Source organism: Podarcis tiliguerta (genome assembly GCF_965153285.1).
Source record: "Podarcis tiliguerta genome assembly, chromosome: 1".
Taxonomy (NCBI): Eukaryota; Metazoa; Chordata; class Lepidosauria; order Squamata; family Lacertidae; genus Podarcis; species Podarcis tiliguerta.
The window spans coordinates 30,561,543-30,663,457 of record NC_139534.1 but is presented as its reverse complement, the minus strand read 5'-3'; the positions used below and the strand labels follow the sequence as shown (position 1 = coordinate 30,663,457).

General features: G+C 42.4%; 3 protein-coding genes and 1 long non-coding RNA gene across 14 annotated transcripts in view; 2 read left to right on the top strand and 2 right to left on the bottom strand.

Moving 5' to 3' along the window:
* Positions 1-1,380, top strand: part of SLC4A10 (solute carrier family 4 member 10) — a 156,377-nt gene extending 154,997 nt beyond the window's left edge. For all 8 annotated transcript variants that reach the window (XM_083406510.1, XM_083406506.1, XM_083406509.1 and 5 more), the window contains one exon: positions 93-1,380. The gene's annotated coding sequence lies outside the window, so the exon portion shown is untranslated. The remainder of the gene's footprint in view (positions 1-92) is intronic.
* Positions 1,381-4,712: 3,332 nt separating this feature from the next.
* DPP4 (dipeptidyl peptidase 4) lies at positions 4,713-56,854 on the bottom strand. Of its 2 annotated transcripts, none has more exons than XR_014504149.1 (27): positions 56,620-56,753; positions 55,478-55,565; positions 47,266-47,355; positions 46,671-46,762; positions 46,479-46,553; positions 43,615-43,667; positions 43,362-43,434; positions 42,167-42,287; positions 40,240-40,400; positions 39,185-39,288; positions 38,329-38,458; positions 38,126-38,170; positions 34,051-34,161; positions 33,895-33,962; positions 31,962-32,015; positions 29,710-29,828; positions 27,945-27,992; positions 26,168-26,266; positions 22,768-22,843; positions 19,379-19,573; positions 18,895-18,949; positions 18,137-18,236; positions 14,847-14,911; positions 8,352-8,424; positions 8,042-8,115; positions 6,253-6,623; positions 4,713-5,992 (listed from the first exon to the last, which is right to left on the bottom strand). XR_014504149.1 is itself a non-coding variant. In XM_083408447.1 (27 exons), exons 1-26 carry the CDS (start codon positions 56,623-56,625, stop codon positions 6,525-6,527), a joined length of 2,274 nt encoding a protein of 757 aa, XP_083264573.1. In that variant the 5' UTR covers positions 56,626-56,854; the 3' UTR covers positions 4,713-5,099; positions 6,486-6,524. The 2 variants fall into 2 exon arrangements, 1 of the variants encoding a protein (XP_083264573.1); XM_083408447.1 differs by having other exon boundaries at positions 4,713-5,099; positions 6,486-6,623; positions 56,620-56,854.
* Positions 56,855-56,964: 110 nt separating this feature from the next.
* Positions 56,965-65,442, top strand: LOC310664935. The gene is made up of 2 exons (XR_014505118.1): positions 56,965-57,071; positions 64,878-65,442. It is a non-coding gene; the product is annotated as an uncharacterized lncRNA (long non-coding RNA).
* Positions 65,443-72,750: 7,308 nt separating this feature from the next.
* Positions 72,751-91,126, bottom strand: GCG (glucagon). Of its 3 annotated transcripts, XM_083414164.1 has the most exons (7): positions 91,019-91,126; positions 86,351-86,451; positions 85,805-85,966; positions 82,718-82,768; positions 78,331-78,468; positions 75,007-75,150; positions 72,751-72,926 (listed from the first exon to the last, which is right to left on the bottom strand). In XM_083414164.1, exons 2-7 carry the CDS (start codon positions 86,440-86,442, stop codon positions 72,923-72,925), a joined length of 591 nt encoding a protein of 196 aa, XP_083270290.1. In that variant the 5' UTR covers positions 86,443-86,451; positions 91,019-91,126; the 3' UTR covers positions 72,751-72,922. The 3 variants fall into 3 exon arrangements, with proteins under 3 accessions (XP_083270290.1, XP_083270291.1, XP_083270292.1); XM_083414165.1 differs by lacking the exon at positions 78,331-78,468; XM_083414166.1 differs by lacking the exon at positions 85,805-85,966.
* Between the last annotated feature and the right edge of the window lie 10,789 nt (positions 91,127-101,915).

Sequence of the window (101,915 nt, the reverse complement as noted above, 5' to 3'; positions counted from 1 at the left end):
AAGCAAAAAGCAAATTGTGATGAGTGGCACTGTGCAACAGCAAAACTTTTCCTCTTTTTTTCTCCTTCCCACCCCACCCCCCTCCAACCTAGCACTGAAAGCCGAAAAGAGAAGAAAGCTGACTCAGGGAAAGGTGTGGACCGCGAGACTTGTCTATGACTTGCTCTTCAGTTTATTTTTATAAACAGATGTGAGGAGTGCCACAATCATAAACCTGTACGCGATTTGATCCTTTCGTTGTACAACCTGTCTTTCATCCCAAAGTAGCACTGGTAATGTAAGTAGTGCAATACGTGCTTTGGTTCGCTGTCTGCTTTTCGCCCGGGCCCTGATCTGCGCAGAAATTAACTCTAGCCAGTGAGAGAATCCTGTACCCCCTCCATGCTTGTATGTGTGGGGATCCAGCTATTCAACCTATGTCATCCATTCAAGAAGTGAACAGTGTCTCCTTTCAAACTTTTCTCTCTCTCTCTCTCTCTCTCTCTCTGTTCAGTAGCCTTGGACTGCATTTTCCTTCTTTGCCCGTGCAACATATTTTCATAGCTTCTCCATCTCAGCAGACAAACAAACTTGAAAACAGCTTCCCCCCCCCCCAGCCCCGTCCTGTTCTTTTTATAGCTTAGCTTTCAGCCAGCTATTTGAGGAGATCCAAGATAACAAAAGAAATGTTAGCTTTGAGAGTTATTTTTAAATGAGAAATGGCTCAACCCTGCAAACTCTTTAACCAGAAGAATGAAGTCCCGCTCCCAATCCGTTAAAAGTCATGGCTTGTATGTATGTGCGCGTGGGTGTATGTGTGTGGGTGTGTATGCGTGTGTGACTTTCAGGATCGGACCCTATATTTGTGCAATTTTCCTTGATTTAATACTGGATATTTAATATTTAAATTTATATGTAAAGATAAAGTAATATAATATATAAAGTTATATAGGATATCGTTAACATGCTCTCATCTTGTTGGGGGGGGGGGGACGGGGAATATGCCACATCCATCGATGTGCAATATCCATACAGTATTTGTTGTGAATGCAAGCTGTTATTACAATATCTTATACTGTACTGTACTAAATGTTGCAGTGGTTAGTCCAACAGCTGCATTGTGGTGGTAAATAATCCACATTGTTTTTTTTCTAGCTTACTGTATTATAATTATTTACAGAGATGGGCAGTAAGATTTCCACTCCCTCATCAAGGATGGTCTTTGGGCCATTGCTTGACACTCTGAATACTTGCCCTTCAATTCCTATGTGATGTTAGGCACTTGTCTAATCATAGGCAGGTATTGAGTTTATCCAGAGATAAATCCTACCTATATTTTTGCTAGGGGGTTCTTTTCATTCTGTCATCAAATGCATGCTAGTATTATTATTATTATTATTTTTAATTTTAAAAATTGCTTTTTTCTCTCCAGTAAATTCTAGACAAAAGTCTAGGCAAAGTTAAGCACTTATAAGTCATATTGATTTCAGGGGAAGAGCCAGGAGTCTGTTTAACTCTTCCGTTCATATCAACCGGACTGTAATGTGCTCCAAACTTGGCTGAATTGTCTGCCGCTGTCAGTTAACTTTGATATCATGATCCCGTTGAAGTTCTGACCCTAATTTTCAGAGGGCAAGTTTATTGGCATAAAGCCCGTTTTGCCAAAAGAAAAAAGGAACTTGGCCTTTGTTAGTTGTTTAGCTAAATTTCTAAACAAGAGGCATGCATTTCCATGTTTGGAATGAAGACTTTTTTAAATAAAAAAATAGACTGTGTAGATTTTATTATGGTCCTAAAATTTGTATTATTAGCCAAATAGCAAGATCAAACCCTGGGCAGGATCCATCTCCTCTCCCCCATGCAGCTTCATATGCTGAGAAAGAATACCAGTAGGACTCAGTGGAGCCTACCCTTGGCCAGTTTTAGCTATTGACACAGAGAGCCAGGGGGCAGCAAGGCACCCACCCCTTGCCTTCAATGGAGTCGTCAATCACACTTCCCCTCTGTAGATCTGGCTTGCCGCCATGACCGTGTGCACAGGTACTCCTGCTGGAGTAGAATGTGGACAGATGAGAGCAGACTGTCTGCATCTTTATAAAACTAGGTAATTGGCCATCCCACTGTGCTTCCCTGGGAGAGAAGGGAAGAAGTGGACTGCAGGCAAGGGTGGGAGAAGGTGGAATAAAAGCGGGACAGTATTATAGATATTTTTTGATGTGTCTTTAGTTTTTAACAGCGTATGGTTTTTGTTGGAGGGGTGCTGATTGGTTTATAAATCAGATCTTATAAATGCACCAGTGCTTTTGAATACCAGGAACAAATTCCTTTGGGCTTTCCGTGTCGAGGGAATTGCTGCAGATCTCAGAAAGGCTGCTTTTTGTACCTTCAAAGTTGCCTAACCTAATCCTTAGCTGAGTTCTGCAGTCAAGTGCATGGCTTGTAGCAGCAGAACTATAGAGGGAATTCTGTGCAAGATTAGTGGGGAGTGAAAATCGGCCCCCAGCTTGTACTGCACTCAAAGCTCTTGCACACGCGAAACCAGGCTCTTCGACGAAGTGTATGGGCAGCTCACATGTGCCAGAGCTCAATCACCTGTGTGCAGAAGACTGTGTGTCTTTCTCTCATCTGGTTGGTGAATTTCATGGCCATGTGTGCACAAGTAGGCAACAAATTCCCAGAGCCGAATAGGACATGGTTCCGTTTTATGAAGGCAACTTGGAAATGGCTTTAACCCTAACTTGTTGCTTACCTGGTGGTGTTAGACTTAAACTCCCATCAGCCCCAGGCAGTGTAGCCATATGGTCTGGAATGGTGGGACTTGCAGCCCACCATCTGAAGGGTTCCCATTTCTCCACATCTGATCCAAGCAAGTTCGCCTACGGGATGCTTCAGCCCATGCTAGCTGCCGCTGGTTCATCAGATGATAAAAACTGGTCCCCTGGATGGCACCTGTAGGGAGTCCTGAAGAAAATAATGCTGGTCCTTCTAATGGAGTTTTTTCTCCTAGTCGTCTCTGCGAGGTAGAACAGATAGCATAATTCCTGCTGTAAATGCAGAGCTAAAGGTTAGGGGGACATTGACAACTGCCATCCATGTGGAGATAGCAGACAGGATTTGCATGGAACATCGGCCCCGGGGGCTTAACGCGGCACAAACAATAGCAGTGTTGCATCTGGAAAGAGGCCTATAATTTGTCAGTGCAAGCAAGCATCTGCGCAGGCAGCAAACCACAGCACCAGTGGAAACTGAAGAGGGTCATCTTTGGCAGGGCAGGGCCTGAGAAATGCTCCACACGCATCTGCACAAGCTGTCATTGTTCAATGACTGCAGAGTGTGAATCTGGGCTTTCCATCTCCATATGCCTTCTACTTCAAACAGTAACATTACGCCAGCTGCTCTTGTGCCAAAATTAGGCTAAATCAGATGGACATAACAGAAAGCATTGCTTCTAATGCTATTTTTGGACCGCAGCTTGTTCTCTTATCAGATTCTGCTTAGCATAATCCAATTTCATATGATGCAAATTGTGCTACTTCCCCCCCACACCTCCCCCAAACAAAAGTTTGGTTTAATACAATTGTATGTGTAAATTTAGAGAAGCTACATTAAGAATAAAGTGTTTTGTTACTGTAGTTGTAGCAATCCAGTTGTGGTGAGGTGAGTCTATCATAGCAAGGCAACACAATTTGTTCCTGGAAAGAGACTGCTGGTGTTTTTAATAAGTTGCTGATCAAAGGAAAATCAGAAATTTCATCTGAATAGTTTCCTTGATACTAATAAATCAGCGTATTTAATGGCATTCTTCATTTTTCGTTCAGCATTTTTGAGGTTGTTTTTTTTTTAATTATTATTTACATATTCTGTTTTTGTGTGAATTTTGCTATTCCATTCTGAAATCACACAAAGAAGTAATAATAAAATGCAAATGGTAGTGTTCTATTTACTTTTAATTTCATATTTCCTGGTCACAACTGCTGAATTTCTTGGATGTAATTTATTACAAAAGTTTAAGTAAAGTGTATATGTGAATAGAATTACTTGTTTTTCACATCTTAAGAGCTGTTACATGGAAATAAAATATTTATCCTAACTATTCTCCATGCTTATATTTATGATGCTTGCTGTTTTTTACCTACTGTGCAGGCGCAGAGTACAGTTACCCTGATCTAGTGAAAGCAAGCCTTGAAGGGGAAAAGGCATGGGTCTGTCCTATGTTCACCACAGTTCTTTAAAATCCAGGCATCCAAATGCAAGTTTATTCTGGGAATATAGCTAGCATAGAAAATACCATATGCTACTGATCTTCCCCCACCCTTGCCTTAATATAGACTGACAGAAAGAAAAGATAGATGTTAAATTCATCAATGTTGGCTTTATTTAATGTTATATTATAAGGATGCATTGTCTTCTGTGCTGTGACTCCCCAGAGCTTTGGTTTTTCTTCTCAGTGCCAGGGTCCCCTCACCTCCCATTCTTGCCTGTTTTGAATTCACAGCTAATGTCACTAACAGCTACACGTAGCAAGTGGAGCTGGAGCTAACATAATGAACTTGTGATACACTTTGCTAAAGTAACAAATAGGAACTGTCACAATTATAGAGTGTTCTTAATATTTTACTGTGTTAGCAATCTCGCAATTAGTGGAAAAGTTAACAAATAAGTGATGGCTAACTAATAAGTGATGATAATCTGATGGCTAACTTCCAATAAAACACACAAGAAATAGTCCCATGTATCACAAATATGACTTTATTACATGTAAGACCTGCACACTCATGGAATTGTGTCGACAATTTACCTTGCATATAAAATGGGAAAAAACCATGGCACATTGGCTAATAGTGGTATGAAGTTTCACAAAACCCAAGCCCTGGTGTTATCAAGAAGATTGCTACCCAGAATACTGCTCTTGGTAAAATCACTTGCATAGTCGTGTTTTCAAAATCTAAGGCACATATAGGTATGATCACATTTTTGTTGCAATGAGTTGGTCCTTTGGAAAAATGATGCTGATGGTACCTAAAACAATTGGATGGGAGCTCTACTTTATAAATAAGCACTTGTTCCTGATTCTCAAAAGTGTTCTGCCACCGCCAACTTGTGGAATCTGGCTTCATTCACTAGAAAAGAGGTGTAAGGAACAGATGAACCGCTCCTGGGTCTGAACGCAGGAGGGGCGGCCTGAGCAGCTGGCAACAATTCCATTTTTAGAGGGTTGTTACCAAATGATGGCAGTTTATAAATTTATATACTACTTAGTATGGCAAGATGTCTAAGAGGTGGTTTTTTTTAATTAAAAAAAAAGTTCTGGAAGAAGCACCATGTGGTGGTGCTGATTCTAGAATTTGCTTTAGAGCTATTCTAGATTATTTGTTTTCCTTAAAAGTTCTGAGTTTCCATCAAATAGTTCAGCTTTGAAATTACTGATTCCAGTCTTGACATTAGTGAAACACACAGACAGACACCCTGTTGTATCTACTTGTGGGTATATGACTTCTGAACTACTTCCTTGGCTTTTAAAGACGTTAACAGAAACTTGGGGGGGGGGAGTACTGGGGAAACTGAGCAGTTAAAGGATTTTCAAAACCCCTTTCCCAGCATCTATTATCAACTTTAAAAAAGCCAGAGAGATCCTGAAAACAGATCCGCATTTTATCTGCTTTCTGCCCTTCCTGACAGTTGGCTGCAAATCAACGGAATGTTTACACAAAGGTTTGCACCTCAGGTTCAGACAAGTATTCTCACTTTCAGTGTCCTCCGTATAAAACCTAAATCTGCTGGAATGATCATTTAATGCTAAAGTTACTGTGTATGACAATCAAGCAGAAATTCAAGTATTGCCCCCCCCTTCTCCTAGTGCAATGAAATAATGTGTAAATCCAATTTAATCTGATTCAAAAGAGCAACAGTCACTTAAAAAGAAACAATGAGACTACAGCACTTCCAACAGTTCTGGCACACATGCCTTGTGCCCTGAGCTTTGCACAAGGGAAACTCTTGCTCCCCTCACTGACTACCGTATTTTTTGCTCTATAAGACTCACTTTTTCCCTCCTGAAAAGTAAGGGGAAATGTGTGTGTGCCCTATGGAGCGAATGCAGGCTGCGCAGCTATCCCAGAAGCCAGAACAGCAAGAGGGATTACTGCTTTCACTGCGCAGCAATCCCTCTTGCTGTTCTGGCTTCTGAGATTCAGAATATTTTTTTTCTTGTTTTCCTCCTCCAAAAACTAGGTGCGTCTTGTGGTCTGGTGCGTCTTATAGAGCGAAAAATACGGTAATTAAGACACAGAGGAGGGAGTGGGGGGAGGTCAGGTCAGCTCTTGCTTGTGTGACAAGAGAGCTGCAGATCTTTGGTTCATATTCAATGGACTGTGGTAAAAAGGAATTGCAAAAATGATTATCGCATTCAAGTATCCATAGAAATCAAATTTTACTGTCTTAAGTTCAATGGAAGACAAAGAGGAAAGTGCTCGTTTCCCACCTACCCCAGAAATAACTTCACAAACCGGTTATCAGCGTGAGCAAAGCAAAGTGGCTTCCCCGTCTTATGACAGCGCAAAACACTGCTTGATGAAGTGGGTCATATGGGTGTAAATATGGTTATGGGCCAATCCTCCAATGCCATGATCTTTATCTGTATACCACTGGAGAGAGAAAGATATGGTATGAAACACAATTTATGCAATGCTGCAATAGGTTTCTGTTGATGCTGCTGCTCTTACTTCTATTCCCAAACCCCCCCTCTCCGAGCCTTATGATCAGAGCAGAAAATACATTTCACAATACGGCATAAAATAGGCTACCAGTTTCAGATGGATAAACAGAGATGATGCTTATGTTGGTTCTGAAACCAAATGGCAAAATTCCTTTCAAGGTTACAGTGAAATTACTTGAAATGTTAAAGTTGGTCAAATGCCCTGTGTGCTTAAATCCAGTCTGACTTAACAAAATTGTGCCCATTATTAAGGATGTGGGTCACCTTGCCGCTGGCTTCCATAGGATGTGGTTTACATTGTTTTCTTGCAGTTCTGTCTTCCCAGTTGGTTTTAACATGACTATTCTAGCATAATGTTTTGAAGAAAAGTTAGTTTAATTGGTTATGAGTGAATGGATATGCCAGTTCTCACTCTCAGGAGGCTGGAAGACTGAAAATAAAGTAGCAGGTTCCCTCCTCAAAGAAAGAAAGAGGAAGGAAGGAAGGAAGGAAGGAAGGAAGGAAGGAAGGAAGGGGACAAAAGTCCCCATATGTCAAATTGGGTTTTCTTCCTGGTAACTGGAAATAGTAACTGCTGGCTAGGAACACTCAGTAATGGAGGAGGGGAATTCAAAAGAAAATTTCCCCTTTTAAAAACAAAAAGCTTGCCTCCTCGTTTTGTGAGAACAATGCTCAGGGGAGGCCTATTAATGAGACAAAGCAAAGCCATTTGCTTCAGACAGCAGATCCGCTGCCTCCCCACCTTCACTGCTGCCAGGGCCCACCTTGCCACTGCGTCCTCACCACTGCATTCTGGCAGCAGCATAGGCAGAGCTGCAGGTGAGGCTACAGTTACAGAGGCGGGGCCCGCAGCAGCATGGGTACAACAGTGGGGGCAGGAGGCCTGGATCTGTGTGGGGGCAGGGCTGGCATTGGAGCATTTTGCCTACAGTGGCAAAATATCTCAGGTGAGCCCTAATAATGCTACATCATTCTAGGAAATTCCATTGTGGGGAAGAATATGGGTGCCCCCATGTATTCCACTTTAGTTCAGGGTGAGTAGTTCAAAACACGCTTTGTAAACACAAGTTGGCTGCCCCATACAGTGGTACCTCGAGTTACAAACACTTCCGGTTACAGACTCTGCTAACCCGGAAGTAGTACCTCGGGTTAAGAACTTTACCCCAGGATGAGAACAGAAATTGCACAGCGGCGGCAGCGGGAGGCCCCATTAGCTAAAGTGGTACCTCAGGTTAAGAACGGTTTCAGGTTAGGAACGGCCCTCTGGAACAAATTAAGTTCATAACCAGAGGTACCACTGTAGTTCAGAATGCAAACAGTATGCCTAGCAAGCATCTTAGCACGTACCATTGCTTGGAAATCCACCTGTGCGTCAACCAGCGCTTTTGAAATCTGGGCTGATTGTTGAAAGTGAACATTATCTGGGAAAGACAGAGAAAATACCACGCATAAATTCAAAATATCATCTGCTAAGCCATAGAGCAGGGAACCCAATGACCAGAGCTGGACCACAGCTCTCCAGCCCAGCTAATAAACATGCACAAGCAGAACTGTCCTTAAGGTTGCATTATTATGCTGCCCCATTGTGCTTCTGATTTGTCAGGAGCAGAACTACAAATGTATGGTATATAAGGATATTGAATTAAGAGGAGCTCACCATCTGCTGTTCCATGGATCAGGAGGTACTCAACTTTTCGGAACTCTTCAGCTCTTGCCATAACTGTGGAATTCTAAAACAAACAACCAGAAGTTTCAGTTGTAGTCTGCTTTTGAGTGGTTCCAAGGGCAAGATGGCACCCTCTCATTCCATGGATAGAATCCAACAGGACCAGTAGCAGAGTCTTAACAATGGTACTGAGACAGTATCTTCCACAGGATCTCCACCTGGGGACAGCAGGCTAGCTTACAGTTCCTAGGGGGAAAACAGGGGGCTGCTGCCCGGCCCTCTACATCTGCCACCTGAGGCAGCTGCCTCACTTTGCCTAACGGTAGGGTGGCCCTGATGCAGAACTGCATACAGTGGTACCTCCGCTTACGTATTCCTCTGGTTACGTAAACTTTGGGATACGTAAGCGGCAAACCCGGAAGTATATTTGCACATACGCAGAAGCACTCTACCGCCACGCGTGTGTGCGCAGAAGTGGTCTCTCCAGCTGCAAAAACCTTGGGATCCGGCCGGACCTCCAGAACAGAACCTGTCCACGACTAGAGATACCACTGTGTAAGAAATGGTACATGGCATGAGAAACAAAAATCAGATATCACATCCTCCAGCAGATTCTCTCCACACCTGCTGTTAGCATTAAAATGGGCTCCCAAGTGCCTGAATTCACTTGTCACAGCCTATTCTAGGATCTACTGTTGGGCTGGAAATCATACACCTGAATCTTCAGTGATCCACCTGCTGAGCTTGATGGCACCAATCCCCTTGTCAAAGGGGAAAGAGCAAATATGGAATCTATCCCCAAAGCTAAAAGCCAGTGATGTCAAAGCAGGGTATGCTGACCATCTCTTCAGTGTGGCGTGTGCCCTCTTTCCAGAAATGGGAAATGCAGGCTGCAGCCAGAGATACATAAGCACATCATTCATTCTCTCATGTTGCACTGAGCATCTCTGCAAAAAAAAATTGGTATTACGCAGGTGTTTTTGCACTGCCTTCCCATATGGTTCCCTGATGGTGCCTCATGTGGACTTAGTGAAGCTGTGCTTTGGATGGGAAATGATGCAGTAATCTAGAGCATCTAAGCCAAAATAACAATAATAAAATAATAAAAACACATGCAAACAACTATTCAGTCTCTGACCTCGTTTTTTCTCACTTCTTGGCAGTCAGCAAACTCTTGTATAGATAGCTCCCAAAAATCAAGTAACACAAAAATTCAGTCACCATTCCCAGGTGTTAGTCATTAAGCAGAACCTGAGGAGTTTAACACAGTGTTTGTTCATGGAATAAACTACACCATAGTTACAAGAAGGGAACTGAGCTCCATGCTCCCAACCAAGAGTTACAAGGGATACAAGTGAAATAGAATCTTTTGTAGGGGAAAATCTTGTTGCATGGTTATATAGTTTGCATGAACCCAAGTGCAGACATTCTCTGCTGCCCTTTGCTACACTTTAGTTGTAAGGCCACTGCAAGGGGAACTGGCGTTGTGAAAAGATCACACAGCAGTCAACATTTTATCAGCACTCAACAAACAAGTTAACATTTGGCTGGAATCTGAAGGTCTCTCTCCCTTCGGCATATTTCTTGGATAATAGAACAAATGTCATATCAGTACAAGATGGCATATTTACAAAATTGTACCCTGTTTTGCATAACCTAATGATGCAGCAGTTCTTGAGGACTGAACATTTCAAATCTGCTAGCAGAAGATTGCCAAATCTATGACTGCTTCAAATACTTGCCAACGGCATTTCAAATTCAGAGAGAGCTGCAAAACAACCTCTTTCACAAGTTTAACAGTCCCCCCTGGTGCACGCTCTCCTGGTAGCCTATGACATCACCATCTCCTCCCCTCCCCAAATCATCAGCTTTGTCTCCCCCTCCCCTCCAGCTCTTAACATGTCAGTCCAGCTTCCTTCAGGCATTCTCTTGTTTCTGGGGTGGTGCACACAGTTTTTACTGTTTTTGGTGTCCTTCCTTGCTTTTTCTACACAACATCGCAACTGACCTTTCTCATCACCTTCCTCTCCTTTACAAAGCTGTTGAATGTGGACAAGGCTGCAATTTAGGATTAACCTTCTTAGGCACATGCAAGCCTCTGGATACATACAAAATATCAGGCCTTATTACTGCTGGTGTTTCAGTACAAGTGTGGTTTTTTTGTGCGTTAAGGAGGGTAAGCATCCTGTTAAGATTAACAGCAAGCCTGCTCTTCTCCTAGGGCTGGTTCACACATGTTTTGTCATCTGATAACTGCCATATCAAGCTATGACTTGCACATGCAAAAAGGCCATCTCAGATAATCACACCACAGACAGAATTGTCACAACACCCTACATCTTCTCAAAACAAGAATGGCTTCCAATGGAAGTTCACACACTCAGTGGCCAGGCATCAAGTGCATGTTAATCAAGTGATGTACATGCATGTGTGAACCAGGTCCCAGATCAGCCTTCTAGGCTATATTCTACCTCCACATCTCAATAACAGTTGCTGGCTAGACAGCTCCCATCAGCTGCAGCCAACCTGACCACTGGACAGGGATGATGGTAGTTGTAGTAGTTTCAACAAATCTGGAGGACAGCAGGTTAGGGAAGATTGCCTGAAGATGCCCTCGCGTATTCATCTAAGCAGAGAACCCATTTAGCAGCAACACAGAGGTGGTTTACTGCTGGTTGCTGAGAGGGAAAGTGACACCTTCACAGAAACGAATTCTGCCTCTGTATGTATTAGATTACAAGAACCACACCATTATAACACTGTCTATAATAGACAACTTAAAACTGTACTCGTTTAGTTCAGCCCAATGTGTATTTACTCTCAAAACTGGCTTAATGGGGGGAACCCCAGGTGAGGGCACATACCGTCAAAACTGACTAGGCTTCTTCTGGCACTGATACTGCCTCGCCAGCACCAGCTTCAAGTTACTACTTGTTTGCTTTAGTTTGATAACTGAAGAGAAGGTTGGTATATGGCCAAGGCTGGGGCTAGGAGTAGCAGTGGGAAGAATAAAAGACAATCTTATCACTTGGATCCATTTTCTTTTCTGAATTCAAGAATGACTGTATACAAAACTGAAATTTGGCATGCCTTGGTTTTTGTTCTTTTGTTCTTCTTCTGAACACTTATACAGGCCTTAAATTTCATGCTGTGGCTTGATTTTAAAATGTATACATGAAAATAAATGTGACTAGACTAGGCGCCCCCAACCTGTGACCCTCCAGATGTTTTGGCCTACAACTCCCATGTTCCCTAGCTAACAGGACCAGTGGTCAGGGATGATGGGAATTGTAGTCCAAAACATCTGGAGGGCTGAAGGTTGGGGGTGCCTGAACTAGACTGTCACCCTACAGCACACTTCCTCAGTTAATTTAGGTTCCAAGAGAACTGGTATTGCTGTTGTCACAGGCTTTAATTTTTTATTTATTTTTAAAAAGGTCAAACTTTTGCCTTGCTGGTGTTCCTTGCACTGGCATCCAGTCCCATTCCCTGGCAGTTTACAACTGGGGATTAAGAGCCCTGACTCTTTAGTCCAGCTATGCAAGGACCAGATCCTATTTCCACTCCCAGTACCTTGCCATTGCTGAACTTCTACTTGCCCCACACCACACCCTCCTTCACTGAATCCTAGCGATCTTGTGGAAAGCCAAGAGCAAATGAGATGGCCAGGTAAAATAACCCCAGGTGCCTCTTTTTTGTCTCTCTAGTACAGTGGTGCCTCGCAAGACGAAAAGAATCTGTTCCGCGAGTCTCTTCGTCTAGCGGTTTTTTCGTCTTGCAAAGCAACCCTATTAGCGGATTAGCGCTATTAGCGGTTTAGCGGCTATTAGCGGCTATTAAAGGGGTTAGCGGATTAGCTGCTAAAAGGCTATTAGCAGCTTAGTGCCTTAGAAAAAGGGGGTGGGGAGTGGAAAAAAATTGCAAGAATCGCAAGACATTTTCGTCTTGCGAAGCAAGCCCATAGAGAAATTCATCCTGCGAAGTGCATTGAAAAACGGAAAACCCTTTCGTCTAGCGGGTTTTCCGTCTTGCGAGGCATTCGTCTTGCGGGGCACCACTGTATGGTTAGCCGCAGCAACTAAAGTGTAACTGTGCTACATTTAAGCCATCTGACTGGACTCTTCCTTGAAGGAACTGCCACCTAAAAAAACATGTTTGAGAGATTCACCCATCCCTAGTCAATCTTGTTTACTCTTCACTTCTCATTTTTCTTTTCTTAAATTTGATGCTCTGCATTGGTCTGCCATATATACAGAGGGAGAGAGTGAGTCCTCGTGAAAAGTTATCAGTATTTTTGTGTACTCCTCATACACACATTTTGCCCAATGCACACATTATTTCCCCAAAGCAGTTTCCCCTTAATATAATGTATTTTTGTTTGCCTTTTTCACAAATAAATGCATTTTCATGCACCGTTTACCCTAGTATATGCATTTTGGAACTCATTGCTTCCCTGGAGAACCACATTGCAAAATTTAAGGAAGGGCAAATTTCAAAAGGTGGCTATATTTTGGGTTGCTTGTTGTTTGAACTGAATCAAATTTACCCCCATGTTTAATTCTTGAATAGAGGAGGGATATAGTCCTAAACATGGTGACCTGCTTAATTGGAGAGGGAGGCGGAAACATGGTTATCGTAGAACAAAGATATTGGGGGTCATGGAGAAGAAGAGAGAAATCCACCCTAGTTAACTTCTTATGCCAAGAAGAGTCCTTCCCCCTCCCACTTGACTCTTGTAACATGAGTTGAACAAAGTGCAGTGAAACAGTCAAATCAGTATATGTACCCCTCCCTCCTCCTAGTTTGCAGCCTCTCCAATTTAATCCTCTGAGTAACACATTGGAAACCTTTAGCTCTTTGGTACTGGCAGTTTCAACGTGGACACTGCCAGCAATAGATGCCGCGCCAAGAAAACTCGACTCCTGGCAGAAAAGGATTATACAGTCCTCTGGTGCCATCTGTGCCGTGAAGTTGCAGAGTGACATTGTGCACCCAGAGCACTAACATTTCAATCTGTAGCAAGTTAAGAGACTTTTCATTTGCAAAATTGCCGTGCGGATCTGCTACCCCTCAGGCTGCCTGAACAGAACCCCAAGATGTTCAGCAAACAGGAAGTCAAAACAGAAAAGTAATAAGAACTGGGGTTGGGAGCAGGGAGGACGGTGGTGATACGTCAAAACTATTTGGATGAGGAAGTTTACACAGAGTCCATAAATCACGGAGATAGCTGACAGAAGGGAAGGCAGCAAAAAGGTCCAAAACTCATTTTACTGTATCAAGGATTCCCCACCATTTTTGTTATTTTATCTCCTAAAAAGGACAAAAGGGGGGGGGGAGGCCCCTATGACTATCAGACTTGAGATCTCAAGTACATACTTTTAGGTGGATATATCCAGATTTGTGCACAATTTGTTCTGGCTTGTAGTTTGTGCAGTATGCACCTAATACTATTTAATCTCCTGGTATTTATTAATTTGCACCCAGATGAGATTAGAGTTTGCAGGATTATTTCATTATCTTAACCTCTCTGTTAACACAGACACGGTGTGGGGGTGTGAGAAAAACTTGCCCCAAGCCACCGAGCAATTTGTTCTACTTCATGATTTTTAGTACTATAATGAGTCCTTTAATAAAAACAGATACCAGTTTTACCATGACAGATACCAGATTTACACAGTCGTTTGGGTGAATGTTTAGCAGCACCTTCTATCCCTGTGCTCTGCCCTACATCTCTCACTTTCAATCTTTGGTGAGAACTAAACTGGGTAAAAGCCTCAGCACCTAGGGCTTGCCGATCGAAAGGTCGGCGGTTCGAATCCCCGCTGTGGGGTGCGCTCCCGTTGCTCGGTCCCAGCGCCTGCCAACCTAGCAGTTCGAAAGCACCTCCGGGTGCAAGTAGATAAATGGGACCGCTTACTGGTGGGAAGGTAAACGGCGTTTCCGTGTGCTGCGCTGGCTCGCCAGATGCGGCTTTGTCACGCTGGCCACGTGACCCGGAAGTGTCTCCGGACAGCGCTGGCCCCCGGCCTTATAAGTGAGATGGGTGCACAACCCTAGAGTCTGTCAAGACTGGCCCGTACGGGCAGGGGTACCTTTACCTTTTTTAAACTCTACATGCCAGTGTTGGTCTGCTTCACACATAACACTAAGCCATGGTTAAACTAACCTCAAGTTTTTTCCACAGACAAAACAAACAACGGATTGTCTCTTCAGTGGAAGTGGAGGTACAAATGGGAATACAAAGAGGGTTGCAGAATAGGAGGGATGGATTCAGAATTGGGGGGGGGGGAGAGAGAGATCCAGGCAGTTAACATGACGGTGCTCTATGTGCAAGGTTATGGTGTGAAGATTAAAACAGGGCTGAAAGAGGGACTGCAGAATAGGAGAGAGAAATGGCTTCAGAAATGGGGATGGGAAGGTGAAAAGGGAGCTTAGTAGCTGCATGAGGTGGGAAGGACTAGGGTTTACCAGGGGTTACATGCTTACCTCATAGTAAGGCAGGTTATCACTTTCTTCAGGAAGGCCCATGTAGCGTTCAGTATATATAGAATCTGGGGTGGGGGGGTAGAGGAGACAATGCAAAGAAATATTGTAAAATGATATTATTTTAAGAGGGCAGTTTGGCATACAACATGCAAGTCAAGGAGGAAAAGAAGAAACAGACAAGATAAATCAAAGAAGAAAATGGAAACAAGTTGAGTGAGTAACCCCTGATCAGGAAATCAGATGTCAGTAGATACCAATTTCCAATCAGCAAGATTACCAGATGTTACAGATAAAGCATCCCCCCCCCCCCAGTCAGCACCCTTTGGCCCTCCCAGGCTCTTATGAACTTATTAACCCAGTTACACAAACCCAACTCATTCATACTATACATGCACATTTTATTGCCTTGATATATTTCCATTTTTGTCAGAAAACTTCACTTGGGGGGGAAAAAGAGATGTCATGTATCATATATAGGCAGTTAACCCTTCTGCTTTCTGGCCTCCTAACCTGATACATAGGCTCCTAATGAGCCATTTCCTCTACTTTTGCCACTTTGTTCTCATGACTGGGAGAAGGTGAGGCCTCCACTTTCCCAGGCTATTGTAGCAATCAAGAACAAACAGAACAGTTAAGTGTCTATACAAACATAGCAGATGGTCACTTAAGGGTTTTTTGTTGTTGTTGGTTTTTGCAAAGGCAAGGGATCAATCTCACCTAGCGATGTGCCAAAAAATTCTCTTTCATCCCTCCCCCTGAACTTTTCCTATTAATTCATAAGAAACACATTTATATCCAGAGATTATCAAATGGGAGATAAAATTTCAGTGAAATTCTGATGGGTGGGGTGGAGTTTTTGTTGAACATATCTTACTTTTGAGGTGGCTGAGAGCTGTTCGTGAGCATTCTTTCTATCATTCTACAAATCATCTCTACGGTAGCCTGCACTCCGCAACTTTCCTGAGTTCTCCACATTTCCTGAAAACTTCCTGACATCCTCAGCTGGGCTTTTCTATAAGTAAGGAAGGCAGGGATACTTGCCTACTGCCATTCATTGCAGAAAGATTTCTCTCTTTTTGCAAGGCTTCCCTTAAAATCAGTGACTACATTGATCTCAGGTGTTCAGTAGCCACCCTCCCCAGTGTCCCCAGTTGAAAACACCTGGGACAGAATAAGGCAACACCTGTCCTAGGGCTTTTTTGAGCTCATAGGCTACTGGGAATGCTTCAGAAGAGCTGGAAAATGTTCAGTGGTAAGAAGAATAAATACACATGCAATCACCTCACCTATCCAATCACCTCACAATGATAAAATATAAATCCTAAAGCACCCCATGCAAAAACAAATAAACAGAAGAAAAACCGAAAGCTTCTTTTACTGACCAGGAAACTTTGGAGGGCAGGTTTCAGCACAGCACTGCTTTTACCCTACAAATGTTCCCCGTCAAGTCTTCATACGCTGAAGCTTACTAATAGCCAGAGTTGTATCGGACCCTTCACTCCACCCTGCTACCATGCTGCTAGCTCCCCCTACTCTGGCCTTTTCCTTAAGGGCAGAGACACAGGTCACCAGCATTTGCCAGATGTGTCTTATTTGGAGGTGGGGAAGTTCTCTAGTTTCAGTAAATTCCAACAGGTGGACACAATTGTGGGCAATTTGAAGGAGTGAATTGTTGCTTGTTCAGTCATGCTGCTTTTCACACCTGCGGAACAGGTTTTGGTATTGTTTCGAAAACCTGGAAAATCTTTTTTGACAGAGGCAGCAGCAGGGCAAAGAAAGGTGTGCGCGATGACACCACAGGAGGTCAAACCTTTCTTTCAATTTTATTTTCAAAAAGATTGACCGTCTCTGGTCTGCACAAACACAATACCGCATTTGCAGTATTCCCGCTTCAGAAATTTCAACTAACGCTACCCTGATTGCACTGTGTAAGCACATGCAATTAGATCAGTAATGAAGTGTCCTAGAATGTTTGCGGGTTGAATTCGCCCCCACCCACCTAGTAGTAATACAGCAGTGGTGCAATGAGGTGCCCTCCAATGATCAGGGGAGCTCTGGGTTGGTGCACACCACTGCTACCAACCCTGAGCTCCTCTGACTCAATGCTTTGAAGGGCAAAACAAATACATTAGCAGCTTTCTGACATTCTGTCACCTGGGATGGTGTTGCCACCACTCTGCCCTATCCTTAAAGGTAAAGGTAAAGGGACCCCTGACCATTAGGTCCAGTCGTGACCGACTCTGGGGTTGCAGAGCTCATCTCACTTTATTGGCCGAGGGAGCCGGCGTACAGCTTCCGGGTCATGTGGCCAGCATGACTAAGCCGCTTCTGGCGAACCAGAGCAGCGCATGGAAACGCCGTTTACCTTCCTGCCAGAGCGGTACCTATTTATCTGCTTGCACTTTGACGTGCTTTCGAACTGTTAGGTTGGCAGGAGCAGGGACTAAGCAATGGGAGCTCACTCCGTGGCAGGGATTCAAACCGCCGACCTTCTGGTCAGCAAGTCCTAGGCTCTGTGGTTTAACCCATAGCGCCACCCGCGTCCCTAAGGGGAAAGGTAGGGAACACTTAAAAAAACTCACAAGCCCCATCTCCCAACAAATTTAGCCAAATCCTCCTCTTCCTTAGATTTCTAAAAAGAAACAAAAAACCCAAAGCTAAGGAAATGGAAGCCCTTTGGCTATCCCATAATTTGAATACTAGAGTTAAAGACATAGGTACAACAGGGCATTAAGTTTCCCAACTCTGCTTTGGTAGATAATTTTTTTAATTAAAAAACAGCAACCCCTAATACCATATTAAACCAGCAGTGACAAATTTCCTAACAGACAAGGATTAAATATAATGACCCCTCTTTTTAGAGCTCACTGTAAGTAGAAGTAAGTTAGTAGCAGTGCCAATGAATTTTATGACATTCAGAAATGATCCTGCAACACTTTGGAACACATGGCACTTTTGAGGAATGCAAATGCAGACATTTGCATTATAGTAAAATTTCAAATATTAAGTGATTTTGTGCCTTTTAAAGGTTAAGCAGATTATTTTCCTCTTCCACTTCCAAGTTGCTTTTTTATTCTTTTTTAATGGAAATTATGATCCAGAGACACTGTGTTAATCCCTCACACGAGTTCATGGCACTTTGAATTTTTCTGTTGTGAAAATCTTCAGATGAAGGGCAGTATACAAATTTAATAAGATAATATACCTATGAATATATATAGCAGCTGCAAGTATGCTTTTTGCAACGCTTTGCAGAGGAATTATCCATTTTATTTCGAAACAGAACATACCATAAAATTGCCATCGTGACACGGGAGCAACAGCTATTCCACACTTGAACACACCACTTCCAGATCCGAGCACCATGGAGGTCACATAACCGCCATATGACTAGGAGAAAATAAACCCTATTGCTTAAAACACATCAAGAGTCCATTGTTGCTGTTCTTATACCCTGATTTTATACACACACATATGCACGCATACACACACACACACACACACACACACACATATAATCCCTAGTGAAAGTGAGGTTGCCTTCTCCATTAACATCTTCTAAACAAATCTGAAAACGTTCTTATTCTTCCTGGCATTTGGCACCCAATATTTTTAGCAGAATTGTCATTTCTTATATTTATGGCTGATGTTTGTTTATGATTACTCTAGGCTCCCTCTGGAGGAGGAATGGGATAAAAATGGTCACGGGGTGGAGTATTATATCCCCCCCACCCCCAATATTGCCAGTGGCCTTATGAGTTGACTACATATTTTACATCACCTTTTGTATACCACTTTGTAACATTTCATGAAAAGCGGCATATAAATATATTCAATGAAGGTACAAAGTAATGACTCTTGAAATAAAGGATACTTGCCGCCAGGCTAATGCTTATTAGGGCATAGCTGCAACAAAACATCCATAGATAGCTTTCTATTTCTCAAGATAAGAGTGGTCCAGTAAGTATAAATGTTTTTTGTAATTACATTAGGATCTCTTTAATCATTTAACTTGGTGATTACAAAGAGGGTTAACTTTAATACTTACCCAGCCCCAAATAGCTATTCTGCTCTCATCAACATAGCTTAATTTAGCAAATGTCCTAAGAAAAAGACAGAAAATAAATACATGAGGTACACAAAGACTCAAGAGAAAGCACTACTTATTCTGCCCCTCAATTGCACCCTAGCAGTTTTTAGCCCAACTGCCCCTTCTTCCCAGATAAATTACAAACATAATAAATTTTAAGCTTTGGTACATATATCTATGGAACAAATCCTTTACTGCCCAAGTTTATTTTCTGTATTACTTGTTCCCTAACATTTGCACTCTTTCATTGATTACTTCTATTTGTATGCCACTTTCCCACAACCAAAATCTTGCTCAAAGCGGCTTACAGCTAAGAAACAGGAATGCATTTCAAACAAACACTAACAAAGCATAGCATAATAAGTAAATACAAAAGTCACTTTCCCACAACAAGATTACTTAAACATGCAGCGTTAAAAGGAAAGGGTTGAGGTGTGCTTACCGGGCTGCGTCAATCTGATCTTCAACTTCATAGGTTCCAAGTCTTCTATATATTGCATGCATGATTTTGTCTCCTCGATAGCCACTTCCCCTGCCATCAAAACTTGCCACAATAATCTCCTCTGTGCTTGCAAGGTATGTTGCCCAATTAATCCGGTAGGCATAATCTGCCTTCTGACTACAGGGTCCTGCATACCTGTAAAGAGAGTCACAGGTAAGCTTTTGCAAGCTGCTTTATATTTGTTTCAGCATTACTAAATTTCTAAACAAACAGGAACATACATCTGGAATTTAAGATTTCAAGAACTACTTGGTTTGTCCGTGTTCAGCTCCCACCAGGAAACCTATGTCCCCACTGTGGAGGGACGTGGATCCAGAACTGGCCTCCAAAGTCACTTATAGACTCACTGTTAAAACCATGGTCATGGAAGACAATCTTACTTGGCTACAAGTGATCACCGAAGAAGAAGATGGAAGAACTATTCTTGCTTGTACTGAAGTAGTACTAACTGGTTCTAGATTTGCTTTTATGCACCTTTCCAAAGTTCCTGCAATTAAAACATGCCAGCCATCTAAAAATCACCACCATGTTATTCTTTCCACATGTCCTAAAAAACTATAGAACAGACTTCAGATTACTTAACAAGAACCACTTTTTAAAAAGCAAAAGGCCTTGCTCATTACTGCTCATTGAAATTTTAAGTAGGCAAATAATAATTCCAGTGATAATTATGTAACACCATTAAGCTTTACAAAATGCAAAACAATAGAATCACAGAAAACCCAGTTACAACTAATGTATATTCCCTCAGAGAGTCAATTCTCAGCAAATATAGTATTTCTGCTTTCATTGTACTATGAAAAGCAATTTTTTTTGTAATCCACAATTGGAACAGGCAGGGTAATTAATGCAAATACATTAATATGTGCAGAGATGTGTGGAGAAAGAAAGCAACCAAGAGCATATGTTCAAGATCCAGTGAATGTGCCTTTGTTATATTTCTGACCTGCCTTTGCAGGTTCAGGATAAGTATGGGAGACTGTTTTTTTAACCAATTGTGCAACATACAATAAAATTTCCTGGTCCACATATTCTTTTTTTAAAGTAACTATCAGTTGGCAATTGTTTTCTAGTTAAGAGTTTTTTCCAAGTGGCTTGACCTAGAGATCATATCTTGATGTCAATAAGAATGTTTCAATTGATTTTAATAAGCTCAGGTCTACTTCTCAAGAGAATTAACAAACCAGCTGTTTTCAGCAGAATCCTGACTTCTTGTCCTCAAAGCTAATGAGCACCTCCTGTGTACTTTGTTTCCTAATGGCAGCAGTGAGTGCAATGGAAAATCAACACCTTCTAGGAATGTCACATTTAAGAACTTACCTGAGGCTACTTCTCATTGTTCTTTGTTATTGGCAGGCACTATATATTGCTGACACAAAGGCAAGCTTAGCAAAAACAGCAGCAGCCTCACACAGTCCTTCCATCTTTCTTTCTTTTTTGTCTCATAGAGGCAGCTATGGGGGTTATAATGCAAAACTTACGCTGGATAAAATGCTCATTCACATTACAAATGTTTGCATTGCCTTAATTTTTTTCATGAAGAATAGTAAAGGGACCCCTGACCATTAGGTCCAGTCATGTCCGACTCTGGGGTTGCGGTGCTCATCTCGCTTTATTGGCCGAGGGAGCCGGTGTACAGCTTCCGGGTTGTGGCCAGCATGACTAAGCGCACGGAAACGCCGTTTACCTTACCTATTTATCTACTTGCACTTTGACGTGCTTTCAAACTGCTAGGTTGGCAGGAGCAGGGACCGAGCAACAGGAGCTCACCCCATCGCAGGGATTCGAACCACCGACCTTCTGATCAGCAAGTCCTTCTGATCACCCGCGTCCCACATTATTCATGAAGAATAATATGATGCTAATATCTGTAAGCCTGACAGTCACCAGGGAGAGTTGGAATCTTCTCCCAAGAGTAGGAAGGCTGGAGTTCATTGCTTGGAACTCAACCAAATATTTTGTTCTGATCATGTTCAACAGTATTTAGACATATATTTATTTATTTATTGCATGGTAAGGGGGGGCGGAGAACATCTTCTGCCAATAGATTTAAAAGCCAGGAAGCAAGATAGCCACCATTTGCCCAAGATGTGGAAGCTCTGAAGGAGCCTCAATAGCCTAATGGAAGGCATATAACAGTTCTTCCTGCGTCAGCAACAACTAGGTGTTTGATTACAAAGACATTTGAGTGCATGTAGATCAAGATTTCTTCCCTTGCTGTAGAGCATGCGGTTTTCAAGAGACATATTATCACCATACATCAGGATATACAAGATTTAGCTCACAACTTAACATTTGCAGTCATGATGAATTTCTTTTCTGTAGTTTGAAAGGGAAAACCCATTTTTGCTTTTGTTTCGGATTATTTAGAAAATATTTTCTTCTGCATTTCCCCAATCTTGATGAAAGAAACAGCCATAAAAACTGCTTAGCAGCAGCACAAATGAAAAGCTTATAAAGCAATAATGCGAACTCTCAAATCAGCCAAGGCTTCTCTCTTGGTTTCTCTTCATCCATACACCTAAGTTTGGGACGACTGAGAGGCCTTCCTGGCAATTGCTTCACTTGTTGCTGCTGATCTGACTGTCCTTGAGTAGCAGTATCTTAATAGCAAGGATCCCATGGGGCTTCGTAGGTCATCGATACCATGAAATAAGACACTTTGACCACATGAAAATTTGGTGGGTAGTTGTTATTTAAAAGGCCAAAAATGGCATTTATGTTTATATGATAGTCTTTGAAAGGGTTGCTAGTAAACTATTTAGCTCCTCTTCTCCCTAAATAGTCATCTACTGGCACTGTGGGTTAAACCACAGAGCCTAGGACTTGCCGCTCAGAAGGTCAGCGGTTCGAATCCCCACGATGGAGTGAGCGCCCGTTGCTCGGTCACAGCTCCTGCCAACCTAGCAGTTCGAAAGCACGTCAGAGTGCAAGTAGATAAATAGGTACCACTCTGGCAGGAAGGTAAACGGCGTTTCCATGCACTGCTCTGATTCACCAGAAACGGCTTAGTCATGCTGGCCACATGACCTGGAAGCTGTATGCCGGCTCTCTCGGCCAATAAAGTGAGATGAGCGCCGCAACCCCAGAGTTGGTCACGACTGGACCTAATGGTCCGGGGTCCTTTACCTTTTTATTAGCCATCTCACCTAGTGGCAGCAGCAAGAACAACTCCACTGGCCTGACTAAATGGCTCCTCACCTCCCTGAACCATATCAAGTCAAACTGATGATCATAAGGACAATTACATTTGCTGTTTCGTTTCACCTTCATACAGAACCCAGTTGGACAAGTAATAAAGTATAATATGGTCAAGTACTTCAACTTACACATCAATAAGCAGAGGATACTTCTTGGATGAAGATGAATCAAAGTGAGGAGGTAAGATCATCTGATACCAGAATGCTGAAAACAGGAATGAAAACATTTCACTGATGCAAGTAACTAATAACTGAAAGATGCACTCATATAAAATAGCGGACTCTTGTTTAGAGTGAGTTCCAATTCTGGCTTGAAGCAAAAGCCTACATTCTTAGATATAAGCATTTGGGCAAAGCATAATTGTACTTAAATACTACAGAGTGAGCAAACTATTAATTTGGCAGTGAGTTTCCAATTTTGTGTGACAATTCCCTAACATTTCTTCTGTTAGAGGGGAATCAGAGTGTTCTAAACTACTACAGCACTGTTCTTCACTTGTATTTCATTCTAAAACAGGGACATCCATCAAAAGTTATGTGAAAGCCCTATGCCTAAAAATCCTGACAAGGTATTGGGACAATGAGAAAAATCTAGCCTTGTCATATTTTTATACTTCCAAGAACTGTAACACAGGTCAAACTGACCCAAGATATGTTATACCAATGCTTTGGTACCGGTAAACACACAGGATGGTATTGAACATGATTAAGTCAGGTTCTGTAATTTCAATGGGTCAACTCTAAGTAAAATGTAGCATTGAATACTGCCCACAGATTCTGCAACCTCATCATTAGAGCCATTTCCATGCATGGAAATGCCTTCAATATAGAATAAATTATCAAGGGTAGTTCATTCACCTACATTTTTATGGGACATCTACACAACACAATTATGCAATCATTAGCATCTTTCCTCAGACCACAGAAAGTCTGAAATTTTCCAAAATGAAAAAGTAGCATAATCTCCACAGGCATAGATGTCTTGGGCATGACTCTTCCTTCTTATGAAAAAGGTTGGAATTTTACTGTATTGGGAAAGCAAACCTATCACAGCCCAGGACATGTTCAATAGAACATTTGAAGTAGGTGCCGTTTGGTTTAAGAAATATTTTAAATAGCATTATTATTATTTATTAAATTTATACACCACCCTATACCTGGAGGTCTCATGGCGGTTCACAAACAAGACCACAACATATTAAATCAAACCAAAAACAATAACCCGATTTTAAAACCCCCCAAAAAGAATATTAAAGCTGCAGTCCTACCCATGTCTACTCAGAGGTAAATTTACTGAATTCAATTTGGGGGAGGCGAGTTGTGTAAGCTAGTGAATTGATACTATGCATGCGTGTTGCAGAAAGGGATCATGTGCAGACTAAGATACTGTTTGTATGGAGAAAGTTTTTGTCTGTCACAACACAAACCCATCCCCACCCTGGAAAATCATGACTGAGCATGTAACATGAAGACAAGCTTCAAGTTATGCTAGGTGATATAACAACTTGAAAAGCATTGTAATAATAATATAATAATTATACTCCGCCCATCTGGCTGGGTTTCCCCAGCACTCTGGGTGGCTTTCAGCAGAACATTAAGAACAGAATAAAACTTCTAACATTAAAAGCTTCCCTAAACAGGGCTGCCTTCAGATGTCTTCTAAAAGTCAGATAGTTGTTTATCTCATGGGAGGGCATTCCACAGGGCGGGTGCCACGACCGAGAAGGCCCTCTCTCTGGCTCCCTGTAACCTCTCTTCTCTCAGTGAGGGAACCGCCAGAAGGCCCTCCGAGCTGGACCTCAGTGTCCGGGCTGAACGATGGGGGTGGAGATGCTCCTTCAGGTATACTGGGCCAAAGCCATTTGCAAATTCCTAGTATGCTCAGACGTGACCAAAATACACCTTGATTGGACAAATGTCATGTGCTTGGCTTGGTAGATGTAGGATTGCCATCAAAAACAACCTAAAAACTTCCATTCAGCACTGGGCTGCTGATAAATTTATTTGTTGTCAGTTTTGCCCTTCAAGGTTCCTCCTTTTTAAAAATGCTTTTATTCCTGGGTTGTTTGAGGTAATTGCTTAAAATGATGGGATTACTGTTGTTTTTATTTTTACGTTTTGTTAGCATCACTGTGTGACTCCTCCTGGAGGTGATAGCAGGATATAAATTCTGGTATAAATTAAAAACAATACTTTTTAAAGAGATTTCAGTGGAGGTGGGGGTATGGGGAAATATACTCAAGATATAAGCAGTTTTTGTTTTATATAGCCAAGATGTAATTGAACTCTGCATTTTTAGAGTGTGTGGGATAGTTGGAGCAGTTATAAAGACAGATGAAACAGTCACCTCCCCCCCCCCCTTTTTAAGCAAAGGCAATAAAAATAGTCATTTGCAATGCAGAACAATTTATTTGTTCAGAAATATAGAAATGCTCCTTTGTAGTAATTTTATGTGGTCTGAAATCTAGGAGAGAGCAACGTTTTTTCTCTAAATAGGATCCTTGGCTATCTTTCTACTGGAAAGTTACTGTAACTGAAAACATGCTGAGCTCAAATGTCTGGACCTGTGTAGGAAACCAAAGAAATTTATCTTACCCATTAGCTTCTACCCTGGAGAGGTGGTAGCAGTAAGATAAAGAAGGATAAGGTAAAGTTGAGCATACATTTTACTGTGAATTCTTCCTAATCAACACATTTTTGTATGCAGTTTTGACTAATGTACACATTTTTGCAAGCAAATGTTGTTAATATAATGTACATCTTTATGTTATTTTCACTAACGTATTCATTTTTATGCAACCGTAATATATAAGTAAAGGTAAAGGTACCCCTGCCCGTGCGGGCCAGTCATGTCCGACTCTAGGGTTGTGCGCCCATCTCGCTTAAGAGGCCGGGGGCCAGCACTGTCTGAAGACACTTCTGGGTCACGTGGCCAGCATGACAATGCTGCAACCAGACCAGCGCAGCACACGGAAACGCCGTTTACCTTCCCGCTATACAGCAGTACCTATTTATCTACTTGCACTTAAGTGTGCTTTCGAACTGCTAGGTGGGCAGGAGCTGGGACCGAAAGACGGGAGCTCACCCCGCCGCGGGGATTCGAACCACCGACCATGCGATCGGCAAGTCCTAGGCACTGAGGTTTTACCCACAGAGCCACCCGTGTCCCTTCTAACCGTAATATATGCACTTTTGTAAGGACTTCACCACAAAATTTAGATAAGTGCAAATTTCAAAGGAAGGCTGTTTTGGTTCTCATATTGCTTCAGAAAGTACAAATTTGACAGATTTGGCTTTAAATTCAAACTCCCACCCTAGTTCCACATCAAATGAGGAAATGCAGCTTCACCGTCTCTTCAGAAAACAGCACTGAGCATTAAATGCAAAAGTGACTGATTGCAAAATCAGGACCTGCAAAATTCTGAATGCACATCTATTTCATGATAAAGCTGAAGAAGAAAAAAAAACACACAAAAACAACAACCCACAATCAAAAACTTCAGGTTTAAAGTTACAACTGGTAACTTACTTTCTCCATGCAATGTGATGTTCTTTAGTATTTTAGAGGGCATCTGGACATTCTTCTGCATATTATCAAATTCGGTGTTGTTTTCCAGGTACTTAATAACTACACATGAAACAGATGAATATAGGAGATGAGTTTACATATAGACAAATAATACTTTTTAAAATCCAAAGTTCTACAACCTGGAGAGCAGTACAATAAGGTGTGTCTGCGGAACCAGGGGCAGAGGAAATAGCAACAGAAAGAACGATCTGAACTCCTTCCTACCAATACGATCCCATTCCTTACCCATTCCTAGAGCATTCAAGATCTAAGGAACAGACTCACAAATAAGAGCCTTACTGGCAACTATCCCAGCTTGCCAGTTCACACATAAAGGGATTTTCCCCACAGTCACTTCTCCCTGTCCACTTTGTTAACTACTAGCACAGATTTAGTCTCTGTGCCAGTATATGATATACCGTATTTTTCTCCCTATAGGACACACTTTTTCCCCTCCAAAAATGAAAGGGGAATCTGGGAGCATCCTATGGGGCGAATGCAGGTTTTCGCTGAAGCTTGGTGCGCACCGACCCCTCTCACTCTCCAGCCTTCAGGAAGACATCCACAGCCTAGGCAGCCCTGCGGGAGGTCCCGCAGGGATGTCTAGGCTGTGGATAGCAGGGTTGGGAAAGCCACCAATAGGCTATCAAAAAGGAAAGTTTCCAAGTTGGGCACTTCCTCCTGTGACCCCACCCCATCCCAAATCATATTATATCACGAGATTTACACCTCTAAGAATGCAGTCCTAATGAGAGATCCTTGAGAAAAAAATCCCAACAAACTTCCAAACCAATATGCATTGGATTAAATCACGGGCTAGAGAACCTCAGATCTTGGTGCCATATGTACCCCTATGGAGCTCTCTATGCAGCCCCTGGGATTCTCCCTACGCCATGCCTCCTCCCCAGGCCACAGATTTCACTGGTGCTGCAAGACTACAGGTCCTATTCCAAGTGCTTTTGCCTGGCCTCTAGTGTGTTTTGATGACTATTTCCTGCCTGAATGCAGAATGGAAAGATCCGTGAGTGAGCAGAAACATCTGATTTATGTGTGGCTGAATGCATGTCACCTCCATTGCTCCACCCACTTTTGCCTCTGGTCCCACCCATCCTGTAACACCCACCCCTGCAAAGGTTCCCTGTTAGTAGTTTTGTTTCCCCCACTACCATGTGAGCCTGCTCCCCATATGTTGTAATATGAGTCCATTTCAATAGAAGCACCTTACCCAGTGGGGTGGAGCTACAATGCCAGCTTCTTGGCAGTGGTGCTGCCACTGCCTACCAGGGTGGAGAGAGGGAGAGGCAAGGAGTATGCAGCCACACAGGCAGGAGAAGCAGGCTGGCTCTGCCACTGGGCTTGTGGGCTTGCAGAGCACCAGCCTCAACATTGCCTCATCCCTCCCCCTATTCTGTTTGGGGTGAGCAGCTATGACACCACGGCCAGGAAGCTAGCATTGCAGCTCTACCCCACCATGCAAGCAGGATCTGTGTTGAACATGTTCTTATGAACTACTGCTGTATTGTTATGTCTAATCAACTGTAATGATTGCCTCCAATTCGATGTTACTAGTCCCACTGACTTTGTTTGTCGCTTCTTTACTCAAAAGCAAGACCATTATGTTTGATTGACCCCAGAGAAGTATGCATAGGATTACAGCCCAACTCATTCTACCAGCAGATGGTAAACATCCACAGATTTCTATGCATTTGCAGATGTCTAAAACAAAACAGAAAAGTACCTGCATCTGTACTGCTGTTGAGCAAGGTGAAAGATGGCACACCAGGACCTGTTATGAACAGTGTTAAAAATTCAAGTTATTTTCCATTCTTTTAAATCAAGGCATTAATTGAGAGTCACACACAACTTAAGTCAAACCCTTTGTTCAGGCAGGGGCTTAGTCTGGGGGAAAAGATAGAGAGAGTGAGGGAAACTTTGCCTCAATACTTTTTCCAGGACTTGCTGCCTGAAGTTTCAAGACAACAATTTCCCTTCAGCCTTTTTTCTGCTTCCCAAAATTTGTATCTCGTTCTTTTTTTTTCTTTTTTCATTCTAGGCAGCAGGAGAAGAAACAACACTTCACTGGGTAGCTCTTCTCATCGCTCAGCACTTTTTTAGAAATGATGTCCAAGGTGCACACATTAGCCAGCGAAATGTGTTGTAGGTTGAATCCTGGGTGGGAAATATACAGCATTTGCTTGGACAATATGTGTGGTGGTGTGTGTTGGGGGGTAACACTGTACAGCTAGTTAAATAAATTCATGACAATTTTATCAGTATAACAAAACTGAGCTAGGGTAACCAGATGCAAAAAAAATGATAAAGCTCCTACACAATTATTCATAGAACCATAGAATCATTGCATTGGAAGGGACCCTGAAGGTAATCTAGTCCCATCTCCCTGCAATGCAGGAATCTCAACTAGATCATACATGACAGATGGCCATCCGACTTCTGCTTGAAAACCTCCAAGGAAGGCAAGCCCACAGACAGATCAGTAGGTAGAGCATGAGACTCTTCATCTCAGGGTTATGGATCCAAGACCCACATTGGGCAAAAGATTCCTGCACTGAAGGGGGTTGGACTTGATGACCCCTTTGACCCCTTCCAACTCTACAGTTCTGTGATTCTATGACTTCTCATGGACGTCTGTTCTACTGTCAAACAGGTGCAAGAGCTCTGTCCTTTTTTGTTGTTGCTATATGTCTAGTTGAATGTTTTTCTTCCTTCTATTAAGGCTAAAGAACAACCAATTTGCTTTTTCTTCTTATGATTAATATAAATCAGGCTTCCTCAAACTCGAACCTCCAGATGTTTTGAGACTACAATTCCCATCATCCCTGACCACTGCTAGCTAGGGATAATGGGAGTTGTAGGCCAAAAACATCTGGAGGGCCGAGTCTGAGGAAGCCTGATATAAATGTTTTGGTCCGTCCTCCCCGCACTCTGGATAATTCATTGTAGGGGTGTCTAGAGCTGTAAAAACACAAAAAGTAAAAACACTTGTCAACACGGCCAAAAGTCAAATGCAGGTAACATGCAGATAGCCAATGAGGTGCCCTCTGGATTTAGCTAGACTTCAAACCCCATAAACCCTGACCATTGACTATGTTGGCAGAGACTAATGGGAAATGTAACCAAACAACATCTGGAGAGGTCACCAGGTTGGCTGTCCCTGCACTAAGCTTTTGAAATTATGGCCATGATCCAGACAGCACATGAACCAAGGATGCTCCCTGCAAAAGCAGCTCCTCATGCTGCACTAGACCCTGTGTCAGAGGATACAGCGACTGAAAAGAGGTTGATATTGCATATCCCTATTCCCTCTTATGTCTGATAATCTGAGGCTTGGATATGGACCAAAAACCAGAAATTAGAGGGAACAGGGACATGCAGCATCATCCTCTATGATTGGCAAGTAATAGAAGGATTGACTAGACCTGGTATAAGCACTAGGGTCCAAGTATCAAGTCACACTTATATCAGATGGGGCAGGCTGTACTCACCATAGCAATTCAGGGTATAGTATCTTGCATTTGTGCTGAAGGATGCTGAATGATACTGACATCTTTCTTTGTTTAGATAACAGCTAATGCATGTTTTTTTTAAATCATTTAATGCTATTCTGCAAAAAAAGATAAAAACAGATTAACTTGAAGTTAGTTTCATTAAATCGCAATTATGAAGAACTCCACCCAAATTGGCTTGGATTAAATGTATTTCATTTTAAAAGGTTACACAACTGGCAACACTTCTTTCTATCCCGTCCTGTTTTCAACTGGATATTAAAGTAAGAATTAACTACTGTAGCACAACTGTTCCATTATAACAGGAGTGGCTAATCTCCATGGGATGGATCTGGTTCCCTAAAGCAATTTTTTATGCCCTTTCCAATACCTACTGATCTGGGGGGGGGGGGGGTACAGCAAACACACACACACACAGTGCTGAAATGTGCTGAGAAGGTTAAGCCTTTCTGCCCCATGCCTTGATTGAGATGCAAATTGCCCCTTCCCTTGCCAGCAGATTATTGTCCTTCTCCTTGCTTATCAATCAGGAGACAGCAAAGGCACAGGAAGACCTATGCCAAACACAGAAAGCCCAGGCCAGCACCTCCACAAGGATACATAAAATAGCAAGAATTTATTTCCGGAAGTCCAATATCCAGGGCAGGAAAGGTTCACACCCATGGTGGGCAGGGGATCTCCCAGGATTGGTTCCCAGCCTTTGGTCCTACAGTCAGTGGCGTAGCGTGGGTTGTCAGCACCCGGGGCAAGGCAAGTAATTTGCGCCCCCTAACCCGGGGCAAGCAAGTAATTTGCCCCCCCCGCTGCACTGTCCCTCCCCCAGATAGTCCCTCGCTCTCTCTCCGCTCCGCACCGCACCGCACGCCTGGCACCCTCCCCTCCACAGTGGGCGGCGACCCGGTGGCTCGGATCGGATTTGCACAGCCAGCACTGCAGTGAGAGAGAGAGAGTGAGCCAGGTAGGGGCAGAGAGCTGCAAGTGCGAGCGCCCCCCCCCCATGTTGCGCCCGGTGCAGCCGGCCCCCCCTGCACCCCCCACGCTACGCCACTGCCTACAGTAAGGAGCTGCCTCCTCCAGAAGAATCACCAGGCCTCGGTCATTAACAGCCTTCTGTGTATATCCAGAAGAAAACAAGGAGACTGCCTCCTGGTGCCAAAGAGTGGGTCCCTGCAAGCTAACTGGCTTCCTTCACATTGAATAATTTCGGGTTTTTGCATGCTTCTCTCTTTTTGCATGCTTTCCTTTCAAAGTTTTGCTACATTATTTTCAGCTGCATGAAGAACTTTCTGTCTCCATGGTGTTCCAAGTTCCTCCATGTTGTACCATCTGTATCACAGTAAACATACTTTTTATTCCTTTGATGAATCATTTGAGAGCTACAGCAACCTTCTTCCCATGGAAGATCGCTCCATTACTACATGGAAAATGTGGATTTCTAAGATAGCCATGCACCCACCTGCTAGCAGTTCATTACAGCACATATTTAGCTAGCTAACCTATGACTGTGTCGTGTTCAACCTCATCACTCAGATCCTACACATCCAGCAAAACGAAGCAAAAACAGCCATGCAATTTCCCATTATGCAAAGTCCATCAAATCTTGACACCATATGCTGTTACATTTATAATAGAACGCATTCCAAAGATGAACCCTATTTGGCGATCAGAAATATAGGGTTGTGTTCAGAGGTGCTCTTCCGTGAGTGGAAGGCCTCTTTGCACAGGTGATGGGGTGGGCTTTTTTTCTGATGTACTGTCAGATTGTTCCATGAGAACAGGGAACTGAAATCTAGCAGAAGCTTTCCATTAGTGCAACAAAGCTTCACACAAAATATTGCACAGAGTCTTGTATAAAGTCTGAAGATCCACGGTTGCATCAAGTATACGTTGCATGAAATCTTCCACTTTTTGGGTATTTCTAGATCAAACCCACTGACTGACCAGACCAAAGGATCATAAAATACCCCATTCTGAGCATCACCAGGCCTCGGTCGTTAACAGCCTTCTGTGTATATCCCAAGCTCTTTAACTTATCATGTTCTGTAGAGCAGATGGAGTAAACTTCAAAACATTCTCAGATCATTATCACAGCTTCAAAAATATCAAGACAAAACAAGCTATCTTGGTTTAATGCTAAAAATAACTTTTAAAAACTAAAAATATGATATTGTCTTAAAAGAAAAAAATATCATATTGGGTTACAAAAAAAATGTGGCAAAGCGGAATCTTACTTATACAGATGTCTTCCTCCTGGCGTATTTTCAAATTCATTACTGATAAAGTATCTGTGAAACAAGCAAACAAGTTACCAACTGATTGATCAATAAATTGTGAAATCACCATTCCGATTTTAAAAATTGCCGGGGGTGACACACAAAATATGAAATTATTCAAATGCACAAGCAGATACCATAGACAGCTATAAAATCAACCTACATATAATACCTTGCCATAGCAATCCTGAAGGACTAACTTGCATTGGCAAAGTTTGTTTTTATCATTGCTAAGGTAATGCTAACCTGGAAAAAAAGAAAGAAAGGACTGCACCAGATCCCATAAAGAATGCAGCAGACAAAACGAAAACAAAACTGCACGACTTACTTAATAAGTTATTTCCAGCAGGAAATTATGATCTCCGTCAGGGGAATTTGTCCAACTCGACATATCTTTTTTATGCACGTCTGAATAGTATTGAACAAATTCCTCCAGAAGCTGATCAGTGAAACACATTAGGAATTTAAAAAGTACTGCACTTCATTGGCTTTGCCTGTTGTATTATTTCTAGCTTTCTAGTTGAACGGTAGTGAATGCTTTTTTTTTTTTTTTTTTTAATGGAAGCTGGGGTGGGCGGGCAATTTTACATAGGAACAATAGTGGATGGAGAAAGGAGTCTGTGAGCCAATAGGGCACTTCCAAAAGAGAGAGAAATGCTATGTTAAGCATTAGGTCTCTGTAACATTCAGTGATCCACTATCCAGCATAATACTAAGCTTAGATGAACTTGATTCAACACAAAAGTTCCAAATTCAATAAAGGTTAGTGGTACTTAAACCTCACTGAAATCAATGCGCTTAAGTCAATTGCAATTTAACATGTCCCTCACTTTAGCTACATCTGGCTGGAGGGCTTAGAAACGACACAAAAAAATCAAAGGACATCCACGTTCAGCCTATCTGACAGACATAATCTGCTAGGCACCTGAGTTGGTTTCCAAGATGGCTCCTGCTAATCCAAATGGGAACACTTGGGGCATGCAGAATTAGTTTGGATGGTACAGGCTAAATTGATGGACTATACAGAACTGGCAAAATTGACATATAAGCTAGGGGACAAGGATATCTGTGACTTTAAAGATGAATGGGAACCCTTTACAAAGTATTTGAAGATGCAACAAAGCGAACTGGACTTCTTGGCTGGCTTTGAATAAACATTCACAAACTTTTTATTGATGATAATCAGCTAAATAGTTTGAGGATCTATACAACTGTGTAACATGCAGAAAACAGCATTCTTAGAGAAATCAAAGACTGGAACTGAGTGAAGCCAGGGGGTGGGGGTTTGTGTGGGAGGGAGGAAAAATGGGGGGGGGGGGAGTAAGGATGATATGTTTCTGGATAATATGTTTTGTTTTAATTTTGAATAAAAAAAGTTTTTTAAAAAAAGGATGGTACAGGCTAGAAAAGGGATTCTTGCACAAAATCCTTATACTACTTGGTACTCCTTCCTCATAGGAACTTTTCATCTTTTCTCACTAACTTTGCAGGACAAAACCACTGCTTTGATATTTGAAGTTTTAAACTCAGAGGAGTAAACAGTTAAGACTTTTTTTTTCCTATCCAGGCCTTTAAAAATAACTGATGTTGGCCAGTTTTTAAATGTTTGTGTAAACTTCAGGGGTACCATGGGTTTTTGTTCCATTTTTGCTTTTAGTTTTATAATTTCACGTGCTATTTGTATTTGTAGTTACCTTCTTCTTCATTGGAAGCCGCCAATGTTGTTATAGGGCTGCATGCAAATGTTGCAGATAAATAAATGCAGAGGCAATTTCTGCTTCTAAATAAGAGACATCTCTACAACAGATACTAAGAAACCATAATAGGCTTTTTTTAAACATTACCCTCCCTTTCTCCACTAAACTTAAAACTAAGTTTGATGAATACTCACATGAAGTTATTCGTTAAAGCAGCTATGCTGATTACTTCCCAATTTCCAGATGTAATGGGCTTCATTTCCTAACATATAAAAAGGTTAGATAAAAATGGAATTACATGATACAAGAACCTAAATCCACAATGATTTATTTATATATCTGTTACTTACCCCTGTGCTATTGATACCAATGTGGTGGATATGCTTATAGCCATCTGCATTGCTGATGATTTTGTAGTAGCTATCACCGTCAGGTGCAAAGTAAGGCTCAGAAGGTTGAAACTGGGGAAACCAACAACCAAAAGTTTACAGTAAATAACAAGGTGTTGTTTTTTTTAGAAAAATTGTCTTTAATGTTTATATCATTTTGTAAGTTGCTTTGGGACACTTTTCTTTTTTTAAAAAAAAAGGAGCAATAAATTCAATAAATAATATAAGCTTTGGGAATTCTTTAAATATTCAGCTTCATTAAAGACCTACATTGGCTCCCAGTACGTTTCTGAACACAATTAAGTGTTGGTGCTGACCTTTAAAGCCCTAAACAGCCTCAGCCCAGTATACCTGAAGGAGCGTCTCCACCTCCATCGTTCAGCTGAGGTCCAGCTCCGAGGGCCTTCTGGTGGTTCCCTCACTGTGAGAAGTGAGGTTACAGAGAATCAGGCATAGGGCCTTCTTGGTAGTGGTGCCTGCCCTGTGGAATGCCCTCCCATCAGATGTCAAGGAGATAAACAACTATCCGATGTTCAGACTACATCTGAAGGCAGCCCTGTTTAGCAAAGTTTTTAATGTTTGAAGTTTTATTCTGTTTTTAGTGTTCTGTTGGGAGCCTCCCATAGTGGCTGGAAAAACCCAGCCAGATGGGTGGGGTATAAGTAATAAAAGTATTATTAATTATTATTATTATTCATTGACTAGTGATCAAGGATTTCTGGAAAATGCAAACGCTGCAACATTTTTGCAGCTCATGATGAAAGAATATGTTTTGATTCTTCAAGGGGGATAATACAGCTAGTGTCTTAAAGAGTCAACAGAACAAAAACGGCTTTATATATCATGGCTAAAATTTTAAGTGAGTTATGATTTATAATCTGGCTTCACCCTCTCAAATAGACCTATTCTGGTAGCAATATTATCCCTAGATATTTCATAATGAGCCCTATGCAATTAGATTTATCATCTTATTGAAATGCTGTGTTCTAGATGAAGGAGGCTGTCCTGGCAGGGGAGTAATTGCAAATAAATAGTACTGTCTTGCATTGAGTTGAACAGGCAAATTATACTTCTGTTTATGACTTCTATTTATTTTAATGTTCCCAAAGTCTCTGCTGGCTATAGCATTGTTCATGTGTGCACAAGTTATTTAATAAGGAATCATTTATCAAAAACTACTAGAGATAATTGCTTTAGTTATGGTAAACAAGTGATCAATAGAGGAATTACTTCTTTACAGTGCACTCCCATCTACCAGAGAGCCTATTTAACTGTATTACACAATTGGCACCTAATATTTATGTCCATACACACTGCTAAAATTGACAAAATATTAGTCTGCAATGTGCTGTGACAAAAAGGAATGCAAATGGATGAAATATTAAAAGTAGCAACATCAGCAAGTTTCCTTGATAGTTCAATAAAACGACTAGATCTTTCTTATGGCAAAACATCCTGTTTTCAATATGAAAGCAAAAAGACCCTATTCATAAATCAATGCAAACACAACTTTCCCTTTGCTGAAGTATTTTATTATCCAAAATCACTCCAGGTTGCATCCAATGTGCCTTTACCTCAGTAGGAATAACTTTAATTCTTGCAAGTCAGGGAACCAAGTTTTCACTGATCTCTGCTAGTAAACCGCTTAAGCTAGCATCCTCACTTCCCCTCTGAAAAATTGCTGCTGAGGAATAAGCTGATGTTCCAGAGCAGGATATGGTAAAGAGAAGTCCACAAGGTAGGCGGGATCAGTGAAAATCAAGTGCCCTGACTTGAACAAACAGAATGCAGTGCCACCATTCGGTATAGTCCTCCTAAGAAGCAAGTTATGTACATTCCAAAGAATGTTGGCAGCTGCATTCTAGGCTCCAAAAGCAGATCCATACAGCAGCAAGTGGCATTCAATAACTTTCTCGCAACCTGGATCCATTGCTCTAAGGCAGGGATGCAGAACCTGCAGCCAATCAGATGCTGTCATACGACAGCTTCCATCATCCCCAACTATTGACTTTAGTGGCTGGAGCCGATCAAGTCCAGCAACATCTGGAAGTTCCCCTTATTTGCTCTAAGGAAAATATTCATTGCTGTAGCTGTCCAAGGTTTCCCATTATTTCTAAGCAGCCTCCACAACATTCCTGTAATAAATCTTGTTGTTATCCATAGCTGTACATTCAAAGGTATTATGCAAAGCCATTGGTGGAGAATCTATACAACTGGAGGTTTTTTAAATGAATGAATGAAAGCAAGGCTTGCTAATTAGCCAATAGGCTGCAACTGCAAAGCCCTGTTGCAACTTTGCACGTGCCACTGGTCAGCTGATCGCTGGTGCCTGCTGAGTGCTCTGCCTTTACCAGTGTGCATTGATATTGAAATGGCTTGCAAGGGTTGACAGCTCTGCCAGCTAGAAACAGTTGCCCACCCTGTGACATGAAAGCAACCTTTGAAATATCATAGTGAAATGTAGCTGTGCTTTGCTGATGAAATTCTGTCAGTTGGAGTGCAGAAGGACATTATCCAACAATGGGGGGGGGGGATTAATTATCCTCCCTCCTTTCTAGTTTATATTGCACTCACACTCGTTTTTTTCCACCTTCCTTTTGCATAACTGTTCGCCACATATGCAGTCTGCTCATCACTTTACTTACTGATACTTTACGATGTAGAAGCAAAATGTGTTAGCTGTAAGGTCTTCCTGATCAAGTTTGACAGCAGGTGGGATTATCTCCCATCTTTGTAGGGTAGATTTTTTAAAATCCCTGCTGTCTCCTTCCTCACTTTGTTTCTTGAAAGCTCTTTTTTTGCCAGGGGGAGGGGATGAGAGGAATTTAAAAATTGTAAATATGCATGGGAAAGCTTGAAATATCACATGCATTTTGTAATCTTACCAGCTCAATTCCTTCCCCCCCAAAAAAAAAGAGAAGTTGGGCACATAAGGCCATAAATGTGGCCTCACGAGAGAACAATAGTGGCAATATCATTTAAAGTGTTGTTGTCTCAATTATTTGGAATGGGTGTCTCCCAATGCTCTTGTCTAACTGCGCACCTGAAGGGTTACTATTCCATTTTCCACTGTTGGGAAAAGTGATGCAATCCCATTTACACTTATCTGGGAGTAAGTCTCATTAAATCTATTGGAAATACATTTTAGGAGATATGTATAGGGTTGGGAGTCCAGCAGCATCTGGAGGGCCACCTGTTTCCTACTTCTAAGCTACACCTTCCAGTCCTTGTAAAGGTAAAGGGACGCCTGACCATTAGGTCAAGTCGTGACCGACTCTGGGGTTGCAGCGCTCATCTCGCTTTATTGGCCGAGGGAGCCAGTGTACAGCTTCCGGGTCCTGTGGCCAGGATGACTAAGCTGCTTCTGCCGAACCAGAGCAGTGCACAGAAACATTGTTTACCTTCCTGCTGGAGTGGTACCTATTTATCTACTTGCACTTTGACGTGCTTTCGAACTGCTAGGTTGGCAGGAACAGGGACCGAGCAACTGGAGCTCACCCTGTCGTGGGGATTCAAACCACCATCCTTCTGACCAGCAAGTCCTAGGATCTGTGGTTTAACCCACAGCACCACCCGCGTCCCTCAAGTTTTCGTAGAACAATGCAAATCATAAACCTTTAGGAAGGATTTTTTTAAAATGAAAATCTTGAAGAAACTTGGAAAGAATCTTTAGTGTTCCACCTGTGGGGTGGAGGTGGAATGGACCGGTCTTCCTATAGATGTAATATGTAATTGATTATTAAACTGCATGTCATGAAGTAGCAGCAGACAAAGTTGTCCTTCCACCTGGAACATCTATGTTCTCATTTGCTATTAGCTCCACTAGTGTTATGGACCCATGTTTAAGGTACAAATATGGGCCTTGAGACTCCACCAGAGGGCAAAAAAGCTGGGGAAAGTTTCCCTTTTCCCTTTGCCTCATTGCAAAATGCACCTTCTTCACTATGCTTTGCAATGGAAAAGGACCATATGGAGATAGCGTTGCACATGGCTGCAGTGTAGCATGTAGTTTGGCTCCCAGAAATACAGTACTTACTCTGCCAACCCAGCCAGTTTTACTCTCGAAGTGACGCTGTTTGTCCTGAAAGGGGAAGAGAAAAGAGATATCCACCATTATAACAAGTGCCTATCAAGCAATACCCTTCTTGCCCCTCCCTTACTCTAATGTAAATAGTTACAGGATTTTCTTTTCCCAATGGCTTCCTTCGGAAAGTTGACCCCCAACCTACCCTTTCATACCTGTGGACATTGCCATGCTCCACTTGTGTAGTCACAGATTCCAAGAACTGAAAAATTTTGAATTCTTTTGAGCCACTGCAGACAGAGTCTCTCATTGGTCACCCATGTTACAACACTCAGGTAGTGATCCCTAGAAAAAATAAGATGGTGCTAGGCATCTATTGATATACGTACACAAGCTTGAATTCTAAAAACTCATAGCTACCATTTGTATTTATCTGAGCATTAAAGCACTATCACAATTGCAGTACTGGCTACATATCATCTGGACTTCTGATAATGCTCTGACTATGTTATCCCTGCTTCCCCGCCCCTCCTGATGAAGCAGCAATGAAGTTCTAATTGCCAATGGACCCTTGACATTGGGCTGCAACTCTTAAAACAGTATCTCCTAGTCTTAGGCTGAACGTTTAAAAACATTGAACAAGGATTGTTGACATTCTCACAATTCAAAAGAGGGTGCTAAAAAGGGTTATACTTTCCTTCTTGCACATTTAAATGCCAGCTTAAGTGTTTCACGAAACAGAGCCATTAAAAAATTGTGTGCAGATTTGCTCCAGCTTGTTGAAATAGATAAGCTGAAATTCCACTTATAGCAATAGCAAATCACTATTTATAGGAAACCTCTTGCGACAGAATAATGGCTTGCTATAATATTAACAAATAACATGGAACTATAAAAATGTTGAAAAGACAACTTTTACATATCAAACTTCTGCCAGAAATAGTTTTTACTATATTTACGTTGCTGTTTTTAATCAGTGCTCTGTTCTGCTTTATTATATATTGTTGCTCAACAAAAGGAAACTGTTATAGCAGTTTCAAACGCAAGGCTTGTTACATTATTTGGACTCACCCAGATGCTATGCTACTCGGTGCAACAATTTCATTGGAACTGATCTGCGGAAGAGACTGGGTATTCACAACAAATAGCCTTATGGTTGGATTCTTCGCACCTGCCTGAAAGAATTAATACATTTTATATCATGATGACATCTGTACATAACATCAATGCTCGTTTATTAAAGCACAGTAAGCTTAAAAATAATTATTCTTCAGCTCAACATTTAAATGTTAGAATTGAGAATAGCATGGTATTCAGAAATATGCCAGGTAAGTTACGGATTTACAGAATTCTGAGGTTAATACAGGTGAATGTGTCTCTCTTATCTCTTTCTGATCATAGAAAACATTAAAGCTTTGTTCCATTCCATAAAAAGAGGCATGGCAATATCACCCCAGACATTTTTATTTATTCATTTATTTATTCTGAGTTTTTTCTCTTGAAAGAAATGACAGCTCTGTGGGGCTTGTGGGGATGCTATTATCATTGGAACCACACATGCAATTCAAACTAACATGTAGCTTATGCCCTATAACAGTCAATTTTACTGAAAAAGAAAAGAGCCTCCAGCTACTTATTGCCAAACACATTCAGGCATGCAATCCCGAGTAGTAAATAGGACAATATGATGATCTAAGCCCAGTTTCATGTTAATACAGAGGTCTCCAATATCCCCAATTATTTTAAATGCAAAAGATGAGTGCCCCAGAATCCTGAGGAGGAGAAAGGAAGCTCTCTCCCTCTTTTCTAAAGACCATTCAAATGCATTTTCCAAAGGTAACAGACGTAACAGCCAATGAAGATCTGCTCTTATCACATTCCTACTCCACCCCAAGACAAGCCATTTCAGAAACTTAAATTCCAAAGTCTTAAATTGCACTTATTTCCTGTTTCCCTAGTGATAATAAAATACTTCAATGCTGCCAGATGCTATTGACTTAAGTCGCAGTAATCACAGCAAGCTGTTGAGGAGAGACAGACAATATTTTCGTTAGCAGCAACTGATTAAATGTGAGTATTCTCTTAATCAAAATGCTCAACAACTATGTTTAATAAATAACACAGACCTTAGGATACGGGATTTTAATGGTCTTTGGATATTGCAGTGTATCTTCTGAATAAAATGAATACTCAATAACAGGAACTCCAGTATCGTTAATCTCTGCATATGCTAAAAAGCTGCCATTTGGAGACCACCACAGAGCAGAATGGGTGCCAAACATTTCCTCTGAAAGAGATGCAAATGTGTTCTTTTGAAGCAATAGTAGCAGAGTTGGCTTCTGCCTCTGAAACATTGTTCTTATTAATTTGTATATAATTTCAGATGGAACTGTAGCTGCTAACATTCAGATGCCTTGCCCTGTCTTGCGACCAACACAATAACCAAAGCCTCAGAAATGCCTTTTTATAGAAATAAATGTGTTATAAAAATCTGGCTTCAATAATTAACGTAAATGCTAGCACTCAAAATCATCATTTATTCTGACACTGAAAATCCAAACAGTTTACCAAAGACAATTGTTTCTTTCCTAGTCTATAACATTTCCACATGCATCCTTCCTAATAAGGCACAGTCAAATGAGAAGAAAACAGTTCTAGTGCCAGTTACAAGCCAAACGTTTTTAAAATGTAAGGGAAGTACCAGACATTATCAATATATCATATTTAACCTTTAAGAAGTAGTGCCTGAGTTTGCTTTTTTTCTTCTTCTTCCCTTTTATGTCTTTTAGATTGTAATCCTGCAAAAAGGGACCATTTTTTGTGCATTGATCATGTGCAATTTGCCTTGGGAGTCTTTTCAGATGAACAGTAGAGTAAAAATGCAAGACCCCTGGGATTAGATGGGATCACATATATGGCTCTATTAAAAAAGTTAAAGGGATGTGCAGGAGAAATGGTGTTCAACTCTCTTTTCCACCTGTGACTTCTCCGCAGCCCCTCTACCACCAACACTTTTCTTTCTCAGTCATATTTATCTCAGAAGCCAGCAAAACAAAAAAGGCATCATGGAACAGAATTAACAGGTATTTAAAAACAGAGCCACTGCCACATCTGTAGTTTAGGCCTGAGTGAAGATTTCCCAAAATGTTTAGGAACATGCTTTGCAATTAAACTCAGCATTCGTTTGGAACAGAATTTGCCAATACCAAAAAAGTGGGGGGCACAACAGATTTTCACTGAGTATTTTATATCTCCAAAGGATGGATAGGAACAAAGATAATGCTTGCAAAACTGTTTACATGGATGCTGCACTGTTTTATCTCCCCGCCCCCGCTGTGTGTGTGTGTGTGTAAGTAAAGCAAACACAAGGTGCATCACAAGGGCTAGTAAATTAAAGGTGCTTCTTCAAGGGACTAATCATGAGTGCCAAATCACTACTGGCAGTAGTGAGTGAGGAATCCCTGTGTACAGGAAATGTGGTGAATGCATCGGAACTGCTGGATGTCAGTAAATCATGCAAGAATAATTTCAAGTAACACTTCGAGCAATGGTGTGGAGGATCACAACAGTGTCCTTCCTTCTCTCCCTTCCTGTTCAGCAGCAGCAGCAGAACTGCCACTTATTCGGAGAAGTGGGGGCAAGGTGAAGTGGGTAGCAAATTCACGGCTCTCTTGGTGCACCTGTGCAGTCCTGATCTCTCTGCTGAATCACCCCATTCCCCTCCTGATAAGCAGTACAGACAAGTGCAAGCAGATTAGAAGTTTCCGTTTCTAATCTGAGGCAAACCATAGTTTCCGTTTCTAATCTGAGGCAAACCATAGTTTGCTCTTTCGCTGAATGAGCAAACCCAAAGCTTGACTGGGATTATTTTATCGCATGCTATGTGTCGCCACAAATTGAAAAACAAAAGCTTCACTTGTGTGAGGATGAGTGGGGAGAACACAAGGTTGAGGGTCACAGCAGCTTATTCTCTTTATAGACAACCGTGGTTGCATCTGAATACAGTCACTGCCTCTTATAAATTCTGTATTTAGGTTGTAATATGGCAATTACCTTCATAAACCCAGTCTGGTATTCCATTAAAAATTTTGTTTTCTTCTCCATTTTTAGTGATCTGCACAGCGAGGGCATCTGGTGCTGTTTTCACATAAATGTTGTTATGCCAAACATAAGCCTGCCATTAAACAAAAACATTTTTTAAAAAATCACCACGCTAGCTGCATAGCTCTTCACTTTATATCAACCAAATGACTTCTTTTCCCTTTTATTTGACACATTTGTAGACACACTGATTGGTTTTTTCCACCCACCACCTAATGATTTATTAAAAATATTTATAAGCTGCCATTTAGGGTCAAACCACACTCTCCCCCGCTGAACAGTTTAATGAGCACCGTTAGTTCCATTTTCAGGGAAGGAGGTGCCTGAATCATTTTCATAAAGATCAGATAATTTCACGGAGGATAAGGATGCCAGTGTCTACTGGACAATGTCAGAGACTGTATACTTACAAATTGCAGTTGCTGGGACTCACAACTGGGGAGAGTGTTATTGTCCTGCTTTGGGGCTTTTCAAAGGCACACCTGGTTGGCCACTATGAGAACAGGATACTGGACAAAAACAGGCCTTTGGCCTGATCCAGCAGGTTCTTCTGAAGCTGTTATGATTCAAGGGAACTGAATGCAGCTCAAATGCAAATCTGCCATCTGCTTAACTAATTGATAGTCTAGGCTACATGGTGACAATATGAAAACTACTATCACACTTATGAACATTGTTGACTTCGGTATAATTTAGGCGTATCTGAATGAAGCTAGTGTGGCCTGCAATGGTTACTGACCAATGACCATGTCGTTTCCTTCTCCCCTGGCTTAACCTCCCCCTCCCACCCTGTCCTTTTCTTTCCCCTCCCCCCAAAAACCTTAATTCTTCAAAACCTGAAATGGAAAAGAATGCTATATAACGGAAGTAAAAATCATGAAAATGCTCTTAATCTGTAAAAATCTGCTGTCAAGGACAAGATCCAGCAGAGAACGTACAACATTCTCAGAAAAGTAACAGAATATAGATATGTGCACCCTTTTTAATTAATTTATTTTTAAAGAAACACGTGGACTTGAAATATTTAAAACCTTACTGCCAATATGCAAAGGCCCTTGGGTGCAATCCTGAGCCTTTAAATAAAATCAATGGGAATTTTGCCACTTAACTTTTATGGTATGGGTTTGGCTACAAGTGTTTCACTAACCAGTTTGTGACCAACAGGTGCCCAGGATACGTACTGGATCTCCTCGGGAATTGGGTTGACCTGTACTAAGGTACTACAACAAAAGAAAAACACAAAGTGTAAAAGAAAAAGGGGAAAAGCAACCAAAGTACTAATACTAATAATGCTACTAATACTCTTGTACTCTGGCTAGTCTGGCATGAACTAAAAACCCCTTTGTAGGGTAACAATAGCACTTTGATAACACAGTTGTTGTAGTAGTAGTAGTACTGACCCAGCAGACACATCATAGATGTAGTATGACGCATTGTAAGAGTGCCTCCACACCTGCAAGAGAAATGTTTGCACATAAGGAAAACACCAAGACAAACTGGCATTCAAAATCTTTTTCCTAATCATGTTCTTCTTATCTACATTTTATTTAAAGGTAAAGGTAAAGGTACCCCTGCCCGTACGGGCCAGTCTTGACAGACTCTAGGGTTGTGCGCCCATCTCACTCAAAGAGGCCGAGGGCCAGCGCTGTCCGGAGACACTTCCGGGTCACGTGGCCAGCGTGACGAAGCTGCTCTGGCGAGCCAGAGCCGCACACAGAAACGCCGTTTACCTTCCTGCTAGTAAGCGGTCCCTATTTATCTACTTGCACCCGAGGGTGCTTTCGAACTGCTAGGTTGGCAGGCGCTGGGACCGAGCAACGGGAGCGCACCCCGCCGCGGGGATTCGAACCGCCGACCTTTCGATCGGCAAGCCCTAGGCGCTGAGGCTTTTACCCACAGCGCCACGCACGTCCCACATTTTATTTAATATAATCTTAAAACCAAAGTCTCTGACAGGGGCTGCATACAGACCTCCAAGCATCGTTATCTGGCCCTCATAACACTGACCAGGCCTTGCCCCAGGGCAACACCCTATTACCAGCCCTGCTTTGCACCCCTTGTGCTGTGGCCTGCCTGCCTTTGATGAGCTCTTGAACTCTGACCATGTATCTCGCTTGTCTGGCTGGAGGGTGGAAGGATGCATGAGTGTGTGTTGAAGCTAGCCTACTGTACAAATACAACATTTTACATTCATTTCTCTGCTTGCTTATGCCTCTGGCCCTTCGCACCACCGGAATGTGGCTCTCAAGCTGGAACAGGTTTCTCATCTAAGAGTTGGAAGTGTATTTGCCCACACAACCCAAAGCTTTCATAGGGTGGTCAGAGCACTCTAGCACCAATGGCTTCACAGCCCTGGGACTATGTGCTTGGGCATGGCCAACCCACACAAAACCGAGAGAAGTTCTAAGACTGATCTGCACCATCCCTTTAAAACACGTGACTTTCCCAATGAATCTCAGGAACTATAGTTTCTTAAGGGTGCTGGAAGCTGTAGCTTAAAAGCGGGGGGTTTCCCAGGATTTGTTGGGAGAAGTCAGATGTTTTAAGCAGGCATTGGATGTGCTTTAAATGTGTGGTGTGGATCTTCCCAGAGCACTAAATAGAAAACTTGAAATCAAAGCACATTTGCAGTTTCTCATGCGGGAAACCTCCCATTTAAACCAATGTGATTTTTTTTACTTTAAATAATAAAATCTACCTGTATTATATGACATGATTGCATCACAACCCCGTTATCTGCAGCAGTCATATTGTTTCCTATTACTTTAAAGGTAAAGGGACCCCTGACCATTAGGTCCAGTCACGGACGACTCTGGGGTTGCAGCGCTGATTTCGTTTTATTGGCTGAGGGAGCCGGTGTACAGCTTCTGGGTCATGTGGCCAGCATGACTAAGCCGCTTCTGGCAAACCAGAGCAGTGCATGGAAACACCATTTACCTTCCCGCCGGTGCGTTACCTATTTATCTACTTGCACTTTCGAACTGCTAGGTTGGCAGGAGCAGGGACCAAACAACAGGAACTCACCCCGTCGTGGGGATTCAAACCGCCGACCTTCTGATCGGCAAGCCCTAGGCTCTGTGGTTTAACCCACAGTGCCACCCACGTCCCTTTAGTTTACTCCACAGCAAATTATTCGATGAGAATGGTCTTGTAACTATTTTTGTATATCAGAAAATTGCAATATTTAGTGCTCCGTATTGTCTACTTTTACATTGTGTTAGGTTATCCCCCCACCGCCAAATCTGCCTATTCATATATCCTGCAGCTTTACATTTTTGGTGACTGCTTCTGTGAATACAGTCGTACCTTGGTTTTCAAATAGCCTGGTTCTTAAACATTTTGGTTCCCGAACGACTGAAACCTGGAAGTGACTGTTCTGGTTTTTGAATGTTCTTCCAAAGCCGAATGTCCAACGGGGCTTCTGCAGCTTCCAATTGGCTACAGGAGCTTCCTGCAGCCAATCAGAAGCTGCACTTTGGAAGTCGAATGCTTTGGAAGTTGAAGGGACTTCCAGAATGGATTCCGTTCGACTTCCAAGGTACGACTGTACAATTTAAAGACTTGTGCTGCTAGTTCCCCACCCCCTTACGCTACTAGACTATGAAGATGAGCTTGACAGGAATGGGTCCCTACCCTCTGCCTATCATGGAGCTGGAGAGATAGGCATGGGACCTTTGTGTTATTGCTGGTAATATGTTAATCTTAAAATAGCAGTGCGACATTCAGTGCAAAATCAAGCATACCGGTAGATGTCTAGAGGTGTGGGTGAAAAGAGACAATGAGCTTTTTAGCAACTAAGGTTTAGTTGCCCGTGCTTGTTGCACTTAATGATTATTTATACCTCTTTATAGCTGCAGCTGTATTATCAGCAACTATCCCCCGCCCTTTTTAGCAAAATTGATTTGTATTTTTGAAGTAAATATATTCATTTAATTATTTATGCCAGCAGCAACAGCCCACCCCAAAGAATCTCCCTATTTTCCCAATGAACGAGAAAGCAATTAGTCACCCTCTTGTTGCTACTACAATAAACATCCCTCCCAACTGCATTTTCCCCAAAAATCCACACAAATATCCAACTCTGGACTACACTGCGGGATGTGTGCAATGCAAAGTAACTGGCCAAAGCATGTTGGTGTTAAAAACATTTCCCCAGTCCTGATATACCAAAAGGCCCAAGTGAATCAATATTGCAGAAAACCTGGAACTTTTCTACTAATATGAAAGAGATGACACAAAAGAGAAAGTAGGCTGTAGCTGGTACCTTCTCATAACTGTATCGCAAAAGAGCAAATTTTCGGTCAGGGGACAATATGACCTCTGAACTATTGTAATGGGTCTGTTGACGAAAGAAAAAGGCATTAATAGAAAGAAACATATATGAATACATAAAAGAAAAATACTCAAACTGTAGCTGTTTTGACGGCAGAAGTATGTGGTATTCATAAAAACTTACTAAGGTGGCATTTGACAATATTTCAGATCCTGTTCCATCATCAGCATTGAAGAGTAGAAGGTTGTTTTCTGCCGTGTGGAGATACTGATTTCCTAAGGGAAAATGTAGGAAGCCATTCAGTAAGACTCAGCGATGAGTAGTACTCATGGGGCACCAAGCTCTCCATACCTCTTTCTTGTTTCCTGGGGAAGTATGTTTCTTCCCCCAGGATGCTGCTGCTTCAATTTAACTTAAAGACACTACCTGTTTGCCCAAGCATTTCATACGTGAATGTTTATTGGAATGTCATCAGCTAGCATTGGTTTTAATTCTATTTTAGAGTCTATATATTTTTAATTATTGAATCTCAGGGTTAGTATTTTTGTGATGTCCTCTATGCTAGGCTCCTGTTGGAGTAAAGGCAGTATAAACATGAAAAGTATTATTATCATAAATACTAACATTGTATCTGAATACATAGTTAATGTATTCAGAAATTAAAAGATGCCCCAGTACCCGTTCTCTGTGTTTGCACATATTTTGCAAACAACTTTTTCCCCTTTGTATCACGTATCATTAGTAGCCCTAATGCAGACAAGAAATGCATGCCCATTACCTGAAATCCATTGTAAGTTGAAAGATTTGTATTGAAAATCACCACTTAAATAATCTTGTAGAGTAAATGTCCTGCGGGTGTCAGGAGAACCTGTCAATAAAAGGGAAAAGGCAAGATTGCTTGTGTTGGATGTCATCATCAAAAGCGAATCTGTTTATAGCCCAACCCAGAATATACCATTTGCAAATAAAATGCCTTGATTACAATCATGCTTGCAACGATGATATGAGATTTGGGGTTTGTACCATCACTATGGTCTCTCATGATTGAACCCCACCAAAAAAGGAAGACTGACTGGAAAAATCAAAGAAAAATTGATAGGTTCAACTTCCCTCTCCTTCATTAATTATTTCAAGAATAGTAAAATCACCTAACATTTCCAGATATAAAGGCAAAAATGTGATGAGTGGCACAGCACTATTTTGAAGTACTAAAGGTTATAACTACTTTGGACTAAGATAAGGACAAAAGTATAGCGCAGCAGAAAAACATGCAAATCTGTTTATACCCATTTTTCATATAAATTCTTCTGCCATTAAACTTTATACTTAATATGAGCATATGAGGCTGCCAGTAATGAGGTGTTTCAAACAAGCAACATCATATACAGTGTTGCTTAAGAACTCTAAGAAACCAAGAAATCCAAGAACTCTAAGAAACCACTGAAAGCTTCAGTTAGGTCCAAACTCAAAAATTATTCAAGTTACTTTTTTCTCCACCTAATTCCCAAGCAGAGCTGGGCACTCTCTGCTAATTATAGATGGCTAGAGTCTTGTACTCAGTGCTGCTTGGGAATTCCAAAAAACCAAAAATAAATAAATAAATAAATCTGTGCAGTTTTGAAGTCTGTGCAGTCTGCTATTTTGATTCCAAATGGTGTCCAGTTGTTTCCAAACACAGACAAAAACCTGCTCTTTGATCTCAAGAATCATCATGCATAATTTGGTTAAAGTCAATGCAGATTTGAAAGTTTCAGTCCACCATACTGATTCAAAGTAGCCTCAAGCTGTAGCCAAGTACTGGGCAGAAGACGGATCGCAGTTGCTCCCTGATCTAAGGAACCATCCTGAAAAATTTGGTTGCAATATCTTAAGAGGTGTCCAAATGCATAACAAATAACTTGCAAAAGAGAGAGAGAGAGAGAGAGAGAGAGAGAGAGAGAGAAAGCAGATTGAGCTTTAGTATGTAGTGCATTGTCCTTTATTTTAATATATCAGGTATTTTTGAAAAGGATGAACAATTAGGTATAAGAAATATATCAAACATATTACTGCCATAAAGCAGTATGTTACAATAACCATAATATTTACATGCTAAGTAAGGATGAATGGTGCAAAGAGAAGATAAATGCAACTGGTACTAAAGCTACATTTTACTGCATGTGTTTCTTCCTTCTCATAACCAGCAATATTTTAGAAGTAGTTTCCTGACAAATGGTAAACAAAAAGCTGGACTAGATAAATGCAACATAAATCATGCTAGCAGCACTTTAAATTAAAGTATACAATGAGTTAAACAGCAGGCAATTCTTATTCAGGATCTTGCATTCTGCAACCTGTAAAACAAACAAGCTGCTGTGCTTACAGAGTTTAACTGCTAAAAGTGGGAGGCTGCAATGTCCCGCTTTTTGCCCCTTGTCTTTAATACAGCACACACTATCACACAAGTACCACTAGGTATTGGGCAGATAATATTGCCCCAGGTGTGGAGTAACAGAAAGAAATACAAAGAACTACCTTTGCAGTGCAGCATCCTACATCAGATATTATTATAGCAAAAGAAAAAGAAGGGTTGCCTAGAAATATTCAGTTTTCTCCTTGTGTAGGTCATAAGAAAAGGAAAACATACATCCCATACAGAGTGCATCATCTTATGTTGTGGCAATACTGTGTGACCAGATCACCCAGCAATCAGGACCCTCCATGGCTCTCGAAGCAGCAAGCACATTCTCTTAGTCTACCACTACTTGAGCTTCTCTGATAGTAGATAGCACCCTCAAGAGAACCAGCAACTCACATGCTTACCAAAACCAAACAAGAATGTTCCACAGGTGCTTACCGGAAAATCAGAACACCAATTCCAACTTGAATAAACAGGTAGCAGCTCTTCACTGCCTACAACTAGTGTCAACCAAGCTTTTAAGTTTTTAATGATCTTGCAATACCAGGTAAACAATAGAAGGCATCTTAAATTTAATCAATACATCATGAGCTGCAGTGATATTCCTACTCAACTGGGATGCAAATATAAGATGCTAATCTTATATTTAAGTTGGCATTTCATCCAGATTGAGGTTTGTTTGTCTTTTTACAGTTAAGCCTATGCCACTTTGTTTTGTTGCTTGGTACTATGTTTAGTTTCTGTGCTGATATTTTGCAGGCTACCACAAACATACATAGTTATTGCTCTCTCTCTCTCTGCATGTGTGTATACCACTATGAGCATGGTTTGAACTATGGGAAGTCCAGTCTGCTTATGCACATATTGCAGACCTGAGTTCTGAATTTTATCTGAGATATTGATTCCTGGATTTTATCTGTGACACTGATCTGTAAAGTAAATAAAATCTGTAAAGTAAAGAAAATAGAGTAGTCTTGTGCAAATGGTCAGGCTTGTTGCACCTTTAACATTTGTATAGAAGAGAAGATTTCAGCAGCTGCAAACTGAAATTTCCTCTTCTATTCAACTATTAAAGGTGCAAGATAATTGCCCAATTATCCGAATGTCTACTCAGTTTAATGTGGCTTATTCCAGTCTGCATCTGAATTGGAACTACCGTATTTTTTACTCTATAAAACTCACTTTTTCCCTCCTAAAAAGTAAGGGGAAATGTGTGTGCATCTTATGGAGCGAATGCAGGCTGCGCAGCTATCCCAGAAGCCAGAACAGCAAGAGGGATTGCTGCTTTCACTGCGCAGCGATCCCTCTTGCTGTTCTGACTTCTGAGATTCAGAATATTTTTTTTCTTGTTTTCCTCCTCCAAAAACTAGGTGTGTCTTGTGGTCTGGTGCGTCTTATGGAGCGAAAAATATGGTATTTAAGCTGTTTTCTTAATTATGGAAGAGTTTTTAACTGTTGTTATAGTTTCTTTGTTTGGTGGCTGTAACTGTTTTATTGTTTGTAACCCACCCTGGGACCTCGTGGTAAAGGATAGCTAAGAAATTTCACTGACAAGCAAACTTATTCCTAAGCAAGTCTGTTCAGGACACTGACCTCAAAAATCTGATGTTTAAGGGGCGAAAGAGAGCACCAGAGCGCCTCTGTACTAAGCCTTTGATTGCCTAATTTGTATTAGCATTCAGCTGATTACTATTTCTCTCTCATTTTCCACTCTTCCGCCCCACCCATTTTGCAGGAAATTAGGAACATTTGTGTGAGGAACTGATACCAAAAATAAGGAGAAGTGGTGTAGGAGATGCCTCACACAAAACTGTATAATCAAAACACAGCATTAAAGCACTGTAAGATGCAAATGTTCTACTCTACATAATGTACATATTTGGCACTCATAGCTTTCTTCCATTTTTTTCAGTGCCGTGTCAACAATTCACTGCACAGTCAGAAAACAGGAAGGCTGATCTGAGCAGAGCACCAAGAACTGGCTAGCAAGTAGCATCTGAAATGTATTATCTCTACTGTCTGTGAACACAGAAGTGTGACTCCCAAAACGTATTTCAGGTTCCTTTTATGATAGCTTTATCATAAGGCCCCTGCCTTGTGGAGCTTTATCATAAGGCTCCTGCCTTGTGGAGGTGCCATCAGCTGGAGTTTGTAGCTGCAAAGCTAAACTTTTCTGACTTGATATAGCAGCACTTCGTATATGGGAGCGAGGCACACACGGTGAGGCTCCATAATATATGCACACAGAAGCTCCAGGTTCAGGTTTTGCAAATGTCAGGTAAGGAATCTCAGGTAGATGAGCTAGGAAAGGATGCAACCGAAATTCTGGTTAGCCATCACAAGTCACGGTTGCCATAGTGAGGTAGATAGAGTGTTATCTCAATTTAACGTAATAACATGTTGCATTATTATATAACACCAGGTATCTCTGCACCATCTAAGTCTTCTAAAAGCAACTGCACACCAATTAAAGGACAAATAACAATTTGTTAACAAAATAGCAATATCTGAACATATAATTGTTGATGTTTGATGTTTTATTGTGTTTTTAATATTTTGCTGGGAGCCACCCAGAGCGGCTGGGGTAACCTGGTCAGATGGGCAGCATATTACTGACATCATCAGTATACAATTTGGAGTCTTTTATAGTTGAAACCTATGCACGTCTACTCTGAAGTTATTTCAATGGGCCTAACTACCAGGTAAGTGGGCCAAACATTACAGTCTTAATATTCCTTCAGTATGTTTCACTTTTTCAGGTATTCATGCAATCTTACATGCAGTTATGGTGCTGTAAATCTACAAAACAGTATTAAGGTATAATTACCAATTACCATAGTGTGAGGCTTGCACATACATGTCTCCGTGGCCATGAACTTAAACTTACTTCCCCTTGCACTAAATCATAACCCTCCCTCGATAGGAAGCACCTTTCATATGAGACTGTTCTTAATCTTCTCAAAGCCTAGCACATCTCCAGGTTGACAGCATTTTCAAGAAAAGATCCAAGCATACACCAGGAAATTAAGGTTTGCACAATTAAAGTGGATTACAGCACTCCATCACCCTAGGAGCACAACAACCACCTTTTTTTTATTTAGATCCTGCCCATCTGACTAGGTTGCCCCAGCCACTCTGGGGGGCTTCCAACACACACACACACACACACACACACACACACACATATCTACACATAATAAAACATTAAACCTTTAAAAACTTTCCTATACAGGGCTGCCTTCAGATTCCACTTTAAAAAATAAACAGACACAATCCTTCTCAGAAAGTGATGTGTACATTCACAAAGAAGTGTGGAATGAATGAATAATGGGAATATACTGGATGTGTAAGCAAAACCTGTAAGCAAATCAGGATGAATGCTCATTGTTGTGTAACCTCCCCACAAACAAAACGGAATGAATGCACAATGAAGACTGGTAGCAGGGCCCCTGTAACATGTTACTGATGTGATAACAGTGTGTTAGTGGTGGGTTTATACTAGAGCATCCACACATAATTCTGCTTTATTAGTTGTCATGTGATGCTTCCCCAGCATTACTACTGACTGGAGAAGCACTCTTGCACTACAGTGGAATATTTGTGGTTTAAAACATTACAGGATTTCAGTAGAAAGTTATGGGAATGCACTTATTAGAGCAGTAATGACCGGGGGGGGGGGAACAAACTGGGGGGGGGGATGGAAAACTTCCCCAGTACACACACAATTACTTCATTCCCCACCCCCACAAGCCCTTCACATCTCCAGCACTGCAGTATATCCACCCTGAAACTTCTGCAGACCACAGCTGCAGGATGTGATAAACTTATCATAGTTTAACATAATAAGATCCAGCAGAAATTAAACAATCAGCAACAAACTCAACTAGCAGTCAAGAGACACAGAGAAACAGCAGAAAAGCCACTGGAACCAGTCATTGTGCGCCCTGAGAAATTAACTTACTGATGGCCCCTGTGAGCCCCATGTATGCATCAACACAAAGGAAGTTGCCCACTGCGACTCTGCATGATTAAGGATACAATCCTATCCACACTTACAGGAGAGTAAATCTTATTCTTCTAAGTGCACTTGCCTTCAAGCCACAATTGACTACAGCTTCCTCTGTAAAGTCTGAAATTTATCCTAGAGGAAGTGTCTCTCTGTTTTTCTAGAGGATTATTTCTTTTAGCAAGACAATGGTTTTTTTCCCCCTTTGCAACATTTGTACTTGGTGCTTTAATTTCTTATAAAACAGAGTAAAACGTTTAAACTGAAAAGCTGTACCAAACACAAGACTCTATAATTAGACTGGACTTTGATCCTACTTAAGGGTTGTTTGAGATTACAACTGCATTTTTAACCTTTACTTAATCAGGAACATTGGACCAATGTTCAAGGGTTGGAAAGGAAATGTGTTCCAAGTTATCTGGATTGGTCTGGCTTGCCCACTAATATCTCCCCCCCCCCCCCGATTCTTATTTTGTTTTGTCTCCTGCTTGCTCTTCAGTGGATATTATTTGTTGTTGTTTTTCAAAATATGTGAAATTTACATTTAAAAATTGTTTTTAACATCCCTGAATATTATAAAGCGTATCAGCACACTGCAACACACCATGCTTGTTGCCTAGAGATCTGCAAGCAGCTAGGGTTCCGTATTCACATCAATGGAGGCTTGCTCACAGCTGAAAACACAACTATATGTCAGTGTATCGGTCATTTAATGAGTGCTTGTTCAAATGAATGGTTAAGGAAAAATCTGAGTATTCAGACTTACAAAAAAGCCTTTTGCTATCAGAAAGGGGACCACTCACCCACATTCTTACAGGATTGGGGTGCAAGTGGGCTCATTTTGAGCAGCTGGATCTAGCACAATCACAACCAGCTTGGCCTTCAGAAGGAATGCTTTCCAGGAGTTAATTAACAGCACTATTAACTTCCTAGCAACTCATTAGCTGTCATAATTTTTAGCTGCCAAAAAAAAAATTGTTTAAATTATATGTAATTAAATTTGTAGCCAGTTTACTGAAATAGACATTGTCCAAAATGTGGAAACTGTCAAAGGTTACAGGAGAAATGTTGATGTTCCTGCAATTGCAGAATTCCAATACCTAAAGCCAGCATCTGGAACCATGTGAACAAGTTTAGTAGTCTGCACACCAAGACCACTATGCAAACCATAGCATATAATAGTCTTACTCCACTTCACTTTTTCATATGGAAACATTGTTTAAAAGATGTATCAAGTAATTGCTCTTAAAACATCAAATGCTACTGTGTGTAAAACATTATGTATCTATATAAACTTTCTCTGAATCTACAAAGTAGAAACTTCCTTAAATCAGCTACAAATTGCAACTGCCTTTCATCTCCATGTTCGGCACTGCACTGTAAAATATATTTATTACGATGTGCACAAAGGGTAAAGAAAATTATACATTCTTTATAGGCATACACATACATCGTTTTCTGCTTGATCTCTATAACATAAAAAATATTTATCTCCAACTATAGTCTCTGTCCTTTTTACAACCTTGCTTCGATCCACAAATTCTAGAAACGTACAAAGCCATACATTCCAGCAAGTTTACTGTCAAGAAAGTCATGAAATTTTCATTTGTAAGGAAGGTTGTTGTTTTTTACTTTGTACTTTTTGCAAATGTAATCTCAGTGCGTAGCTTCCAAAAGAATGGCCCACTGAATCTATCACAAAATAAAGAGAGAGCATGCAGCATCATACAGAAGAGTCTAGTTTTTGCAATGAATATGAAATATGAATATGAAAGTTTAGGCTACAATAAATCAGTTCACGGGATGCCACCAGTGGCGGAGCTTCATCTTCCGTCACCCGGGGTGGAGAGCAGGTGGGGGCGGGGCTGGCATGCGTCCCAGGGGCAGCCATGATGGCACCCCACCAGGATCGCGCTTCCGGAGGTGGTGTGCTCCCCCCCCCCTGTACTCCTCTTCCTCTGCCAGTGGATGCCACTTGCCTCCATCATTCATAACCATGGTGCAAATTGCACAGGCAGCTCCCCATTTGCACACACTCAGCACACACACAACCACTGATGTGCATGCCGCTTTTGGCACTGGAAGGGGAGTTGGGGCAGGGGTGGAGCGGGACAAGGGTGTAAGGGGAGTGGTGGAATGGAGTGGGCTTACATGGCTTCCACTGATACACATGTGCCTCATGAAGCAACCCCCGCATAAATGGGGAGTTGCCTGTAACCTATCCCCTCCCTCTCCACCATAGCTGCTCTTTCCAAGTGCTCCTAACTGAGCGCAAGATCGGATTTAGGTTGAGAAGAGCCCATGAATTTTAGGGAAGGAAGCTGCAGGTGAGGCCATCAAAAGCATCCCCTTTCTTTATGCATTAAAAAGTCACATCTACATTTAAACACACAGATCTGGCCCTAGTTGGCTGCCAGAAGGAATGCTCTCCAGAAGTTAATGAGCAGCGCTATTAACTTTCAAGTTATACATTCATATGATGCCAAATGACATACATTCTGATCTCTCTCATGGTTTCCCATGCCGCTTGGAGGATCAAATCACTTCCTATCACCTACCAAGAGACAATTAACACTGCAAACTTACTTTGGTTTGTCAGTAAAGCTACAGGAACAGCAATGGCCGTAATGAGAACTGCAACACCAAGAAATCCCAACAGATACTTCACTGCGGTCTGGGAAGAAAAAAAGAAGGAAGTTAAGAAGTATGTAATGTGCATAAAGAGCACATATATTTCTATGGCAATCATAGACAATGATGCCCATGCATCAAATCCAACCCACAACTGGCCTACCATTTATGGGGCCTTCTTAAAGGGTTGTGTCTTTTTAAAGGAAATATCTTTGTGCTGATTCACATCAGCACCACACTGAATATGATGCAATGCTTTTTAGCTCACATTTACCATTACTTATTAATGTGGCCAGCATGACTAAACCGCTTCTGGTGCATTGGAACACCGTGATGGAAACCAGAGCGCACGAAAACGCCGTTTACCCTCCCGCCGAAGCAGTACCTATTTATCTACTTGCACTGGTGTGCTTTCAAACTGCATCCCTACTGTAGCTAGTGGAGGCTCTTTGACTTGGGTTTTGGGGGCATATCTTGTCCCCATTCAAAAAATTCTCTTCCATCCCCCCCCCCAGGTCTTCACACATCTCTAGTCCTTGCAACGCAGGAATCTCAGCTAAAGCATCCATGACAGATGGCCACCCAACCTCTGTCCCAACAGCTGTTATTTTCAGAAAGTTTCCCCTGGTGTTTACTTCAGAAGTATAAACACCACAGTCCCTCTCTGCAGACTTTTGGGGTTATTTGCGTTTTACGCGCATGAAATCGCATCAGTCCAGATGGGAAGGCAAGCAACTTCCGCCACAGCTCAAAGCTCCGCTCTTGAATCCGCACCCGCAGCCCAGCCACACGAGCGACCACGGGAAACCTTGCGCTTTCATTGGCGAGGAAGAAAAACGAGGACCGTACGACTGTCAGCCAGCATCTCTCTCCAGGGAATGGGGGGGGGGTGCGCGCGCGCGCGTAGATACACGAGGCGCCCGGAATGGAGCGAGAGGCTGAGGCAGCCTCCAAACTCCGGGCGCGCCCGAGCCGCCGCCGCCTTCGCCCACGAACAGCCTCGTCAGGCGGCCGAGCGAGGCGCGTTCCCGTCGCCCCGCGCGCCAGAGAAGCGGCCGAACTTGGCGCCAGGGCCACACGGCTCGCTTCCTACCCACCTTCATTGCGGGAGCTGGACGAGGGGCGAAACAGCAGCTGCTGAGGAAGCGCTAGAAGTGCAGGGTTTCGCCTCAAGCGCGCAAGACTTTGCTCCCGGAAATGCAGAAGTTCTCCGTCAGCAGCAGCGGCGGCGCCCCGTTAAATATTAGCGAGGTTTCCAAGCGAGGAGCAAAAACCTCCCGGCTGTCACACACAAACACGCTCACGCTCGGGACAGGACAGGCAGCCAGGCGCACGGGACAGAGGGAGGAGCCCGGCGGGGCAAGGGAGTCGGCGGCGGGGCGGGGCGGGGCGGGGAATCCCAGCGTGAGGAGAGAGGGCCGGGCAGGCGAGGCGCCCACAGAGCGGGATACACTAGTCTCTCCCCACGTGGGCGCCAGTCCAGCTGGCCTGAGGTAAAGCAAGAGGAAAGCTTGTGCGAAGCGGAGGACCTCAAAGCGCGGGCGCTGAGGTGAGGGGGCCCCGGATTTGGCGCGTGAGTTGAGGGAAGGCGCAAGTCTCTGCGCAGGCGTGCAGGTAACTGGGCCACGCCCCTGCGTTCGGTTTCTAAAATGAGGTGTGGGGGGGGGGGGCTGGCTGACTTCTCTTTTTCAGATGCAGGTAGGTAGCCGTGTTGGTCTGACGCAGTCCGAATAGAAATAAAATAAATAAATAATTGTCCAGTAGCACCTTATAGACCAACTAAGTTTGTTTTGATATAAGCTTTCGTGTGCATGCACACTTCTTCAGATATGTGTATCTGACGAATACACATGGACAATTTTTCTCTTTTTCATTTCTCTTTAGGCTCCAGTCCTCCACCCACTCGGGAGTAAGCCCCATGGGACTCAAAACCTCAGTAGACTTGGCTAGCATGGCACTAAGAAGCTGTTCTTCTGAGCTCAGTTCAGTTGCATCTTTATGAGCAATTGAAATGATCGTGGAGGTAGAGGCTGTCATGGAAAAAAGGTAAAGGACCTCTAGACGTTTAAGTCAAAGGTGACAATGGGGTTGTGTTGCTCATCTCGCTTTCAGGCCACAGACAGCTTTCCAGGTCATGTTGCCAGCATGACTAAGCTGCTTCTGGTGCAATGGAAGCCAGAGCGCATGGAAATGCCGTTGATTTTCCCACCAGAGCAACGGGAGCTCACCCCATTATGCAGATTTGAACCGCCGACTTTCCAATCAGCAAGCCCAAGAGGCTTACTGGTTTAGACCACAGCAACACCTGCATCCCAAAAGGCTGTGATGTTGTGAAGGAGATAATAGGGGAGTGGAACTCCTGGTGGTTCCTCCCCCCCCCCCCCAGGAGAAGCTATGTGTTATTAGCCAGAGCTCCAGGTGAGTGAGAGATTCACCTTGCTCTAGCCCAGAGTTTCCCAAACTTGGGTCTCCAGCTGTTGTTCTCCAGCTGTTGGGTCTCCAGCTCTTGTCATCCCTAGCTAGCAGGGATGATGGGAATTGTAGTGCAATAACAGTTGGAGACCTACATTTGGGAAACCTTGCGCTAGCCAGTGGTTCAGATGATAAGACCTTCAATGGTTTTTTTTATTCTAATTTTGTGGCAGATTAGCATAGAGGAACTTAGAAGATAAATAATTAAGAAGAGGCTGCATACTTCTTTCCACTGGAAACAGAATCCATGTGCTGAATCACAGAGGACGTTCTTTGATGTTTATGCTGTACAAATCTGTCTCATCATGAGGGGATTCCCCACATTGGATTTTGGTTGCACAAAACAAACACAGAAACACAGCCTTCAGTTTTTCAGCTTTCAGTAGCAGAAACATTAAAATCTTTGGCTTTGGATTTTCTCCTCCTGAATTGCACCTTATTTGAATTGTACATGGTGGTAGGGATAGATATTCCAGATGTCAGAGTCCAAGGGTGTGAAGTTCTTTAAAAATAGTAATTGAGATACCTGGGAAATGTTAACAGAACACAACCCTCTGAATGGGGATGTGCTTGAAAAGAAAAGTATAAAAACCAGGCACATTTTTCAGAATAACTTTGTGGGGTGATATATACAAGATAATGTATTATACATCACATTGAAAAGTCTATAAAAATGACACATGCAAGAAATGGTTATATAACCAGAAATGGCACGTGTGAAATAAATGACATATGCAAAGTGACATGCAAGAGTGATGAAAGTGACATATGTAAGATCATGTCTTACACACATTAATTGATCAATGCATCCCCTGTTCCTATTCTCCTAATAACTACCATAGAACATAGATTACAATCCTCATTTGTAAGTTGGTGTATTTGCCTCTAGCACTTGTGCAAGCAAAAGGATATTGTTTAGTCAGGAGTGCTGTGACATTAAAAACTGGTGGCATGGGGTTGGACATTAGTATACTGGCCATTCAATTAAGTCTTCTGAGTGGGTCACAACACACTATGATAGTAGACCATATATTATTACAGCCAAGATAAAATCAGAAAGCAGCAGCAAAATGAGTTTAAGAATCCCCCTTTTTTACTTGTTAAAAGTTTGTGGTATTTTTGTATGTTTTTAAAGCAAGCGCAGAATATAATGCTGCCTAAAAACCCGCAGAGGGGAAAGCAATAAGTGCCAATAAATAAAAGTGCAATTCCATACAGTTCCATTGAATTTAGTGGTGCTTTCTTCCAGAGAAGTGTGTACAGGATTGCAGCCTAAAAGCATGTAATTGAAATCTAGCTGGCACAGAGGACTACTAAGTAGGGCAAGCCCCTCTTGGGAGGGTACACCATAATTAAGGTACAACAATGCCCCTGGTGGTCAACAAATGGACATAAATTCTTAATAGGCAACTAAGTTTATAACTAAGTTTATGGGACGCGGGTGGTGCTGTGGGTTAAATCACAGAGCCTAGGACTTGAAGATCAGAAGGTCAGTGGTTCAAATCCCCGTGACAGGGTGAGCTCCTGTTGCTTGGCCCCTTCTCCTGCCAATCTAGCAGTTCGAAAGCACGTCAAAGTGCAAGTAGATAAATAGGTACCACTCCGGCAGGAAGGTAAACAGTGTTTCCATGTGCTGCTCCAGTTCACCAGAAGCAGCTTAGTCATGCTGGCCACATGACCCGGAAGCTGTATGCCGGCTCCCTCGGCCAATAAAGGGAGATGAGCTCTGCAACCCCAGAGTCGGTCACTACTGGACCTAATGGTCAGGGGTCCCATTACCTTTACCTAAGTTTATAATATGGGCATATTCTCAGCTGAGGAAGGGTTGAAAGGGCATCAGCACTGGCTCTGCCCAAGATACAGCCAGTGGATTGTTCCCCTCAGTCTAAAGAAGAGAGGCCTCAGCAGACTCCTTTTGCTTGTGTCCATTTGAGAGAAAGCCACCAAGGTGCATAATAACAATTGTAAGGTGATGAGATTCTTGGAACCAGGGGCCAGGTAGAAAACCTCTGGGGGCTTGTTTTGGTTTCTTACCATTGTCACCATAGTTGCACCTGCCTTAAGTTGCCTTGTAATCGACCTCTATAAGCAGATCAGATACCATGCACAGATGCTATTCAGATAGGCATAAAGAAAATATGGGATTAGTTTTGATGAACACAAATAATTCTGTTACACACCCAATGCAGGCCATGACTGTCCTTCAGCCCTGTCCGAGTCAGGCATTGCTGTCCTTTGCCTGTAAACATTCTGCTGCTTAAAACAGTATATAAGTACAAGAACTGAGGGGAAACTAAATAAGGGGAAAGAGAAAGGCACAGCATTGTCTTGTACATTTTATGTCATACTGGCTAATCATGCCTTGCGAGGGTATGGTAGATAAACAGATTAAGGTCGAAGTTATGCCTGGTGGTTTTTGTAAAATTTCTGTTTAACAGTCGCCATCATGATCAGCCCTTAAAAAACAGGAGTGGAAGCAGCTTCTTTCTGGTCAGAGCAGTATTGGGCCTGTAATTTGATAATAAGCGCCAACAGGAAGAAAAGTTGGTTTGTTTCAGCCGCAATAAATCTTTCAGCAAGTTCGAGATTTCTTCTCTTACCTCTGCACCGATTGTTTTTTCTCGTCTCCCATCCACCTCACCCTGCCAAAAAGTTATGACAAAGGGCTGATTACTTTTTCCATGTCCAAAGCTGATAAAGTGTTCATTATGAGGGAAGGCATGTACGAACATTTTTTAATAATGTCCAAATGGATAGGAAAAATGTGGGTAAACAAAAGGCACAATTTCCTGCACCCTTAAAAGCTTTCAAAGCAAGCACCCATATATTCAAGGCATAGGCACAAATGTTCGTTGCCAGGAAATAATCATATGGCTAAAAAAATATATTTGAGGAATCAGGATTTAGTAATGGGAAGAAGAAAAATATTTAGAACCCATTCTGATAATGAGAACTAAAATCTATCACGGAGAGGCTTTGAAGAGTTTTCCATTTCATTTAATTACCTAAAAACAATAACTGGCATTCAGAATGCTATGAAGAGATGCAAAAGTGAGATTTATTTCAAAACTCACTAGCTACACGTGTACAAGTGTTTGTGTGAAAGAGAGTACACTTACTGATTTGTTCAGCTCAGCTATTTTGTACACACACACACACATACTCCACAGTAATTGAACACTGCATGTGAATAGCCATGCAAATGTACATCTCAAGTATTTGTATACACAGATTGTACACTTGTTGAATGTACAATGTGAACATCCGTAAGAAGTGGACAAAAAAAGAAGAAGGGTCTTATTCTTCTGGACATACAGCCACACTCATATCCTTGTACAGGAGAAGAACGATATATTGAGTCCAGTGCTTGCATAATATGGCATGGCATTTTAAAACATCATTTCTTTACACTTAGAAGGTTTAGGCGGTCCCAGCAATTGTGGACGTACCCACACCTGCCCAGTGATGTGGGAGTATTCCAAGCTCACAGTCCCAACTTTGTTCACCTGTGGCATGTGCAAGGAGAAAAAGACATCACCTAATCAAAGGAAGGTTTTTCAAATATGTATCAAGCAACCACAAGCACCTGTGTGGATGGCTGGATCTAGAACAGGCTTCCTCAAACTCAGCCCTCCAGATCTTTTGAGGCTACAATTCCCATCATCCCTGACCCCTGGTCCTGCTAGCTAGGGATCATGGGAGTTGTAGGCCAAAAACATATGGAGGGCCAAGTTTGAGGAAGCCTGATCTAGAATCAACCTAGATTAAAAGCAGGTATGTTGAGAATGAGTGCGAACAATTCCAGATTGAGAAAAGCTACATTTTTGTGTTGCAAGCAGGTTCATGTGTACGCAGCCCCATTTTTAATGCTGCACTTTGATCCTTCAATTTGCCACAAAGGTACATTTCGATGACACCTGGCAGCATCAGACTGTCACCCACAAGGAATCATTTAGTATAGTGAAACAGGTTTTATGTAACACTCTCCTTAATGTAATCACCTGCAATGAGCTCGAGACAAGAGAGCCTTCTTATAAAAATGATGCATTATTTTTATAACCTTATTGTCAGATGACTCATTTTTTGTTTCTGTGTCTTTAAAATATTCTGCTTAATTTATGTTGCTTTGCTTTTAATTGAGATTCTGCACAACACTGATTTTTTTTTTTTTAATATTAGTTTGTGGTATAGAAGTGAATGCACAGTAATAGACAGGTGTTGATGATAAACCGGTTTTGCAAATGAACCTAGAGGAAATGTGATTTCTCCACACTTTACAGAAGATTAGCATGCTCCATTTGTTTCATATCAGTGACAACAATGGTTTTAGTCATTCAGGAGCATCGTAAGATAAATGCTTCTCTAATATAAAACCTCTGCTGTGGTTACTTTTTTGATTATCAAAATACATTTCTTGTCAAATGGTACCAAAAAATTAACCCTATGAGATACACACTATGTTTCCTAATGAGCAAGTTTCAGGGCAACTGAAGTGAATAACTGTGCAATTTTTACTGAGTTTTAGTAAAATGAAAAGCATTTTCTCTAATTTTTCATGTTTCAGAAATTATTCATTTTTAGAAATGGTTGGGTGCGGATGCCATTTCCTGTTTTTCTGCTATCTCTCCAGTGTTTGAGCCATAAAAATTGGAACTGGAAATACATTGTCACAGGCTCATCACTTGTCCCCTTACTCTTAAGTACAACCGTAAACCAGTTCAGATAGATGCTTGCTTAAATCTGCTTTCAAGAGTTGCTACTCAAATGTCATTTCACTCTTTTCATAATTTATTGGGTGGCCTTAAATTTGTAGCACAGTATTTCAGAAAATGCATGCAGACTTGAGGACAGAAGTGAAAAACTGAAGACTATTAGATGGAGCTTTCTCTGCTCCCCTCTCTCCTTCCAAAGGCAATTCCATTGGAATACCAGATTCCATTCTGGCTAATTCAGCAGGGATAGGAGAGAGTTTTGATTCACTTCACAGCAGTTCACATTTTCCCTGTCCAAAACAATATGCGAGCTAAAACACATTCGCCCTTCTAAATTCTTAAGTTTTCTGAATTTCACAGTGCCAAGAAAAGTGTACAAAAATGCATGTGCCAGGGCAAAGTGTGCGTAAAAGGCAAGTATTAGCAAAAATAATATTAAAAAGCATCATATTAGGGGAAATGGCTTTGCAAAAATGTGTGTATTAGGCAAAATTACATGCAAACATATTAGGAGACATTTGCAGGTGAATTTTCATAAGGACTTAAACAAAAAAGAATTCACAAATTGATGTAGGAATGTGGAGGATTGGTTTTAAGATTAGAAAAATGAGAAACCAAAATTGACAGCTTTGCCCATCACTATCCCTTATACAAAGTTGGGCACTAAAATGCAAATTCCGTTATTCAGATCATCAGGACCTCCCTTGAAGCGAATTAATAGGCAAAACTCAAAGGCTACCTCTTATGTTAAGTCCCTATGATTGAAGAGCTCCAGTCTCAAGCCACACACTATATGGCACACAGGCAGGGAAAGTACAATGGAACATTATAATGCTCATAGTGTGCTGGGGGAATGGGGAATTCTGACCTGTTTCGGAATTCTGACCTCTCTTATTAGGTAAACTTCATGTCTGAAATGCTTGCTGATAAATGTAAAAAAAAAAAAAGTTCATTTCTCTAATGATGTGTGTAGATCATCTGCTCATCAAATTCCAGCTTTCTGGGTAACCTAATGCATGTTGAATCCCAGGTTATAGCTGAGGCATAAAAATCTTTCCTTCGCCATTTGCTTTTCTATCAAGTGATGCAAGTGCCTTGGATTATGTGTGCACCAAACCTTATCTTCTGAGCTGGTGGGGGAGCAGCTTTGAGACCCCAGTTTTTCCCCTCTCCTCAGCACACATCTTGCATATTCTCAGATATGTACCGCAACAGAATGGCAGCAAGTATCATCCACTACAAAACAGCGCAAAGCCTTGGTAAATCTGGCAAGTAACGTTTACACACTTGCCTGGAAGCTCATCCCACTGAACTAAATGCAGCTTGCTTCTGAGTAGCCAGGCATAGGTTTGCACTATAAAATGCCTTAACAAAAATGAAGCAAAAGTGCTTATCTCTGAAAAGATGCAGGATAAATAGTGACTTAAAAGGGGAAAGAAGCACATTAGTATTGAAATATACGTTGAGGTTAAAAACCCTGAAAGAAGGAACATATGAGGCAGAGGAATGCTCCAGATGCAAAGACATAATGGGGGGGGGGCATATTTTGTGAGAAATATTTTTAGTCAGATTTTCTTTAACTGTCACCAGCTTTATGAAATGAAACATTCCATGTAATGCCTTGCTGCATTTTTCATGGTGTTCCCGTGTTTTAATGCAAAAAAATGAGGCTGGGTCAAACAAGGGTCCATTGTTTCCCTTTATCCTGGAAGAGATTTCTGCAGGTCTGCAAAAAATGTAAGAGCCAAATGTCAAACTGTTTCCTCTTCTTCACTGATATTAATGGCAAAGCTCCAAAAAATAGGCATCCTGACATTTCAGTTGGGATCTCTGAATCCTTTGTTTGCAAACTAAGAGATTACATTCTGTACTTTTTGTAGGGAGCTGCTTCCAAAACTGTGGGACCCAGCAGTCCTCAATTGACCAGGGTGGGATCAGTGAGTGAAAGAACATGGTTTTCCAAATACATGAGCACTTTAGGGTCCAATTGTCAGCTATATGCCAGGAATATTTATTATTATTATTCTGCAGTGATTTATAATGGGAACCATACAGCACTTTCAGGCAGGGTGGGGTAGAGAGCATGATAACAAACTTCAGGGCTTTCAGAACTTTTGGGAGCAGATGAGGGTCTGTTGTACAACCCACCCACCTCTTAATCTTTGCTATAGGTGTGTAATGGAGGTGCATGGACGTCCCCTCACTGGAGTACCCACCTGTAGTCCACCATTTACCACTCTTGAAGCACCACCGCTGCCTTTCTGTTGCAGCAAAACAGTCAGCAATATGTCTGTAGGGCTCTTCAGTGGTGCCTTGCTCTGGGGAAGTCTTGCTTGCACAGTGTTAGCAAAAATGAGAGAGGGAGATGGAGAAGCTCAGTGCACAGGGGTAGAGGCATCTAGGAGGAATCAGTGGAATCAGAATGAATTGAACTACCCTTGTCCCCACTCCCTTCCCTCATCTTGCAGTGGATTCTGAACATTGCTCACGCTGCCCAGAGGATAAAATCCCAGATTAAAGATTTGTCTTTTAAAAAGTGGCACACAACAAAGAAGAATGGAACAGGATGCCTCCCTCCCCTTGTCGTTGTTTTGCTATCAATATCTTTTTTAAAAAAATGGCTCGAATGAAAAATTAAGCTATTCTGATTTTATCTGTAAGCCGCATGTTATGGTAAGTGGCAGAGTATAAATAAATAAGTGTACTAAAATCAATAAATTGGCACTTTCTGGAAAACTGGTTTATCCCTTGTTATGTAGTGTTTGTATCCTGCTCTTCTTCAATAAGTACGTAGGTATCGAACAGAACAGAATAAACAGAAAGGTTAATAATTTACTACAGAAATTTCCTTGTTTGTATGAGCTTCAAGAATCTGTCACCTCATGTTCCATCTTTCACTACCTCTGCCACCTCTCCATTCTGCCCTGTAAGAACAACTGCACAACCACTCACCCAGTTCCAGACACAAGTAATGATGTGGAGGAGGGCCAACATGGAGGAACATAGTTCCAGGACTTTCTCCTGGCCAGCAATGATGATGTCATATGCTGCAGCACCTGTCATGACTCCAGAGTCCAGAAGGAGTCAGGGCACTGAGTTGGAGTATATGGTGTTGCCAGCTATTGAGCCAGCCCGGGTTACTGGTTCTGAGCCTGCTGCTCATGGTCAGGAAAACACCATACCTGAGGCTGACAGGCAGGATCTCATTGAAACAGATGCCGCAGCACCCAAGCTTCTTGAACTGGAACCAGGACGCTCACAGGTGCCTTTCCCTGAGCCTCAGGAACCAGATGCTACCACACCAGTCCAACAGCCCCCAGACAGAAAGCCACAGAGCACAGCAGACATGCCCATCTCCAGGCCAGAGATTTTAGTTCTGCTGAAGGGGTGGAGTCTAGGAGGGGTGAGCTGGAAGCAGAGGCTCAAAAGACCTCAGCTCACTTCCAATCCTTGTCAGAGAAAGTGGCTCACTAGGAGCTCTCCATGGTACTTGGTGGGCACCTTCACAGTTCCAGAACAACCCATCACAAGGATGACTGACAGACCCTCCTTGTCCTGTTGACTGAGTAAGGTGACACGGAGGCTTCCATGCTTTTCTGTTGCCTGTGATATATTAGCATAGTCTGAGACTGAGTTTGGCCTGCTATTCCAAAACTGCCACCAGAGTCCAATGTAATGGATGAAAACAGTTCCATGGGTGGTTTTTGTTTTTGTGTTTTTGACACTCTTCCTGGAGACACGACTATGGAGGATGTCTGGATGGCCTCCTGCACCTTGAAATATACAACTACATTACCGACTCATCCATGCCCCCCCTCCATCTTATCTGGCATGCTATTTTTATGTCCTCTGAGGTCTGACCCTACCTGGCCCAGCTAGTGTCCAGCTAAGTTCCTCCATTAGTATCCTAATGAGAGGGACATATTGGCCTGGAGACAACAAAGAATGATGTTCTTTGAATATTGTAGGCACTTGCCCCACACTGATATTGTAGGCACTTGCCCCACACCCCCACACCTGGCTGGAAGTGATAGCATCTTGAAGTTAGGTGAACCATAGCAGAGTTGTTTTGTATGTGAGTTTGGATGACATTGGAGAAAAGGAGACACAGAGAGGCTCATCTTTATCTGTAGTTTTCGTTGCAAAGGTGTGGTGTGGACAGGTTCCCTGGAAACCTTAGGGGGAAGCAAGATCTGTTGGAGTGTTAATGCTGTGACTCTTTCCACCCCATGCTCAGGTTTTATATGTGTGTTAATAAATCCTGGCGGCCATTTTAGGTGTGTCCATTTGACGTGAAATTGCCACCACACAGGTGATTTTGAACCTGGAAGAAAGCAGAATGGGAGTGGAACAGGGCCAGAGTGGGGTGCACTTATATGCACACCATCAATGTATGTGAGGGCTGGGAACACAACCTTTGTGCGAAATGGTCGCCACCTGTATCCTAAACCTACTTACTAGAGTCTCCTTTGACCATCAACCCAAGGAAACTGAGCCCTAGGTAAGCACAGGCACCTCTGGAATTTCTTGAATGACCTCCTTGAGTGAGTCTCCAGGAACATCTGACTTGCAAAAAGGTCGCACAGAAAGGCGAACTTGATAAACCTCGATCTTATCTAGAAAGGAAATTCTGACAATCACTTTTGCTGATGAGGCTTGCTGATTATTAAAAGAGATCTAGATGAGGGCCAATATGTTTGCTTCCTGGAATTTAGCGGCTTGAGGTCATAGTCTGAAAGAGATAACAGACATTTTCCACTGAAACCTCAGCCATGCTTCGTTTATTGCTAGTAGTATGGCTCTAGGAAATGTCACAGTAGTCCTCACGGATGCATCTACACAAAAGTAAGACCCACTGATGTCAATGGAATTTACTTCCAGGTAAATCTAAGACTGCAGATGAAGAAGCAGCCTGTCCTAGGGATGAAAGGAACCACAGGAGATCGGTGTCTTCTGTTCCTGTTTGCATTTCTCTAAGGGAAATAATGTCTCTATTTGACTGCTTTTCTCAGGTTAGAAGAGACACACACAGATAGAGAAGCCCTTTCTTGCTGCACTCAATAGACAGTTTACAGAACAGCTTATTATGGACTGGTTTTGTGTTCAATCCTGACATGAGTTCAAGGCAAGCGTGAGGGTTTAGATTTTGTTTCAGTTCCAACCTCTTTACAGTCGAGTTTCATATGGGTTCAGATGCAGTCCAACTCTCTGATTACCAGCCACAGGTGTAAAAATAACATTGGCTCACATTCGCCTGTCTCCAAATTGTGATGAACTTTTGTGTGTGTGTGTGTGTGTGTGTGTGATCATACGATGAAAAAACATGCCTAGGGTTGCTCTGTAAGGGGGAAAGGTAATTTTAGCTTGATCTCTCTTACATCCTTTATGAAGGTCACATCCAGATTATGCATTTAAAGAACATGACTTCCCCCAAGGAATCCTGGGAACTGTAGTTCGTTAAGGGTGCTGGAAATTGTAGCTTTGTGAAGGGGCAGCTTTGTATAGTTCCCAGGACTCTTTGGAGGCAAGCTATGCAGTTTAAATGTGTGATAAACATTGAACGTTCGTTTGTAATTCAAGAAAACAGTTAATAAAAATTATTTCTAAAAAATAATAATGTATGATGTGGATTTGACCTTTATCTTCCTTTTGGGGGTCAGGGTGGGGCTGTTGTTTTTTTAGCCCTCAAAAAAATTTACATTTTGGAGGATGTTGGTGTTGATATTTGGTGTGGAAACACACTAAACGATCAAGTGCAATAGGCACTTCTGAATAATATTCATTGAGACATACACACTTTAAAGTACAGTGGAAGTGATTTTGACATACATTTTCTGCATCCTAAGGAATTTGTTTTGAAGGAAGGCAAAGCGGATGTGGCAAAACCACTTCCACCACACTTCTCATCCTCAAGGAGTCACTTCCAACAGTTATCTTGTTCCTGTCCATTTGCTTTTAAGTTTAGATAGGATTTTTTTGGACAGCATTCTTTAGAGAGAACTGTAATTACCATCCACCTACAGTTATGAGTCTAAGAGAAATTAGATCCTCGTGCACATCCCCGTCAGCAGTACTCAGATATAAACAATATCAGAAGTAGCTGCATGAAACTCAGAGGAATTCAAAAGAAACCCTTTGCCTTCTTAATGCATTCTTCCGCCTTGCATTGTGAAGCTTCGGGGGGGTGGGGTGGACTTTTCTAATAGCTTCACTTTAGCATAGCTCTAATCTCCCCACCCCCCACTCCTACCCAGATATACTGACAAACACAGCATAGCATATTATCTACACACCACAAGTGGAGTTATTCATAGCAGAAACTGAAACTTAAGCTTCACATAGCTCTCTAGGGGGAATTCTCTCGCAAAGAAGCCAGTTGTCAGGCCTCTGTGCTTTTCTAACCACAGCAAACGCAATGAAAGGCTGTTTGTCTAACTGGAAAGGTTTGGGTAGAACAAACCGCACGAGAGAAGGAGATCATATGATAAAGGCAATCATATGCAAAACAAGAAGGTGCTGTTTGTCAGGCTGGGAGCAGGGAGGTGGGAGGATGGGCCATGAAAGTGCTATTTAGAGGGAAACTTAAGAGATCAGTAAGAGGAACCTTACGGATGGGGAATGTTTGACCCCACCATGAATTCTCAACACCCATCATCCTTGACAATGGGGCATGCTGACTGAGGATGATTGGAGCTGGAATTCCAAAAACAACTGGAAAGCCGCATGTTCCCCATCCTTTCAATACAGGATACTTTAATGTACCCATGAAGGCTGAAATCTGCCTTGAAAGACATCTGTGGGGAAGGAATTTCTTAACTCTTTGCCACTGGAGCTTTTTCTGCTGAAATCAAATGCACACACTTGTGGTTTTTTTCACAGGAAAAAAGAAAACAATGAAGTGGAAAAGGTTGAAAAGCTCTCCCCTGATTGTCTTCCAGGGTAGATAATAGCCCTTGTAATATATTGACTGACCACAAGTTTGGTTCAGACTCTGATTTGGTGTCCAGAGAACCTTGAAGAAGTTTAAGAGAACTTCTTGGGGTGAATGATTCTGCTCAGGTTCCATCCTGTTGTAACTTTCCTTCCCCTTTGACAGAAGTGGATGAAATTTTCAGGCATGCCAGTCCATCCAGAATGGATCGAACTTGCCATAAGACAAATAAGGGGTTGGGTTTTTTATCCTTGGTTCCTTTAAATCTAATTATTTTTAAAGGAATGCTTATAACCTTTGGTGAAGAATTGCATGATATTCACTATGTTGCCCTATGTGAGGGCACAGATCCTGACCTATATCAGCAGGACAGCTTTCCTGGTTTTCCTGCAAGAAGGAGCTGTTGCAAGTTTAGGATGGGTACAAAACGGAATAACTATCTCCTCTTGTGCTTTGTGGGCAATTGGTCTCAACAGATGCTCAACAGGACAATCAGAAAATGGGATGAGGTGAAGGTTCCACTCTTCTGGGCTCAGCTGAGGGAGGAGAACTTCCATCACTGCAGAGGCCACCAGTACACTTGCTGAAAGCACAGCAGGATAAATGCTACCACTACGCTCCACCAGCACCACTACCAAACCCCCAAACATTGCATGGTGCAGCAAAAAGGGATAAACCTGTCTCTGTCTTCTGCAAGAAATGGCAGTGTTGCAAATATGGCAGAGAAATCACCCCACCCCAATTGTGTTGGGCATTTTGGGAATTTCTATTATTTCCCTAAGTTCTTCCATCCAACTTCCCTTGGTGTGGAAATTTCAGTTTTCTTCCCAATCCTGCTACTACTACCACCTAATTTCTCTCCATGGAAATTTGCACATTTCCACTTTTTAAGGGAACAAATCTATTTTGTATTGTGCTTATTTTTTAAAAAAGGGGGAAGTGTGACTCAGACCTGCATGCTGTTTTCAGAGAAAACTATTCCAGATGTTGGGCTAGGAACAGTTAATTTACAACACTGATCTCTAATTACAGCACTTTGGCTTCCGCCCATCCATGCCAAGTCATCTGAGAAGCAGATCATAAAGTCAGCTCTGAAATAGTCCTGCAGTGCTGCAAAACACAGCCATCCCAAACCAGGCAATGATGTGCATTTTAAAAATCCCAAATGGTCTCAAAGGCAGAGTTCAGACTTCTTGAAAATTAGTGGGCATATATGACTGCCACAGTCCTTGGCTTTCCTGCTGAAATCAGCAAAACTACTATATTTTGTCTCAGCTGAGCTGTGTGCTTTCCTGTCCTCCTGAGCAGTATTCTTTAGAAGAGCTCTATGGAAAGTATCATTTCTTAGGGCTGGGTGTCCATGTTTGATGGGACTACAACTCCCAGCATTCATGACTGCTGGCCATGTGGCTAGGGCTTATGGGATTTTCAACCACAAAACATCTGGAGGTGTTGGCTAGTCCCATTGGCTAGCCCTGTGATAGGACACTGTGTAGAAACCTCAGCTTTGTCATTCTCACATCTTTGGAGGAAGGTAACAACAGCAACAACATTTCAGATGTAGATTGTGAGTGCTTGAGCCCTCTGGCCAAGGCAGCAGCTAGAAAGGTGAGAAAATGGACCGTGGTGCAGTTCTGCGCTAAGTTCTGCACTATAAACACTCTGTGCTCACGACAACAAAAAGTCATCCTTCTTCTACTTGTGAATATGTTCAATGATATCTAGGAAACTGTAAATATGTGTCTTTATGCCAATGAAGGGTTCAGGCAAATGTCAAGTGCCCTGCTCAGCAGAACGAACAGGAGGACAAACCCCCCCCCCCATTCAGCAACACATGGGTTGGTTTGCCACCTTTTGAAGTAGCCCTTAAAAGAGGTCACTGCTTGTAAAACCGTTAAGATCTTTAAGTCCAGAATCTAAAATCACCTAATCACAGCACTGGTCACGACTGTCTCCACACATTTATTGATAGGGGCATCTAGCTGATTACTGTAGACAAGAAGCCCGAGCTCCTTGGGTCTTGGTCTGATCCAGTGAAGCTTTTGATGTTTTTATGGGATAGTTGGGTGGATATTAAGGATGCTATAGACGAGATTTCCAGCAATGAGTGTGGTCCCTTCCAGACGGGATGCTAATTGCATCCTGGATTTAATTTGCTCACTATTATTTTTTTAATATAAAAAAAAATACAAATAGAATAAGCTGGGGAATGAGTGACAATTTTCAGGATCACAACAGACCTGGTGGGTATTTAACCATCCCACCCCCACCCCCACTGTGGTCCTGAAGAGATCCTTCATCTGAAGCTGTTGTTTGCATTGGTGTCAAAAACAGCAGTTTCCTCTGGACTTCAGCATCTCCACCCCCATCGCTCTACCCGGACACTGAGGTCCAGCACCGAGAGCCTTCTGGCGGTTCCCTCACTGCGAGAAGCCAAGTTACAGGGAACCAGGCAGAGGGCCTTCTCGGTAGTGGCGCCCTCCCTGTGGAATGCCCTCCCACCAGATGTCAAAGAGAACAACAACTACCAGACTTTTAGAAGACATCTGAAGGCAGCCCTGTTTAGGGAAGCTTTTAATGTTTGATGTATCACAGTATTTTAATATTCTTTTGGAAGCCGCCCAGAGTGGCTGGGGAAACCCAGCCAGATGGGTGGGGTATAAATAATAAATTATTATTATTATTATTATTATTATTATTATTATTATTATTATAGCAAGGGAGGAAAGGGTTAAATCCTTCTGCTGCAATCCTGCCCTGATGACGTCATTTGTATTTTGGGGGGTGGGGGAGTTTCACATTGATTTTAAGGGGAATAGAACTTTATTACTATAATTAGTTAGTTAGTTAGTTAGTTAATTAATTGAAACCCCACATAATTGTCACGGTGGTTTCCAAGCCAGTGGTCTCCCACTCCCTTAAACAAAATTCCCATGGAGCACTTGAAAATTGCTGCAGCTCTGGCAGGTAGCTCTTGCTGGAAATTCAATGGTAAGGATGGCTAGGGGCACAAAAACACAAGGACACCTTCTGAGGGGATTGGGGGAGCTTTATTTCTTACACAAACAAGTGTGGGGGTAATAATAATAATGATGCTAGAAGGGTTCCCAGAGTATTTTTGAATTTGTGGATCATGTGAAGTTTATTATTAGGATTGGATTTAAAGCATCTCCTGAAGGCGAAGTTGTTTTTATGCAAGGCAACTCTGCGTCTTCTGCAATCTTCTGTCTCTCTCTGTTTGGGGGATTAGTTCTGTATTCATATTTTATGTGTGGTCTGTATGCTCTATCTGAAAAACACAATAAAAATTGTTAGCGCACACAGAGAGAGATTAAAAAAAAGGAAAGAGAATTGTGGAGGTTCTTTGTGGACCACTTAACTATTTTTTTGCCTGTTGTGGCCATTGTGACACGCTGTGTGATTTTTAAAGGTATTTTTAGTGCCTCTCTTATTTTTTAATCGGTGGTATTTTATTCCACAGAAAGAAGCAATAAAATTCAATTAAAGATCAATGGGAACATATAATGCAATGGAGATGCCATTTCCTGTCTTCAACCACAAAGACACAGATATGCCACAGGCTGCCAAAATGAAGCTCATGGACTCCTGAAGGTCTGTGGACCACAGTTTTGGGAACCTCTGCTCTAAACAGTTTTACCTCTCATTGGTGGTTTTGCAGGGTGTGTGTGTGTTTAAAAAGAGAGAGAGAGAGATCCTAGTACAGTGGTACCTCTGGTTACGAACTTAATTTGTTCCGGAGGTCCGTTCTTAACCTGAAGCCGTTCTTAACCTGAGGTACCACTTTAGCTAATGGGGCCTCCTGCTGCTGCCGCGCCGCCACACAATTTCTGTTGTCATCCTGAGGTAAAGTTCTTAACCCAAGGTACTACTTCCGGTTTAGCGGAGTCTGTAACCTAAAGTGTTTGTAACCCGAGGTGTTTGTAACCCGAGGTACCACTGCACTCCTATTGTGATAAAAGTTCGAGGCATAGCTGTCAACTTTCCCCTTTTCTTGCGAGGAATCCTATTCAGAATAAAGGAATTTTCCTTAAAAAAAGGGAAACGTTGACAGCTATGGTTCAAGGGAGGAGCATATAATGCCTTACATGAGCAGCAAAAAATGAAGTCTCGGTACTCCATACTAGTGAAAGCCATTGCAAAAGAAGGCACTGCCTCTAAAACTAAATATTAGTAAAAACATGATTGACATCCAGGCACAATGGGACAAAAATATTCCTACACACACGCACACAAATAATTCAGTGCCTGGCAAATCTGCTTCCTTTCAAAGGTGCCTCCATTTCTGCTACCTGAGGTTGCTGCCTTCTACATAATGGTGGGATCTGCTGCCATTGCCACATGGAAGAGGCTTTGGGTTGCGTAAATGTAATGCTACCTCAATGTTCCAGATTTCTGCTTGCACTGACAGAACATTATTCTCCTCTTCTCCCCCTGTGCACTCCCTAAATCTGTTCTAGGGGTTACGTCAACCCCCTGGAGCAAATTTGAGGCAGGTGCAGGGCACGGGGGAGCAGAGAAAGTCCTGTTGTGGAAGTGAAAATCCTTTCCCTGATGGGACATGGTTGCTGAACTCATGGAGTCCATATGCACCACACGTCCAGAGGTATACTTGAAGGTGTTTTCTTCATATAGTTCTCTGGCTGAAACTCAGTCATTTAAACAGCAAGTATACAAGTGCTTTTTAACCTGGTCCCCATCCATGTGTGGAAAAACGGTTTGTTGGTTTGCATGATGGACATATTAGGAACACCTGTCCAGGAGAAATATGGGGGAAACCCACAGGATCCTCCGGAAATACCCACACTCTTTTTACAAAGTTAAAATCACTCATAAAGCATTTCCAACACTTTACATGCATATGGCCAACCAATTTTCCAGGGGCCACATACCGGGGGTGATTGTGGCCCAAGGTGGTTGTGTCACCACTCAACATAAGAACATAAGAGAAGTCAGCTGAATCAGACCAAAGACCCATCCAGTCTAGAATTCTGTTCTCATAGTTAGCCAACCAGATGCCTATGAGAAGCTGGAAGCAGGACCTGAACACAAAAGTACTCATACATTCACACTCTCCCACATAAGCTGTTCACACACACACACACACATCACTGGCCTTTTCACCGCATGGTCTACTTTCCTTTTGTCATCACCACCAAAACTGACAAAATTTGGGGGAGCTAGATAAAATATTTGGGGGGCTGAGCTGTAGATCAAACCCTACAGACAGGAGGTTAGCCGTTCCTGGTGTAAATGAATAATTAAGTGCAAAATAAGCAGCCTTCAACACCAACACCTGCTAATCGGCAATCCAAGAAAAGCTGGTCTACAGTTAGCCAAAATTCAGGCACCTCTCAGTTGGTTTGTTGCTCAACAGCCACTTCAGGAACTCTTTGCCAGCCTCCTCATCCAGGAATTTGTGGTAATCGCTGGTGAAAGTGCCATCCGCATGTCTTCTGCCAACGTTTTCAGCCGCTCCAGCTCCTTCTGAGAAACTTAAAGAGGGGAAATGGACAAATAACATCCTTGTGGGTCAGAATAAATATATCCCCTGCCTAGTCCTTAATGTTGCTCAAATTCTCCCCAACAAAAAATGTATAGGGCCAAATTTTTGTATCTTCTAGCAAAATAGCACTAAGGACATGTTTGCAGACCTAGAAAATGGTTTCTTAAAGAAACAAAAATAATAATTCATAATAGCTTGCAAAGGGCAAACGTTTGGCACTTTCAGCCAAGACTGAGAGCTTTTAATGTCCTGATGATTTCAGTGGCAGGTTTTAAAGCTCATGCTTATCTGCCTAAATAAATGGAACTTTAAAGTGTTTAACTTGGGCTTCTTCACGCTTCAGCAGTGTTCGCCTGACCAAATATTACACGCAGCCACTATTAATCTCAGCATGTAATACCAAATCCCACCAGTTGGGATTAATTTCTCTAGCATTATGCAGCTATGACATTGAATCCAGACATTTTATTCTAGTGCTGAATTCCTGCTAGTGGGTTCAGGAAATGTTTTTGGAGCCGCGGATCCATTTTAAATAAGTGGGACTGCTCCAGATTAAGCAGGTTATGGATGGGAGCCTTCAAATATGTACAAGAGACAGCTATCTCTACTGTTGATTCATCATCACCCGGGGAACCTTCTGTCTAAACTCTTTGAGAATGTTGATGCAGTATTTCAGTATTCTCTGAGAGCTGTGTTTCCAGAGAATAAAGTTGTTTGCCTCATCCTAGACAGTAATATCCTTCTGTGTGAGAGGATGTATACGGACGCAAACAATTTTAAAATTATTTCACAAGAGAACAAGTTTCTTAGTATCATGTGAGCCAGCTCCTCTGCGTGAGACCACAGGAATGACAACAGAACAAACATTTCCTGAGAAAAAGTTCAGTATTCCTTGCTCAGAATTTTAATCAAGTTCAGAAACAGAAGATACAATATCAAACCGAGGGTTCCAGTGCTACTGTTGGAAGCAAAAGGCAATATTAAAATGTATTCCAAGCATGCTGAAGCCAATATACTTCAGAATTAAATGTCCCCACATCAGAGCTGACTGTTTCATCATTTATTTATTTTTTACTTCTTAATCTCTAGATTTAATTCCTAGGAAGGGGCTGGGAGGAGAGAGGGGGAAATGTGTCAAAATATCTGGCTGTCAGCAACATCAAGGAGTCCTGATGGGTTTTGTAGAGAATCTGCAACAGCCTGCAATATTATTTTCCTCGATCTTTTTGATGATGTGTAAGCATATAAGCATACAGAGAGGAATACTGGCCCTGTTTTAATGGCCTTGGGGGTTGCTTTCAGCAGGTACACAAACAAGAGAACTGTGTCTTGCTGTGATCTTTGCCAAACTAATGTCTTAGATTTGACTGGTAATAATATCAAAGCAGCAGAGTCAGTTTTAAAGAACCATTACATTCTCTCAAAGCGATAAAAGGTCTCAGGGATAACTACACGGTTGTGTTTTTAAGAGAAGAAAAACGGGGGCAGATTTTGAGCAGAAATGTGGCATGCTTAACCCTTTCCCACTTGCCATTTCTCTGGTCCAATTCGCCCCTCCAAGGGTAAAGGGTGAGCCAAGGGCTACACGGCCCATTTTGTTGCTTTTCTCCTTACAATCACGGTTTCCCTTTAAACCAAAGCAAACCACTCCATGCGTTTGTATGCAACATGAGCCACTATGTTATAGGAAACAGAGTGCAAAAGAGGAGTGTTGCTTTCCCATCTTGTATGGTTGCTTTCTCTTTTTGTTTCTGATTCAATGACTGATATCCAGTAGGACAGGTAAGAGCAGACATATACCATGCCTTGCTGCCAATTACAAAAATGTATTTTTGTCTATCAGATTATTATCGTCACCACCATCCCTCTCCAGCCATTGCCACAGGTATCTTCTCAAGAGCCACTGAAATGCCCAAAGTTACCTATAACCAGGTGTTTCAGAAATTCCTTTTTTTTACTCTCAGTTGTCTTTCTTCCTAACTTCCAACATGCATCACCGTGTTTGACTCTCAGATCTCATTTTGCTATCATCATTACAGCAATGTCATAATCCATTTTTATGGTGCTCCTATGGCATACGCAGTGTCTTTTACAGCTGGCAATATAGATTTTGAGCACGGAATCAAGGGAAGGAGGAAGAAAGGCAGGAAGGCAGGAAGGAAGTTGGGGCCTGCTCAGAAAGAGCTCACAGTCTAAAGGTACAAAACAAGTACAGATGGGACAAAGCGTGTTGATCTTTCGACTGCCGGGCCGCACAGGCAAAAATGTGTAGGGGGCTTGCAGACGTCTCTGAGTGGGCTTATTAAGGGAAGGAACGGAGGCAGAAAGATGCCGTTCCAAATGTGCAGTCGCTGAGGAAGATGGATCAAAGTCAGCAGCAGTGGGTAGAACAGGCCAAAAGGATCAAAAAGAAAAGGAGGTTGTCACGAGAGTGGTGAGAACAGGATGTAGGTGGTTACTGATGGAGTACAGGTTACTGATGGAGGTGTTGGCAGCCTAATGTTATGGGATGCTTTGAGGCAGGAAAGGAGGGGTAAATATATTCAACGTAACACACAGCAAGAGTGGGAAGGCACACACACACACAAACACCCTTTTGTAAAGGGATGGGAAAGGCAGTGACAGTGTGATGATGAGTTTTTAGCAGCAACTTCTTGAAAAGGAGGGGAGAAGAAGGAGAGGCTTGAAGAGGAGGAGTTTGTACAAACTTTGGAAACGGGAAAAAATGGAAGGGAAAGGAGGATGCTGGGAACAGCGGCAGATTGGGATCCTGGGGCAAACGGGGAACCAGAGAGATTGGGGTTGACAGAACTTGGGGTGGTCAAGAAGCCGGGTGCAAGACGTTTGAATGGAAGCAAAGCAGGACAGGGAAGAAATCAGAGGAAACGTGAAACCAACATTGATCTTCTGTACCACTTGACCTCATGGAGAAAACGTGACCCATTCGAGCATGAAACAGCACAATCAAAGTCTCAAAAGAACTACGTTTTAATTGGCAGGTGGATCATTCCACACCCATGACAACATTTTCAATTACAAAAGAAGACTATGAAATACAGTGAGGAAGGTGTGGGAGCAATACATTGTGGTTCCAGCAGGCTTCGATTGGTATTAATCCCCCCACCCCCCAAAAAAGCTAAGAAATGCTTAGCAACAGATGGATTCTTACTCTCTTCTTCCTCCTCCATTTGCTAGCCAAGCAATGAACTCCTTGGCAGCTTGGCTCTCCAAGTAAGAGCTGATGTCACTGGTGAAGGTGCCATCAGCATGTCTCTCGTATTCAGCATGACGCCTGGCGAGTCCGTTGCTAAAAGAAGAGCAGTTGCCTTAGAACTAGGAACGCTGGTGAATTTCACAATAATCGAGCATGCACACAAGCACAGCTTCATCCACTCGTTTGCAAGCTTTGAGAGCCGATTGCGCCTCGGGCAAGTGTTAGCAATATTTAACAAGACCGGTTGAGGCGGTGGCAAGAAAATAACAAACTGAAAGGCTGTGTTGAAGTTGGCTGTTGTAACTGTACAGCCCTTTTCAAACTCAGATTGGCTGTGCTTCTGAAATGCTCCCATGAACTCTGCTTAGCTAAGATGATGGCACTAGCCGTGGGTCGGGCACACCAACGCCTCTGTTGCATTGCAGGAAGAAGAAAACAAAGACACTGCAAGACAAGCAAATCACAATCTGCCTGGGGTTGTGCAGATGGATGCTCGATTATGATGGGCAGCGATGAATGTAATGGCAGCAGAACGACAACAAGCAAAATCCATTGTGCAAAAAAGTTATCGCAACAAAGGTGAACCAAAGTCAGTTATGATATTTTAAAAGGAGAGGGAGAGAGATTGGACCGAGCTGAGATGTGATGAATGAATAGTAGACTGAAACAGAGAGAATTTGAGCATGATGTGGAAAACAAATGAGCTGGTCAGTGACTGCAAACCCCATCCCTACTCATGACTCAGGCTGCCTTCTTGCTTTGTCTTTTTGCTCCCAGCATCTCCTCCATCTCTCTCTCTCTCTCTTTAGTGCTGACCCTATAATGAGCCATGTGGCACACGCATCTCAGGTGGCAGGCACTCGTGGATCCACCGGCCACCACTGCCACCACCACTGCAGCCAGCCCACCATTCACTGTGACTGCGGCCACCACCATTGCCCGCCCACCAGACACAGACTGCTGCTTCAGGGAAGCAACTAGAGGTGCTCCGAGGTGGCTCTCTGGACATAACACTCCTGAGTTGGAGGCATTGTGGTTGAGGCAGCCACAGAGAGCATAGACAGATCATGTCAGTTCAACTGCCTATCCCATTCTAGCATGACCAAGAAATAGAAATAGGAGGCATTGCAGATTGGACCAGATGATTCTCAATGGGTAGAGATCTAAGTATCCTCAGAGGGAAGGAGAAGGTTTAGCCCACACCAGGGGCCAAAGGGAGAGAAAAGGGAGAGTGTGAGTGCTTAGGTCAGATTCAGTTGTGTCCACCTGGAAAGAAGTGGGGCAGTTCTAGGTTCCATACGACTGCTTTCCAAAGTGTCCACCTGGAAAGAAGTGGGGCAGTTCTAGGTTCCATACGACTGCTTTCCAAAGTGCTAACTTGCACTTGGACACATTCGGTCTGCATTCCCAATAAGCCAGTTTGGTTGTCCAAATTAGCATGGAAGGTTATTTGACTGGTTCTCTGATTCCAGGAATTAAGGAGACAGCTCCACTGCAGGACAAGAGCTATTAAGGTCTTCAAAGGAGACTCCTGCTGCCCTCCCCCCAACACATCCACAAGGAAATGGCTCTAGTGCCAGCCCAGTTTAGATACTGGTAGAGAAGAAATCTATACTCCCCCCCCCCCACGGCTCAATCAAACCTACTATTCGGTTAGGAAGATTTGCCTCAAGCAACTGCTGACACCACAACAATGTGATCCACACCTTGCAAATTCTAGCATTTAGCAGACCAAGCAATCCTAAGTATAGTAAGCCAGTGGGACCCACTTGACTGAAGCCAGTGTTAGTTACCCCTATTCCAAACTCGGTTCAGGAGTAGGGCTACTGGCAGCTGAGCTGGCTAAGTCTGGCAGAGGGAAAACAAGTCTTTAAGATCAAGTTTCACTTAACAGCACCCCTTTTTGCTGATGTACCTTCAGGCTTGCTAGATCTGCATGACTTAGCTGAACAGAGTTAAGATCTAGGGTAAGGAACTTATACCAATGTAAGGTCCACTTGATTTGATTCAGCTTGCTACACCAGGATGAAGATGTTTCACTAGCATTTTGCTAACTGAATCAGGATTTGGAGCTTATGCCGGCATAGCCCAGCTATGCCAGGAAAAAGCTGGCTGAGCTGAAGATCTTCTGGAGCCGACCTCTCTCAACCCAGCAGGTTTGGAGTTTGAATTGTCCCCTTTATGGCATCTGTAAACAGTTGTCCACAATAGTACCTCTACAGCAAGAGGACATACAGCACGGGTATGGAGATGTATCGCTTGATGAGGAATCAGGAGGTGCTTAACGGTGGAGGTGCTTCCATCAACCTTTTGCTGGCCATGAGTTTTGCTAAAGGGTTCCATTCCCTCCCACACACAAAATGCCCAGCCAAATCAAAGGTGTCAAAGATTCCATTCATCCAGAAACCTCTTTTCATTCTAGGATCAATGAGGGTAGGGGCTGATAGCTTCATTCAGGGGAAAGAACGGAATCAGTGGCCGCCTCTAGTGTAGACCATCTTTCTGAGAATTCTTCCCAAAGACACCTCAAATGGAAAATGGATGTGTTCCCAACCTTTCCTGATGCGATCCCCGAGTCATACTGAATCTTCCCTTGCTATTCCCCGCCATTTCAGATTTCCACAAACATATCACTACTGCATTTCTGTTTGTTTGGAAGTTCATGCATAGTAAAACTATTCCCTATATGCATGTTATTTTTGTTAAGTTTTATGCTGGATCCCGTTTCACTTTCCCCACCAACATTTTTAGAATCCCTTGGTTTTTCCCCCTCCACTGAATTACATTACGCTTAGTGATTCTTGTGTCTGTGTTAGATTCATGAGTTGAATGTCTACATATTTTGAGAAGCACCGTTAAAGGCATTTAGTGTAAACCTATGTAAAACTCTGTAAGCTTGTTAGCTAAGGACTACTTCACACTCCTTGTGGACATGACTACATATAACATATTTTACATCCACAAGTAAAAATATAATGTACGCAAACAGGTGCATTGCACAGGTGCATGTGTCAGGAAGCTGTGATGGGCTCTGGTTCCCTGCAACCTGCACCACATGGTATCATGTATCCACTTGGTATTTACCCCCACGTAATGTGTGAAGTAGACCGGGCATCATGATCAATCAAGAGAACACAATCCAAAAGGCAGGTGTGGGTGGTTCTAACAACACACTTGTCCACAATGCCAAGGGAACAGCTACCTGTGATATCATTTCTGAAACTAGCAGACATCATTGTTTTTACCTGACTATACTTGAATTCATTATAAAAATCTAACTTGAGCTACTGCCCTAACCCCGTCTATTTGTGTGTCACTGTCATAGAATGGAACAGCCATGAAAGAGAAGTCACCCCAATCCAGGAAGGATCATGCACAAGCAGAAAGAGGTTTCCATGCACACATAACTTCACAAAAAGCTACTGTGTACAAAAAGCCACAGTTGGTACACCCTGGGAGGACAGCCATAGTTCAGTGGTAGATTTGATCTGCGTGCAAAAGGTCTCAAACTCAATCCCTAATGTTACCAGATAAAAGGATCAGGCAGCAACACTTGGGGAGGGGGAACCTCTGCCTGAGGCTCTGGAGAACCACTGCCATTCCGGTCTAGCTTAGATGGTTCTCTAAGGTGGGTGTGAGAAACCTTTGGCCCTCTGGATGTAGCTGAACTATGAACCCCACCATTGCTGGCCAAGTTTGCTGCGGTTGATGGGAGATGAGGCTCAGCAGCATCAGGAAGGGCCAAGCTTCCCCACAGCTGCTATAAGCATCATCATATGTAGACATTACGTGTTGGGAGAACTTTTTCCAGGAGGCACACCTTCTCTCCCACCAGATGGTCAGATCTGCATTGTCAGCATTGAGAGGGGTGATTCTTCATAGGCAGTAGCATCCATGTAGCATGCTACTGCACTCGAGGGCTAATGTTTTCCAGATTGTGTGTGTGTGTGTGTGTGTGTGTGTATGTATATATAAACTGAGAGCACTTCCAGACTGTTGGTGTTTTCAGGTGGGATGCAGTCACGTCCTGGCAAATTTATAGGGGAATGGAACAAACCCGCCTTCCCAAAAGATTGGACTTTTTGAAGTAAGGAAGGTGGCTGGGAGATGTGCTGGAAAGTGTGGGATAACACTTGCCTCGACACAACTGTCACCTAAATTCCCCACAAACAGATCAGAAAAAAAGCTTGTTAAATAGCCAGAATTCTCTAATCTCCCTGCAAACCAAGAGGAATGAGTACTCAATCAACTGTCCACCTGGAAGTACCCTAGTCAAATTGGTTTAGGATCTGTTTTTTTATCATCCCTGTGTTAAAAAAAAATCTGAAATTACTTAAAATACCTTGAGAGATTGTCCAGGAGGTTTTCTTTCTCACTCTCTTCACGTCCTTGTCTGCAGCAGAGGTCCATAGGCATTAGGTTATTAAAATTACATTTGCACAGATATGTAGATGGGGGAGGGGCATTGCACATCAGTTAACTATTACAAGCTTAAATGGATACAACAAGAATCATATAGGCATTCCATTATGTCCGCATTTAATTCTATTAAGATCCCAGCATTGTCTTTCGTTAGGGACATAATTTATATATGTATTACAACTGACTGACCAACCACTGCACCCAGCAGCTAAGAATGATCAATCCCGTTTGGTGTCTTTGGATGAAAGACACCTCCAAAAGTGTTTAGGACCACAACTCCCATCAACTCCAGGGTGGCTACTGGGAAAAGCTGGGCTTAATCTGATGGGCTGTGGTCTGTTCAAAAGGAACATTGGCACAGCCACTCTTGATATTCCATAACCAATGGAAGGCTGTGAAGTACTCCTTTGCATAGTGGGAGGCTGTGGGATTGATGGGTAGGGAGGCTGCCCACAGAATGAGCTCAGCCACAAAGACAACAACGCTCCAGAGGGACCCCTTTCCTGGCAGCTCTCTGCTTGCCCTATGCAGAACATAAAGTGGTAGGACCATGACCTCTTAGATTATCTGAGACTTTCACATATACCAAGAGAGAGCTTCATTTATCGAGTTGCTAGCCAATGTCATCTGATTAAGGCATTGTTCGACAGACTGATGGAACAACAGTGATGGCTAAAGTGAACACAAGACCCCAAAAGAGAAACAACAACAACACACATGACAGTGAAGCAGCAATGGCAACGAAGTATGTGGATAGCAACATATCAAATACTGATACGCGAATGAGAGACACCAAAGTACCAAATGACTTTGGCTGTCAGCATGAGAAATGGTGAATGATCCAAACATAAAGTTGTGAAGGAGAAGTAAAGAGGGGGTGGAATAAAGAAAAGGAAACCCACAAACACAGTTGCTTTATTTCAGGAGTTTCCAATAGTACATTACTTTTGCTTAGATTTTGCTGCATTGGTTTTCCAAGCTGTATTCCAGGGAAGGCTGGTGTTCCTTAGAAGCTTAGCTGCTGGTCCTCAGTCAGAAGATTATCAGTGGCTAAGCAATGCTGCAATGTAGTTTCCCCATCACTGTCAGTGCTCCTACAGGGGAATGTTATAGGCCACACTGTCAGTTCATTCAGGGCTACACTGGTGCCTGATCACCTTGGCTGAGAAGTGAGAGGATGCTCCAGAACACTTCCTGGCATCTTCTTCAATGGAATAGGAATACCATGGCAGATGAACTGGAATCCTCAGTTGACAAATCAGATTCCCTGAAGGCAAGCATTTGAAAGCCATTGCTTTACTGCACAACAGTACTATGGATAGGATCCACAGTGGACCAATTCCTTCCCTTGTGCTTTCACCTTGTGCTGAGGGGACATCCAGATGCATCCAATGAACTTCTTCCTTGGAGAAGTCTGTTTCATGTAGCCAGCTATGCACACAGTTCACGTCTAAGGATGTGCATATCAGTATGCATAACTTTCCTCCTTGGGCCCACATTCTTCTGGGAAAGAGACCATAGCTCAGTGCATATGCCTTGTGTACTGAAGGTCCTTGATTCAGTATGGTGTCTCCAGTTAAAGATCAGGTTGCAGGTAACAAGAAACACCTGCTTGAGAGCTTGGAGAGTGCCTGGTAGTAGAATAGATAACTTTGGGCTTGATGGGGAAATAGTCTCACCCTGACATAAGGCACAGGTTTTTTTCCTATGAGAAGGGCACATGCTTCATATACTAAAGATCCAAGATTCAGTTCCTGGCATCTCTAGGAAAGTAGGACTACAAAACTCTGGAGAGGTGCAGCCAGTCAGTGTAGACAATAGTGAGTTAGATGGACAATGGTCTCACTTGGTATAGTGTTCTATAGTCCAGCCCAAATGCACCAGTTTATTACAGTACTATAGCTGGAACATACCTTGCTCTGCTTTAGGAGGCTATGTAGACTGTTCTGTCTATTGTGTTATCTTCTTTTAAACCACGTGCGAGTTATTATCTTGATCCTACATATGGTAATGTTAAACTTCCAAATAAAGCTGTTCCAAAAACAATTTCACTTAATGGCCTTACAACTTTGTCATTCTTCTGGTAACAAAATTGCAGATTTGAATGTTTCAAAAGGTCCTCATTGTCTCATCTCTGAAAATGTGTGTGTGTGTATGCATTGTCTGATAGGATGTTTTAAAGGAACAGCTTTAAAATAAAACTGGTGTACAGGTTTTATTTTGCCATTGCTGTGTCCTGGTTAGAGCGCTTGATTAGGGCCTTAGATACCAGGGATGAAATCCCCACTCAGCAACGAGCCAAAAGGCATGCCAGCAATGATAGTCAGAATTGGGAGGAACGATAGCTGCACCAGCGCAGTATCATTCTGCTATGAGTGTGATTCTTCAGGTATGAATATGAAAAAACACGCACTGGATTGTAGCCAAAGCATTCAGATGTTCTTCAGCGTTAAACTCTATTGATCAAATGGGAGTTGCTCAAGTAGACAGTGTTTACTGTTGCACAATTCCAATTCCTTTCAGCGGCTTTTGCATGAGAAAACTTTTCAACTTATTCAACTAACACCTATTGGAAAAATGTTACAATGAGATTTACCTAGCATCTGTATCTCAGGGTGCTGGAAATTACGGAGTGACACATTTGTGGCAAAGAGATGACACTGAATTCTTTGTGAAAAGATGCTTTTGTAATAGATTCGAGTGATGCTATTTGCTCCAATCTCTCAGCATAGAATGGGCTGTAAATCAGGATGGATAGCTGGAAGAACAAACAATTGGACAGATGACTGGATGGATGGATGGATGGATGGATGGATAGATGAATGGATGAACACTGAAGCTCTTGGAATTGATCCAAACTCTACATATTTAGTTGGATGAAGTTATCCCATCATCATGCAGTCTCCTGGGTTTATATGGTACCAGGTACACCAGCATAAGACTTTCTTGTGTATGCCATGTGGCAATTTATAAGGGGGTTCAGGTGGGGTGTATCCATTTTGCTTACCCGCTTCTTTTAGTGTTCATTAACCACTGTACAAAATCTTGAGCTCGTATCGTGTCCAAGTACTTGCTGTAATCGCTGGTGAATGTACCTTGTGAATGACGTTTCACTTCATTCAGCTGTCTAGAGTCATCTAATAGTTCGGCCTGGGAAGCCTTGAAGGATCTATAAGTGTGGTTTGTAACAAATTATTTGTACTGAAAATTGCACGTTTTGAAAGTCACCGTACCATGTATCAACCTCCTCATAAGAGATATGCAACTAATGTACTAGAAGTAATAATGGCTGCTAAGAAAGGATTGTTAGTTGATTAATAACAGTTTGGTAATGGGAAATAGAGATTTTGCTTACACAACAAAAACCAAAGGGACAAAAGCACCACTGGTTGAATTGGCAATTTCATTTGCTGCTGGCTTATCCAATTTTTGTGGGGTGGCAAGATTAAATGATAGCATCTTAAACGGACTTCCGTGCCAGCTCTGTTACCAGAAAATATGTAGCCCACATTTGGGTTATTATAGCATTACAAGTTTGATCTCTGGTGTTTACCTGGATTTCTCTTCTCTGTCTTGAAGGGCACTTTGCCAGCTGCTCTGTACAATCATTAAAAGCAACCCAGCCACAAAGTACATGTTTTTCATTTTCGTCACCTGTAGGGCAGAGTTAGAGGGGAAAATAGTCATTGCAGCCTGCTTCATACACTCAAGACCTGTCCTGAAGACACTGAAAGATGGATCAGCCATTATACCTCCATGTGGAAGTCACAAAGAACTATTCTGTGTACCAGAGGAATTTACATAGGAAGAAGCCTCAGACCAGATTAGATGATCCATTCATTTAATTCACCCCCCCAGCCCCCAGTTTATGATAAGCCTGAAAACCTCAAATTGTGTTCAAAGCAGTAGGGATCATTTAATGTACCACTCTGACTGACAGCAGTTCCCCCAGAATCTCAGGCAGAGGTTTTCCCCACCACATAGTTCCTGAGATGTTTAGCTGGAGTTGCCAGAGATTGAATCTGGAACAGTTTGCATGCTAAGCACATGGCCATACCTTTGGGGGAAAGCTATGCTTATAAAGAATCTATGTGTCAATATAGTGAAATCCTAATGGTTGCTAGCACAGGCATAAAGTCTTCCAAACATTCTAGGTGAAACCACATGTCTAGTGGATTTTACAGCCCCAACTTGGAGTGTTGCTGCCCAGCAGATACAACCCTTAACAGCTTTTGTCACAGGGGTATGACATATGAATATGAGCCTTTCTTGGAAGGACACCCACTGAAATCAGTTTGACTTCCTTCCCTGTGGAATGAATCTCCATAGAGACTAAAAATTAATAGGTGGATTTAGAGGATTAAATATGATTTAGAGCAATGTATCCCAAACTTGAGTCTCCAGCTGCTTTTGGACTATAGTTCCCATCATCCCTGACCACTGGTCTCACCAGCTAGGGATGATAGGACTTGCAGTCCGAAAAACAGCTAAAGACACAAGTTTGGGAAACACTGATTTAGAGAGTGTAAACATGATTACTCCATAACTCAATTGCGTAAATAACGAAAAGGAATTCCTAGCACCCTGCGATATGGCACAACTTTTATGTGGGTTTCTATTTTTAGTTACCAACAACTGGCACAATTCTGCAAAACTGAGTTATGCAACCCCGTCACTCTGAAAGCAGGGGCATGGGACTTGATCAAAGCTAACAAGCTCTTTTGCTATGTTAGGCCCTGTTTTGTGACGTGTTTCGTAAGAATGCACATAAACTGTCCTGCCGCCACTGCTGCCTTGCCTGCCACCGCCTTCCTTTTCAGATTTGCAAGAATAACGCAATCCTGCTCTCCCTTCCTTATGTCCTTCAGCAGTGCAATGCTGCCTCCTAGTGCTATTTCCCAAGAGGGCATGCTTCTTCCCAATGATATTCTAAAAATCTCAAGCCGATGCTCTCGATGGCCTCTCTTAGGGATGAATATATATGCTGATGAAGACACTCTCCACAACATCTGAATCAAGAGAGGCTATGCAAGCTCTGGACCAGTTCACAAACACAGTGGTGGATTGAATGAGGGCCAATAAACAGGGTCCGAACCTTGTGGAGATGGAAGGTTTTTGGGTCGGTGGCTTCTGTGTCTGAAATATAAGCCAATTGCCTGTTCTGGATGGGGTGATGCACCCTGTAAAGGATCAGGTACATAGCTTGGAATACGCATGGATGCACCTTTGTGATTAGAGGGCCAAGTGACCTCTGTGGCCAGGAGTACCTTTTCCCAGCTTCAGAACATAATAAGAGGCTGTTGGTTCAGGTCAATGGCTGATCTAGTTCAGCATCCTGTTCTCACAGTGGCCAACCGGGTGTTTGTGGGAAACCTGCAAGCAGGAGAGCACACTCCCCTCCGATGGCTTCCAGCAACTGGTATTCAGAAGCATTGCTGCCTTTAACTGTGGAGGGAGAGCACAGGCATGTGGCTAGTAGCCATTGATCTTCATCTCCTCCATGGATTTGTCTACTTCTCTTATAAAGCCAACCACATTGGTGGCCATTGCTGCCTCCTCGGGGAGCGAGTCCCATAGACTGACTATGTGTTGCATGAAGAACTGCTTTCTCATATCTGCCCTAAATCTTCCAGCATTCAGCTTCACTGGAGGTCTGCAATTTCCTGTACTATGAGAAAGGGAGGAAAACTTTTCTCGAACCGCTTTCTCCATAACGGGCCTGGTTTTATAAATTTCTGTGATATCACCTTTTACTTGCCTTTTCTCTAAACTAAAAAAACAAACAAAACCAACCCCAAAGCTGCAACTTGAAAAACAAGTCCTTAGCAGTAAACTCTGTTGAATTAAACAGGCTTACAAGCCAGCATGTTTAGAATCAAGGTGTATTGCTGCTAAACTATATACAATAGTATACAGAAGATTTTATTTGTTGTTGAAAAACCTAGGTGTGTGCACCATCATTTGGGTGCATTGTGATGTTCCAATTTACAAAAGAAGAAACCAACACCATGCTCAAAAAGTAAAACGGAAAAGAATGCTTGACAAATATGGAAGAAAACTGCCTTCCTTGCTAGGAACGAGGAATTGGCAAATCTGATCATTTTGCTTTCTCTGTTTCCCATTTTTCTGTTAAGTCCAGTTCTCCACATTTCAATCTTTTTTTAAGTACTCATGAAAATTCGCCATCATTTCCGCGTGAATTTCTCATAATATGCACATTTTTGCATGCAATTCCTCCTGATAGATGCGTTTTCACAATTTCCCGTTATTTGACGCATCTTTGTATGCTATTTACTGTAATATATGTTCATTTATGTACACTGTACCCTAGTTTCTGCATTCTTGGCTGAAGACGTGCATTGCAAAATTCAGAGAAGTGCAAAGTTCAAGGGATAGTTATGCTTTGGTTAAAGAATGGTTTCGGAAAGGGTGAATTATGGCTTACATTGGAGGCTACTCGTAGGGCACTGGTGGCTATAATCCAGGGTAGGTAAGACAGTTGTTTACCATAGATTTATAATTTTCTGGAAGCTGTCCAGAGTGGCTTGGGCAGCCCAGTCAGATGGGTGGCATATAAAATCATCATCATCATCATTTTTCTCTCACACTAGCTAAAGGGTAACATGATTATTGTGAATTGAGGTAAGGAACATGAATTGAAATGGTGTAAGAGAATAAGATTCCTACGTGTTAATTAACACACTTTTAATTTCAGATTTTTTGGAGTGGGGCTTAGGATGGAAAAGCAACTCATTATCCCATCACCTTGAAACTTTCTCATACACTACATAGAAAAGTTTTCTACCATTCATCCATTGGTGATGCTGCTTCAGCCACCAGAGTTCTTGGCTTATAATTCTACATCATTTAGAATAAGACAGAGAAGTTATCTCCAACACAAAGAGATCAATGTACCCAATAAATTGTTATTTCCCATTGAATCCTCCACGCCCCATATGGATATCTATTTTAATGCCTATGTAAGGTGTAAAAGATCACTTCCTGTACCTAAAAATTGCAATGGAGTCTCTATATGTGGATCGGGGCCCTGGTTAAGGTCAGAGACATTCAACACTCACCCCCACCCAGTTCTGTGATGCAAATCTCTCCTACCCTGAAACTACTACTAGCTGGAGATGGGAAAACATGCAGGCGGATTGTACTATTGCACTGAAGAATTTGGAAGTGAGAACGGACTGACCCCCCCTTCTCTTGCAACAGAGCTCCATCTGAAATACTTTTCAGAAATGAAAAGGAATAGGGAATCCAATCACAGATTCTTGCATTGCAGTGTCAGATCAATAATTTTTTTTTAAAGAGACCCTTTTATGGTAAAAGTGTCATAAACTGAAAACGAATTGAGGGTTAACCATCACAGTGTGATTCTGCAGAAGCAGATTAAGGACATGATCCAGCCAAAGTTTAATTCTTTTAAAAAAGTTTTTATATACTTCTGCATCATAAAATATTAGGGCAGAGCACAAGATGTATTCAAGGAAGCATAACACCCCATTAAAAACAGTACAAAAGTAATCACTAGAACAAAAATAAAAATAAAAAAGAAGTTAAGCATTTTAAAGCTTCAATTCATTGAAGAGAATTAGAGAGCTATCCTTTGTACAGTCAATGAAACTTACATTTACAAGGAAACAGAGATAGGATCAAGGCTGCATGGCATAAACTGAACTCTTCTTGGCTATTAATGGGGCATGAAAGATCTCAACTTTGGCTGGAGTGTTCCCAAATTTTGTTTGGCTTACGAGGGTAGTGCTTTTGAAATGTTGCTCTTTAATTTAACAAGGAACGATTCTGCGTCTAAACCTCCCTTTTTCTTTAAAAAAAAAAATGAAATACAAAATATCCTCATTTTTTAAAAACAACAACAAAACAAACCACCCTCCCTCAACACTTTCATCAGGAATTTCCTCATAATTATACAATCAGTCTTTCTCTCTATCTGTCTATAATTTTATCATAATTATACAATTAGTTTTTTTCTCCCTGCCTGTTGTCATTTACTTCAGTATTACAAACAGCACAGCTTGTGAGTGAAATGGATTTTAAACTAGTTTGCCTCGTGTTTCTCAATCCAGTGCTTATCATCAAGAGGGAGAAAAAGGAAAACTATTACAAAGCAACCTGTTGATGCAGCCTAAGTTAGCCAAACATACAAGAAGCTCTCCCAATGAATGCTACAGGTAACTTATCTTATTCTTCTTACCTGTAGGTATTTTGGAAGGGTTATGGAGAAGCAGGAAAGACAGTGCTGTCTCTTTCTTCTGGGACTTCTGGAAGCCTTGAGGATCCAAGAGTATTTATCTGCTAGTCTCTCCTGCTCAGTCACGGATATCTATATATACTGTTCAGCTCTGGCAAGCACTTATAGGAGTGCATCATTGCTGACAGTTTCCTTAGTCAATTGCGGTGGGGTGGGGGAATTCTGTTGTTTGCCATTCTTTGCATTTGACCATTTTTTTTACAACTGATTGCACACGTCTGTTCTGTTTACTCTGTGACATCAGTGTTGACACAGAGCCTAACAAAGTCAATGAGGTGTCACTGTCAAAAGAAGTAACTGTCACCGTGATATTAGACTGACCCAGCGTAGGAATCAAGCGCTTCGGAAACAATGCATTCCTTATGGCACACACAAACACAATGGGAGCAATTCATATTTGATCGCACAAATACTGTGGTCACAATCCAGAATAAGGCATTTTAAAGCGTTCCAGAATGAAGTATTCTAAAAAACCCTTTTAACACAGGGGGCTGTCAGACCATTGATTCATCTAGCTCAGTATCATGTTCACCTACTGGAAGATGCTTCCAAGGGTTTCAGGAAGGGGATATTCCCAGCCCAACCTGGAGATGCTAGGGATTCAACCTGAGACCTTCTGCAAAAATGATGCAATTGTAAAAGTCAGATTGAGACAGCCCCATATTGAGTCAGGTTGGCCCACCCAGAGCACTCTGGGTCTCTCAAGGGGCAGGATGATGGTTGGGAAGAAGGAGAAGTCATCTGGCTCTTCAAAGAGCAACACAGGGCTAAGTTTCTAAAAGGACTTTCCAATAGCTCTGCATTTTGGCTGCACACTTGATCCCAACAGAGGAACCCATGTGTGCAGCCACACTGAGCAGGACTGAACCCTCAAGAAACCCGAATCACCCTAAAACCCCTAATTAAACATTAGCTCTGACCCTGAATTGATCTGGGCCAGATCCAGGCCAAGTATACCCGTGTGTGTGTGTGTACAGCTGTAGTATTGACCACAGCAGTCCACAGAGCTCAAATTGCTTCTGTAAAGGATGTTGTGCGCATCCATGCATCAAGACGATAAATGGCCGTTCATGGGATGACGTTTGATCTGGACTTTTTACAGAGATAACATTGCTTACCCACACATTGCCTGCTTCTCTCCCCCCCCCCAACACCTGTATGCTTCAGTGCCCATTCACTCCTGATAGCAAATATGTCAAAATCAACACCAGGAGCATTGGACGTTAGTAATGGGGTAGGGAGACAGGAAGCACAAGTGACTTGCTCTTCCTGCTCATCATGTATCTTTGCAATGTCCTCTGTTTAATTTCCACATCTGTCCCTTGGGTCAATTCTGCAAGCTGTCCACACATTGGGAGACTGCACAGCTAATGGCAAAGGCAGATGTGGAGGTTCTACCTAAGTCAATGGGGAAAAGGAAGCAGAGGCTATTGTACCTTAGCAGACTATTGGAAATGATTTTTTAATGTACAACTAGCTCTATCAGCTCTATTGGACATATCTGGCCATTAACGTACTCTACACAGTCCATGAAACATTAGTGGAGTAGCACGTACAAAGGAGCTGGAATGGAAGAGCGAGTCTAATCAGGTGTGGGGCGAAACATAAAGTCTCCTAAGATCTGCTTTGTGGTTTGCCATCAGAATGGCTTATTTATTTCAAAGCATTCTATGCCTCTTTCCCCAGGGCGTACACTTTGGGGCATGGCCATATTCCAGAGCTAGGGCATCTGATCATGAAGAAGACCCCAGGTTCAGTCCCCAGGTAGGGCTGCGAAAGTCTCCTGCCCCAAACCCTGGAAAGTCACTGCCGGCCAAAGCATGCATTACTGAGCTCAGTGGACCCAGTGGTCTGGCAGTTTCCTATGTACATCAAGTGTTTACAAAGAACAGACAACATCTCTCTAATGTAAAAAGAAACATCATTTATAGTCCCCAGGGCCACTCAAACCAAGTGCTCTTGATCAACATGTTTGTTTCTTTGTTGACACACTTGGCTAGCTGAATAGTGTTTCAGTAGTGACTGGTTTCTGCAAGCCATTTCCCCTGAAGACCAGCATTTCGCTCAAACTGTGCTGGGGACTGCCATTGTTTCAATCTGTGTGCGCCCAAAGGGGTTTGATGCCACTTGTCATGCTGATGTGTTGTGCTGCCCTATCTTCGCAGCATTTTAAGACATTTCTCAAAACATTTCCTTCCTATTCCCCCCTCCCAACCCCTCCCACCACCAGTGGGGATATTCTTGATCTGCAGCTGGAACCATTTTCTTGCAAAATCCCCAGGGTGTGTGTGTGTGGACCTTGATAGTGTACAAAAGCTGATCTATTTCTGTAACTTGCATGGACGGGCGCTGAGGTTTTATGGATTTCTGTTTTGCAACAAAGAGAAGAAGGGGCAGACGGCTGCTTGCTTGGAGCTAGAAGTGCGCCCGACGTTGCCTCATGGCCTGGAAAAATCCAAGGCACCAGATTGCTGGAGCCTATAGAAAAATCCAGAACTTTCCTTCTTCCTGGTTGTAAATAATAATAATTTTATTATTTATACCCCGCCCATCTGGCTGGGTTCCCCCAGCCGCTCTGGGAGGCTTCCAGCACGTATAAAAACAGAATAAGAAAGTCCATCCCCACCGATGCAGATCCACAGATAGGCAGCAGGTGGCGCACATTGTGCGATGTCTTTCACGTGGCTATCCGGCCTTTTCGTAAATGGATTGCAACCAAAACTCAGAAGGATTGTTTCAGCTGATTGGAATACCTACGCCCAATTTCTTTTCTTCTGCTTGTACTATGACATATCTGGCACAAACCACAAGGAGTCCCATGGCACCTTAAAGATGAGCACATAAAGCTTTTCTGAGCGAGAGATCTCTTTTTCAGATTTCTGGTGGAAGTTTAACCAAGCAAAAATTTAATCCAGTAAAATAACCTGACTCAAAGGAGAAAAAGACTTGCTCGTACCTAGGCACAGTTGTGTAGAAGTGAGGGTTTTGGCTGCTACACATTGCACCTTTAATACACATTCAAAGCACTGTAGTTTACCCCTCACAGAGTTTCAGTTCCAAGCAATGTTTAACAAACTAGAGTGCCCAGTTTTCTATGAAGGGGGAAATGTGCTTCAAATGTGCACATTCAGCTATAAAAACTTTCTGGGCTTCAGCCAAGCCGCTACCCCTTAGCTTCCCTACCTTAGGACTGGACATCTAGCATCCAGGTTTCTCATCTGAATTACGTATTTTACTGGCCTATTTCCCAAGCTACATTTTGGTATTTTTGGATTATTTATTTATTACCCACTCTTTCGCCTTCAGGTTTCTAGTGTTATTGAAATATAACATAGAGGCACACACAGCCAGGGCCGGATTTAGGTTTGATGAGGCCCTAAGCTACTGAAGGTAATGGGGCCCTTTATATGTCCAGCTGTCCTTTATCAACAACAAATTGTCGCTGTTTTTGTGTTGAATATATGATATATGGTAATTTATGGACCTAATAGGTATCTAAAGCCATTTGTACATAACAATTAGGAGCCTACACAACACAAAACGCTGTTGCTGCATGCAGGTTTTATTTTATTTGTTTTTTATCTTATATTTTGGAAATGTACATCCAGGTTTTTTTCCTTTCAATTTTTTGGGGGACCCCAAGAGAGTAGGGCCCATAGCTTGTTTAACTTATATGTAAATCCGGCACTGCACACAGCAGAGACATGAAGAGCCACACAGCCTTCAACCTCAGGTGATTCATTCCAGCTGAAAAGGGAAGCTGTAGCAGATCCCACCGTTGTATGCCAATTGTGGCGGATCCAAACCACGTACACACCCAATAATAACCACCACAGGTTATCTTTTTGGATTTTGTGTGAGGGAAAACTTTGGTACTTGGAGACTCAGGCAGACGTTGAACAAATAAGTAAGATATATTTAACAGAACAAAGTGGATAAAACAAAGGAGGTATCAGGAGGCAGTGGCGTAGCGTGGGGGTGCAGGGGGGGCCGGCCGCACCGGGCGCAACATCTGGGGGTTAGGGTTAGGGGGCGCAAATCCACAGGTTAGGGGGCGCAAATTACTTGCCTTGCCCCGGGTTCTAACAACCCACGCTACGCCACTGTCAGGAGGTCATGTTCTTTCAGGAAACAGTTAACTTGTTTAATATTATTCTAATCTTATGCTAAGATTCAGGTAGGTAGCCGTGTTGGTCTGACACAGTCGAAATAAATAGAGACCAACTAAGTTTGTTCTGGGTATAAGCTTTCATGTGCATGCACACTTCTTCAGATCTGTTTCCTGAAAGAACATGACCTCCTGATACCCCCTTTGTTTTTTCCACTTTGTTCTGTTAAATATATCTTACTTATTTGTTCAACTTCTGCCTGAGTCTCTAAGTACCAAAGTGCTAAGGTGCTACTGGACAATTTTTAAAATTTATTTATGCTAAGACTAATAGATGTTACAGCTTCTTTTAAACTTCAGTTGCTTATGTTCAGTTATTGCACTTCAGGTAGATGCTATAGGTTTCTAAACTAGACGGTAAATTCTCAGCTTATTTCCAGCTATTTCACTCAGTTGTTGCTTAACTCAGTTATAGCTTAAGTGTTACAACTTAATACTTCAGTTCTTAACCAAGGTGGTACTTTCTGTCAGTTACCCAACCATTTGACAACCACACTCCTGAGGTCCTCCAAATAGTACAACAGACCCAGGGGATCACCATAACTGGTTTGGGAGTCTTCTCTTTCTAGAAGAGCTTTCCTCTCCTGACTGGAATGAGACCCAAGTAGACTGCATTCTCACAGCATCTACTTTTCTTGGCTCAAACTCAGCTGCCCAGTTAATTTCTGTCTGAATACTCTCCCAAGACACTAAAACCTGTCTTCCTATCTAAGCTAAGAGACTCTGGATATGAGACTATACTATGAAGCATCTTGTCTTTGTTGGTTGAAGGAACGGATGACATTAGAGAATTCACATGTTCTAGACTTAGAAGGTCATGATAATATTTTTGGCTAGCTGTAGATATTTTCCTCAGAGTGGATGTCACGGAGAGACCAGAACTGACTCACTAACACTCCCTCCCCAAACTAACTCTCAGACTAAACCCTAGCTCTATCTGAACGTTCTCTCAGAAACTTCTCCTTTTATTCTTCCTCCCAAAGGCCTGCTCCACCCCTCTCTGACTAGCTGTCTTGGTAGCGAATCAGAGAGACGCTCCAGCCCTCTGGTGGAATTTTGAGGCACTGCGTCACCCAACTATGGTCTGGCTCTGCTGTCTGTCACAGAAGGGGTCAACACCTTCTATTTGTTTATCACATGATCAATCAGATGACCAGGGAGGGGACATTTAGCTCTGTTCCCTCCCTGTGGCTGCTTTAAATTTCCTCTGTCTTTGCCTCTGCATCCCAAATCTGTGTGTGGGGCGGTGTCTTTGCAGGCCATTAAAAATTGTTTTGTAGCACATCCCCCCCAATGGATAAGATTGCAGCTTAACTGCAAGCAACACTATTTCTTTTTTAATCCACCATAGTCAGAACTTGAAGTTGGCTACTTTCAATTTACGCAAGCAAAGGACTTTGCACCCTGAGAATACTTCTGACTGTAGTTTCAGAAAATGAAATTTTAATGGAAAATAATAAACAGCGGCAAAACAGGAATAATCTCATTTAACTGCAAGTGATTAGAGCACTTAGGCAAAATGTACTAAACATCTGCACCCTCTGATTGCAAACTTGTTAGGCACACTGAAAAAAGGAAGATAAAATGGGATATAGATGTGATTTGATTCTTTTGATGACAAAACATGAAGTCACTAACATCTCGGCTGGCTGAGGATGCTTTTCCACAGTCAATCATTCTGGCAGACCAAGGCTCAGTAGTCAGACGCGAGTCTTACTGTGTTCAACGAGTGTTTAAGATTGCAACCTTAAAAACCTGGAGCAGTTTCATGAACCTGGGCACCATCTTGCTGCACACAGCTTTGTGTTGGGAAATGCTAAAAGGCTGAGTTCATGGTTTCAGCTCCACTGTGGAAGAGAAAAACCATGCAGCTCAGAAGCTGTACTACAGATGCCTGAAATTAATAATAATAATAATAATAAATTATTATTTATACCCCGCCCATCTGGCTGAGCTTCCCCAGCCACTCTGGGCGGCTTCCCAAAAAATATTAAAATACTATAATACATCAAACTTTAAAAGCTTCCCTAAACAGGGCTGCCTTCAGATGTCTTCTAAAAGTCTGGTAGTTGTTGTTCTCTTTGACATCTGGTGGGATGAAGGATTAGCTCCAATTTTACATCAGGAAGCTTCTTCCGTTATTGCCCCTTTAGACTGTACAGGGTGCTCCAGATTACCGTTTATCATGAGATCAGTGTTCCTCAAGCAAGCAATAGGAAAGAAAAAAAACCTTTCAGGATGGAACAAAACATGGTGTGTTTGCACTGCCGTTCAGACTCCTCCCCTTAAAAAATCCCACTCCTTTCCATGAAGAAGCTCCTTGCTCCATGGACTTTCTTGCTCAAACGTTTCAGTTAAACAACCCAGAGCTGCAGATAGCGATGGAAGGATCTGTTCACTTCCGGCTTCTCTGTCCCCCGTCCCCCCCATCTGAAATTTAGCAGCATTTTGTAGCATTTTGTGATTTTTTTGAATTGCTATTTTAAAAAATCCTCATGAAAATTTACCAGCATTTTAGTGCATTCCCCCCCCCCCCGATAAATACATTTCACTATGTGGTTTTCACTAAGGTACATGTTTGTGCAAGCAATTTCCTCTAACATGGTGGATTTTAGCATGTATTTTCACTAATACAGTGGTACCTCGGGTTACAAACGCTTCGGGTTACAAACTCCGCTAACCCAGAAGTAGTACCTCGGGTTGAGAACTTTGCCCCAGGATGAGAATGGAAATTGTGCGCTGGTGGCAGTGGGAGGCCCCATTAGCGAAAGCGCACCTCAGGTTAAGAACGGTTTCAGGTTAAGAACAGACCTCTGGAACGAATTAAGTTTGTAACCCGAGGTACTGCTATACCTTCATTTTTATGCACACTTTCCATTGATGTTTTATGTTTTGCACCATCGTGAGCTCTACATAAGTATGGTGGTATGCAAACTAAACAAATCAGCCAATAATATAGTGTATTTTTGTAAACATTGGTTGGTTTACAAGACCTGCATTGCAAAATTCAGATGAGTGCGAACTTCAAAGGCCAGCAGCGTTTCAGTTTGCATATTGTTTCAAAAAGTATGGATTTGATTGATTTGGCATTAAATGTGAACTGAATCGAATTTCTCCTTCACCTCTGGTCGCAAGTGTTCCTTTGCTGCTGCTTTTTGTTGGAGGGGAGGCTGTAGGTACGTCTGCACATTACAGGTCGCTAAATTCCAAGATGTCTCAACTGTTTCATAAGAATTTTTCCTGCCCTAGGGGGGGGGCGGGGAAGGTCTAAAGGAATTTGGCTTTGGCAGCCTGTGTAAATCATTACAAATCTGACCTCACTCCTTCTTCTAACCGGAGACACAAATCTCTTTTGCTAGAGGGCCTCTCTGATTTGGTCTTAAAGCAACAGTACCAATATATTGCAGTTATTATGAGTTAAATCTAGGAGGCCTATTAAATCTGCAGTGCCTCATTTACTCAGTCGCTTGGAGCTCCCCCCCCCCCCCCGCTGCTCGCAGCCTTTGAATTTGATTTGCTCAGCATGCACAGCACCCCCCCCCCCCTGCTCAAAAGACTTGATCCAAATCTGCCTGTTTAAGTTAAATGTTAAATCTCTATAAGGAAGACCCCAAAGGAACACAGTGCACTAACGTCCTCTTGGTAAGTTTCTTGCAGGGCCCACCAACGAAGAAATCTGTGCATGCTTAGGATTATTTCATTTATTTATTTCGTTCCATCTATGAATCACTTCTGTGAAACTTCTTGAACACCACTGTGTTCAACGGTCTTATTTTATGTGGGCATTTGCTTACACATCCCCTCCAAAAGAGGACACAGATTTGAGTTGAAATTGCACGTGCTTTTTATGTATAAATGCACATTTGGAAATAATTGCTGTAATTTTTAAAACAGAAATACAACCTGCCATTGTTGGGAAGACTATAACCAGGTGACCTTAATGTCTGCTTAGCCTGCTATCAAGGTTCTTCTTTCTCCGTTCTTGTGATTCGTTTATCTCTTTAAAAAAATTATTTATATTTTTCAATGTTGCATTATTCAAAACCACATTTTGGGAATGGTACAGACGGAAGAACCTAGATCTCAGAAAAAGCTATTCCCCCCCCCCAGCTGCTAGGATTTTGTTAGCCCAGAAATGGCGAGTGAGCAAGGTCCCAAATAAGAAGGATTGGCAATTAAAAATGACAGAATATGCAGATTTAGTGGGTCTAACAAGAAAACAAGAGAAGAAGAAGATCAAGTATATAAAGAGGAATAGACATTTTTTGTGGAGTATTTGGAAAACAACTGTAAACCTGTGAAAATGTTAGTAGGATTGAGGTGAATTCAATGGCATAACACATAACAAAGGAATAATAAAAGAATAAGGGAGTTAAATGGATATACAAGAATATGAGGGATAGGTGGGAAAATTAATGGAACCAGGGAAGGAGAAGAAGGGAAACTGGAAATCCTTGGTTTATTTTAAAGAAAGATATGAATGGTGGTTTGTTTATCTCTTAAAGCCAGACAACCGTGCAAAACTGGACTTATTTCAAATAGAGCAGGGAAGACAACCCACCTGTCATTCAGCTGACATAATGACATCAGGTGATTGTCCTGCCCACATGTCCAAGGCCCTTGTGCAGCATTTCTGAGGTGTCCGGCAGTCGGCTGGTTGCCAGGCGCTTGAGAAACATAGCACTTTGGACTTTGCCAGCCCTGTGCTCAGCACTTGGGAAACCCCAACCATATAGCCGGCAATGTTGCTTTCTGCAGGGGACCGCCTGTGCAACTCAGTTCCCCACAGCCCCCAATCCAATGAGCTTCCATTTACTTCCCATCAGCTAATAATAAGAATAATAATTTATTATTTATACCCAGCCACTCTGGGCAGCTTCCAACAAAACATTAAAATACAGTAATCCATCAAACATTAAAAGCTTCCCTAAACAGGGCTGCCTTCAGATGTCTTCTAAAAGTGTGGTAGTAGTTGTTCTCTTTGACATCTGGTGGGAGGGCGTTCCACAGGGCGGGTGCCACTACTGAGAAGGCCCTCTGCCTGGTTCCCTGTAGCTTGGCTTCTCACAGTGAGGGAACCCCCAGAAGGCCCTTGGCACTGGACCTCAGTGTCCAGGTAGTGTCACTAGTGACTTCTGATGTGCGGCAGGTGGCCATGGTTTTGTGACAACAGCCTCACGGGCCAAGAGGTTTTCCAGCTCCTGCAATATAGGATTGTCCTCTAAAGTAGGGCACATGGGCTGTCTAGCTTTAGTTCCCTACCAAGAATGCAGCCTAAACCCTCATTTATCTGGGAGAAAGCCCCACTTAATTCAATAGGATTTATTTCTACACAGACGTGGTTAGGACTGTGCTGTAAGTGTGTGTATTATTGCAACTTCACTGCACCAAACTGGAACTGCTGTTGGATTTCGTCACATGTGAAATCTCACATTTCATTCAGAGGTTCCCGCCTAGACCAAACATGCAAGGAATTTCAAGGGAGGTGAAGATCGGATTAAAAGAAACCTTAGGAAGATTTTGCCACCATAATAGTGGCTAGAAAAGCTGTATCAGTTCAAGGGATCAGAGGCTTGGGCTCTGTTACTTCCAGCTCCTCCCCTGTTTGCAAAGTTACGGAATGGAAGAGACATTGCTGCCAGGCTCCTTGCGGAACCTATATAATCACTCTTTAAATTAGTGCTCTTCTGTGTTGTATTTGCTTTTTTTTTAATGTTAACTTTCTCTGAGCTATAATTCCCCCCCTTTTAACAATTGGAGCAGCTGAATTCTAATTACATTACCAACAAAAAGCTCATTAACGCTCTTAATTGGCAGCGCTTCCAAAAAACCCTTTTGCTGAATTTAATATTTTCTAAAAGAGTTCCTATCAGAGTTTAATTTAATCGTCAAAAACAGCTTGGCAGAGGCATTTACATAAAGATGTGTCTGCTGTCTGAAAAGTCTTCTCATGGCAGGAGAATCAGATGGGCTGAAACAAAACAAGATAGCTGCACAGCAAGTCAACTCCCTACCTCTGCAGTTTTAGCTCAGTAGACCGGAGGCAGCCAACATGGGGCCCTGTGGATGCTGTTGGATTCTGGGTCCCATCAAACCCACCCAGCTAGGCCAAAGATCATGGATAATGGCAGCTGGAATCCAACAACATCTGGATAGCTACCATATTAGGAACAGGGGAAGCTGCCTTGTACTGAGACAGACTAGCTCTATACTGTCTACACCAGTGGTGGCCAAACTCGGCCCTCCAGCAGTTTTGGGGCTACAGTTCCCATCATCCCTGACTACTGGTCCTGTTAGCTAGGGATGATGGGAGTTGTAGTCCCAAAACACCTGGAGGACCAAGTCTGGCCACCACTGGTCTACACTGATAGCTCTCCAGGGTTTCAGGCAGGGTTCTCTCCCAGCCCAACCTGGAGATGCTGGGGATTGATGCTCTGCAACTAAGTCATGGCCCACCTTTGCCCTTGAACAATCCATCGCTTGATTGCTATTTCTCATGGCAATGATTCATTTGTGCTGCCTGGGCTTCCTTTAATTTCACTGGAGACCAATCCTATGGCCTCCAACAGAGTGTCATGACAGCAAGAGAACAGATCTCCATCTGACTTCGAAGGAGCTGGGGGGGTGAGTGGGCAACAGCAAACAGTGTGTGTGCTGAGGCTAGATCAGGGG

Coding starts and splice junctions, on each gene's coding strand:
- DPP4 (XM_083408447.1), bottom strand. Junction 33,963..34,050: donor TTGGTATCAATAGCACAGGG/GTAAGTAACAGA, acceptor TTTATATGTTAG/GAAATGAAGCCCATTACATC. Junction 18,950..19,378: donor GATCAGATTGACGCAGCCCG/GTAAGCACACCT, acceptor TCTTTTTCTTAG/GACATTTGCTAAATTAAGCT.
- GCG (XM_083414164.1), bottom strand. CDS start 86,442: ATGAAAAACATGTACTTTGTGGCTGGGTTGCTTTTAATGATTGTACAG. Junction 85,967..86,350: donor GACAGAGAAGAGAAATCCAG/GTAAACACCAGA, acceptor CCACACTTATAG/ATCCTTCAAGGCTTCCCAGG. Junction 82,769..85,804: donor ATGAACACTAAAAGAAGCGG/GTAAGCAAAATG, acceptor CCTCTGCTGCAG/ACAAGGACGTGAAGAGAGTG.